Here is a 106157-nt window from a genome sequence, read left to right on the forward strand (position 1 = left end):
TTTTTGGAAGTCGGTTAAAAACTAAACAACAAAGTGAAAAAAGCAAAGTTGCATTGAATTTAATTCATTAAATCTCGAGAAAATCTTGGCTAAATCTATTTCCTTTGCCCGCCAAAGAGGCCTTCAATATTTGTTTTGGCACAATCACATATATAACTTAACTTACATTAACAATAAATGCAAAAATTTAGAAACTTATGACTCTAGACTCTAGAATATATTATAATCTCAAACCCTTAAGTACTCGTCGGAAAATACTTTTAAGTAAAATTTATTTTAAATTTCCATGTTCTGGTAGTCGTCTGTCAAATATTTATAGCTTTCAATTACCACATTTTCGTACTGATATTGGACATCATTAGGTTTTATATAGAATTCTGTCATCCTATAATGATTTATGTCCAAACTTTGATATTTTCAATGGCTCCTTGGCCACGGCCAAGAATATCGTTCTTAGATTGGTTAAATAGTTTTTAATATTTTGTGATTAGTTTAAGCTGAACATGTCAAAATTGCATGCTGTGTTCACTGTAATAAAAATGAACACAACTGAAAGCCATTAAACCAATCAATCAATCAATCAATAAAAATGAACCTTTCAAATTGTTACATACATAAACATTTTTTTTATATTGTATCATTCAATTTGTGAATCGAATAAAAAAATAAATAAAAAAATAAATACATATATATATATATATTTACTATATGACTAGCCCTTTGTTGCAGTTTGAAGTGCTTGTGCTTTCTGTTCCGCGGGTTGCAGGTTCGATTCCCACTAAAATATTTCATTATAACAATCGATTGTTACCTATAACACAAGCATTACGTAGTTACAACCTTAGGAACAGACGACTGTGTTACAGATATACAGATAAAGCAAGTAGTACGTGGGCAACATGCGTAGTGTACAGATACGTCACCGGTGGGCAGGTCGCAGTCGGCGATGGCGCGGCGCAGCTGGCTGGCGTGGAACAGTTCCCAGGCGGGCTCGGGCGCCGCCTCCACGCGCACCGGCAGCGACTCCAGCAAGCGGCGCAGCACGCACCACTCCCACTCCTGCGGGCACACTCGCTGTTACTTACTGGTCACTTCACTCGCTAAACACCCCACTACTGGGCATAGCCCTCTTTCTCCGTGTAGGAGAAGATTGGAGCACCACGCTTCTATACTGCGGATTAGCAGATATGTAGGGGGATATTATTAGTAACGATCGCTATCAGGTATTTATAATAACAACCGGGACCGACGGCTTAACGTGTTCTCCGAGGCACGGTGGGGAGACCCAGAAGGACCAACATCTAAACCAGTGAGAAATATTTGTACACCTACAAATATCCATTCCGAGCGGGAATCGAATTCGCAAACCTGCGGTGTTTCAGGCCACTACTCGCAACACAACACCGAGCGGTCGTTACTTACTTTTCTAGAGAGACTTGTGTACCGTGTCGGCGACGCCTAAACACCGACAGTCGAAGGGTTATCCTGCTCCGAGTATATTTTTTTAATACTTTGTGTTTAAGCAAATATTCATTTCCAGTTTGGTTGTATATATTGTAGGTTTCCCTACCGTGCCTCGGAAAGAATGTTAAGCTGTCGGTCCCGGTTGTTATCATGTACACCTGATATCGTTACTCATAGTAGGGAATGTATCCGCCAACCCGCATTGGAGCAGCGTGGTGGATTAAGCTCTGATCTTTCTCCAACGTGAGGAAACAGTAACGCGCAACAGTAGAGCACACCTGGTCGCGCGCGTGCGGCTGCGCCAGCGCGGCCAGCAGCGCGGCCAGCGCGGCGTGCTGCCGGCCCGCGCCCGCCGCCGCCGCACCGCAGGCACACGCGCGCAGCGCCCACGAGCGCGCCGACACCGTCGCCGGGGACGCCGTCTGCAACCAGTGGTAGCGTGTTGTTGAGGTAGCCAACTTAATGATCGCATATTTGCAGAAAACTAATATACAGATTTTGAAGTAAAACTTCTTGACTTGAGTAAAACGCTTGACTTGGGAAGTAAGCTGATGAATGCGTGACAAAAGTATGATCGGGCGAGGCGAAATTTTATTTTGAATTGAGAGGGAGATATAAGTTAGTGACGATAGAAAGAGAACCAGAGACATCAAATTACGTTTCGTATATTATTGTAGTAGCTAAAGAAGTTTTACTCAAGTCGTGTGGTCTTTAGACCACTCGTTTTTTAATAAATGCACATATAAATAAAACCCGGTGGTAAGCGGTGTTGATCCTTGTTGACTTCAGAAACTATGTATTAATACCAAGCCAATATGTAGCAAGTGCTATTTTTAACTTAAGCATAATATGTATGATATATAATAACATAATTTAATAACAAAAGCGTACCTCAAGATTGACCACAGCCTTGGCATGTCTGGCAAGGAAGTAATCCCTCGCTCGCAGGAACCGCAGAGCGGGCGGGGAAGTGGCGGGGCGGGCGCAGATCCAATATAACAGCCGGTAACAGCTCTCGATGAGCGTCGTCGCTTCTCTGGGTAAGATACACAAATTAACTACCAGTAATTACATTAAATGTATTTTATAGAAGCCGAACGATAGCACGAGTTCCACACCTACGGCTGTTAAACTTAATTCCATTCAGAAACAAGGGGCCATGAAAAAACGGTAATGCCTAATAGTCAGGTAACATTTAGCACCCAATGAACTAAAGTTCTAGTGTCTGCTAACGTTACTTTCATTTCGGCTCTGTTTGCTTATTATTCTACTAAAACTGCCAATTTTTTAAAATATTTAATAATCTTGTTACTTACTTTTGCGTATCCCCACTGGGCGCAATGTACTCCTCCAGTATGTCTAGTATAGAGTGGAAGCAAGTCCGAGGCGCTCCCGCACTACCCGCCTCTTGCAGGACACTGCGAGATATCTAAAAAACAATATTAAATTTTTAAAGACATTTTAACTTTAAAAAGAATCAAAAATGGAGGTAGGACTTCAGAAAACGAGAAACGACGAAAGAAACCCAAAAAAGAGAGAAAGATATGAAAAGGTACCTAGGTTGGGTATGGCAGGAAATATCTTGCTCAAATCAGGAGCAGCCCGACTGGGGAAGTACCTCGACCTTACAGAAGGTCATAGCTAAATAATATAAATAATATATAAAAATAATTAATTATTAAAAATAATAATTAATTATAGCTAAATAATATATAAAAATAATTGCTTTCAAGCAATGTTGTGTTCTTGTGGTCAATAAGATGACCAGAGCTTCTAGGGGGGATTGGGGGTAGAGTCGGCAACGCGTTTTCAATGCTTGCATCAATAAGCTATGGTAATCACTTACCATTAGTGAGCCTTATGCTTGTTTGTGGAGATAAATGTATAAAAAAAACGGTGATAGAAATGACTCACATCGTCGTTCAAGCTGTAGCCCAGCAGGAAGTGCGCCAGGGAGGGCGGCGCGGCGGGCAACAGTTGCAGCAGCAGCATCAGCACGCCCTCCTTGGCGCTGCGTGCTGCGGCACCAGCGCCCGCGCCCCACTCCTCCGCCTCCAGGCATTCCACGAACCCATACCTAAAACATATATTTAATATTATTTTACATATCAGCTAGTGGACCCACTAGACGCTATCCTGTCCGGTGAAGCACCTGCACATAACATGTGAGATACCGACAGCGCCACCTAGCGGGTTTAACTTTATTTTCAAACCCTTCACGAACCCATCGAATTGCACACACAAAATTTAACCAACTCGGTCCAGCTGTCTAGGAGAAGTGACATAAATGCAATAGAATTAGAAATCATCTTGTACCCACCTAATGTCGGCGGCGAGGTCGTGCCGGTACTGCACAGTAGCCAGCAGATGCCTCGCGCAAGCGGGAGACTGCAGCGCGCGACACAGCAGCGCCACGGCCCGCGCCGCAGCCTCGGGCAGCAGCGACACGTGCTCCAGCACGCGGCAGCACGTCACTAGGCGGTCGCAGTTCTCGGGGCCCTCGGGCGCTGTACAACAACATATTACTAAGGATGCCAGAGAGTAAGGCTTAGTTAGAAAAGTTAGCAAGGACAGTTTTGTTTAAAAATACTTGCGATGAATAACATTATTTTTCAGTTCAAACTAGTAGTTATTGAGATTAGCGCGTTTAAACAAACAAACTTTTCCGCTTTATAATATTAGTATAGAAATATTTAATACATCTTTCAATCTTCAATACATACCCAATATAAGTTTGGACAATCCAACAACGAGCACCGCCCGACCCGCCTCAGCAGCTGCTACATTAAGTGGGCGCTCCAAAGTCAAAGCTCGCTCTAGAATTTGCAGCGTACTTATCAGGGTCTTATGCACGTATTCCTTAAAATAAAGAAACAAAAAAGTTTCGATAAATAAAACTATATGACGATAAAGGACGTGTAAATTTTAAAGTTGAGGGATAACTAAATTTTAGTAATACATTCAGCAATTATTCATTAGGTTCATTTTGCTTACGAACCTTAACAATAAACTGAATTTAATATAGTAGAAGTAGCAGTACTGGAGGAAACTGGCTTAATTCATTGTACCAAAATCTATTTCATAAAAATTACACAACTCTTGAAAACATCCCTACATAGCTACAGCTAGCTCACCTGTTCTGGTGACGGCTGGCGATCCATCAACTCATGGGCCTCATCCAGTGTAGACAGCACAAGACGCAGAAACTCAGACTTGGTGTGTAGTTGCAGTAATAGTCTAAACCCTGGAGGTGGGTTCGTATCCGGTTCTCTATTCGGAGGGGGGAAGTCGGACGCCGCGGGTTCGTACTGGTCGAGCCAGCGTGCGAACAATTGGAAGCAGAGGGATAGCACCTGTAAACAATGAATCACAATAAACAAGAGCTTCACACTCAACGGCCCTAGTGTGATGAGCGCGAGGTGCCGACCTGCCACTTCTCGGCGGGGCGCGCGTAGGGGCGGTGCGGCGCGGGCAGCGCCAGGCGCGCCAGCGCGTGCTCGAGGTAGGGGTCGAGGCCGGGCGCGCGCGCGCCGGCGCCCAGCGCGCGCGGCGGCGGCGCGGCGCCGCACAGCGCGTCCAGCAGCGACAGGAACGCGCGCGACAGCGGGTACTGCTCCAGGCGACACTCCACCTGCGGGACGAGGAGCTTGAGAAGTTAGACCACACGACTGAAGTTCAACTTACGTAACGATACTCCCTCTCTTTCTATCTTCACATAACATATCTCCCTCTCAAATTCCGTGCGCCTCGCTCGATCACACTTTTCGTAACGCTCTCGTCATATTAAGGTAACCAGGCGCATTTTATTGTTAAAAAAAGCCATATTAATCGTAGATTAAAACCAGAAACCTGCCAATTCGATTTCTCTTCATTTTACAAATATTCTCCTCCACTAGTTTCCCAACGTAGTCGCAGTTCACAAGCGTGCCCCCCCCCCCCCGCCAGTAAGAATAAGTACCTCCTGCAGCTCCACATTGAGCGCGCGCTTGTCCTTGGCGACGGAGACCAGCTGCGCCGCCTCGAGCGCCGCCCACACGCGTCCCGCCGTGGCCGCGCCGCCGCCCAGCGCCGCCAGCGTGAGGCACAGCTCCGCCTTCAGCGGCAGGGGGACGTGGCAGCAGATCAGACCTTGAGGAACAAATTACATGTCAGCGGTATTAGTCATAACACACCAACTTGCCCGTTTACGCAGCTCGTAATGACCCTGCTTTCTGTTCGGCGGGTTGCGAGTTCGATTCTCGCCTGTCTTTTTTTTTTATTTAATAGAAACTTCGTAGAGTTCATTAGACATTTATATTATAAATATTCGCGACCGATTCATCTCACGAACTTTCCACCGAGATACAGCCAGCTGACAATAATTTTGATTCATAGTAGCAAAGTATCACCAGGTAAATTTTTTGTTGAGAGGAAATCATTGAAAAATTTTTTTTTTCATGTTCTCTTACTTCATTTTGCAAATATATTAAATGTATTAAGAATATAAAATACAATACAGATTAAAAGAATACAAAAATTAGAATTCTTACCGAACATGCAGTTGACAGCATCCCACTGCAAGTTTTCACATATACTGATGCAAGCGGCTTCGTCCTGTTTAGCTACTGACGCGATCAGCTTGAGTGCTGCGATCATTGCTTCCACCTTCAAATGTATTAACAGTTATGTTTCAAATTTTTTCCGAATCAATTTCTAATAACAATTATAAGGAATATTTTATTTTCACTAAATAAAAAGATTCTAATTAATTGAACTAATTATATATATATTTTTTTTTTATTAAATTAACTTGTCATGTGACTTCCTGACAAGTTTTTATCATCATTACAGCCTATACAGTCCACTGCTGGACATAGGCCTCCACAAGTTTACGCCAAAAATAACGTGAACTCATGTGTTTTGCCCCATAGTCACCACGCTGGGCAGGCGGGTTGGTGACCGCAATACAACACAAGTTTTTAGATTGACTTAAAATATCGATGCATTGGATAGAAACTAATTTTACATATTCATTTACGACAATCGCTTCCGAGATTTAAGAATACATATTAAAAGCTTATTTAAGACAGCAACAGCTTCTAATCGTCCTCAATAAACGGACAAACTTAAAATTCCTCATATGGTTATATCAATATAAATATTGAATATGTCACATAACATTTATCATGACACTTAAGGTGTGTCAAGTAAAATGAATGTATTAAAGCCAGCGCCGACCTCCTCCTGGCGCACGAGCAGGCGGCCGGGGCGCGCCGCGGGCGTCACGACGGCGGACGCGCCCAGCGACGACGCGTGCGCGTGCTCGGAGAACGGGGACGGGTCGGCGCGCAGGTTCCTGTACCACACACAACCCTCTCAATGTATATACTTGAACCGTGTACGGAGCATCTGAGGTATCTCGTAAGCACTTGTTAACATTTTAACATTTTTTTACATTTTTTAAAATGTTGTCATTCGTTTTTAATTGGCAGATCATTTAGCTCGCAGTTGGACGTTTACAGACTGATTCAGTTGAAATCAAATGTTATTTATAAAAAAAATCTTTGTTTTGCATTGTTTACAGATACCGAGGTCAAAGGGAACGCTTGTTACTGGATTAGAGACGGTCATGCTGTCGTGCTGCATTTTATAATACAAGACTAGGAAGGTAAACAAGCTTATGGCTCACGTAATAATAAGCGGTTACTGACCTTTCTCAGCAGATTGTTCTGGACTTAGAGCGAGATATGTTCGGATGTGCTGTGTACCTTAATGAAAAATAAAATCATGTGGCAGGTAGGTACCTGTAGTAGAGCGAGAGCGCCGTGAGCAGGTGGTGCGCGGAGAGCGCGTCGCGGCGCGCCAGCAGCGCCCACGTGTGGCGCGGCACGGCCAGCGCCGCACCACCAGCTCCGTGTATTACCTGTAGTAGAGCGAGAGCGCCGTGAGCAGGTGGTGCGCGGAGAGCGCGTCGCGGCGCGCCAGCAGCGCCCACGTGTGGCGCGGCACGGCCAGCGCCGCACCACCAGCTCCGTGTATTACCTGTAGTAGAGCGAGAGCGCCGTGAGCAGGTGGTGCGCGGAGAGCGCGTCGCGGCGCGCCAGCAGCGCCCACGTGTGGCGCGGCACGGCCAGCGCCGCACCACCAGCTCCATGTATTACCTGTAGTAGAGCGAGAGCGCCGTGAGCAGGTGGTGCGCGGAGAGCGCGTCGCGGCGCGCCAGCAGCGCCCACGTGTGGCGCGGCACGGCCAGCGCCGCACCACCAGCTCCGTGTATTACCTGTAGTAGAGCGAGAGCGCCGTGAGCAGGTGGTGCGCGGAGAGCGCGTCGCGGCGCGCCAGCAGCGCCCACGTGTGGCGCGGCACGGCCAGCGCCGCACCACCAGCTCCGTGTATTACCTGTAGTAGAGCGAGAGCGCCGTGAGCAGGTGGTGCGCGGAGAGCGCGTCGCGGCGCGCCAGCAGCGCCCACGTGTGGCGCGGCACGGCCAGCGCCGCACCACCAGCTCCATGTATTACCTGTAGTAGAGCGAGAGCGCCGTGAGCAGGTGGTGCGCGGAGAGCGCGTCGCGGCGCGCCAGCAGCGCCCACGTGTGGCGCGGCACGGCCAGCGCCGCACCACCAGCTCCGTGTATTACCTGTAGTAGAGCGAGAGCGCCGTGAGCAGGTGGTGCGCGGAGAGCGCGTCGCGGCGCGCCAGCAGCGCCCACGTGTGGCGCGGCACGGCCAGCGCCGCACCACCAGCTCCGTGTATTACCTGTAGTAGAGCGAGAGCGCCGTGAGCAGGTGGTGCGCGGAGAGCGCGTCGCGGCGCGCCAGCAGCGCCCACGTGTGGCGCGGCACGGCCAGCGCCGCACCACCAGCTCCATGTATTACCTGTAGTAGAGCGAGAGCGCCGTGAGCAGGTGGTGCGCGGAGAGCGCGTCGCGGCGCGCCAGCAGCGCCCACGTGTGGCGCGGCACGGCCAGCGCCGCACCACCAGCTCCATGTATTACCTGTAGTAGAGCGAGAGCGCCGTGAGCAGGTGGTGCGCGGAGAGCGCGTCGCGGCGCGCCAGCAGCGCCCACGTGTGGCGCGGCACGGCCAGCGCCGCACCACCAGCTCCATGTATTACCTGTAGTAGAGCGAGAGCGCCGTGAGCAGGTGGTGCGCGGAGAGCGCGTCGCGGCGCGCCAGCAGCGCCCACGTGTGGCGCGGCACGGCCAGCGCCGCACCACCAGCTCCATGTATTACCTGTAGTAGAGCGAGAGCGCCGTGAGCAGGTGGTGCGCGGAGAGCGCGTCGCGGCGCGCCAGCAGCGCCCACGTGTGGCGCGGCACGGCCAGCGCCGCACCACCAGCTCCATGTATTACCTGTAGTAGAGCGAGAGCGCCGTGAGCAGGTGGTGCGCGGAGAGCGCGTCGCGGCGCGCCAGCAGCGCCCACGTGTGGCGCGGCACGGCCAGCGCCGCACCACCAGCTCCATGTATTACCTGTAGTAGAGCGAGAGCGCCGTGAGCAGGTGGTGCGCGGAGAGCGCGTCGCGGCGCGCCAGCAGCGCCCACGTGTGGCGCGGCACGGCCAGCGCCGCACCACCAGCTCCATGTATTACCTGTAGTAGAGCGAGAGCGCCGTGAGCAGGTGGTGCGCGGAGAGCGCGTCGCGGCGCGCCAGCAGCGCCCACGTGTGGCGCGGCACGGCCAGCGCCGCACCACCAGCTCCATGTATTACCTGTAGTAGAGCGAGAGCGCCGTGAGCAGGTGGTGCGCGGAGAGCGCGTCGCGGCGCGCCAGCAGCGCCCACGTGTGGCGCGGCACGGCCAGCGCCGCACCACCAGCTCCATGTATTACCTGTAGTAGAGCGAGAGCGCCGTGAGCAGGTGGTGCGCGGAGAGCGCGTCGCGGCGCGCCAGCAGCGCCCACGTGTGGCGCGGCACGGCCAGCGCCGCCAGCGCGCGCAGGTAGCCCGGCAGCAGCGCCGCCACCACCACCTCGCCCGACAGCCGCACGAACTTGTACAGCGTGGCCGCGCGCCCGCCCGCCCTGCCACACACGCGCACTCATTCAACTGTATTCACTGGATATTTAACGTCGTCGAGTCCATTGATGTATACGACAAATAAGTATCACAAATGGCGTGCTCGATATCTAATAAAACGTGTCACGAGAATATGAAGACGTTCAGCATTAGTACTATGAATTTACATTATTTATGCGTACTATTAAAAAATTACAAAGTGTCGTTGTGTGTATGTGTAAGAATGTGGGAGCGTGTGGGAGTATGGGATTGTATGCTATCGTCAATGTGTACGGAGGTGTGTGGATATGTGTGAATGTATGCGGTATGTGGAGGCGTGTGAAGGAGTTTAAAGGTGTGTGGATATATGTGAAGCTGTGTGGAGGTGTATGTGTTTTTTTTTTTATGTCACTAGGTCAGCTAGCAAGCGTACGGCTCACCTGATGGTAAGCGATTACCGTAGCTTATAGACACCTGCAACACCAGAAGCATCGCAATCGCGTTGCGACCCAATCCCCAATCCCCCCAGGAGCTCTGGTCACCTTACTCACCAACAGGAACACAATACTGCTTGAAAACAGTATTATTTTGCTGTGATCTTCTGTAAGGTCTCGACCTGGGGTAGTACCTCGGTACTACCCCAGTCGGGCTGCTCCATATTTTGAACAGGAAATTCCTAAAATGATGATGTGCGTTGAGATGCATGGGTGCGAATATACTGATACCGGTAGGTGTGCTGCGTGGCATCGCAGGCGGCCCAATAGTCGCGGCGCAGTCCGAGCGGGTCCCGCGCGTACAGACGCTCCACGCAGCGGAGCAACGCGTCCAGCCGACTGCGCGGCGCGCCGGGTGCCGCCAGCCCCTCCGCCTGGTACATCTGCGCCGCTCGCGCTGCCTCCTCTGCTCTGCGGAAGTCACCACATAAAGTATAATAAGATTTCTTTTTCTTATCCCCCTCGAAATGCCCCTATAACGAAGACCCGTGTCACGTCATTAACGATTGCAGTTAAAAACACAATTTCAGATTTAGTTTAAATATATGAAAACTTATACTACATCTCTATATATGAAAATGAATGTTTGTCTGTATGTCCTTTATAAAATCGTAAACTACGCATTTGATTATGTCGTGGTCTTCAGCAAAGTGTTGTACATGAGCCAACAAAGGTTTTGGAGTCGGTACGACAAAAAAATAAAAAAGTGTAGCAACGCACGCAGGGTACAGCTAGTAGAATATAAACTACTAGCCGACCCGTGTCCACTTCGTTGGGCGTTAATTATTATTATATTAACCAAATAACATACTTTAAAGAACAAATTTTATAGCACTTAAATAAATAATATGTTGCTCCAACGCCATCTATCAAAAATCGAGAAAACGTCATCGATAGACTAAAATAAGACTAAATTAATAACGTCGAAAGACTAATAAATTGTTTTCTAATAGCGATAGATGGCGCTAGTTTATTTACCATTTTAATATTATATTTTAATCTTTTTCTTATTTACTGAATTTTTTGTTCAATTACAATAAAATATAGCCTATGTCACTCCTGAATAGTGTAGCTTTCTGTTAGTGAAAGTATTTTCATGATCGGATCAGTATTTGCGAAGATTACCCCCTACATACAAACAAAGTTATAAACTTTACCTCTTTATAATATAACTATAGATATGTTTATTTTAAAAATTATAAACATAATGAAATATTATAAGCATTATTTGCAATAAACATCTAAACTTAAAATAAATTCAAATAGTATTTGGAGCAAAGCATCAAAGTAAATCATACCAAATCTATATCAAGAAACTGCACCTATTAGCCAGGCATAACACATGTAATTAGTTAATTAACAAAATAATACTCGACCTTTACCCTAAGTTATCAAACTTGACTCACTTGACTCTCATCTCCATAAGCTTGGAATGCATAAGCACGATGAAATCGGTGATGAGGGAATGGATGCGACGCTGGTAGTACTCCTCGGAGGCGACCAGGTCCGACGACAAAATTGCTTCGTCCAAATACTCAAATACCTGAGAAGTTAAATAAGATTGTTATATTTCCAAAATTGTCTTGTGATAGTTAGATATATGAGCACAAATCTTGTGTTGTTGATATGTTTGGAATAGCAGACTTATGGGCTAATAATCATAGGAACTGTTCAGACAAGCTTTCAAACTGTTCCAAGCAGTTTCAGAATTCCTCAACTTTCTCACCTTCCTCACCAATTTCATAGGCTATCCTATCAGTATTCTATATAAAAATTGACGAATAATTCACACAAAACGCTTTAGAATTTTTTTTTTTATAAAAAGGTTTAAGATCTATAAATATATACAAAAAAATCCTCACCCCTCCATCAATTGCAGCATCCACTAACATCTCATCCTGATCCAACAACTCCGTCTTAGGTTCCGCTCGTCTTAACAATGACACTGGAGCCCTCTTTAACGCCGCCAATGCTAAGCCTAAAGATAACTGGCATAACGCTTTTAAGCCGTTGCTATTTTTGTCTCCCTCTTGTGTCTGATTCTGTTCGGCCGGGGGGGAGAGTTGGTCTAGTAATACTGATATGAGGTCTGGATCTTGTATTAATGGAAGTTTCTTGGCTAATTCTTCTCCATCTTCTCTTCTGCAAACATGATGAAATATTTCATTGGATGAAATTTTTTATTATTACTTTATCATAACTGTTGTTAAATTTTATGAACATGAAATGAATGAATATGTTAAATATATTTTCTACTGAACTGTCGGTTTACGATCGAAGCCAGTCTTAAAATTCAAAGATATTCATCAGAAAATATCTAAAGGTAGTACCATTTTTTGGTACTTTTGGGATACTATTGGGATTGAAAAGATAAATATTTTACTTTTCTTATTCTTAAACCTCTCGAAGCTTATTTCACAGCTCCATCATTCTATACTGAAGAAGTTCTTGTGCGGATTATAATTATAACTCATTTCTGCTAATAATATAATAATTCTCTATTTTTTATATTAGAAAAAAAAATTAGTACTGTAATTATTTTTTTCGTTATTTGAACTATAAAAAAATGCTAAATTAGATTGAAAATTGAAAAAAAAAAGTATAGCTACCTATGTAGAACTGACAGATCCAAAGCATAGAGCAGTGCCATTTGTAATGCCAGTGATATCTCATCCAATGCACCCGTTGGTCCTTTTGATGGCGATGTCATTTGCTACAAACAACAGAAAACATGTCAATATCAAATATTACAATCTGTATACTGTAAATATAAACCAAAAGAAGATTAACAACAACACCTTAAATGTTACATATTTCAGCATTACAAAGCATGAATGTATTTTTAAAATAATTTACATTTGTATGTATGTAAAAATTAACATGAACAATACTTACTTCTGATAACAGCCTTAGGAGAATATCTCTTTCTAGGCCAAGCTGAGCAGATGCTGCAAATATGACTCCGGCTAGTAATTTTCTGTGACAAAAAGTGGAATTATTTTCATTAATTATATCGGAACACTTTTATATTATAAATTAATTCCATTATATAATTTATATAAGTGATTCACTAAATGGGTTGCTAAGCACAAAATTTGAGAATGAATTTATTTAGGAAAACTGCACAGTAACTAAAAAAATTAGAAAACATTAATTATTTAATTTAAACTTAATGATTTCACAGTTCACAAGATAGGTGGAAAGTCTGTTGGGGTCAGCTTGTCAAACTTGCCATAAGCTCTTTCCATTCTATGTGACATTAGCAAAATCATCTTGGCACTATTGGGAGCCATTAATAACACACATAATTAAGTTCTATAAGATTTACTGATAATTCACAGTCTATGTAAGATCTTAAGTAAATAAAATAGTTATAATAACGGTTGTACCGTGTGTGTTGTGCTGTGTGGCTACGGCACCAAAGAATATAGCCACTCCCTCTCTTCCCGTGGGTGTCGTAAGAGGCGACTAAGGGATAACAAGGTTCCACTACCACCTCGGCACTTAAGAAACCGACCGATGGCGGGATAACCATCTAACCGCTGGCTTTGAAACACACGGGCCGAAGACGGGCAGCAGTGCCTTAGGTGCGACAAAGCCAACCCTGCGGTCACCAACCCGCCTCCCCAGCGTGGTGACTATGGGCAACACACATAAGTTCACGCATTTTTGGCGCGAACTTGTGGAGGCCTATGTCCAGCAGTGGATGCACTAGGCTGATGATGACGGTGGCACCTGGTGGTCTGGATGCAGGCCAGCAGGCGCGCGAGGTGGCGCGGCGGCGGCAGCGCGCGCGCGCGGCGCAGCAGCTCGAGCTCGGCGTCCGGCTCGCAGCGCCGCAGCGCGTCCAGCGCGCCGCCCAGCAGCCCGTCCGCCGCCAGCGCCGACACGTAGCGCGACACGTACGACACCACCTCCTCGCGCGCCGGTATCGACCTGCCGCAACCCTTACGGTTCATACTCTGAGGGGTTCCAACCTATCTGGTATATCTGGTGATATTCAGTGAGGTTTCGGACTACCCCCCAACCAAAAATCAAGAGCATTTTTGGTACAAAGTATATTGAAGCATCGAGAATAAGCATCATAATAAAAATGTTAAAACAAGCATTGAGGTTGCGAAGATTTTGTTGGCCGTTTGTTTACTTTAGAATAACCATCCTGGTGATATTTTGTGATTTTTTCCAATACTCTGCATACTTCATGTGATTAATAGACGATTCATTAGGAAATAGGTTGGCAAATGCTTACTGTAACACTTGTTGATAAGCAGTCACCGTAGCTTATTAACCACTGTAACACCAGAAGGATAGCAAATATGTAGCTGACCCAAACCCCGACTGTCCCCAAGACCTCTGACTAAGTTATTGACCACAAGAATGCAACACTATTCGAGAACAATGTTCCACTGAGATATTCTATACACATACAACTTGTATTATCTTCTGGTCTTTTGAAGATCAAATTGACACTCCACATCAATGGCTATTATATAATGACATATTCTTTATATTAATATAAACGCAAAAACTAAAAAACGTTGCTTAGTGCAAATAACACTTCAGATGTCAACACAATTTTTCTAATATGAACAATCAGCCACTGAATTTTCAGGCCTACATGTTTGAAATTCGTATTTAGTGATGAATAAACATTGTAAATTAACTGATTAAACAGAAATTTAAGTACAAACAGAGAATTGTGAATAGTAACTAGTAATATCATAAAAACATTCATAAGAATAATGTAGAAAATAATACACTTAAATCTTACCATGATACACCATCTCTTGCCATAACAAGCTCTCGTAGTGCCTGCACGAGAGCACGTTTGCCGTCATAATACAAGAGGACTGCTAACAAACCTCGTGCTAGGCCCGGTCGACGGGAACTTTGGCGCTGAGCAGTATGCAATAATTCTAAGCATGCATACTCGTTGGCATTGTACATATCTATAACAAATAATAAAATAAGTATTAAAATTTTCTAAAAATGATTAAAATTCAACTTCTTGAGTCTTCGTTAACAAACAGCTAAAATTTAATGCAGTTATTTATAAAAAAATAAATTGTCTCATCAAAAATTTCTTAGTTAATCTTAACTTAACCCCTTTTGCTCTCTGGTCCTTTAAAATGATTTAAAAAATTTACATGAAGGTTAGTAATATTTTGGAATTGCATTGTGTATAAAATACAAATGTATTATTATACTATTTGGTCCTCACCTGACAATATTATGGCTTCATCTACCAACTCTTTAGAGAGGAAAGTTCTGCCCACACTGGGAAGGTTCACTCCTTCAGTAATACCTCTTTTTATCTCCTCCCTGCTTGCTGGGTTCTTTGCCTAAAAATAAGTGAATTAATATAATATGCAAATATTAACATTTATTCTTATAACCAATGTAAATTAAAAAATTAATTTTGTCAATAGTCTTTAATCTTTTACTTTTTCTTTATCTTAAATTCTTACTACTTTCTTTCCTGCTAAAATTTTAGAACTTTGATAGTATTACATTGATAGTAAAGAAAATATATATTATTTATAAAATTCTAGTGTCACAATGTTAGTTACCATACTCCTCCGAAACTTTTAATGAATTTTATGTGCATATCGGGTAGGTCTGAGAATCGTTATAAGCTGGGGGGGAGGGGTCGTTAATAACATATGATAACATATATTTAATAAAGCAAAAATAAAAAATTTACTTACGGGATTTTTCAGAAGGGACAGGAATGTTTGTTTATGCCTTCGAAGGACTGATTCAAACGTATGGACGGCATACGGAGCTCCACTGCCTTCGTTTGTGAGATAGCTTTCGACAACCGCCGCTAGCTCCTTGTACGGGGTCCATAGGTCTTCTGTAGTTGTACCTGTTTTATTGAAATATTTAATATCATCAACAGCATAAAACAAAGTTTATAGTATAATCGTACAATTATAATAGCTATTTCTGTTGTATCTTTCGTAAATTATATCAACTAACCGCCAAATATATAGGTTATATTTGTAAATCACTCACCTTCGTTGATATCCATGGTGAATAGGTTTAAAAAACACTACTAATAGTCACTCCACATGCTTATCGCAATCAACATACGGATTGAGATCACAAATGGACATTAAATCTTTAAAAATTATTTAACAACTATAATAGCGAGCATATATTTTGAATTCGTCGTTCGCGTGACACTGACAGTTTTGTAAAATGCTCTATGCTCCATGGTAAAATGCATGCTCCATGGTAAAATGTAAACTGACAAATAAAAATAAATTATGACCAATTATGACAATAGCTATATACCTACGCACAGTGTTTCGTATAAGTCGGAAAAAGAAAATAAGCCCAGTAACTAATGAGCTTAAAACTATTTAAAGAATGAAAGAAACCAAAACACCGCATTTAGTCGATTGTTCATAGACATAAGTTCGTGAATTATAAACATAAAAAATATATTTTTTAGCAATAGGTACATCCGGAGTTAATTTTTAAACTCATGTTTCATATTTTATTTCAGTAAAAGTCTTAGATAAAAAATTTATGTGAATGTTTCATGTAGAGCAAGAACTTATTTACCTAAAAATATAGCCTTTAAATAAATCTCAGAATCTTATTTTTAAAGCAAATTCTATACTAATGATAATTAGAATATATTTTAAAAGCAAATTTTATACTAGTATAGATAGAATATTTTATAATAATGATAGCTCAAGCTAGTGCCTAATCATTCCTTGGTAAAAAGAGATTTTGAATTAACAATTACAATAATAAATATATATACAGAAGTACAAAAAACAGGCCTCAAATAAACGTCATTTATTAGGGAAAGCTCAAAAACTACTTGCCAGATCACTCTCGTCTCTAGGTATCACCTAGTTCTAGATAAATAAATAAATAGTAGTTGATTAAATTGTTTAAATGCATTTAACCCATTCGCTGCGGCGGACGCCTATCGGCGTTTTTTGATTTAACATTGAGGTGCGAAGGACGCCCATCGGCGTTTTTTTTCAATTCCTTTTATCTTGGCGAAAACAAGTCACAAAAAATTATACTTGCAATATAGGCACATTTTTTTAAAAATACAACAAGTACTGCTCGCCGTTTCCGAATATTTGTTTGAAAAATAACTTTTTGAATAATGCGTATTCCATCCTAGGTGCGAAAGACGCCTAACGGCGTCTTCCAGGAGTTAACAACCGTTGAGTCTAAATAAATACCTATTATGGTTTTTTTGCAATATTTCCTTAATGTATTTAGTTAATATTATTTTTTCTATAATAGAGGTAGTAGTAGTAGAGTATTAGTACTGCTTCTCCTCCGCCGCTTAAGCGCCCAAACGCGTACGGTTATTCATATTGTGACATTCTTTAACGAAATGAAAAGAGACCTGGCAAAAGAAATAATAATGATAAAAATGATTTTAAACTCAGTTCGAAACTTCGAACGCTCGGGAAGACCGTGAGTCTTACTTTATTCGCGATTTTACTATAAGCCGAAATCCTTGGACGTTTTATTTATTAACTTAACTAATTATGAACTTTATTAATTTAACTTACACATATTTAGATAAGTTAAAGCTTATTCTACAATATAAAGGATAAATTAGATCAATTATAGAATCATTCCCGTTTTAATGAGAATAAATTACTCAGTCTATTGTATCAATCACTTAATTAGTTATCCTTTGACAACACTAGTCAACAAAATTTAACGTGTTTGGAAACAAATAAACATGTATGAATTCATCTACTCATTTTTATATAAATTATTAGATAAATATTTACGAAGTTAAAATTTTAACAACTTGAAACTTGTCCGTTCTATATAATGTCGACGAATTGGATCATAATAATAAAATTATAAAAGTAATCAAAAGGTTTGCAACCTCTGATATTAATTTATAATGATAATTTAGCCGTTGTTATCAGTTGAAACTAAAATATATGAGACTGTAGTTTAAAAGTGAAGTATAATTATATAATTAAAATAATTTAATTACCATTTATCGCCATAGTCTCCAAAATTTCAAAATCCAACTATTAAAGAACAAAAACTTCACAAAAAAATCCTAATTAATGTTAATTTATTTTTTACATCAAACACGATCGTGAAAGTACCACACGTTTGGAGTATTTGTAGTTTTTTCTAAGATTTCAGCGCTAAAATGATCATTTTTATTGCACAATGCTGAAAACGCCGATCGGCGTCCCATATTATCCTAATGAGGTGCGGAGGACGCCCATCGGCGTTCGCGACGAAAACCTTCCCGCACCTGGCTAATAAGCGTAATTTTTATCGCCGCAGGGAATGGGTTAAAAAAGGGATAGAGTAAAAAGCAGAACAACATTCAGAAAATCTTTAATACACTGATGACAGAGAACAACGAGAATACATCTTTAACTCACATGAATAAATTAGTTAAAAAAATATTACTTTACTACAGACATCATAAATGCTTTTAAAATTGAATTATTAAAGTAGTATTATAAATTTATAGCGATTGTTCAATTGTGTACAAGTATTCCATACATTTATTTCTGTAGAAAGTATTATTATAAAAGACAATATTATTGAAAAATTCCCCGAAATTTGTAACTTGAACTGGAAGAGTGTTCAGAACATCTTTAGTATTATCACTTCGTACTTTATCACATTCAATATTAATAACATTAAGATAATTTAATAAAGATTTATCTTGCAAATTGTTTAAAACAATACTTCCGCAAGATGCAAAACCAGTCTTCTCAAAACACCCCTTAGAAAGTATGAAGAGTGTGCTAACATTGAAATGAGTCAAGGTGTTAAAATTTTTTAATAAAAGAGACTCTCCGGTCGCCATCTCCATTATAATACTGAGCAACAACTTGAAACAATTCTTCTCATATACATTGTAACTGTCATTGTGATTGTACTCTGGCATCACCAAAATTTTTGAAATTTCACTCTTGGAGTCGTCAAATGTGCTTACTTGCCCTTTGGACTGTTTGTAAAGTATAATCTCTTTGAATTCCTCTTCAGCTAGAATCTGTTGATAAAGTTTGAAAATAGGAACAAATATAAATTTAGAACTGTTTATTTTTTGTAGTGGTAGTCCGTGTGTATATTTAATTTCAATCTTAAGATTATCCTCTTTTAACATCCATCTGATTGGTTCGTTGATTAGGATCAATGGGTTTGATAACAGTTCCGCTTGTAAGAAGCCATTCAAGTTCTTTAATTTCTCCTTCAAAGACATTTTTGAATAAAGCTGTCTCTCGGTGTATGAGCCCCTGTGGTACCTTGGATTTGTGTTTATTTTATTTTCTTCATGTAATATCCCTTTCAAAATCTCTTGCTCAAACAAGATAGGCTTGAGATTGTACTTCCAAATGAATTCTGAGGCAACAATTGCCCGTATCTTTTTTATATCTCTATGTAGAGCAATATTTTTCTGCATCAAGTATGCTTGTAGGTTGCTGTTTATTACTTGGCATTGTATGGAACAGAAATAGTAAGAACATTCTTCAATTTGCTTTAAAAATGACTCTGGGATCATTTCCAAAGGAAACAAAGCTGTTTTAGAGTAGAGATCTGTGCCATAAGTCGACCTCAGCACAGAGATATAATTATTCAAATTAATATTATCCTTGTACTGTAGACAAATAGCATAAACCTCTGAGTTTCCTTGGCGTGAGGTCACCGGCTTGTATATATTTACCTCCTTGAATAAATGATTGATGAGATAGAGCAGGCTTACTGTTGAGTGTTCAAATATTGTGAACAATTTAAATATAAGCGTTCCACCGGGACTCAGACACTGAAGTGCTGTCACTATTTCACAATAATGCAGAGGTGAAGTAACCTCTTCTTGAGCATCGGGTTTTTGCAAGCAGTCAATTGAGCCATCTGCTGTAACAAGCAAAACCTACAAAAAAGCATATTAATAAAAAAAAAGCTAACAATTTTATTCACTGATATATGACTAATATTTTTACCTTTCCCAGACTTTTTGCTTTTTCAATAATAGCTTGAGAATTTTCCCAATCCATAAGGTTCCCAGTGCTGTCTTTTCCAAAATGCCAGTTGTCAAGAGTATGAAACATGAAGCGATCATCACTGATCATGCTGGAAGGAGAATTACCTTCATAGTAGGGGTTGAGAGTGTTTGCAACCCATTTCCACTGAAATTAGAATTAATTAATTCATTGTTATTAAAAGCCTTTCATAACTTTTTTAATGATATCTTTTTATTATTTCTATAATTACCTGTATATTTTGATGATTTAATTGTAAGTAATGATTCAAAGATGTTATGAATGCTCCAGGCGCTTCACAAAGGTGAAGCGAAACCATCTCCTTAGCCACACTTGCTTCCTTTGGCACAACATTGTATGTGCAAGCACATTCATAGAACTTTGTCCAGGCTTGCGTCAAAAACTCTGGATTTATTAAACACCTGATCTTCCAGCCGACCTCTCCAGCTGGATTCCGACGTCGCGTGTGGCTACTCCACTCTTCGATGCTAAAGTCATTCAATTGACTTTTATGGAAATTCAATCGAACCTTTTGCGACTCAAGAGCTTTAACTTTCCAAGGTGGTGCTGAAAACCAGGACTCCCGGTCTGGCAACTTCCATTCGGCATTAAAACGAAATTGGTATTTTTTATTAAATAAATCATTCAACTCGTCATCAAATTCATCGGCTCGAAAAAACTTATGGCGAGAAAATATATTTTCTGGTTTATTGAACATTTTTATGAACCACGACCAACGTGAGAGAAAAAGGAAAATAACTCCACTGCCTAATTAATATAATTTTTTATTGAAATTTAAATTAAGATACGCAATAAAAGACGAAATCATTCTGGCACTTGTAATAAGTATTTATTTTATTAACCATGCTTTAACTTTTACGACTAAAACAGTTTTATTAAGCAAAGACAAATTCACAATGTTTACAAAAGATTAAATGTAATTTTGTAAATTAATGAATAAATTATGTATTGATGTTTTATCCGAGCGTTTGACAACTAATAATGTTATCACAAAAAAAAACTTCGTCCATAAAATTGAATATAGATTATAGGCTACGCTAGAGACGATTATTAGATTTTTTTAATGTACTTATTAATCGAAAATTTCCTGTGTGTGAAACGTATTATGAAATTGGCCTGAAATTTTTAATATATTGGAAAGTTCTAATTCGTTATAAAAACAAACATTTCTTTATTTTGTAGTCTGTACATTTAGCCATTAGGACCTGTTTCACCAGTTGTGGATAACGCTATTTGACATATATGGTGCTATATGTTTTGGTGTGTGGTGATTTTAATGTAGACATGTTAAAGGACACATTAATTAGAAGTAGATTAATTAATTTGTTTAACTCATTTAATTTAACACACAGATGTTGTGAACCAACTCGAGTCACTAAGACATCTTCTACTTGTATAGATAACGTATTTTGTAATATCGAAATTTACAATAAATCTTATATAACTGTTTTAACTTCCGATCACTGCGCTCAAAAATTCTCTCTTGATGAGAAAATTAACATAAAAAACAAATGATCTGTGGGGTATTTCAGTTAAATTAATTAGTACTATCATTGATGACCTAACTCCGTACTTATCTCTAAGTTTTAACAATGCTATTAAAGTGGGCTCAGATTGCGTGGTGCAGATTTGCTAAAATATAGTAACGTTTTAATAATAATAATAATAATAATAAAGCTTTATTTATTCCATACATATCTGAATTACAAAAGATTTAAATATAATGGTACTGGAAGAATCAGTAAAAATATCAAAACATCATAGGTAATCATTGTAGTTATATATGAAAAATTTGATTTTTCACTATTACTTATCTAACCAATCAATACATTCAGTTCATATCTGCAAATAATAATGTATAATAATAACAATATATTGTTATTATTATACATTATTCACATTAATCCTCACCATAACCATCAATACTTTACCAATCAGCTACATATAATTACCAAACAGTTATATACTTTAACAACCAGTTATATTATAGAAATATTAATACTGTCACTGACATTTGGTTTTTACAATTTCTCATACAAATTAATCAATATATCCAACCAGTTCATGTTTTTATGTTTTTTTTTTTTTGTTTTTATACAAATCATATATATTAAAAGCAATTTTTTTTTACCAACCATTGATACCAGTACAACTAACAAGCAAAGCAATAACAATAACATACCAACTATAACTACTTTTACAAATCAATTATAAATAATTACAACTCAGTTATATAAATTTACAATAAATTTCAATATATACTATATTTTTTAGTAAATAGATTTTGCGATTGCCTTTTACAAATTTACATTCCGTTCATTAGTATTTTTTTTCATTTAGCAACTATCCACTATGTATATAAATTATGTATGGACCCCCTTCGGGTAAAAGCCTCCTCCAAAAAATGCTAAAATTCTTTCATCTTTGCTACATCAATCCAGTTTTTGTCTGTATTTCTTTGGAGGGTTATGGTCAAACTCTCCCTCAGTGACCGGCCGGACTGGGAGATATAGATGAGGAGGGCTTGTCTGTGGCGGCTATATTGTATTTTGTTGCGATGGTCTTGGTTGTTGTTTGTGGATGTGAAAGTTAATCTTTATTTTTGTATAAATAAGTCCTTATTGTTGGCAGGTTTATTTTTCTTTAGTGGTTGTTTTTTTATTTGTTTTCCTCTTTGGTGGTTGATAGTAGGAAGTTCTGGAGATTCAGATAGGGTTCTCTTATTTGTATATTGGTTTGAGGTGTTTTTAATGTTGTCCAGTACAATCAGTTTATCATATTTAATAAATGCTGTTTTACCCAAGTCTCTTTCTATTTTAAGTTGGGTTCGTAACTCTTTGCGCTTGTTTCGGACCTCCAGTGTAAAGTCCTCTTTTATATAATAATTTGTGTTGCGTAAACATATTCCGTTTTTCAGAATTTTTAATTTTAGGCCCATTGTACTAAATGATATTATGACGGGTCTAACCTTATTGCCTTTTTTCTCTGCTCTTCTAACATCTTCTATGTTGTTGCTGGTGTACTGAACGTCGAAGTATGTATTTATTATCTTAATTATTCTATCCTCTAATTCATAATAGGATTTTTCATCTTCTTCCACTCCGAACATGACCAAGTTCTTTCGTCTGATATGTTTCTCAAAATTATTTGTTATGGCACGCAGTTCCTGAATTTTTCCCTCAATAACTTCATTTTTTTCTTGTAATTGTTTAAATTTCTCATTAATATTCTTATTGATTGTATTTATCAAGTCTTTTTTCATTTCTAACATTTCGGCTTTTTGTTGTCGTATGTCTTGTTTCATGTTTTCTAAAATCTTTTTTATTTCTTCCATCTTGGATTGGGTTAATTACAATAATCGATATTTATTTTAGTAAACAAAGTTTCTCAAACAGAAAACAAAATAATATATATATTTTTTTTTTATCACTTCACTTCATGCGAGGTTGAACTGGGCTCGTCAACGATATTTATTCTTTCTTGTTGTTGTATTATATTAGACCACATACGACTTACAGATCGTTGTAAATTATGTGTATAATACAATCCTTGTTGGCTCGTAAACTAGGTACTTTTTTAAATTACGTTGACAAATTATTTTAAGTCCACCCTCACAAGTTATTTTTATACTTTTGTAAACCTTATATTAATAATTTAATATAGTTACAGTTTTTTTTTTTTTTTTTTTTGTATTACAAGATATTATGTTCCACTTTAATGGCTTATTTAGGTCTATTTTTCACTAAAATCACAGTTTATTCAGTTTTTGCACTCCAATAAAACGTTACGGAAAGCTTAGTCTGTCTAAGGGTGTTAATGTTTTTGGGGTAGTTTTTGAACACTTTGGCTTAAAATAACACTCACACTCGCGAAATAGATCTAGACACGTGTTCGGATGCACTATTTTCCTTAATCAATCGTCTATATTATTTTTTAAAGTTGAAGTTGTACGGACCTAATGTTATACCGACCACAGAGGTACCCTCACTTCCTTTTCTCACTTCCTTTTTCCAACGTTTTACCACATTTTAAAAAGTGACATTGAAGTGATCCTGTAGGATTGAAATGGGTCTATACCCATTTCAATCGTACCGTCCTTAAGTAAAACTTTTGAAAAAATTATAGTAAACCAACTTCTTCTCCATTTTAAATAGAATTTTTCACAGTGAACAATATGGTTTCACTAGAGGTCGCTTTACAACAGAGGCTGGTGTGGCTTCTCTCTATATATGATGCTTGGGAGAGGTCGCCAAATGCTATTAGTGTATTTTGTGACTTATCAAAGGCATTTGATTGCGTGTACCACGAGATTTTATTAAGTAAACTTGAGTATTACGGCGTTAATGGTAAAGCTCTTAATCTCATTAACAAACGGAACGAAGTCTTCTGGATCTGTGCTAAAAATGGACGTTCCACAGGGATCGATTCTCAACCCGGTTCTTTTTTAATATATATAAATAATCTGCCATTTTTATTTTAAGTATATTTGTAATATAGTGCTATTTGCAGATGACACATCTCTTATATTTAAAGTTGATAGGGAAAAAGTAAATTATGTTGACGTGAACAGTTCTTTGTCGCGAATTCAAGAATGGTTTAAAACAAACAACATGGTTGTGAATGCCAAAAAAACCAAATGCGTTGTGTTTTCGTTACCTAATGTTAAGCATCCAAATTTCAATTTTATAATAAATGGCGAGAGGCTTGTTGTCAATGATACTACAATTTTCTTAGAGATACATTTGGACTCAAAACTTCAGTAGAATTCCCATTTGTCATCCTGGAATGGTAAACTCAGCTCCGCCGCATTCGCAGTTAGAAAAGTGCGACAACTGACCGGTGTTGTCGCTGCACGTTTAATTTATTTTAGCTATTTCCATAGTGTTATGTCTTACGGCCTGTTTCTTTGGGGTAATGCTACAGATATTGAGACTGTATTTATCTTGCAAAAAAGGGTTATTCGCGGCGTTTACGATCTTGGAGCTCGAGTCTCCCTACGGATGTTACAAAATTGTAACTCCAAGTTTCCGACTGCGCAAAGTAAATGTCTCTTTTCTAGGTTATGGTATTCGCATATATAATAAAATTCCACAAGCAATTTTGGAATTGTCACAACATAAATTTGAAGTTTTATTTAAAAAAAATAATAGACAAAGTTTATTATTCGGTGCTGGATTACATAGTTGATAAAGATGTGTGGACTTAGTGACGCTGTATTTCATGCAAGATATTACTAATTTTGTACTAAAACATAGTTTATATATTATTTTTCAAAAGAGTAACTGTGGAGTTTCTTGCAGATTCTTCTCTGCAGAATCTACATTCCAAATCGGTGGTAGCTTTACTTTTACAAAAATAATAATTTATTTTTAAAGTTTTAATTTGTAAAATGACGATTCGAAAGTGCTCATCGGGCCTATTTCTTCTTCTTCTTCTTTTATAATTGGACTCCCATAGGAATTGCCAAAGTCAGAGTGTTTTCCATCAATTACTTTGAAGACTCTGCTCGTAAGATTAGCGTTGTGATACTACAAGGTTATGTACGGTTTGCTTCACACCACTTATTCCTCTAAAAAAGACAAACACAACCAATGTTAGTATGTTAGAAAAAAACATCACATTTTAATATTGTTATCTAAAATAAATGTACTTAAAATATCTACTAAGGGAGTATTTACATGCGACAGAATAGATTTAAAATCGATAGGACGGGGAATAGATGGAGGTAGATAGTCGAATAAAGAACGGTTTTTTGGGCAAGAGAAGAAAATGTGATCCAATGTGCCTTCATCCAAACCACACTCACAAATAGAGTGGTCCCGGACTCTAATTTTTGCTAAAAATACAGGAGAACAACAATGTCCAAGTCGCATGCGGCAGATTGTTGAGCAGACGGTTTTTGTTGCTTTCCTGTATTTAAAAAACCATGGTTTAACCGGAATTTCAACCTGGATGGAGGCATAATGCTTGCCTCTGTCCCTACTAGATGTAGTCCACTGGGTATTCCACTCAGTTATTAAATTCTTTCTAGCTAGTGGTAAAAGATCATGGCAATGTGCTTTATACTGGCTTAGCGAGCCTGATGATGAAGCTTCTCTAGCATAGGCATCCGCACTCTCATTACCAGCTATTCCACTATGGCCTGGAATCCATGCCAGCGCTACTTGAATATTTTTAGAATGACAATCAAAAAGTAACTGCCTTATTTTTAATATTATTGGGAACTTATTTCTTGAGTGAAATTGGTTAGAAACAATTGCCTCCAGAGAGCTTCTAGAATCCGAGAGAATAATGGATTTATCTAATTGGTGGGATTCAATAAATGAGAGAGCTTCTAGGATAGCTAGTGATTCTCCTGAAAAAACCGATGAAATAGCTAGGAGCTTGAAATTCAAAATCACATTAACCCTCGGAATCCACACTGCTACACCCACGCAACTATGCTCATTCAATTTGGAAGCGTCTGTAAAAATAAGCAGCCAATCTCTAAAGTGCTCATTAATGATTTGTAGAAACTGATAGTTGGAAAGAATGGAACCCTTATCTATTGGAAAATTTAATATTATATTCGGAGAGAATACAAGAGATTTAAAAGGCGTCTCAAATAGAGGATTAAGTCGACATTGAAAGATGGGACAAGGTAGGCGAGCGATTTTTCGATAGCTTATCACAAGACATGGAAGATTTTTGTGCACCCAATAATTTGAGGAAGAAACTAGCTGTGACAGATAATGAAGTTTGTCAATAAGTGGGTGGTAAGTAGATTGAAAAATTTTGTATACAAACCTATCAGATAAATATTGCCTTCTAAGTTGAAGTGGTGGGTCAACACACTCAACTTGAAGAACATTTATGGGCGATGACCTCATAGCACCTACAACAATACGAAGAGCTTTTGTTTGAATTTTATCTAGCGATTTCAGATAAGTTCTACTGCATGGCTCAAGGAGAAACGATCCGTAATCTAAGTGACTACGAACCAGAGAATTGTATAGGAGTTTCTGGGTATATGGGTGAGAGCCCCACCATACACCAGAGAGGGCGCGAAGAATGTTTATACTCTTCTCACATTTTTGAGTGATATGGTTGATGTGATGAGTACCGTTCATCTTAGAGTCAAGATAAACCCCCAAGAACTTAACACAATTCCTCATTGGAAAAACCTGAAGATTATTGTAAATACTAATATTCTGGATGGATCTAGAGCGCGAGAAAACCACCACTGTACTTTTTTCCGTTGAAATGGATAGGCCATGTCTATCCAGCCAATCATTTAAATAATTAACGGCAGAGTTCATGCGAGTGGAACAATCTGAAATATTCTTAGAAGAAATGTACATTGCTATATCATCTGCATATTGGAGAACATTGCAAAAGCAATTAATAGAAAGGTCTAAGTCATATGTATAAATACTATAGAGGAGAGGGCTTAGCACAGAGCCTTGGGGTAATCCTTTCCATACTAACCTAGGGGGTAGAAAAGAATTTTGAGAACAGATAATGAGAGAGCGAGAAGAAAGATAGTTGAAAATAAAATTAGTCATCTTCACTGGAACACTCAGCTGGAGCATTTTCTGCCTGAGTATCGGAAGAAGCACGTTATCATATGCAGATGATATATCAAGGAACAATCCTACCACTGATTCATTCTTCGAAAAAGCAATGCGTATGTCGGTTATAAAAGTTCCTAAACTGTCGGTGGTGCTATAACCTTTTCGAAATCCGAACTGAGTTTTAGATATAACGCCTTTACTCTCCATTAACCATTCCAGTCTATTTTTAATCATGTGCTCTAGAATTTTTGCTAAAGTAGCCGAGAGAGCTATTGGGCGGTATCCATTGGGGTCTAAGCTATGTTTTCCGTGTTTTAAAATGGGCAAAATAATTTGAGTGCGCCATTCTTCAGGAGGGACCTCAGATTGGTAAATGGCATTCATAAAATTTAGGCATACACTTCGAGTTGCTGGACCGCTTCTGAAAATAAAAGAATAGGGAATCCCATCTAAGCCTGGAGAGAAGTCTTGAAGAACATGTAGCACTAACTGAAGCTCTTCCATAGAGAACGGCGAATCGAAGTAGTCTGTTGGTTGAGGGGACGCAGAAATATGAGTAATACATTCCTCAAAGGTTGGGGCAGATAAAGGTGCTAACTTTTGTGCGAAAGCATTTATCCACACAGATGTATCATTAGACTGTTGAGAATCACATACAAAGTATGACCCCCTAAATTTTCTGATATTATTCCAGACCAAAGAGGAATGGGAATCCGGGGACAGACTTTCACAAAAGCGTGACCACGCATGTTTCTTTTTCTGAGCAAATAGTCTAGTCGCATCCGCTGCCACCTTTTTATAATTAAGAAAGTTTTCCATAGTCATGGATGATGAATACGACCGTTCAGCAGACTTACGGAGCCTACACATAGTAGTGCATTCTGCATCCCACCACGGAGGAGACAGTCGTCTATGATTTTCAGTAGTTTTTAAAGGGATTGATGTATCTGCAGAGCGTATAAACACATTTTTAAAATGAGTATATTGAGAGTGAACATTCTCACAGGTGATTGGTGGAATATGACTAACTTCATTATCGGTGGTTAATGCAAATTTAGACCAATCTGCCTTTGCCACTTTATATTTGAATCTGGGCCGGCCGGTAATAACATTTAATCTGGAGGAATACGTTATCGAGATGGTTATTGGGAAATGATCACTACCAAAACTGCTGGGTAATACTGCCCAAGAGAGTGAAGGAGATATTGAAGGGGAACACAGTGACAGATCAACTGCACTCCTCGGATTCTGTAGGGGGGAGACACGTCGGGTAGGAGAACCATTATTAAGTATTACCAGGTTATTGCTATCTATTAGATCCAGTAGTAGTGGGGACATATTGTCATTAAAATATGATCCCCATGAGGTGTGATGAATATTGAAATCACCTAATATTATAAGGGGAGCAGGGAGTGAAGATATAATAGATGAAAATTCGGATAAAGCTGAAGAAGTGGTTCTAGGGAGATATACTGACACAAAAGTAATATTAGAAGAGCGGACGGCCACGACATTTATATGTTCACTATGTACAGGTAGAGGGACATGACAATATATACATTTATTGGAGACAAATAAAGCAGCTCCACCATGGCCATCATTTCTGTCATCCCGGAAACATGCATAACCGGGAACTCTGAAGCGAAAGCCAGGTCTTAACCATGTTTCCTGGATAGCTAGAATTGATGGGTTGAAAATATTAATTAAGTGAATAAGGTCATGTTTTTTATTTCTGATACTACGGCTATTCCACTGGATCAGCTTGCTTTCCATTATTGGACAATAGAGTAGTTAGCTGAGTCAAGCTGGTGAGAGTTTTGTTCGGTAGTCCGGTGTCACTAAACCGGGAGATAATATTAATAAGAATGTTGGCGAGTTGTTCTATTAGGTTATCATTTGGAGATAAGGTTTCCTGTGTCAAGGCACATCCATTAAGAGTCTGTGAGATAGGTTCCCTCACAATATCCCGATGAGCTAGTTGGTCATATCCTGGAATAGCAGTGGGGATTGGCCGGCGAGCGGTGAATGTTGTTTTTTTGTAAGATATGCTTTTAGAATGGTTAGAATTGGGAGATGTTGACATAATATTGTTGTTAGGAGAGGATCTAACAGTGTCTGCAAAAGGGCGTCTTACTTGGGGAAATCTGGCTGAAGCTTCTAAATATGAAATACTCTCTTGAGACATTACTAATTTGATTGCCTTTTGTCGGGAATGCTCTGGGCAAGATGTATTGTTTGCATTGTGAGTACTAGAGCAAAATAGACAGGTTGGTGTTTCTACTGTACAAGTTTCTCCTTCATGCATCTGAGCACATTTGAAACATCTTGGACTTGACCTGCACTGTGCTTTAACGTGCCCAAATCTACAACATTTGTTGCACTGGATAGTGGGTAACACATAGGTTTCTACAGGCAAAGAGGTAAAATAACAATAAACATGGGGAGGGAGTTTCTGTCCAGTAAATGTGAGGACTACAGACTGTGTTGGAATCCATACAGGAGAATTATGTTCATTAATCGATTTTCGACTTAGTCTCCGGGCCTTGACCACTCCCCCATAACCAGAGGGAACTTGTAAATTCGTTACTAGTTCTTCCATGGACCATTCAACAGGTACTGCACGGATGATGCCCATGCGAGATACGCTGTAACTGGGAATAGATGCAGTATATCCAGAGCTAGTAAGAACTGTTAAATCTAAAAAGGAATTAGCCTGCTGTGACGTTTTGAATTCAATCGATACGCGATTACGCCCAATACGCTTTATGCCGTCGATCACAATATTAGTTACTTTATTTTTGTGTAAAAACTGACCGAATTGAATAGGCCGCAGAATAGTTCCACTATTGGGATTAGTTTCTGTTTTGGAAACATGGACAATGAAAGGGGCAATATCCTCGGTCGAGTATAACCTCTTTTCATTTTGAAATTCCGGCGTGACATAATTCAATTGAATGGATGGTGTTTGATGAAAATTATTAGTGGGTCTTTTAGGTTGGGATAAATTAGCATCGCTATTAATTCTTTTTAAACGGTTTTATTTAGCTCACCCCGTTTGTTTTATTTATTTTTTATTATTTATTCTTGGGTCAAATTTAGTAATTCAAATTTCACCCTCTTCCTGTCAACCGATTAATCTGAAATTTTGTATACACTTTGGATTTTGGTGACAATACAATTATGTTTATTCATTATCATTATAAATTCAAGATGGCCGCCGCTACAAAATGGCGGATAATTTATGTTTTATTAATCCCATCAATATGGGTATCAAATGAAAGGGCTCAACAAGCAAAATACAATATACTATAAAAAATTGAAATCCAAGATGGCGGCCGCTACAAAATGGCGGATAACGTAGGTTTTATCAATCCCATCAATATGGGTATCAAATGAAAGGGCTCAACAAGCAGAATACAATATACTATAAAAAATTGAAATACAAGATGGCGGCCGCTACAAAATGGCGGATAACGTAGGTTTTATCGATCCCATCAATATGGGTATCAAATGAAAGTGCTCAACCAGTATAATCAATGTACTATATAAAATTAAAATCCAAGATGGCGGCCTCTACAAAATGGCGGATAACTTAGGTTTTATCAATCCCATCAACATGGGTATCAAATGAAAGGTCTCAACAAGTAGAATACAATTTACTATGCAAAATTGAAATCTAAGCTGGCCGCCGCTACCAAATGTCTGATAACAATTTTTTATCAATCCCACCAATATGGGTATCAAATAAAAGGGCTTGACAAGAAGAATACAGTGCACTATACAACCTCAATATTTAAGATGGGCCTTGCAATAATGAAGCACTAAATGAATTAAACAGAATGCGAAATAAAAACTAAAAACTAGAAAATAAAAATAGGTAAAAAAACTTTTTAAGTTAAACGGTTTTATGTTAAACATACATTGCAATGTTTAAGATAAATGTACTAAAAACCAAAAAATAATAAAATAGATACAGTCGTGGGAATTATAAACATATGCATAGACTAGACTAAAATAAAACCGTGGGGCACGTCAATTGTCTACAAATTATCGACTTAATGTGCGATAGAAGAATCGTTTAATTCGTCGTTAAAATAGGCAGTTGGCCCGCAGACGGTGAGGAAATTACTTACTATTTTCTTGCTCATGGAAATTCCAATAGTTACATACACTCCATGTAAATAAAAGAGATGTTTCAACTAGTTTATCGTTGGACATTCACACTGCTGGCTGGCGAGGAATCGTTTCACTGCTCGTAGTTTGTCTTTAATCGACAAAACATATGATAAAAGTACTACTCGCTCACCACTATGAAACCCTAAAACTCGCTTATAATCGAGCTTGCTAGCTTGTTTCCACATTCTTCTTCGGTTGAACAACTGCATAATTATAGTGTAACATTACAAAACAAACATTTTAATCAACGATTGTAGACAATTGACGTGCCCCACGGTTTTATTTTAGTCTAGTCTATGCATATGTTTATAATTCCCACGACTGTATCTATTTTATTATTTTTTGGTTTTTAGTACATTTATCTTAAACATTGCAATGTATGTTTAACATAAAACCGTTTAACTTAAAAAGTTTTTTTACCTATTTTTTTCTATTATTAGTTTCGTCTATTTCCATTGTTTGGGAGAAATTACAGGAACCTCCACCAGGGTCAGGGGGTTCGGAATCCATAATTAATTACTTAAATATACTTACGCTTACAATATACACGACAAAAACAAACAAATAAGACTATACACACAGTAAAACTATACACAAAAACTAGAAAAATAAGCAAAACTTTACGCAACAACGAAAACACTTGTAATTGTCACTCGACCAAAGAGCAGAGTGGGCCTATTTGAATAAAGTTATTTTTGATTTTAATTTTGATTTTGACGGATGACAGTATAAATAGACTTTGGCATTGGGAGGTAGAATATGCCATTAGGACATATTTCTCCTATATTAATAAACTGCAACTTTAAGATTAAATATGAGAGTAGAATGATTTCATACACACATACACACACATCAGCCTATCGCAGTCCACTGCTGGACATAGGCCTCCATAAGTTCGCGCCAGAAAAAGGCGTGAACTCATGTGTTTTGCCTATAGTCACTACGCTGGGTAGGCGGGTTGGTGACCGCTGGGCTGGCTTTGTTGCACCGAAGACGCTGCTGCCCATCTTCAGCCTGTGTATTTCAAAGCCAGCAGTTGAATGGTTATCCCGCCATTGGTCGGCTTTTTAAGTTTCAAGGTGGCAGTGGAACTTTATTATCCCTTAGTCGCTTCTTACGACACCTACGAGAAGATAGGGCGTGGCTATATCCTTTACTGCCGTAACCACACAGCTTATCTCTTATAACATATGATCCCATAAATATAGTAGAATTAGATGGTAAAAAAGAATAATTAATCAAACACTTTTTACTGTCGGATACTGTCATCCGTCAAATAACGTTATCCATAACTGGTGAAACATGCCCTTACTCTTTGATCTATACTCCACGAGCATTTCTCTATGCTCCATGCTGTACTCTGTATTAATTTGAAGTAAATATGTCATCAAACTATAAGAGAGCAAATTGTAATAAAGAATCAACTTCTAATAAGCATGCATTACGTGATGTGAAGTAACTGTAAATATATTCATTTCTTAAATTTTGTAAGGTATTATATTGAAGTTTGAGTTATAAGTTAGAAGGACTTAAATAAAGACCTTGTGTCTTTACCATATATATTGACTTATACGAGGAAATACCATTGAATAGAGCGTGACGATTGACCGTATTGTTTGACTAAAACAGTGACGAGACCTAACTTATTTCTACCCTATAATAATTATAATGTATTCGAATAGTAATCAGACGCGAGGCTCCGATCGAAGGGAAGAAAAACCACCTTACTCTAGAATTTTCGTTGTTTGCAATAAACAACTACGAGAGGACGACTTGAGAGCGAGATTTGAGCGTTTTGGTAATATCGAAGACTTGTATATGCCCAGAGATCGTAAGACTGGTGAGTCTAAAGGCGTCGCTTACATAAAATACAGTAAAACCTCATCGGCGGCAGCTGCTATACAAGAGTTACATATGAAAATCTTGAACAACGACAGTAAACCGACTAAAGTTATGGTAGCAGTAAATAAAAATGAAAGTACAGCACAGAGCGAGAATGAGGATAGGTATAAAAGACTGTTTATTAAAATACATAGAGATGCTACTGAAAATGAAATCAGACATTATTTTTCAAACTTTGGTCAAGTGGAGTCTGTGTACATACAACGAGACAAAGTGACAGAAGTTTGTAAAGGTTTTGCGTATGTTCAGTATGGACGGTTCTATGACGCTGCTAAAGCTTTTGAGGAGTGTGACAAAAAGTATAGGCCAGTATTTGCTACTCCTCGAGATGGTTTAAAACGTAGTCGAAATAGTTTAGACTTTGATAATGTTAGCATGAACTTCCCACCATCTAAAAATATGCTTAACACACACACAGATCATTATAGCTCATCCAATAACGATAAAATTGAATTGAAAAGTGCACTGACACCTGGTTTAAATGACTTTAATGCTATAACAGTAACATGCAGTCCACAACTACCACAGGTATATATCGAAAATCTGTTCAACATTGTGCCCGGAATGATTAATTTTCAATACTCATTGGACACATATAATGGAATCTCCAAAGCTCTGATTACTTACGAAGAACCTAAATATGCAGCATACGCTGTACAGAAATTGAACAATTTTGAATTTCCATCTGGTGAACTACTGTCTGTGAAGCCAGATAAGAATCCTTTGATAAGGGCAGCTAGTGATTTGACAAACATAGTTAATAATTTCAAACAGGCTGTGGACTCTGGAACACCAGATTTGAGACAATTGGCCGATGCTATAGCAAAAGCATCATCTTTAATTAGCGCTGCAACTACAGGTCAAATTGATGCAAGAGAATTAAGAGACACTAGCTACTGTAGTGTTAATTTACCACCTCCTAAGCCTATGGTAGATAGCAATAGCAGAGTTGCTCAAAGGTTATTTATTATCTGTAAGCCTCAACCTCCCCCACCATCAGTATTACAAGATCTATTTTGCCGCTTTGGAGATCTCATTAATGTGTCCACTATACCGAATAAAACCTTTGGCTTTGTTAAATATGCATCAGCGAGCAGCGCACAGGATGCAATGAGGACATTACATGGGGCTGTTGTTACTGGTATAAAGTTAAAGGTTCTAGAAGCCGACGAAAAACCCTCCTCTGATGGTCTTGAGGCCATTAAAGGAGATCATAGAGAGAATTCTGACTATGATATGGACAGCAAAAGAATGAGACTTGATGACGAAGACTAATATAAAGCAGGAGTGTAATTTATTACTTGACATCAACTTTTTTATCCTATTGTGTTGCATGTAGTGGTTGATCTACTATGACAACAACTTAAACAGTTGGACTTGACTTAAGAATGATATTAAAAAATAATTAAAAACAGATTTATTAAAAGGAACTTGTGATTATATATTGTTTATAGTGATATTATTAGGTCCTTTTCCATATTCTATTTCTTTTTCTTCTTTATTCTTAATATTTATTTCGTCATTAAAAACTTTAAGAAAAATTGATTATGATAAATGAAAAGATTAAATTATGAATAAAATTTCAAAAAGTACTTTATTGTGTTTAATATTTCGCACTTTAATAATACAATTAACATATTCTTAAAAACAAATTGAGTTGAATTTATAACTACCTGTTTTAAATATTAAAAAAAAATGGAGCAAAGAAATTGTGCATATTTCCTAACGCATTTCCAATAGAGTTGAATTTTTTACATCATATAATATAAAAGATTTAATGAACTTTATTCATATAACATAATGAGATCAATATTTTTCTAAAAATACCATTACTGATATAGCCATTAAAATAATTTTAATTTGAAAGGTAAAATATTTAATTTAAACATGCATATAAAACCTTAGAATTAATGTTCTTTTAAATTATTAAATATTAAATTCACACTGTAAAATAAATAAATCTAAACTAATATAAAGATAGATTTGATTTTTTGGAGAAGGCAGGATAACTAAAATTATGTAGTCAACACAGCGAAGCTACAGGTGGAAAGCCAGTTATTTTTTGAAATCAAAAATTAAATATAAAAAAAAAATATATTTAAATATAAAATTGGAATAAATTAGATATTTTTTTGGCTAGATATGAGCTACAATGTACCAAGTTTAACTTGTAGGAAATAATATTTTTATAAGCATAACACAGTAACATTATTTTTGTTTTAGGTTTTACCTATAGAAAACTGAATACACAAATATTAATGTACGAGAAAATTAGGATTCTGTTTATTGTTTCTTTTTCAGTAAATATGTGACCTCATTGACACCCACTAGCAGTTTATTGATTAAATTGTCATATTGCAAAGCTGTATTGTGGTACTGTGTCCGAGACCAGTTCTTGTTAGCTTCACTTAGCTTAGACTTTGATTGGACCATCTGAAAAAAAAAAAATATATGTAAAGATTTTTACAGATAAATTAAAAGATAAAAAAATAATAACCTTAAATAAGATAAAAATTATACACTATTTTTAGACACAATAATATCCTTTGGAAATTTAAGAAAAAAAAAAACAAATTTTGCTTTTAAAAAAATCTGATCATTGAAATAAAATCTTGACATTATAATAAGATTTTTTGACTAATTTCGAACCTTTAGTATGGCCTATAAAGTACCATCTCGTACATATGTATAAACTAAAAATAATCAAACTACCTGTGTGAACATGTTAACATCCTCACATAACTGAGTCAACTTAGCCTCCAGTTCGTCATTCTTCTTAAAACCTTCCGAGGTTTTATTTAGTTTCATGTTCATCAATCGCTTTGATAACTCATCTAGACTGGACGCATACTGTTCCAAATCTAGATTTTCAAATTCCCTGTGTGGCTGTTCTTGTTGAGAGTTCGGGACCACGAAGTTTTTCCTCAGATCTTCGGCGTAGCTCTTCATCGTCGCTATAACATTGTCTAGGTCAACATCGACAGTGCTATCGGGCATATCCGGCATTATTAGTTTCGGCACATTAGCAACGAGGAATTGCGATAAATCCTCATGTCTTAGCCCGTTATTCTGCTGAGGCCTATTATTCTGAACGTTCGGGATGCTGTTGAATATCGTTTTTATTTCAGACATCACCCTTTGCGAGTCTTCTAACTCTTTGTCCAAGTCTTCGGTCATTTTTTGTAGTTCCTCCAGTTTAACAATTGACTGGAGGTACTGTGAAAACTCTGCAGAGTTATTTGTACAGCTCATGTTAAGTGTCACGACTTTCCGTTGACTTATTAAATTTTCAATATAATAGTATATAACTGTAACAAAATCAATACAAAAAATTAACAAGTACTTAAATGTTTGCTTTAATTTTCGTTAAACTGACATTCATTCATTCACTGGCACTAAACATTGATTTTTTTCACAGATAACTATATCCCCGATCCCAAGACATTTAATTTTTAAGCGATTGTCTATGTCTATATATATATATAAATGAATGATTATCTGTATGTTCTTAATAGAATCGTAAACTATGTATTTGATAATGTCATGATCTTCAGCAAAGTGTTGTGCATGGAGCCCACAGGTTTCTGACAAAGAGTATATAAGTGGTTTCTGAGTTGGTACGACCAAAAAAAGCGTAGTAACGCGCGCAGGGACAGCTAGTTTTTTCATATTATCTTCAAACGATACAAAATATATATATCAGATCATTATTATTATTATATTTATTAGAAAATATTTTTTATTATTTATAATATTAAGTATTAACTAGCTGCCCGGATTACTACCAGTATATAAGTGAATAATCTATATTATATACTCTTTGACTTGACTCTTGACAGTGACATAAATTTTGTTGCTTAGGTACCTACTCGCTTTGTTTATTTTATTGTATTAAAATTTTTAAATATCAATTACTTTAAAAAATAGTGTTTAAGCAGTTAAGATTGTGTCAATTTGAATTACAAATGAATACTGTTTTTTATTCTTTTTCTTCTGTAACTTAATAATTAGTAAATTAGAAATTCAAAATCAAGCTCACGTGTTCTAAAATTTTGTGTTAGTTTTAAGTTAAAGTACATATAAGACTATACGAAATGGTCCGAAAACTTAAATTTCATGAGCAAAAATTACTAAAAAAGGTAGATTTTATTTCATGGAAAGTTGATAATAATTTAAATGAAGTTAAGGTTATGAAAAAATATTTTGTTCAAAAACGTGAGGATTACACTAAGTGAGTATTATTATTCTTTTGTGATTAAGTTGTTTAACTATTTGCTTTCGATGATTTTATATATGTGTTAAATTACTAAAATTAACTGGAATTATATTAAATGAATATTTTTATATTTATAAAAATATACATTTAAATCAACACTCTAAAAACACATACATAAAATATGCTCTATAAAGTAGTCAATAAATTTATCATTCTTTGTAATTTATAGATATAATAAATTATCAAGAGAAATCAGAGAATTAGCAAATAAAATAAAGGATTTAGACGCTAGCTCAGAATTCCGAACAGAATCAAGTGCCCAACTACTTGAAAAGCTGTACCAGATGGGTTTAATTCCAACGCGATGGGACCTAGCCCTCGCCAGCACTGTGTCAGCCAGTGCCTTCTGTAGAAGACGTCTCCCTGTGGTAATGGTTCGAAGTATGTTCATTTCATAAACTCTACTGACTAGATAGATAATAGTAAAACTATTATCTATCTAACTAGATAGATAATAGTAAAACTATTATCTATCTAGTCTAGACTGTTGTTTTTGAAATTGCTCAATAATAACGACTGACTAAAGTTTCTTGTATTGCAATATAAACACCTTAAAATATTAATTTACCATTCACTTATGATGACTTTTGATATTATGTATGTTTAAAATTGTAATGATATCATGTGTCATCTCAGTAACAATTATAAGTCTATGCTACAGTAATCAAAGATTATTTAATTTTCAGTTCAATTCAATATTGAATGATTCATACTATTTATGTTGTACCAGTATAATTATATTAATTATTTTTTATATCATTTAGATAAAATGTCAGAATCAATAAAAGAAGCAACAAAGTTCATAGAACAAGGGCACGTAAGAGTAGGCCCAGAAGTTGTCAAGGATCCTGCATTCTTAGTCACACGGTCTTTGGAGGATTTCGTCACATGGGTTGATGGTTCAGCTATCAGAAAACACGTTCTGGAGTATAATGAAATGGTAAGTTTATTTTGTACTAGCTTGATTAGTTGAATTTCGTATCACTTATAACTAAATTCATTCTCTGTTCATTATTTTATCTCGCTAGAACTAAACACGTTTATTGTTAAGAATTTTATTTTATGTTTTAATTATCAAACATAAATCTTCAGTCTCCATATTCATATTTATTTTATTTTTATCACTTAATAAAAGAAAATTACTGTTTATCTCTGGTATGACATAAACACTAAATATAATTGCTTTTTGTTACAGAGGGATGATTTTGAAATGATATGAAAATGAAAGGATTAGTGGTAAGAGTAACAATATAAGTATGTTTGTAAATAATTTAATAAATAATTTTAGTACTAAACAGTTTTTTTTTTTTATTATCTACATAAAATTATTTACAACGAATATAACAAAGATATAAAATATAAACAGTCTATTGATAATTTCTATGATTTTTTCTAACAAAATAAATAACAAAACAGGTTATTACTTAAAAACTAAACATAAATTAGCCATCGTATTCGTAAATATAAATGTTTGTCTGTATGTCCTTTATAGAATCGTAAGCTATGCATTTGATCATATCATGATCTTCAGCAAAGTGTTGATGCGCCAACAAAGGTTTCGGAATTGGTACAGCCAAAAAAATTAATAATTTATTGCTTTCTTCACATCCACACAACAGGGTTTTGAAATATTGTTCAGATTTAAAAACACGCATAAAAGATTTAGTTTTCGTATTTCATTTTTGAATAAGTATAATTTCAGTTCGAGGCGCATTGCGAGAGTCTTTTCACGCTGTATTTTTAAAGATAAACTGTATTGTTCTTGTTTTTAATATTTATTTAAAAGAAAAGCTGCAAAATAACTGACGAAGCCGACACGTTTGTTTCTATACATAAGAACGGCAACAGCGGCATAGACAGGCTCGAGAGCGCGGCTCGACCGAACCCGCGGTTTGGCAACATTGCGCGTGACCGGCATCGGCACTTCGAATAGAGCTAATTTTTAATACGAAATCTTTTGTTTAACGCGTCGGCCTGTGTTAATGATTCTCTTTCGCATTCATAGAATACAGTGCTAGGAATCATAAGAATCGACGAATCGTAATAAACTTCGTTTCATAGGAACGCAATCACTGGCGGTCCACTCGTTATAACTTTAATGGCAAATTAATGTACGTAAAGACGATACGAATGTGCTTTTTAAGCCCATTTGGATAAAGTTACTTTTGTTTTAATTTAAAGATAACGTTAGTTGTCTCTTCGGAACCTACTCTCTAACAGAGAGGCTATTTTGACAAGGGCTTCAGCTTGTACTGTTGCAGCATCAGCTAGTTTCTTGATAGCTTCAGCTTGAACGAGGGCTGCATCTGCACTTTTTGCCGAGATGGTTGCTCTCTTTTCTTCCGCCTTTGCTCGACTGTGATCAGCTTCAGCTCTTTTCTTTTCAACTTCTATTAACCATTTTGGGTATATACCTAAAATAAAAATAAAAAAAACAATCAACTATAATAGTATTTGCGTAAATAGATTTATACTAATTTTTTTTGACTGGAATTTTTATTAAGAATAATTTATTGTCTAATAAACGGTTTTTAACTTACTCTGTAAAATGGATTCATTTGTTTCATTTCCTGATTCATCATCAAATTTCTCATTCGAGTTTTCACTTAAATTACTATCTTGTTCAGCATCTGTAAATAAGTAATAATATCTTAATATATATAAATTAGGTGTCACGTTGTTTGTCTGGGACGGACTCCTAAACTACTTAACCGATTTTAATCAAATTTGCACACCGTGTGCAGTTTGATCCAACTAGATATTTAGCTAGTATTAATATTATATAGTACACCCGTACAAAATGAAATCGCTCAGCAGATAAAAAAAATTTATATCAAGACCAAAAATTTTCAAGTTAAAAAGAGTTTGGAAATGCTAAGTTTTATAGAACTAAGTTTGTTCGGCTTGGCTGCAAAGTTAAATGTCAAGAGTAGATTAGAATGTCTTGGAAGAAATATGTATATTTATTCCCATCAAAATTTGATTAAGATCTGGCGAGTACTTTTTGGGCTATCACTAATAATGTGTATTTACTTGACTCTTTTCGTCTACGTTGTATTACGTTGTTAGCTAATGTAATTAAAGTTGTTTTTTTTTTCATTTATGTGCAAACACAATTATGTTTGTATTGACTATTTATTTATAAAATACATTCTGTGTATTTTATGAAACAAATATGAATATGTCTAGTATTTTGCATTTCTTACTTGAGTAACGATCACTAGAATCACTGTGGGTATTGGAGAAATCAGTATTTCCATTCTCTTGATAAGTTTCTATTTTCACTTCAGGTGGACCATGACCCTGGAATAATAAAACATAAATTATCATCAAAAATTTCATTGTAATTCTTTCGCACTCAATTTTTATATCCTTGTATATCAATATAACCATTAAGGACTATGTTAGATTTTTTTAAATGTTACAGAATGTGTCAAGGTAGTTGACAAAATTACCTTTTGACTTACAGACAATAAAATTCAAGATTATAGTTTTTGCGTGTAAAAATAAATAAATAAATTTTTTTATGTGAATTTATGTACAAAATTTAATTACAAACCCTTGATATCTTCCTCTCAAAATGTGGACCTAGGATGACTAGAGCTCTTTTCTCCAGCCTTGTCAGAGGTTTTATGACCTTCTTAGATACTGCACTGGGCCTTTTTCTCTTTTTGAGCATAGTTACCTTATTCTTGAGTTTATTTTTAAAATCACTCCAATACTATAACAATGAATCAATTATAAATTATATTTGTTTATTCTATAACTCCACAAAAGAAAGATTATAATATATACCTTGATTATATTAAATTTGTCTTAAAATAAATCTGTAGTAAAAAAAAATGAAGCAATAATAGTGTATCAAATGTTATACAAGAATTAAGATTTCCTAGTTTAAATTAAACAAAAAAATATGATTTTTTCTTACAATCAATATATTTTAAAATATTGAAATGCATAAAGTTCTATTAATTTAATTAAAACCAATTCTATTAATTATTAATATAAATTACTTTACTACTACTACTACCAGGTTTCATTTATGTAGGCAATCAAAATTTGAGCAGCCCATCTGGGGAAGTTCCTCAACCTTACAGAAGATCTTAAGTGTTGTGTTCTTACGGTGAGTAATGTGGCTAGAGCTCCTGAGAAGGGTCGGCGACGTACTTGCAAAGCTTCTGTGGTGTTGCGAGCGTCTATAAGCGTACATATTACGGTAACCGCCTACCATTAGATGGGTCGTAAGCTTGTTGCTATCCTTATTGTATAACAGATATTATTTTAATACATTCAAACAAACCTTACTCCAGCCGTCGGAAGTCTTTCTTGTACCTAATCTAGAGTTATTTAATATCTTAGTCAGCTCATTCCACAACCTCTTCGATGTGTGTCTAGCTTCTAAAGACCGAAGACTACCTGTCGCGAACTCTACGTGTTGACCCATAAAATCAATTATTGTCTTAACTTGCTCGTACGACACATGACGAGAAGAATTTAAATTGTCAGACATTTTGTACAATAATACTTTACATATTTAATAATTTAATAAATTTAGGTTTATTCGTTTATAAACTAGTCTACTGAAAGAACACTTTCAGTAACCAAAACAAAAATACTATACGTTAAGCCTTGGACATCAAAGGAGTCATTATTTACGTTTTTAACTTACTCTATCTGATAAAAATATTTGCAAAAAACTAGACTTAGAAAACTTATCCAAGTCCAAACAAAAAACAATAATAAGTCAAACTGTCAAAACGTTGAAAATGTATCGATTAGTATTTTTTTTTTTACAAATATCATTATTTTATTTGTTCAAACAATTTATATATATTTAAAAATTAAGGAAAGTGGAGCTGTTCAAATCTGTACTTGAGCAATTATAAATGCAACTTCAGCAGGGTTTTAACACGTTGAGCAATATAAAATATTGTATACATCAAAAGATACAGGAGTTTGAAAATATTGATAAAAGAATATTTTTCAACGACTTTTTTAATTTATAATTATATAATTTGAGGTGAGCAATTTAAAAGGACAACGTAGTTGAATTGAGCAATTCAAAATCTATCAATTAGTATTTTTTTTATTACAAATATCAATTTTGCGGGCTGGGGTGGGGTAGGTTAATCTGTAATTGTAATTAAATAGTCTGTGATAGAAATTTGAATTTCTATGACAGACCACAGAAATGGGCGCGTTTCACCTTTCCCTATATATTATTATACTCTTTGGTTTCACCTAAGGCCTACGATGCCATCAATCATGACCGCTGAAATTGCTGTTCCACATTTCCACTATCATTAAAAAAAGGCCGCGGGTGCTGTGGGCGATTTTTATAAGTGGAACGCATATTTGGGCGCTGTCAGGTTTCAGCTCAGCTCATCAGCTGTGTGCTCGCAATATGGTGGCATGGTGAAAACATGCAGCTGTGGAGGTTGTGAGTGAATATTTTGCATGGATTGAAGTAAAACTTAATTAAACATGGATTCTCGGAAATTTATCGTTGTGTTTTTTGACAAATCGAATGAGAGATAACATTCACAATAGCTTTTTTAAAATTCCCAAGTTTTGATGAAAGCCAACTCTGACACCCACTTGTATTTTGTTGGCGAAGTGGTCGCGAACAGTATCGTCATCTATGTAACTATGTACTTAAGTGGAACGATATAAATTAGAATGGTCGTTGCGATAGCTTAGTGGAGCGCGGCCTATTTGTCACCCTATGCAGATAAATAATTAATATATAATATATAGGTATGTAACCCTAAACTTAAAATATTTATTATTCGGAGAAAAATCATTAATATCAAAAAATTAAATACTGCTATCTTTTATAGGAATCAAGATTATTTTATAAAGCAATATCATATTTTTTATGTAATCTTCTTGATTTTAACTATAATATAAAAAAATCTTTCTTAAATCAACCTTATTTATGTTAATTATAATTAATAATCATTGTTTTTTTTCTTATGTTTAATGCATGTTCGAGATTTTGTAAAGAAATGCAACAAATCGGTATTTTCTAATAACGAATAATCGTTTAATCTACACAATAAAATCGATGTTTTATCTTAATTCATATATTTGGAAGATTTTTTAGTTGTATTAAAACAGGTTTACAAAATCTGCTTATATTTACATAATTAATGTGACGAAATACAGTTTTAGGTACCTAAATAGTCATTAACAAAGGTTAATCTTTAAGTACGACATTTTATTAACCAAAAATGGCAACAAACAACATCTATCTATGCTCCGCGAGTGTGCGCGGAGAAAATTAAGAAAAAATAAAAAGAAAAGAAATGGCAGTTACTAGAGAGAAAGAAAATTGTTCAAGAAAAATTAATGGAAATATACCTGCGTTATCTCTCAACAGTGATAATATGTCGACATCCACAGACAGTGACGACGTAGCGGATCCGACATATGAAATTAGGAACATAAAAAATATTATAAATGTGACCCGTGAAAACATTGATGCTTTAAATGCAAAATTTGCTGGTTTGCAGCATCCACCTTCCTTGTATTTGTCGGAATATCAGGAGTTGACTGCAAAGTTGCATAATTTAGAACAGACGTTGCGTGAACGGTTACAAAGTGATTCGCCGGACAGGAGCGAGGAATACTCTTGGCAGGATGACTCGAAAAAGTACGACACACTTACTCGGCAGCCGAAGGTTTTTCTCAGGGCTCACCTGCCGAATCAGCAGCGTACGAGCGTGCAGGTGAAAGAAGGGGTGACGCTGCGAGAGGCGCTCATGAAAGCGCTGAAGCTCCGTAATTTAACTTGTGAAATCTGCGAAGTGGTTAGGACAGGCAATAATGAAGTTATACCCTGGGACATCGACATTATGATGATCGATGCGGAGGAGGTTAGTGTTTTTTTCCCAATTTGTCTACAGGTAGGAGTGTTAACATAATTCTTTACAAATTGAACTACAAATTTAAATAATGAAAGTTACAAGTATGTAAAACAGCTGTAGAAATTATAGTTATTTATGTGTCTTATCTGTTCTTTTATTTCCATGTTGTATCATGATCATAATCCAAGTGTTCCAAGTGAAAGTTCAGGTAAAACTTTTTATTAACATCAAGATTACTAATATAAGAATCGTTTTATTTTAAATTGACTTAAGTAGAAACAAAAATGTTGTTAATGCTCCATGACGTAAGAGTTCTTTATTTTTTTTTCATACTTCCTTTTGACCAAAATAAAAAAAAATTGCTTCTACCCATGTTGTAGTTAAGAATTTTGTATTTGTAATTTTCTTGTAAAAAAAAAAGTTAAAAATATTAATTATCTTAAAATATAATACAATATAATTTATTCTCAAAACCTCTTTTATGTGAAAAGTTTTAATGGAACAAAATTATTAGTGTAAACTTAACTAGTAATAAATATATATATATTCACTTGAAAATTCCAGGTGACGGTCAGAATCCTAGACAAGCTGCCAATAATGTCTCATATGTCGCACCAGTTTACACGTAAAACATTTTTCACATTGGCATTCTGTGAGTGCTGTCGGAGGCTTCTCTTCAACGGCTTCTACTGTTCACAGTGTAATTTCAAGTTCCATCAACGTTGTGCCGACAAAGTGCCGAGTATTTGTCATCAGGTTTGTTTACTTTTACTAATTATATGGTAATCCCAAAACCATAATATTGTCAGTTCTCCATGTACTGTGATGTTAATAAAAAATTTATGACATGTTAAAATCGTATAAAAAATATAATTGTATTAAATCAAAAATCTTTATTCAAGCTTACTTCTGAATTGCTATAGAATCATATTTTTTCTGTTATGTATGTATGTACAAATGAGTATATGTATGTTTGTTAGAAATTAAATTTTCTAGGAAATATTTGTAATATTTTGAAAATTACAATATCAGGTTAATTACAATTTAACAATTGCGTACAAATTTAGTTTAATCCTTCCTTATAAAAACAACTTGCTTTATTATTTTTGATTTATCATAATGTTAGAAAACATATTTTTATTAAAATTATGTTTAATAAATAAAGTCGATTTTTTTTCAGTTCAGTAATAATAATTTAAGAAGTTATGAGATTATTTATTTATTTTAAAACTATTAAACCACTTAAATTGCATTGAGGTAGGTAGCTTGATATAATATAAGGCACTAAAAGTTTTTACTTAGTAATTAATAACAAAAGTAATACAGATATGGAAAATCTAATGTAGAAGTAATAATATATAAAAATAATAATTTTTAATTGGTTTAATTGATTTGGCAAGTGACAAGACATTGCATTAGTATCGTAAGATTTAAAAATGCTGCACTGCTGTGGTTTGCGATAATATCATTTTACTAGCAGTTGCCCACGGCTTCGCTCGCGGAGAAATTGATAATATTAACATAGAGGGGCTAAAGTATTGTATAATCATTGTATCACAACAGTCCTTGACATTTGGTACCATACTTGTGGTTTACCTTTCGTACGTTAGAACTACCAGATTGCTCGCAAAGCTTGCCCTTAATAACGCAACCTGGAACAGTCGTGCGAAAAAAGTCTCCCTTAGATTTCACAAGCCATTTTTAGGTCTTTTCAGAAACGCTTTGTTTCAGCCTATAATATCTCACTGCTCTATATATATATAGGCCTCTTTCCCCATGTAGGAGCAAGATCAGACCTTAATCCACCATGCTGCCCCAATGCAGGTTGGCGGATTTACTTCCCTAATATGAGTGACGATCGCTATCAGGTGTACATGATAAAAACCGGGACGACTGTTTAACATGCTCTCTTAAGCTCGGTGGGGAGACCCACAAGGATTTACAACCAGACCGGATATAAATATTTGTATAAACACAAATATCCACTCCGAGCCACCGCGACGGTGTTTAGGCACCGCCGACACGGCACACCCACACCAGTCATCAATGAAAGTTTCCTAGCTATTGACTATCTCCCTGCTAAATTTCAAGCTTAAAGTATAATAATTAAGGACTTCCATAGAAACTTTTAAGAGCTCTTAGGACCCCTTTAATTAAACAGGCTCTATCGAAAAATCCATTGTTAGCAGGTGTTTAATAACTATAAACAATTTCCCTACTACAACTTTAAGTGTCCAGCGGTTTTTGAGATTTCGTGATGAATCAATGGGCTAACGATTATACATATCTTAATATATATAAATCTCGTGTCACAATGTTTGTCCTCAATGGACTCCTAAACTACTTAACCGATTTTAATCAAATTTGCACACCGTGTGCACTTTGTTCCAACTTGAAAGATAGGCTATATTTTGATTTTCAACGGGCTATTCTCCGCAACTCGACGACTTAGTGCGCCTATTTTGCGTGGTAGGCTGGGGGCTTCATTCATGCCAGCCTAGCTCCTTGAGGAAGCCTAGCAGACCCCTTGCGTTGCCGACGACTTCCCGGAGCGACCTCGGTGTCCCGAGGTGTGTCGCCCTGTAGTTCGCCACACTACCGCATTCCAGCAGGATGTGTGTGGCCGTTTCTTCTGCCTCCATGCACGCTCTGCATAGGGGGCTGTCTGTAACACCTAAATTGTGTAAGTGTTTGTTGAGCAAGGCATGTCCGGTAACAGCCCCGACCAGTAGTCGGAGCTGGGCTCTCCCAAAGCCGCGAAGTTTGCGGGACAATCCTGGGTTGATCGTCGGAAGAGCTTCCTTGGTCTGCCTGCAGGTGGTTAGGTTTGTCCAATATTCTTGGTGCATTACCTTGGTGTTGTGTCGCAGCTGGCTGCGCAGCCATCCGAAAGGCAGGGGTAGAATGGGTTCGGGTCCGTAGACCCTCATCTCCGATCCATTCCTCGCCAGTCGGTCAGCCGCGTCGTTGCCTCGCGATCCACTGTGGCCCTTTATCCATTGGAGGATAATGGTGTTTGTTTCACTTACCTTCGTCAGAGCTCGATGGCACTCGTATATTAGCCCCGATGTCATGGTGTCGCTCTGTAGGGCTTGCAGGACCGATCTGCTATCGGAAAGAATACGGATTGGAAAACCCTGTACCTCTCTAGCCGTGATCGCTGTTACAGCCATTATGATTCCCATACATTCCGCCTGAAAGACGGTGTTGTGGATTCCCAATGGCGATGACATGTTGATATTCAGGTCTTCTGAGTAAACCCCAGAACCTGTACCTGTTGATGTTTTCGACCCGTCTGTGAAGATTCTCAACTCCCTGGGGTTGATACCTTCCCCTGGGTCTTCATGTAATTGTATTCTATATTTTTTGTCGAATACGTACTGTTTGGGTATTCTGTCGGTGACCGCTTCGATGAGCGGTTCCCTGTTCGCCAGTACTCCAAGTATACCTGTATGTGTTACTTTTACGTTTCTCCATAGGTTTAGCTTCCTGAGTCTTACCGCGGCCGCTCCCGCCTCCTGTTGGATAAACAGATGCAGCGGCGGCAAGTTCAGTAGGGCTTCCAGGGCCGCAGTCGGGGTGGTCCTCATGCAGCCCGTAGTCGCCATGCAAGCCAGCCTTTGAAGTCGTTGTAGCTTTGCTTCGCCGGTGATTAGTTTGGTTCTCGGCCACCAAACCACTGCGCCGTAGCTGATAATTGGCCTGATGACGGACTGGTACAGCCACAGAGTGATTTTCGGGGATAAACCCCATCTTTTACCTATCATTCTGCGGCACTGCCAGAAGGCTATTGTGGCCTTGTCAATCTTGCTGTTGAGATGGCTGCTCCAGTTCAGTTTGCTATCTAGAATGATTCCTAGATACTTCACCTCCGAGCTGAACTGCAGCTCCGTTCCGAACAGTCTAGGGGGATTGTAGTTCCCCAGTAGTCGTTTGTTAGTGAACATTACCTGTTCCGTCTTTCTGGGATTGACGGTAAGTTCGTTGTCTATGCACCATCTCTCCACAATCCGTAGCGCCTGTTGTGTAACATTACACACGGTACTGCTGACTCTGCCGCTATATTTTATATAGGCTATATTTTAATTTTATATGTATATGTAATCAACATATTGAAGAAAAAAATAAGGTGATACGAAGTTCACCAGGTCAGCTAGTATATTTATATGTTAGATTACCACTGTGGATAGAATGTTAGAGATCTCTTTTAGAGCTAAGTTAGCTTGTACCAATTTCCACTGTAATTATAATTTGTAATTATATTTTAAACTGGACCAAAGAATATAATATAAATTTTTTATATGTTATATGTTTTTCCACAGGTTCGAATGACAGATACATACTATGCAGCACTACTCGCTAAAAATCCAGAGACTCAGGCAGGAATATTGTATCTACCATCACATTTTAGCTACCATCAAAATAAGTTAGTATTGCATTGTATAGAATAACTTTTAATAACTTATTTATTTAATAAATCAGACAACTTGTACGATAATTATTTTTTTAGAAATAAATGTAATGTTGGTTTTGTTTGTTGAGTTGGCATTTTGTTTGTTGAGTTTCAGTACTAAATTAAAGTACAGATTCTAAAAATTTCTTTTAAAAATGCTCGTGTAAAAATTGATCAAACTATTTGTTTGATATGGCATTTTATATTTGAAAAGTAAAAGTACTAAATAAGTAACTAAATATTAAAAAAAAATATTTTCAATAGGTAACATAACAGATAATTTCCTGACCACATGTTCGTCAATTTTATATATTTTCTTTTCACATAAACCAGTACACTTTATTATTTAATACTAGTAATGAATTCAATAATTATAATTAAAACTGATTAACCATTCTTAATTAAAATTGCAATAAAAATTTATTTATAAAAGTGATAATTAACAGATTTTGATTAAAATTGAAGCAATTTTTAACATCAAAATATAAAAAATTTATATTTTCTTGTTATATAAATTTTTTGCATGATATTTGATATGTGTTGATTACTTTTTCAAAACATCTGGACCAATTTTAATAGAATAATTCAAAATGGTACTCAAGTAGGCTTTGAAATTTTTTTTTTCTGTATAGGCTTTATATTTAATTACAAATTTGAACTATTCATTACATCACTATATTGGGTACTTCTAAAATTTCTTTCAGTCAGGACAACATCTATCAAGTTCATTAGTATATTAAAATAAATAAATATCTACACAATACACACACGGTCGTCTGTTCTTAATGCTTGTGTTATAGGTTACAACCAACTGGTATAGCTACATATTTTTTTCGATAAACATATTATAAATAATATATATTATATAAATAAATATTTATATTACACCCAGACTCGAAGTGGGAAATCGAACCTACAACCCTCGAAGCAGAAAGCAGGGTCAAAATCTTATATAATCTTATATAATATATATATTATATAATCAAAATATTATATAATTTTAACATATAATACATGATATACATCTGTTTAGGTCTGCCTCCCCGGCTAAGAAGATGGAGTTTGATGTTAACTGGTGAATATTTATTCCATTAACATTCAAACTTATGTTTTGTTTACTGCATACATTTAGCACATAACAATATTTGTGTAACTATTAGTAGAATAACAGTTTTGTGTGACCTTTAAAATACATCCACAGTTATCCTAGTGAAGGTAGAGTAGATGTAGTGTTTGATAGTTTCATCAAAATTTTACTTTTTAGTTTATTGCAAATTTCTATTAAATTGACTGACAATAGATTTTTCCTGTTTCAAAAAATGTTAATGAATATAAAACTAAAATTTTAAATTGTTTTTTGAATATCATTAATAGAGAATAGAACTACTGATGGCTTAAATAAACCGATCAGCTCATCACATATTTGTTGTATTTTATGAAGTGATAATGTCTGTTTTGTAGTATTTATATATGAGCGATTAAAAAAAAAACACTAATACTACTATTTTATATTATAATATAAAAATGTACTAAAATGTATTTCCAAAGTTTTAACATAAGATATGGTTGCGATAGACATAATTTATATTATGGTTTAGTATATACACAGCTTTCCTTCGTGTTGACTAAAAGCATTATGTTTCATGACGTACATCAACTGTTTAAAATCTTTTTTTTTTAATCAATAGAACTTCAGCTACAAATAAACATACCATTTTGCCTCATAACAATAGGTTAGATGTATGTAAATAATCTGAATGAATGATGATGTATGAAGAGTGTATAATGGCATGTTTTTAATGTCTAAATTTTGGAGATATTTATATTTATATTCTAAATATTTTGTAGGCAACAACACCCCCGTTCTCTCAATCAACAAGACAGATCAAACTCGGCTCCCAATGTTTGCATCAACATGGTACAGAGACCGATGACGTTAGCAGAACATCAGCGGAAACAGAATCAGGTATGAATTTCCTGCTCAAAATCTGGAATGTGGTGAGTAAGGAGCCTGAGCTCCTGGGAAGGTTAGAGGGAAAGATTTGGCAACGCGCTTGCGATCTTTCTGTCGTTATAGACACCTCTATAAGTTATGATAACCACTTACCAATAGGTAGTCGCAAAAATTTTTTTTTTAATATTTGGTTAAATAAGTATAATTTACTAATTACTATAAATAACTAATAATTAGTAATTTATCATCACTACAGCCTACACAGTCCACTGCTGGACATAGGCCTCCACAAGTTCACGCCAAAAATAACGTGAACTCATGTGTTTTGCCCATAGTCACCACGCTGGGCAGGCGGGTTGGTGACCGCAGTACTGGCTTTGTCGCACCGAAGACGCTGCTGCCCGTCTTCGGCCTGTGTATTTCAAAGCCAGCAGTTGGATGGTTATCCCGCCATCGGTCGGCTTCTTAAGTTCCAAGGTGGTAGTGGAATTGTTTTATCCCTTAGTCGCCTCTTACGACACCCACGGGAAGAGAGGGGGTGGCTAAATTCTTTAGTAGTAATTTATACTTATTACTTATACACTGATTTCCTTATTCATAAATATGAAGTTTTAATAATTGAAAAAAAATATATAGACAATGTATTATTATTTCTTTTAACGATTATTTAAAATTTATAGAGTAACAACTCGCCCCAGTCATCAAATTATTTAACGTCGAGTCGACATAATAAGGACGACAAGGACAAGGGTGACCAACAGCAGAGTCAAAGTACCCAAGTAAGAAATTTTTGTTCTCTTAGATTCATTTATGTTATTCTCTGCTCTAAATAGGCCTACAGAACTATTTTTGACAGTTATTGACTTTGAATTTGACTAGAATATATGTTGTAAAATGTTACATAAACACTCAAACTAGTGGGGTAACAATCTTTAATATGTCCCGATCTCGTATAAACAATTTCTTTTATTGATCAAATCAAGTCACAGCCCCGATTAGTATGAAACACCAACAAGCAGTAGGTAGCGCCCAAAGTACCTACCAGAGTCTAGTAGGACGTGCCCGCAGGCGTCCCCGACGGGCACGCTGCGGCCGCGGCGGGCGCGCGCGCGCTCCGCCGACGAGTCGTGGAAGCACGCGCTGTCGCCGCGCGAGAGCTACGACGACTGGGTCATACACGCCGACGAGATCCTCATCGGCGCACGCATAGGTGACGTCACGCACGCGCACACGCACACATACGCACGCACGCACGCACGCATGCACGCATACACGCACGCACATACGATCGCAAATGTTGCGTCAAGTCTTTCTCACAAATGCTGCATATTTTTATCTATAGAAAATGGCGCATAAACATGCGTTTGCAACTATAAATGATCACACAATAACCCTACGATTTTCATCATGTTTTACAATCTAATAACTTGAAAATCTGGTTCTTTTAGATTGGATTTAATCGGTTTTTGCTTTATTTTTACATTTAAGCTTTATAACAAAGAAAAACAAAATGTGTTTTACATAGGTTCGGGAAGCTTCGGGACGGTGTACAAGGCGCACTGGCACGGACCGGTCGCGGTAAAGACGCTCAACGTGAAGACACCGACGCCTGCGCAACTGCAGGCCTTCAAGAACGAGGTGACTCATCGCCTAATATAAAACACTGTATTCTATTGTTACATTTGTATAAAAATTGATCATTCAACATCATCATTTCAGCCTATTGTAGTATACTGCTGGACATAGGCCTCTATAAGTTCGCACCAAAAATGGCCTAAACTCATGTGTTTCGCCCATAGTCACCACGCTGGGCTTGGTTGAGGGTTGGTGACCGCAGGGCTGGCTGTGTCGCACCGAAGACGCTGCTGCCCGTCTTCGGCCTGTGTATTTCAAAGCCAGCAGTTAGATGGTTATCCCGCCATCGATCGGCTTTTTAAGTTCCAAGGTCGCAGTGGAACTGTGTTATCCCTTAGTCGCCTCTTACGACACCCACAGGAAGAGAGGGGGTGGCTATATTCTTTAATACCATAGCCACACAACATATACATGAACACAGTATAACAATTGGTGTTTGCTTAATATCATCACTTATTTTTATCATTTAAGACATTATCTTATTAAAGACTCACAACTGAATGAATAATATATTAACCTGACGTTACAATAAAATGTGACACGTGATCAATTTTTATTAGTAGAGTACAAAAACTCTCGGTCAGTAGAATATAAAGACGAATGTTATAGTAAAATGTGCTCCACTAACGAGTTAATAATTCGAGACGAGAGAAATAACACCGAGCGATGCTCTTGGCCGCAGGTGGCCGTGCTGCGCAAGACGCGGCACTGCAACATCCTGCTGTTCATGGGCTGCGTGTCGAAGCCGTCGCTGGCCATCGTGACGCAGTGGTGCGAGGGCTCGTCGCTGTACCAGCACCTGCACGTGCTGGAGACGCCGCTGCCCATGCTGCACCTCATCGACGTGGCGCGCCAGACGGCGCAGGGCATGGACTACCTGCACGCCAAGAACATCATTCACAGGTGACACTACGAATACATCGATTTTTACAACATGGATAATTAAAGAAAAGGTCCAGCCGAAAATTCACCAATATTAATTGATTATTTAGTAACACATCCCCAATAAATTGCCTACACTGCTTTTACCTTTTACCCTTAATTTATGGCGCGGCAAATTAAAATGCTCTGGTGCGTGCGCTAAATTTTAAAATACGCTCCTGTACACACTTGCCTGTACATGCGTGCCTTCAACTATAATTAACACTAATACAGTAAAAACAATAGTAGTTTTCCGTGTAATGTACACTATTATTTTTACAAACTGATAGTAGAAAAACAAAAGATAGACACGGCCACTAGTCAACATGTACACCTAGTATCTTATTTAACAAAAAAAAAAAAAAAAATCCATATCCATTTGCACTCAAAACAGCAAGAACAAAATTTTCACTCAGAACGAGTTTACGCAAACCGACACAGATGACACCCACTACACACAGTCCAGTGTTTGTAAGATCAATATCGACGTAAATCATCCATTACTACATTTCTGTTGTATTCGTATTTCAATATTGTCAAAATTAATATGTTTCAGGGACTTGAAATCAAATAACATATTCTTAAGAGACGATTGGTCAGTCAAAATAGGCGACTTCGGTCTTGCTACGGCCAAAGTGCGGTGGTCAGGTAAGCGGATACTTATTTTATGTGCTAATAAAGAAAAATTTCTGCCCAGGTTGTATCAAATGGTATATTAATTTAATATGTAATTAAAAAACCTTACAGAATATCACAGCTAAATAATACTCACTAAATAATAATAAATTAAGGAAACTCAAGTAGTGTTGTGCTTCTGTGGTGAGTAAGGTGGCCAGAGTTCTCAGTGAAGGTCGAGGGTGGGGTCGGCAACGCGCTTTCGATGCTCTTGGTGTCGCAGTCGTCGATAGGCAATTACGACAACGCTTACTAACTGAAAACAGTGAGCTCAATTCATACGGCAAAATGTTTCTTTTTTGTACAACTCGGTCGCCAAACAAGCTGCGGCTCACCCGATGGTAAGTATTTAACCGTAGCTCATAAACGCCTCCAAGAACAGAAGTATCGCAAGCGTGTCGCCGACCCTAAGTTTCGCAGCTCAATTTGCTTATCGTTCGCTTTAGTAAAATTTTGTGAAGTGTTGTCATTATGTTTATACATGTTCGCCACCAGACTCGTCGACGCTGGGCGGCGTGCAGTGGCAGCAGCCCACGGGCTCCATCCTGTGGATGGCGCCCGAGGTCATCCGCATGGACGAGCCGGCGCCCTACACCTTCCGCTCCGACGTGTACGCGTACGGCGTGGTGCTGTTCGAGCTCATGGCCGGCGAGCTGCCCTACTCGCACCTCAACAACAAGGACCAGGTCTATATGATGTGTTCATGAGTGTTGTGCTATGTGTCTCCGGAATATTGATATTGGAGATCGTAATATGAGAAGGCTGTGTGGCTACGGTAGTAAAGAATATCGCCAACCCCCTCTCTTTCGTGGGTGTCGTAAGAGGCGAATAAGTGATAACACAGTTCCATAAACAAAAGTCGTGTATGACGTATGTAAGACCGAACTAAAACACAGTTGTACTAAAACACAGTTTATATATTATTTTTCAAAAGAGTAACTGCGGAGGTTCTTGCCGATTCTTCTCTGCAGAATCTACATTCCGAATCGGTGGTAGCTTTACTTCTACAAATATAATAATTTATTTTTAAAGTTTTAATTTGTAAAATGACGATTCGAAAGTGCTCTTGGAGCCTATTCAAATAGAGTTGTTTTTGATTTTGAACTCATTTAATATGTTAAAAGCCTTATACCTATACTCTTTGTCGTTCAACGTTAACAGCTACAAATATTTCGTGTTTTTGTGTAAAATAATGAATTACAATAGCCATCGTTGGTGTGTAGTGTTTAGCTGTACAAATACTAGCATTAAAAAAAACTATTAAGTCTTAATGTGGCAGTAACTTATGGAATAAAACATAACCTAACACTTTCTAACATTATTTTTCAAATTAGGTATACCTACATTAAAAAAAAAACAGTATAATATAACAAGTAATACATACAAAGACGTTTTAACATTCCGAAATTCGGCAGAATAGAAGTCTGGGTTACATGCAAAAAACTTTGCAGCCATCATTGAATCAATTTTTGGCAGATTCCGTACTATCTGCTTTTACAAACCTTTTTGCATTTTAATAAATAAATAGGTACAAATGAAATGCACTAACGAATGAGCACAAGTATTACTACTTGAACTTAAAGTTTATAGATATGTTCCTAGCTGCTTACAGCTCTGACAGAACTTTGTTTTTGTTATTTTCCGTATGACGTCATACACTGGCGGGTCGTGTTTTTAGGTCACGTGATATACAGATTAAAATTTACGACTTTTAATTTCAATATAATAAAACAATAATATGCTTTTATGGTTCCAAATCAGAATATTTAAGTGTATTTCTACATCAATTTTAATTTTTATCAAATTTTATAATTTATTTTTCACTACCGAAAGCACCCTATTTTATTAACAAAATTTACAGACTGCCTGACATGTAATTTAGACCGCATTATAACTAAAATTGACCAATTTCAGATTCTATGGATGGTCGGACGCGGATTGCTGCGACCAGACATCCGCCGCTTACGTCAGGACGCTCCGCAAGCCCTAAAGCGACTCTTCGAAGACTGTATAAAATTCGACCGGGAGCAACGACCTTTGTTCCGGCAGATCCTGGCATCTTTGGAGTCCATGCTACGCGCAATGCCCAAAATAACTCGCAGTGCCTCAGAGCCTAGCCTAAACCGGCAATTGCATGCCTCCGACGATTATCTGAGTTACAGCTGTGCGTCCCCCAAGACGCCTGTCAACTTTCAGTTCAATACCGACACTAACTTTCCTGCCTTTTATGGGTATGTATAGTCTGTGGAGTGATAGTAAAATATGGGTTTTACATCTGTAGTATTTATATTCGAATTTTAAAACATATTTCAAAAAATAAATATACTAATATACTGGATGCAAAGAAATAATAACCACTAACTTAAACTCTGTATATTTATATAGAGTTTGCAATCTCAACCGAATTTATCGTTATTATGTTTTAGCACTAGTGAAAATAATTAATTTTAATGAAATCTATATATATATTTAATGTAATGTGATAAATTTTACTGTATAAATAATTTGCAATATATTTGTTCTATTCTCACTTCGTTGTCCGCAGCATCCCAGTGCCTAACCAGCGACACGCTTGAACCGCCGGCGTCGGCGCGTCGATCTCAACGTTCTCATATAATTTATTTATTTATAAACTATTTATACACACCGAGATCTCATCCGTTGGTTGTTTATATGTATCATATGAAACAAACTATATTAACGAAAATGTAATATTTTTATTAACGATATTTTTGATAGTTTGACTTGCACGAAACTTCGAGATTGTTTACTGATAATATGACGAGGGGATGGCGAACTGAAGCGAGTAAAGTCGGGTGACCGGTATATGTTCCGCTGATGCCGTTTAATTCGGAGCCTTATAAACGTTATACAGTACCGCGCGTGCGCGCCTCTAGTTGTAATGTTTGTAAATAAATAAAGAGCAATTATTAATGTATGATTATACCTGAACGCTTTAACGACTGCTTACTGTGAGTGGGTTTGAGGCCGCGGGTGACATTTTTCGTCTACGTGTTAAGGTCGGTGGTCGTCGAACCACGGTATATTCGGTTATCGCAAGACGCAAAAAAATAAATAGTGCCTTCCCGAAAATACTTAAGTCGAGGATCAGTGAAGTATTTGTTAAGGAGCGTGTTTCAGCTATTTATTAGTATCGAATAAATTCTAAAGTTTTATATATTTTTTCGTGGACATTGATTAGGTGTTATTATCGTTTCGATGGTAATGAGTTGTCAAGTGGCTCTGAACTGATGAATTCTTAAACTCCGGGCGTCGTCTGGTTGGGAGTGGCATCCACGGACGAAAATACGGTGCGATTTGTGTTATTGTTTAGGCAATAAGAAATGCGAGACGTGTAAATTAAAAGTATTAATTGTAAAAATTAGCTGCGAATGTAACGTCACCGAATATAATTTATTCGTAATCGTATCAATTGTAAATAAATTATTGTAATTATCTTAGCTTTATGTCGGTATAAGAACCTTGTGTATACATAAATTTAATGCATAATTATTGTAAGGACACAATAAATTATTGTTTCAATTTAAAACTGTCTTTTCTTAATTTATATGATATACTATAAATTTAATAATTAATATTTTTTGTATTTCGACAGTGTCTTGTAAGTTACCCTTATTACAGTTTAACAATAATCTATATATTAATACGTACAGCAAAAACTTTGTACCCCTTTTTATGAAAAATTCGCACACATCATAATTATATAATAATACACTAAGGTGAAGATAATGATAATAATAATAATAATAAATAACTTTATTGCACACAGTAACATATAGCAATTACATAAGAATAAAGCTTAAAGGGAAAAATAAAATAATTACGTCGCAGGCAACGGGCGGTCTTATCACTAGATAGTGATCTCTTCCAGACTACCCACCAGAAAGGAGATTGTTGAATTTAAGGGCTTGTGCAGCTTAAAAATATAATATAATCTATAATTATATAATATATACAATCCATATAAATGCATACATATATCTACACATGCGCAATACTCACAATAGTCACAGTAGATTAAAAAGTATAAATAGATAAATAATAATTAAATATATAATATATATATATATATATATATGAAAATAAAGAAAGAATAAGTAAAAAATAATAATAAGAAGAAAATATGCTTAATTGGCTACAAATATACGTCGTTTTGGGAAAATAATGGCGAATATATGCGTGTAAGAAATTTAGTCATAGTTTTGTATAAGTTCTTAACTCGATTTTTGAAGACAGATATAGTAGGGGATTGACGGATTTTAGAAGGAAGGGCATTCCACAGTCTTACCGCCTTTACCGAGAACTGGAATATGAGCTCGTGTTACAGGTAGGTGTGTCGTGTTATTATCATTTAGAGAGCGAAGATTTAGGTGAAAAGTAGGGTTAGTAGTAGGGTAGGTATAGCGGGGAAGAAGTACGAAAAAGAATGCAATAAAGGAGAGTTACGACATGGAGGTTACGACGGTGCTTTATTGGGAGCCATCCGTTTTGTGTGCTGTACTGCGAGACATGATCGAAGTTTTTGAGTCCTAATGTAAATCTAATGCAGAGATTTTGTAGGCAGTTAAGTTTATTGGTTAATTCTTCCGATAAATCAGGATAACATGCATCTGCGTAGTCTAATATTGGAAGCATCAAACTATTCACAAGAGATATCTTTGTCTTGATAGGCAAGAAATTCTTCCACCTCTTGAGCGAGTGAAAGGTAGCAAAAATCCTTTTGCTTACCTCAGCGATTTGGGGACGCCACGAAAGAGAACTATCAACAATGACACCTAGATCTCTAACGACGTTGGAATAGCCTAAAATGGTGTCTTGTGTGTCTTTTTATCTACAGATGCGTGCACAAACTGTCTCTGAGCATCCCTGCACACCCTGTTGCATATATTCCGTAAACAGTTTTGATTTATATTTAGACTTCGCAGCGTTACGTTTGTTCATCAGAGCTCTTAAATCCTCAGTAATCCAGGGAGCTGGGAGATGTTTGAGTTTTATAGGCCTGAGGGGAACGTGTTTGTCATAAAGCTCAATAAGTAGAAAATTGAAAATACTAAGTTTCTCATCTATAGATGTAGCATTCAGAATCACGTCCCAACATTTTTCACTCAAATGTATCATGAAGTTAGAGTTATTAAGGTTTTTGAAAGAACGGCGCATGATAATGGTGGGTTTCATCTTAGGAGATCGGATCTTATATGACAGATAAACCAAATCGTGATATGAAAACGCTTCCGCTGAGAGTTGGCCATGCACGTAAACAAATTCTGGAGAGGAACCTATCATGAGGTCAAGAAGTGAGGGTGAGCAATTAGAAAAAAGTGTGTTAGATTAGGTTGCAGTAAAGATAGATTAGAGCTGGAGATTATGTTTCTTAGCACGCGAGTCATCCTTAGCCAAGCAGGTATTAAAATCACCCATGATGATGGTTTGATCGACAGTATGAATATACGTTTCTAGAAGGTTTTCAAGAGATTGGAAGTAGTATATTTGGAGTGACGAAGAGTAGAATACTCCTAAGAGAACTTTTAGTTTACCAAATAACACTTCCAAGAAAATGTGCTCTGATAATTCGGAATATGCTGAAGGCGATTTGTGTATGATCGAAAAAGGTATGGTTTCGCAGATAAATAGCTACACCACCTCCCCCTTTACCAGTTCGGTCGTTACGAATAAGGTGAAATCCTGGGATTACGAAAGAAGTAGAAGGTAAAGATGGTTTCAGGAATGTCTCAGAAACTAGTACAGCATGGATATTCGCAACATCGAATAAGGCTAAGAGATCGGGATAATGGGCTGGGATGTTTTGTGCGTTTATATGTACAACATTAAAATATTTCTGGAAAGAGGAAAATTTAGAGTTAAGAACACTATTCAAAGGGACTGAAGTACTATGAAAATTTTCATCCAAAGATGAGTTCAAGGAAAGATAACTGTCTTCATCAGAAATAAAAGTACCACTATTAAGCATCATAATATTACGAATATAAATATATGTATTAAGATATAATATACAAGTACTTATATAGTGATAATAAAGATATAAATAATAAGATATTTGCCTCCCTTTTTAGAAAAACCTCACAATTGCCCCAGATAAATTATATATCATTTTATAGATAATTGTTTGCTCTACATCCACAACTAAAAAATTTATTATTGTTTTTGTTTTTGTAGGTTAATTATCAAATTTATATATATAACGGCTTTAATTTTGAAACAACGGTAACAAGATTGACGGTCAGTGATTTTTTACTTATTTAGTGCGAAATATTTGCACGGGTCTTGTTAGTAGTATAAATAGAGAAGGATTGCAGAACGCTAATATTTTTTTTAAAAATTATGCATAAAATATATTAAATCAATGAAGAAAACATACAGTACCATGTATTTGACACACACACGCATAGCCAAAATGATTTTTTTTAAAAAGGATCTTAATTTTCATTATTTTTGGATTTTTAATTTAATTTTTGATTATGTTCGAATTTCGACCTCTGGGCGACCACTAGTAACAATAAGCCCGAGGTTATAAATGTAATATGATTCTAATCAGTTATAAGGGAAATCGAATTTTCACACTGACTAAGTCTTTCAAGTTTTTTTGTTATAATAAAAAACGCATATATTTTAAATGAATATGTATAAAGTCTAAAGTTTAATCAATTTCGAAACTTAACCCAAAAGAACACTTCTTGCAATACCTTAAGTTAACGATTAGTTACAATTTGTTTAGTGATTACGAAATTATTTATTACAAAAATATAAATACAAATATTTGCTTAATGGATGTTTTTAGTAGCCTATGTTAGTAGCTAATTTTATTTCACCTCGAAATATCTAAAGGATATTTTAATCATTATTGTCATCGTTTCCGTGGTGTAGCGGTTATCACATCTGCCTAACACGCAGAAGGCCCCCGGTTCGATCCCGGGCGGAAACATATCTTTTTGCTTTTAAAATAAAAAACTATTCTCAAATTAATTTATATTTAATTTCTTTCTTCATGCTTTTTTTATATATAATAAGGTTTAGCGATTAAACATTATTTTTTAGTTACTAACAATTTTATTTCTTAAAAACCAATTTACGTTTTTCTCGCTAGCTCTTGTTAAAATTCTCGATAATGCACTCTGAGTTATTTCTAGAGCGTTCTTTTAGAAATGCCAAATTAATTCGAATTTAAAAATTTCGAGAGAAATAACTAATGTCACATACGCCGTGTATTACGGGTGTCGTGCGGATATGCATTATTATATAAATATAAAATAATATACCTAAATAAATAATAAATCCAGGTAGCCTACAAAGTTATTGTTGTTTTCAATAAAACATTGAATATTTTTGAAAAAACATTTCATTTGTACCTACGTGATGTAGTTTTACACGTCTTATATGAAACAATTAAAAAGTGTTTTAAAATTAAATATAACATTATGTAATTATATTAAAAATTATTTAATTACAAAAAGAAGTAGGTATTTCTAAGAAATGAGATAAAATCATTTTCAGACACACAAATCAATCACTAGAATCATTATCACTGCCAGCGTCATTTTCATGTTTCTTATCTGTTTTTAACTTTTTATTTTTGTTGCGTATTTCATATTTTGCTACGAAAATCTTTTTCCCGCCAATTTTAACGTCTTCTGCAATTTTAATAGCCCGTTCCACTGCTTCTGGTCCATCAAATTCTATAAAAGCTGTACCTGTAAATAAATTATAAATTTAACAAAATAATTTACCTACTGCAACTTTTCTTAAGCATTTAGCTCGTACTTATCAAAAAAATCTACACCACAAAGTGACAGTAAAATTAGTCAACAATTTAAAAATTGCTACATTATAACGTTAGATACATTACAAATGTTAGACAAAGTACTCAGTGTTATACAATAACTGTGAGTATAATATATTAAAAAATTGAGAACATATAAGCAATTATTAAACAATTTCTATTACTCTATTGCAACTATTAAGCTTATTTAGCTGGGTAAAAACCTATCATCCTTTTCAGGAGAGATATAAAAAAAAGATACAACAGTAAATTTTAAAAACGAATGCCAGAATTAATAAATCTTTACAGCCATGGATAGATGAATAGATTATCATAAAAAATATGTTAATCCATAGTTAAACTTACCCATAGATTTTTTTCCTTTAACCAATCGTCGTACATTTCTTATTTTACCAGCACTGGTGAACACCGAGCTGATAGCTGGTTCAGACAAATCCGCATAAGATCTCACCACCAGTGTAGTCTGAGTGGGGGGCAGTGGTCGCTTAATGCGTATACGATTCCCTTCAAATTGCGAGTTATCTTCATCTAACGCCTGTTAATAAAGATAGTATATATGAAACAGATAAATATACAGACAATTTTTTATTGTTTCCTATTTGTCTTTTAATACCCATAACAAGGATTCATGACTTTGTTATCTATCCATAACAAATTAATATAATTTTTTTCTGTTCTTATTATTCTGCATCTTATTTACTTAAATGAATTGAAGAACAGAGAAGACCATTAACTTGATATTATACAGGAAGACGATTGATGTTACAATTTACAATAAGCAATAATAAAACGAAATAAAGTGAAAATAAGTTTTAATAATGATGAAGTGTACTTTATTATACTTTATTGACATTTTTTTTTAATTACTCTAGTCTTCATATATCAAAAAAACGAAAAAAAAAAATTGGTAAATCTATAGAAAGTCGGGATCTAATTATATTTTCGTTACAAAAAAAAATTAACCTACCACCTGCGGGAAGTGCAGCTTGGTTTTGGGTATTTTTCGAATTTCTATACCTATATTCTAGCAGACAACCCGCCCCTCTCCTCCAAACCCCATAAATTAGAACCCAATTATGTATAAAATAGCCAAAAAATTTACCCACATGGTCATCTTGTTACTTGTGTATTATACTGGTATCCTCACCTTATTCACCGAGTCCTCGGAATCAAAACTAATAGTTGTTGTAAAGACTTCAGGTTGTTCAATGGAGTACACTTCAGCGATTCTAGAAACATTACAAACAGGTATATAGAATTTTACAAATATAAAAAAAATATATTAAAATATATTTAACCAATTTTTTCTAACATAATTGTTGGCCGAAATTGTAACCTTTAATTTTGCTACAGCAATTGAAACTTTCTAAACACTAGTTGTGCCTGTGACTTTGTCCGCATGGTATAGTGACTTTGTATTTTGACTATTTTTGAATATATCTTTTAGTTTATTTTGGATTATAAGCACCATTGTTTGGGTATTTACATGTACAACGTCATCCGTTAAATTATTTTAACTTTTTTAGTGATTGACATGAAACAAACACTAAATGTTAGGTGACGCTTACCACAATATATTAGTGAAAACCACATCTAAATCGAACAAGCCTTTTCTGAGATTAGTGTGTACAAACGCACAGACAAACAAAGGTCCCAATAATATATTTTTTTCATATATCTTCCATATACAGACAGCGATCCATTACATTTTTATTATATGAATTGATTAAGATTGTTTTGCTTACCCAATTTGTTTAACAACTCCAAATTGAGCAAAATGATCTGTAAGCAGCTTCCTATAGTTGCACATTATTTTCAATGGCAGGTTTTCAACTACAACTGATGTGGCAAGCTTGTCATCATTCATCGCACCTTTCCTGTCTTTGTTCCACTTTCTTTTCATCCATTTTACTTTTTCTTTTTCTTGTGTGGCATTATTGTCACTTGCATCAGGTGATGCATCTCTTGTAGCTTTTTGTTTATTCTTTTTTGGTTTGTGCTTCTTCTTTTTTTTATCTACCACTGACATTTCGTCTAGTAAGTTTGTCAATGTATGAGCATTGTCGCCAATACTTAAGTTTTCTAGATCCTGAGCAACCACATCAGGTTTTATTTCTTTTTTTGAAGCTTTGGAAGCTGGTTGACCTTCTGGATCTGTGCTCTCTTTCACTTGTTTGACATGTCGTTTTTTCTTCTTAATTTTTTTATCTTTGTCTTCAACTGTTTCTTTTTCACTTTCAGTTTCTTTGCTACCATCAGTGGTAGATGAAGCATTTTCAACCTTCTTTGGTTTCTTCTGTCTTTTATTCTTCTTTTTCTCTATTTTCTTTTGGTTCTCCTGTTTCGTATCAGGGACATCCATTGCGTTATCCGATTGTTCATTATCTGACTTAGTTTTATTCTTTAATGAATCTTTTTGAACAGTATCTGATGTAATAGTTTCAACTTTAAAATTAGTTACATCTGCTTTATTTTCTTTTTCGTCTTGTGATTTCCTTTTGTTTTTTTTCTGCTTATTAGAATTGAATTTTGTTTTACTACTTTGTAGTAACTTACTAACCATTATGGATAGATCGGACTTGGATCTCTTATTGGCAACTACTTCAGTGTCGTCTAACATAAAACTTACTGACTTATTCCTCTTTTTTGACTTGTTTTTTGTTACAGTCACTGTAGATATATCTAGAGAACTATCTGCGACAGATGAATTTTTCATTATAGACTTAACATTTTCGTTAATATCTTTTTTGCCTTTACTATTAGGTGTGGAAGTAGCTTTAAAATTATTTTCACTTCCGGAAGCTTGCGGTTGGTTACCATCCACATTTAAACTGGAAATATTCATACTGGCATTTTTGAATTTTTTTTTTTTATTTGGAGAGCGCTCTCGCTTGGAGAAGTGTAATTTTGTCTTGGGTGAGTTTTCGTTGCTGACACCGTCTTCCGACTTGTGCTTTTCAGCTAATTTGGCATTCGTTTCAGATTCAGGTGAATAAAACTTAATAAAATCATATGTTTTATTTTGTAACGCCTTCTCAGGTGTATTTTTAGGTAATTCAAATGATTTCGATTTCATGGTATCATCAAAAATACTCTGTCGTGTCACATACGTGTTAAAGACAAAGTTTTGATAGTAAAGTTTCAAAATTTTCACAAACTACAATAAAAACGTGGAAATGTGAAGGAAGCGCACTAAAGTTTGAGATTTGAGAGATAGAGGTTAGGTATGTTTTTTGTAATTTGTCAGAATTGACGTTGTCATTTGAAATAGAAAAAAAATCGTAAAAAATACATATATATTATTTTGCTTCTTTTTAGAGTTTTGTAAGAAAATATTTAATTAGCGTATGTATAAAAATAATATATTCATTAAAAAAAAGTTAAGTTATAAGATAAATATCTAAATCTAATATTTATCTTTGTAACTACCGCTCTGGTGTAATAGTGCGCGTAGTTGCCTAAAACACCAACGGTTTACGGACCCCGCGTGCCTCGGAGAGAGCACGTTAAGATGTCAATCCCTGTTATCATAAATATCATCATATTTGATAGCGATCGTTCCTCATAATAAGAAACATATCCGGAGCCAACCCGCAATGAGCAGCATGGTGGATTAAGCTCCAATCCTTCTCCTACATGAAGTAAGAGGCCTATGCCCAACAGTGGGATGTTACAGGTTAAATTTAAATCCATTATTTATCTTTATCGATTAATAGAGCTAATAATAAATAATAATTAATTAACCTCTGGTAAACCGGACTTACTTTCTCCCGAAGCCTTGGATCTGATGTGGCGTAGGCGCGAGTTGCCCGCTGCTTCACCAGAATAGAGGGCTCTTTCCAAGAGAATACGGAAACTTGTACGCCGAGACCTCCGCTGCTCAAATACGAAAAAGATTGCTACTCTGATTGAGCAGAATAGGGGATCCAAAGTTTTCCAAAGACCACTGGGGAATATTCTCTTGCGAAGCTTAAAAGAGTGGATGGCAGAACCGTTTGCTCTTGCCATCAGATCCGAGAAGAGGTTGAAAATTTTTATGGATAGCTTTACTCATCGAGTGCACGCAAGCTTGTGACTTGGGACACCGAACATCCACGGGCACCATCGTTGCGCCATTATTCGGAGTCTATCCCGGACTTCAAAGAAGATGAGGTTAGTGCAGTGCTCGGGCAGTTTAAAATCGGGAGGGTTCCGGGGAATGACGGAGTTACCACTGAACTCCTTAAAGACGCAGGACGACCTGTTCTAAAAGCCTTGGCAAGACTCTTTAACGCCGTCTTCTACCGAGGTACCACGCCGGAGGTGTGGTCCAGGAATGTGGTGGTGCTGTTCTTTAAGAGAGGTGATAAGTCTCTGTTGAATAGTTACAGACCGATCGCACTTCTGAGCCACATCTATAAGTTGTTTTCGAGGGTTGTTACGAATCACAAGACTCGACGAATTCGAACCGCCACAGCAGGCTGGGTTGGCTACAGCACCGTAGACCACATCCATACTGTTCGGCAGATTATTCTAAAGACAGAAGAATATAATCAGACGCTCTGTATGGCATTTGTGGATTACGAGAAAGCCTTCGACTCTGTCGAGACCTGGGCTGTCCTGGACTCTCTGCAGAGAGAGAACAAGACCTCTTTCCTTCCGGCGTGGGTAAGACAGGGAGACGTAATATCACCGAAACTGTTTACCACTGCGCTGGAGGATGTTTTTAAGGCCTTGGATTGGGGGGGATGAGGCATCAACGTCAACGGTGAATACATCTCACATCTTCGTTATGCCGACGATATCGTCATCCTTGTGGAGACGTGGGATGAGTTAGGCCAAATGCTGGCCGGCTTAAACGAGTCCTCCCGACGCTTCGGTCTCTGTATGAGTTTGGACAAAACGAAAGTTGTCTTTAACAACCTTGTCATACCGAGACCGGTATCGGTAGATGGTGCCCTTCTCGAACTTGTTCAGGATTACATTTACCTAGGCTATACTATGCAACTAGGCTGCAACAACAGAGAGGCGAGAAGGTGACCGATAGGAGAATTGAGTTGGGCTGGGCAGCGTTTGGCAGGCTTCGTCGAGTCTTCATTTCGAAGATTCCGCAATGCTTGAAGACAAAACTCTTCGAGCAATGCGTCCTGCCTGTGTACGGAGTCGAGACGTGGACACTGACGAAGGGACTGGTCCACAAGTTAAAAGTCGCTCAATGTGCAATGGAACGGGCTATGCTTGGGGTCTCTCTCAAAGATAGGATTAGAAATGAGACTATCCGCGAGAGAACAAAAGTACCGACATAGCCCACAGAATAAGCAAGTTGAAGTAGCAGTGGGCTGGCCATCTATGTCGCAGGACCGATGGTCGTTGGAGCAGACGGGTCCTGGAGTGGAGACCGCGTCTTGGCAAACGCAGTGTGGGACGTCCTCCGACCCGTTGGACCGACGATCTACGTATGATTGCTGGTGTAGGCTGGATGAGGATTGCGGAAAACCGGGATGCCTGGCGCGAACTTGGGGAGGCTTACGTCCAGCAGTAGACTGCAATAGGCCGAACCGACTGACTGACCGAGACCGGACTCCCCCGAGCGCGAGCTTCCGTAATCTCCCGCGGGTTTGAATTCAACCCTAGCACTTATTCTATCGCACCGCCCACGTGGTGCTAACTTTGCATCTCCCGCGTAATATGATTCGATAAGCGCGCGCTACTTGAGACGTAGTTTTTTGCTCATAACTCAAAATTTTCTACACTTAGAAACGCTTATATTATTTTGAAGAGTATGAACTAAGCTTTAATTTACTGTATAGAAAATGCTGTACATGTGCGTTGTCAATTATAAAATCACGCTTGTTGCAGAAGGAGGGAGAAAAAGTGGTCTTGTTACAAAAACATGGTGAAAAAATATCGTATTACTAGCTGACACCGCAAACGTTGTTTTGTCATATATTTTTTAAACCTCTTAACCCCCCCCCCCCCTTTAACTTAGGGGTATGAAAAATAGATGTGTTTCGATTCTCAGATCTACCCGATATGCACACAAAATTTCATGAGAATCGGTTAAGCCGTTTCGGAGGAGTTTAACTACAAACACCGCGACACGAGAATTTTATATATTAGATGATACATTTGTCGTTGATTCTACTTGTTCTGCACAAGAGCAAAGAGAATATATTCTGATACAGCAATGTTTTTTTGGGTAATAATATCAAAAGAGGGTGAGAAAGAAGGATATTTTTTTGAAAGCAAACTATACACATTTTACGTATCCTTATCAAATAGCATTATAAATATTCATCATAAAGTACACAAAATACACTTTGCATCGGTGTATAAAATATGTAGGTATACAATTTTCTTATAAAGAAAATAAGAAAACTCGATGCTAGCATAGAGCATAACGGTGCAGAAATTGACGGGTACGGGGAGACTTTGACCGGTTGAATATTGCTAAATTTTTATGAAGAGTGAATGAGTGTTTGGTCCAATGGTGTCTATTTTCGTACTGAATGTATTAAAATACGCCTGTAAACTATTTTAAGCTCTATTTTTGTTATATATGGTTTCAAAACGAGTTAGTCATCTGGGGTTGAATTCAAACGTGCGGTAACCTGCGGAAACAAAATTTGTGGTGTGAATTCAACCCCGCGGGAGACTATAGAGTACGAAACTTATAAGATCGTGACATCTGCGTAGAAAAATAATCTGGGGTTGAATTCAACCCCGCGGTAGACAAGTCATTAATCGATCTATTCAGTGATTATTGCAATAATTATGTAAGAAATCGATAATTGTGATGACTTTGGCAACATTTATTCGCGTAACTTTAGCTGGCGTTGGCCTATTAAATTAAATGGCAACATTATTAATTAATGGCCGAATGCGCTTGCGTGATGCCGGGTGCGTGTTATTTTAAGTTGTAAAGTGGCGTCGTTTTCTGTGTAATTGATATATATTGCTTAATAGGATAACTATAATTCAAAAGGGTAAGTTATATTGAAAAAATATTCATCGGAGTACTGAGACTGTCGATTAATGTATCATAATCTTACCTTGTACTAGTATAAGGTTTCCTGAATTTTCCATTGAACGCCATGCTTTATGGCGCGCTTGATTGGTATCGATAATTTCACCGTTAGGTCTATTTGTTCTTAAATGAAACGTTAACTATTAGCATTTGGAGCTATTTATATCACATATGCACTTAACGTTTTGTCGCGGAATAAAAGTTTGTCCTTGATGTTATATAGGCGCCAAACGTTTTCCGTAGTATATGTCACAAGTTATAAGTTTCTATATGGCGGGAAATGGGTGGACCGGGGTGTGAAAATTAAGATGAATGGTAATGTTTTTTTTAGATAAAAAGCAAGAATGGTGGCGCAAAAGAAAGGTCGCGGTGCCAAAAATCAAGTGGCGAAAGCTAAAGCGAATCAACCTGCTGAGGACGTCCCCGAGGCTGAAGTATCCGAATCAGTAGAAGCGGCTGAGGAAAACAACGGAGACACACAGGCGGAAGCCGAGCAGGCCGAGGCCGCGGGCGGTGAAGGAACTGCCGAGGTGCAGGCTGGAGAACAGAATCAAGGAGAGGAATCGAAAACCGAGGAACAGAAAGAAGACAAAGTCGAGTCTGGTAAACTTCTCGTGGAGAATCTCCCATCGAGCTACCTCTTTGATTATCAAGATAAACTTAAGGAGTTGTTCTCCAAGCATGGAGAAATCATCAGCGTCAAGTGAGTCTATAACATCCTCAATAGACTTATAAAAATAACATCTATCAATTTTCTCCACATAACATTCAAATATCAGTTCCTGAATTTTTATTAAATTTTTCTTTTACTTGACCATAATAAATAATTAATATGTTCTTTGGGATGACACGCCCAGAACAAATTGGAATGGAGTATTAACAAGAGAAATTTTTTCTTTTCTTTTTAGACGTGGTCCAATCATTGTAACTGAACTGACCACAACTCCGACTTTATCGGCAATAGTCGAATTCAAAAACAAAGATTCAGTGGAAAAGGTAAACAAATGATTATTAACATTATTATTGTTAAAATTTTATTAGTTAGATAACCTTTGCCTTCGATGGTTGAAACCTAGAAGGGCAATGCTTTAATGTAAGGCTAGAATTTTTTTTCCAAATTTCCTTGAAGTCCTAATGTAAAGTATGAATGACTATTTGAATGTTTCTCAAATGGCTGATCTGCTACTTCCAAATTTTTTTGGGAATTTTGTAATATATCAAAATATGTAAATAGCAAAAAATACAGTTGAAGAATTACAGTAGGACATCAGCCGATATGTTTATTTTGTGTTTACTCTGCACAGTTCAACTTTTTATAATTTTGTACTAGCAACATTAAAACTATTGTTTAATCAACAAATTCCTATTTTTTTTACTAAAAGGGAAACTTGTCTATTTATTTTTATGTTATAATGTTGTTAGTTACATCGTTTCAACATGGGTTTCATGTAATAATTTTTTTTGAAAATTCACTGTTCTTCAATATTTTTTTATTTTGATTAGTGAAAATTATTACATGAATAATGTAAATATTTAATTTATAAGTCATATCTATTATATTAAATTTCTATAAAATTGTAATAGGGTTCCGAGTTTTTTTAGAAAATAAAATATACATATTATTTTTGCATAAAAGCATTAGATTGCATTTGAAAAAAAGATAATAACAGTGAATGTCCACAACAAACAGTTATACAAAACCTTAACTACAATGGTATCTTTTAAGTTGTTTGTCCAGATAAGACACCCAGGAAAAATATACTTTGAACGAGAAATAAAGTTAAATATATATTATTTATTTTTCTGTTACCCACGCATGGGAAGGGAATTCTAAACATTTTTTTTATATATACTACTATAATGCTATAATGATTAAAATTATTATTTAACACAATACATTCATTTCACATGAAAACAAATAATTGTGTTTGCTCGCAAACGAAAAAAAACCGACTTCAATTACATCGACAAGTAATACAACGTAGATCGACAAAAAAATAGTCAAGTAACTACGTGTTATCAAAGATTACTCAAAAAGTAGTTATCAGATCTCGATAAAATTTATATGTGACCACATGATAAACATCAGCTTTCGATTAAATTAAAAATTATCAAAATCGATACACCCAGTAAAAAGTTATTACGGATTTTCGAGAGTTTCCCTCGATTTCTCTGGGATCCCATCATCAGATCCTGGTTTCCTTATCACGGTACCAAACTAGAGATATCCCCTTTCCAACAAAAAAAGGATTATCAAAATCGGTACATCAAGTAGAAAGTTATGCGGTATAATACAACGTAGGTCGACGAAAAAAGCGTCAAGTAAAAACGCATTATTAGATATAACTCGAAAAGTAGTTGTTAGATCTCAAATAAATTTAAATGGGACCAATTGGCACACACCACCTTTCGATTAAAACAAAATTTGTCGAAATCGGCCTACCCGGTCAAAAGTTCTGATGTAACATACATAAAAAAAAAAAAAAAAAAAAAAAAAATACAGTCGAATTGAGAACCTCCTCCTTTTTTGGAAGTCGGTTAAAAAGAAGAAAATGTATATTGAATTAAAGTTTTATTTTATCCCATTTTGTTGTCCGCACTGCACATTATTTTCTTACATCACATTGATAATATACCAATTGTTAAGTATGTAGAAGGCTAAGAACGTTTGTTGGTAAGGTTGAGGCTACAACACTAATAATAAATACAAATATACAAATTTACATATTCACCTGTTCATACTCAGTTTGTATTATATTACTCAATTTAAAGTACTTAGGTGTGTTCAAGCATCAAGTGTACAGATGATCTTTTACCTAAAGATCGGAAATGCACCTGCAACTCTCTAGTTGCAGATGTTCATTTGCGATGGTAGCCATTTAATATCATAGCCTCCATTATTTTATATAAAAAAAATATCTATATAAAAGTCTGACAAGGATAGAGTAAACAAATACATAGAAAAGACATTCCAATTTGAGTATCATGTGTACATGTCATCAATATACGGCCATTACTACAACTGGAGCTGTAACCGACCCAGGCGCTGAGCGAGAACGGCGCTCTGTTGGACGGCAGCGCCATCGCCGTGTCGGCGGAGTCGCGCTCCGAGACCGCGGTGCTGGTGGGCGTTCCGTACGAGGCCAGCACCGACTACGTGCGCCTGCTGTTCACGCAGTGCGGCGACATCGCGCACGTGCACGAGTTCAGCAAGACCAAGTACAAGATCTGTGAGTATCTACTACTCTACTCTACCTATATACTGTACTTACAAAGTTACACTTAACGTACCTCTGCAGGGTAATTTCGAAGGATTTATAGGTTTGTCCATCAAAGAGATGATGATTTTAGCAACTTTTCAACCCCCCTCCGTCTTTCATCTTGGTGACACATGGCGAGGTTTTAAACTACCCACCCTCCCCACGTAACCATTTAAGTATATCAAAAATTTCATAAAGTTTTGGAAAAATTAATCATTTTCTATAAATACAATTTTGATGAACAGCTCCACTCTTTTGAGTTTCACGTAATTAATGGATGTCCCCTGTTGTGATTACTCTTGATTCTTTAATCCGACATTATATTGTATTATACTTCTCTGAGGAATGTGCTGACATTATGTAACATCACTGGTCAATTGTTTCGCGACATGTATTTATTAACTAGCTGTGCTCTCGCGACTCCGTCCGCGTGGCCGTTTCTGAGATTAGTGTGCACAAAAGCACAGACAAACAGACAAAAATTCTGACAATCATTGTTTTGGGTGCTATTTGCGTTGATAAAGGTCCCAAAAAGATTTTTTTTTCTCATAAATCTTAAATGATACAGACAAGGATCCGTTACATTTTTAACCGACTTCCAAAAAAGGAGGAGGTTCTCAATTCAACTGTATTTTTTTTTTATATATGTTACATCAGAACTTTTGACCGGGTGGAGCGATTTCGACAAATTTCCTTTTAATCGAAAGGTGGTGTGTGCCAATTGGTCCCATTTAAATTTATTTGAAATCTAACAACTACTTTTCGAGTTATATCTAATAATGCGTTTTTACTTGACGCTTTTTTCGTCGACCTACGTTGTATTATACCGCATAACTTTCTACTGGATGTACCGATTTTGATAATTCTTTTTTTGTTGGAAAGGGGATATCCCTAGTTTGGTACCATAATAAGGAAACCAGGATCTGATGATGGGATCCTAGAGAAATCGAGGGAAACTCTCGAAAATCCGCAATAACTTTTTACTGGGTGTACCGATTTTGATAATTTTTAATTTAATCGAAAGCTGATGTTTATCATGTGGTCACATATAAATTTTATCGAGATCTGATAACTACTTTTTGAGTAATCTTTGATAACGCGTAGTTGCTTGACTATTTTTTCGTCGATCTACGTTGTATTACTTGTCGATGTAATTGAAGTCGGTTTTTTTTTTCGTTTGCGAGCAAAAACAATTATTATTATAAGTATTGAATATTTTTTCTTTGTTGTATAACATCCATGGGCTCATAATTACCCGTGTCTAATTGCATATATTTATGCTAAACGACATCTTATCTGTAGTAGTGCATGGTGCATGGTTATGACCAGAATAGAAAAGATAATCACTAAAATATGCCTACTATCAGCTGTTCTAATGGTCAGTAGGAATGTCCCAGCACAGTTTGGTTAGACAATTTAAATTATTATCAAGTTATTGAAAATTGAACTTAAAACAAAGGGCCTTATTTCCTTTTAGTATATCTCATGTTTTTATTCTTGTAATAAAACTGTGTTATACTTTAAATATCTGGGCAATGCTGTATGGTTTTGAATATAAATTTGGGACTTGCCTGCAATTGTTATTTTGAGATTCATATATCGGTGACTTAAATACTTAAAAAACTTTAGTGAGTATAGTCAGAAATAGTTGATAAAACATTTCATAAAGTACTAAATGGTATCACGTTCATGTAGTGAGGGTAACCTTCCACGAGAAGGAGGCGGTGGAGAAGGCTCTGAAGCTGGACCGCGAGTTGCGCATCAACGGCTTCCTCGTCACCGTGTCCAAGTACCGCGACGACGACGAGCAGAAGGCGCACACGGCTAACACTAACAAGGTAAACTACTCTCCATAGTTTATTAAATAAATAAAAAAAATAACACAAAAATAAAAACATCAACAAAACCAGAATTACAACAGAAATGTACTAGAGTGCGAAAGACGCGCGACATTTGACTCACTTTTGTTGTATTTGTGTTTTGTGTGTAGAATTTGACCTTCCTTATAAACAGAACAGAGGGTTTTTTAAATTAGATCAATGAACTTTTAAATCAGAGCACAGGAAAAAAATAGTTTGTTATATGTATTGGATAAATTAATTAATTACAAAAAAGGATCTCACTTATCTTGATGATTAACACAATTTCAGTTACTTATAACACTTGTTTATCGCAGTCACATTTTCTGATTTTTTAACCGACTTCAAAAAAAGGAGGAGGTTACTCAATTCGACTGTATATTATATATATATATATATATATATATATATATATATATATATATATATATATATATATATATATATATATATTGTTATGAACCAAATGTAGCAACACTAAACTATTATATTATCTATGACAGTTAGTATAGTTTACGAAATGGTTTTATCTATGAGCTGTCATTCGTCACCTTTGAATTTAAAAATTTGCATCGTTTTTCCGGTCTCCGTATAAAAGTTACGCTTTTGTTGTACTTGTTCGTTCTCGCGAAAAATTATAGCCTTTTGTTGATCGAACCATCCTTTGTTGTTTGAAGTAATTTAATTGTTAATAGCAAATTGTATTCCTTGTATTCCTTGTTGAATTATTGTGAAAAACGTGAGTGAACTACGCCGAACAACGGCCATTTTGATTGCTGGTTCCTGCTTCAGCCCGCCACTTCAGTTAAGTATAATTGATTAGCATTAGACGTAATGATTGGCCAATTATAGTTTGATGTTAATTAAGTTATACCTGGCGAGGCTTCACCGAACAGTATTCAGTGAAACTAAGGTAGGATTTTTATTTAAGACATTAAGTGTTAGCTCTGCGTACTGCAGACAATTGTTCGTCCCGTTCGTACCTGAGATCACGCTTCCACTCATTTTCAATATACTCCAGGTCGGACGTAACAAGTTTTGGTAGCAGAGTGTGGTTAACTTATTGTTGCTCAGTTTATTATATTGTATGAATAAGTTAGGTCACAATTTGTTTAATTCTTTCTTTATTAAAATATTATATTTAGATACTTAAGGTCTAATATTTGGATTTGAGTTAATAACAGCTGTTGTCTTATGCTTTATTGAAGGTTAATTTCTTATAAATACTCTTGTTTGTTAGTATAAGATTAGAAATAGCTGTTTAAATGGGTATTTATCAGTAAATTCATTAATTTGTTGAGTAAATTGTGTTATTGCTTTGAATCTAGTTTGTTGAAATATTAGATTAAAAAACTTAGTTTTAATTTTTTCTTGTATTATTACTGAAGTTATTTAAGATTTGATACTTGATTTCAATTCAGTGATAGCAGTTGTTTCATTGGAATTAATTTGATTATTGTTTGTTGTTACTGTTGTTATATCTGTGCCTTTGAAGATGACTTCGACCGCGGTCACCATGGTCCGTGAATCTTGTTCAGGAATCACAGCTCAACTGAGATGGTTCAGTTCAGCGGTCGCCTTGGTGAATAGGGAAGACCGCACGGAGGCCTTAATAGACAGGTACGAGAAATGCCCGGCTCGACTTGAACAGGTCGAGACTCTGTACCAGCGCCTCCTTCTGCACCTTGACGATGTGCCAATGGAGTCGCTTCCGAAGGAGCGACGGGAGCAAGTCCACGAGGACTACGTCCAAATTTTGGGCCTCGCCGATGAAATCTCCCAACGCGCCCGGGAGATCTTAGCCTCGCGCGCCGGAGTACCGCCTACAAGGGCCTCTTTGAAGACTCCCGTGGGCCTTTTGACCCGACTGCCTAACCTGGATCTCCCCCATTTCGACGGTCGACTCGACGCGTGGATGGGTTTCATCGGCCTGTTCGAAAGCCTTGTGGACTCTAGGGAGGATTTGAGCCTGTCCCAAAAACTGGCCTACCTGCTCTCAGTGCTGGATGGAGAGGCAAGAGAATTGGTGCAGCACCTCCCGATTTGTGAAGGGAGCTATGCGGTCGCGCGGTCATTACTCACCAAGCGCTACCAAAACCAGCGCTGTCTGGCCGATGCTCATATCGACCAGATAATGGACATTCCTGTCGTGAGTAATACCGCCCAGTTGAGGACCAAGATGCTTAACCCCCTCGTTGCAGCTACCAATGCTCTTAGCCGCTTGGGCCTGCCGGTTGACCAGTCGTCATACTGGTTGGTGCGTATTATGCTCAAGCGGTTGCCGGTGTCCCTGAGAGCACGTTTTGAACAGGCGCACACTAGGGATGAGGCATCTCCTCTCCCTAGTTATGAGCAATTGTTGGCGTTCCTGGAAAATGAGTGTCGCATGGGCGACGTTATGAATGCGCCGGTGGAACTATCAAGCTCCGGACCCACCAACAAACGGCGCACTGCTCAAACGGCGCCAAAGGGAAGGGCGTCCCCCCGCTTTGCAGTCGCGCAAGCTGCGCGACCGGTCTGCCGGTTCTGTAAGTCCCGGGGGCACCGAACGATGCAGTGCCCGGACTTTGTAGCGTTGCATGTGGCCTCTCGTAGGCGGATTGCTAAGGCCCGAGGCTGGTGTTTCTCCTGCCTGGGGGACCACTTTCAGCGCGCTTGCCCCGACATGCACCCGTGTCCTGTTTGTGGAGGGCAACATTTAAAGGTGCTGTGCGCCAACGCAAATGGCCGCCGCGACCACCCGGGGTCGCCTTCGGGCGGGTATGAGAGCGGACACCGGGCTCAGTCCCGCAATTTGGAGTCCGGCTCACCTCCCCCCCGCCACGCAGATTGTGCTGCTGTGGATCGCCGACATAATTCGGCGCGCAGCCCCACGGGCGGGTATGGAAGGGGGCCTCGGGTTCAATCCCGCACCTTTGTGCCCCGTTCGCCCTCACCGCACCCTCGTGACCAATCACGGTCACCTCCAGTCATTTACCACGATTACCGTGACGCACGTCCGGTACGATTGCCGTCCCCCCCTCTGGCGGAGCGTCCCCGTTTGGAGCCGCGCAACCCTCAGTACGGACGCTCCCGGCGCTACGAACCGCCGACTATGGCTCGTGGCAGTCGCCATCGAGAGGAGGGCGAGTTTAAACCACTCCCTCGTTTTGACGTGCCGTCCCGGGACAGCGGCGATAGATCGCCGCCACGCCAACATTAGGATGTTGGCGTCTGCCCCCGCTATGCACCACCCCCTTTTGAGACCGTCCTCTTGCCCACGGCCTATGTCCGGGTCTGGGGACGGACGGGCGCCTCGGTTGTAGTCCGAGCAATATTGGACACAGGCTCACAAGGGTGCATAGCCTCGTCTTTGTTGGTGGGGCAGACTGGCCTGAATATTAAAAGGTATTCAGATGTAATAAGAGGTGTCGGGAACGCCCCTGTAACCACGGTTGAGGGCCACGTTTCGTTTGAGTTCTCGCCCTCAAATTCTCCACGCCCGACGCTGAGATCGTCGGCCATTGTGATGGAGAACATCTTGGGCAGTCACCCGCAAGTTCGGTTGTCTGCGGATGCGGTAAAATTGACCGCCGATTTGGACTTGGCTGACCCTAAATTCGACCTACCTGGCACGGTCGATTTGTTGCTTGGCGCCGATGTACTGGGCAAAATATTACTCGGTAAGGATCGTGTTTTGCAGCCAGGTGGCTTAGTAGCCCTCCGGACCATATTTGGGTTCGCATTGATGGGGCCTGTATTGAGGGATCCCCCTCCTGCTGAACCTGGAACGGCTTTGATGGTGGGCTCCGCCCTCTCTGACGCCGTGCAGAGATTTTGGGAAGTGGAAGAGCCACCACAAGCACCCCGCTCTGATCCGGAACACGAGGAGTGTGAACGGTTCTACAAGAGCAACACCAGTTATCTTCGTTCTGGCCGGATCATGACAAGATTGCCATTTCTTGCCGTACGACCGCCCCTTGGCGACTCGCGGCCTACTGCAGAGAAGCGTTTATTGGCAATGGAGCGCCGCATGAGCAGGGACCCGCTACTTAAACAGAAGTACATTGACTTCATGCGGGAGTATGAGAATTTGGGACACATGTCTGTGTCAAAACTTGACTGGCGCTCGACGGAGCATTTTTTCCTCCCGCATCATGCTGTGATAAAGCCGTCAAGTGGCAAGCTGCGCACAGTATTTGATGGTTCTGCGCAGACCACATCGGGAGTGTCCTTGAACCAGTGTCTTCATTCTGGTCCCAAATTGCTTAAGGACCTTTGTGACGTCATCACGCGGTTTCGGCGTCACCAATTCGTTTTCGTAGCTGACATCAAGATGATGTTCAGGCAAACGGTAATCCACCCTGATGATCGTCGATACCAGCTGATATTGTGGCGGGAAAACCCGCAAGATCCCATACTTGTCTACGAACTCAACACGAACACATACGGGCTGCGGTCTAGCCCCTTTTTGGCCATACGTTCGCTTTGGGAGCTCGCAGATCGAGAGCGTATGTCGTTTCCTCGCGCAGCCGCCATTTTGAAGGAGGACCTATATGTTGATGACATATGCACTGGTGCGTCCTCGGAGAGAGAGGCTCTCCTTTTGCGTGACGAATTGATTGGCATCCTAGCCTCCGCAGGATATGAATTGCGTAAATGGATCTCCAACTTACCTGCGCTCTTGGATGGGCTACCTGATGACCACCAGCAGGATCCTCACCTATTTGAGAACCGTGACAATCCTACCATGATGACAGTCCTTGGAATACAGTACAGACCAGTCCAGGACATCTTCACGTTCAACGTCGATTTGGATTCGCCTCGCACTTGGACGAAACGGCTGGTTCTGTCGACTGTCGCGAGAACGTTTGATCCCAATGGTTGGATATGCCCAGTCATATTCTGGGCCAAATGCTTCCTGCAGAGACTTTGGACTGCAGGTCTTGGATGGGACGAGCCACTCCGCGAAGCTATTTTGAAGGACTGGCTCCTGTTTGCTTCCTCATTGCCTGCTATCAATATGATATCGTTGCCCCGTGCTATGCTTCCACCAGGGAAGCATACAGCGTCCCTTCATGGGTTTTCGGACGCTTCGGAACGTGGGTACGCAGCAGCCGTATATTTGCGCACCGTGACCATGGATGGTCAAGTGAAGGTGTCATTGGTCATGGCGAAGAGCAAGGTCGCGCCTCTTCGAACTACCTTGACAATTCCTAAGTTAGAGTTGTCGGGGGCGGCCCTTCTTGCTCGCCTCTTGAATCACGTCATGTCAACGTTATGCCCGTCAGTTAACATTGCCACGGTCTATGCATGGACTGACAGTCAAATTGTCCTATGTTGGCTGAAGACGTCAGTCCACACCTTAGAGGTGTTTGTTGCAAATCGGGTCTCTCAGATCCAGAAATCGGAAACCCCGTTAATCTGGAGGCATGTGCCTGGCGAAGTCAACCCTGCTGATTGCGCATCACGGGGATGTATGGCCCCCTTTTTGGTTGAGCACTCCCTGTGGTGGGGACCTGAGTGGTTGACCAGGTCAGAATCTAATTGGCCGCGAACACCGGCCTTGGATACTGTCACATTGCCTGGGTTGCGAACCCTTGCGATTGAACGGCGGGACCATCCGTTCGACCCAGATTTCCTAATGAATCGCTACAGCTCATTAGACAAATTACTGGGGGTCACCGCTTGGATCAAGCGCTTCACCAGAAATTGTAGACACCCACAGAACAAATGCTTGGAGGCGTTCTTATCGCCACAAGAGCTCCAGGATGCTCTTCTTCATTGGGTTCGTTCTGTGCAAGAAGAGAACTTTGAAAATGAGATTGATATTTTGAGAAAAGGCAAATGTAAGCTGCCTGGAGCCATTTGCAAACTGAACCCCTTTTTGGACAGTGCGGGTCTTTTGCGAGTCGGAGGGCGTCTAAGGAACGCAAACCTCCCGTATGGAGCTCGTCATCCCCTCCTGTTGCCCAAAAGTGGCCACTTAGTGAGTTTGTTGGTGACTGATCGTCACATCAAGAACTCCCACGCCGGCTGTAATGCCTTATTGGCCATTTTACAACGAGAATTTTGGATTTTATCGGCCCGAAGGACGATCCGTAGTGTGGTCTTTCGCTGCATGTCTTGTTATAGACTCAAGGCCTCTACCATGCAGCCTATCATGGGTGACCTGCCGTCGGATCGGGTCACAGAGACAAGGCCCTTTGCTGGAGTTGGGACGGACTTTGCAGGTCCCTTTTCGGTTAAGACCTCGACCCTCAGGAACAGTAAAACGGTCAAGTCCTACCTGTGCGTCTTTGTTTGCCTGTCCACCAAGGCGGTACACTTAGAACTAGTCTCAGCCCTCTCGACAGAGGCCTTTGTTGCGACGTTAGATAGATTCGTGTCACGACGAGGACTACCGTCCTTGATTCGGTCGGATTGCGGCACCAACTTCAAAGGCACAAATAACTATTTAAAAGAGATATATGAATTTTTGGCGTCTAATGAGACTGAGATTGCGTCTAGACTAGCTAGTCGCAGAATAACTTGGAAGTTCAGTCCCGCGTCATGCCCCCACTGGGGAGGAATTTTTGAAAGTGTTGTAAAGGTTGCCAAAACACATTTGCGACGAGTAATTGGCGAGTCCGTATTAACATTTGAGGAGCTCGCAACTGTGTTTTGCAAAATTGAAGCCATGTTGAATTCACGCCCGTTGTGCCCGATCTCTTCAGACCCTAACGATTTGGAAGCCCTCACACCGGGCCATTTTTTGATTGGACGGCCGCTGAACGCCCTGCCGGAATACCCCTATGTTGATGTGAAACTCAATCGTCTCTCGCGGTTTGAATTGATCCAACAACTCACTCAGAGCTTTTGGAAACGTTGGAATTTGGAATATTTGCATATTCTCCAGCAGCGCGTTAAGTGGACTGACAAGACTGATCCACCGCATGTTGGTGACCTCGTTCTGGTTAAGGACGCTAACTCACCGCCACTGTGTTGGCGCAGAGGGCGCATTCTTAACCTCGTCTTTGGAGCAGATGGAGTGCCCCGTTTTGCTGAGGTTCGGGTGGACGGTTCTGTTCTGAAGAGAGCGGTATCAACCTTGTCACGACTGCCAATTGATTAGCGGCCAGGTAGTCCTGGCCGAGGCGGGTAGATGTTATGAACCAAATGTAGCAACACTAAACTATTATATTATCTATGACAGTTAGTATAGTTTACGAAATGGTTTTATCTATGAGCTGTCATTCGTCACCTTTGAATTTAAAAATTTGCATCGTTTTTCCGGTCTCCGTATAAAAGTTACGCTTTTGTTGTACTTGTTCGTTCTCGCGAAAAATTATAGCCTTTTGTTGATCGAACCATCCTTTGTTGTTTGAAGTAATTTAATTGTTAATAGCAAATTGTATTCCTTGTATTCCTTGTTGAATTATTGTGAAAAACGTGAGTGAACTACGCCGAACAACGGCCATTTTGATTGCTGGTTCCTGCTTCAGCCCGCCACTTCAGTTAAGTATAATTGATTAGCATTAGACGTAATGATTGGCCAATTATAGTTTGATGTTAATTAAGTTATACCTGGCGAGGCTTCACCGAACAGTATTCAGTGAAACTAAGGTAGGATTTTTATTTAAGACATTAAGTGTTAGCTCTGCGTACTGCAGACAATTGTTCGTCCCGTTCGTACCTGAGATCACGCTTCCACTCATTTTCAATATACTCCAGGTCGGACGTAACATATATATATACATATATATACATATATATATTTAATGTATGTTCGGGGATAACCGTCGTTTATGAACCGATTATGATAATTCTTTTTCTGTTGGAAAGGAGACATCCCTAGTTTGGTTCCGTGATAAGGAAACCAGGATCTGATGATGGGATCCCAGAGAAATCGAGAGAAACTCTCGAAAATCCGCTTTACTGAGTGTACCGATTTTGATGATTTTTAATTTAATCAAAAGCCGATGTTTATCATGTGGTCACATTTAAATTTCATCGAGATCTGATTACAACTTTTGGAGTAATCTTTTAATAATGCATATTTATTTAGACTATTTTTTCGTCTACCTACGTTGTATTACTTGTCGATATAATTGAAGTCGGTTTTTCTTCTTTTGCCTGCAAACACAATTATGTAGTATCAGTTTTTGTAGTATCAAGTGCAATATTCAATGGTTATGATACATGACCTAATAATACATAGGTCATAGTTACCACTCAAATGAGCTGTGACATGTAACGCTCGGTGATTCAACTTTGCCCTTTATATAAGAAGCTCTTTAAGTATTAACCCCTAATTGCCGCCATCTGTTATCATTCAAAGATGTGATGTGATAACACAAAAAAGTGTTAATGCACCCCAATTATTACCAATGCAAAGGAAATATTTAGCGCAATTAGTATTTTTGAACTTGCGACCTAATCAAATCTTGACTATCTTTTCTTAACGGTTTATATATTTTTTTTTTCTCAAAAGCAGAACAAGCGACAGAACGCGCAACAGAACCGCAACGCGAACGCGGGCAACAACTCGAACGCGAACTCCAACACGGCCGCCGCGCGCGCCAACTTCCGCCCGCGAGGTGGCGCCTTCAACGCGAGGGGCAACTTTAGGGGTATCAACACTTGATATTATTTGCAATGCCAACTGGCTGTAATTAATTATTTATTTTTTAATGTTGACGTCTCATATGTGAAAAGTTAATTAAGGACAGATATAGCTGAAGCAGATTATTTGATTCTAGATATTAATGATAAAGATGTGTGGATTGAATGGTGCTGCATTTAATGTATGCCAAAATTGCAGTTTTTTTGTCGATTCTTCTTTGCATACTCTACATTCCGACTTGGTGTTGGCTTCACATTAACTTTATTATTCTATGTAGATAAAAATGAATGTTGCTAAGCGAACAATCCGAGAATAGCTCGACCAATTCAGCTAATTTATTTATTTGTATGTTCCTTAAGGCCCACGGAAGGTTTTAATACTAAAACAAAAAAATATTTTTTTTTACTATTAACTTTTGACAGAACCACGTAATATTTGTGTGGACAGAAGAGTCTGTCCGGGCAGCTAGTTATCTTAATATATATATTTCTTCTGTGCGTGTGTTTGTCACTGAACTTCTCCTAAACGGCTGAACCAATTTGGTTAAAATTTGTACGCATCTTTCTATGGGTTCATGGTTAGTTTGAAAACAATTAAACCTGGCAAGAGGCGCTGCTATCGGAATGTTAGCAATTAAAGGTAGCTAGCTATCGTTGGGGCATGACAACGTCCGCTGGGTCCGCTAGTTCAAAAGATAATTCAAAAGTGCTTTTGGAACCTCCAAAAAAATAAATTTTTGCATTTTGATGAAAAAAAATATTTAAATACATGTATATTAACTTATGTTAAGCTATAGGACCCAGTTGATGTCACACATACCTTATAGTGATCATAACTCAAAGTAGGGAATATACTACGACCAGCAGTAGGATGTTGTAGAATCTTATATTAACTCATTCTTGTTTCACAGGAGGTCGCGGGCGCGGTTTCGCGGCCCGAGGCGGAGCCTTCCCGCGCGGCGGCTTCGCCCCCGTCAACACGTACCTGCCGCCCGCGCACCAGCCCTTCATGGGCAGACCGGTACTTAAACACTCACCATATATTCACCATACACACATACCAACAGACAGGATACTATTCGGCACTAAATAAATGTTTTTTTTTTTTAAATATGTTATGTCAACCATATTGTACATAATAAAACTAGAGGTGCCTCGCGGTTTTACTATCGTTAATTTAATTTGAGGAAAAAACGTATGAAAATATTATAAAGCCTTCCTCGGTAAATGGACTATCCAATAAAAATTATCAAAAAAATGTTAAATAAAAAATAAACCAACTATCTCTTCAGCTTTATAATATCAGTATAGGCTACTAATATTTAAAAATGATGCTGTTATTGCAGAATGTCTGTCTGGCTAGATTTAAAAGCTTGAAAGGCTTGTAATTGTTATTTTTTAACCGACTTCAAAGAAAGGAGGAGGTTACTCAATTTGACCGTAATATATATATATATTTTATGTATATTTGGGGATAACTCCTTCGTTTATGAACCGATTTTGATAATTCTTTTTTGTTGGAAAGGAGATATCCCTAGTTTGGTACCATGATAAGGAAATCAGGATCTGATTATGGGATTCCAGAGAAATCGAGGGAAACTCTCGAAAATTCGCATAGCTTTTTACTGGGTGTATCGATTTTAATGATTTTTAATTTAATTGTAAGCCGATGTTTGTCATGTGGTCACATTTAAATTTCATCGATATCTGATTACAACTTTTGGAGTAATCTTTGATAATGCGTATTTACTTGACTATTTTTTCGTCTACCTATGTTGTATTACTTGTCTATCTAATTTAAGTCGGTTTTTCTTCGTTTGCCTGCAAAAACAATTATTGAGCATCAATTCATCAATGAAGAAGAATTGCTACTTTACTACTGCGTTTTACGTTTCTTAAGAGTTTATTGTACTTGGTGCTTTAATATGATTTTGGCAGGTGTTTAATAAAATCTATTATTTTATTTTTTATTACAGTGATTAGTTAGGTTAGTTTTTATTATAATTATTATTAGATATTATAAATATTTATATTTACTCAAATCACAGATTTAAATATTTTCATGCATAGAATAATAATAGATTTTACTAAAAAAAAATAATATATAAAAAGGTGTATTCTTCATTAACCAGTTTGGTGAGAAACCCAAGATTATTTTTATTGTATCTTGATTATGAAAGAAATGAATGCATAGAAACATAAATACATAAATTTCCGTATGTTATTTGACGAAAACACGTAAAGAAATATAATTATTACATTCTGTGCATTCTTTTCAGAACTACCTGTAATTGAAAATTTATCAAGAATAAACAGGTAATTTGAAAACATATAAAATACCACTGACACACACAAAATATGCAATGAGAATCAAATGGAATCGAGAGTTATTCAATTTCTAACCTACTTCAAATAATAAATGAAGAAAGGTTCCTGTGGCTTAGAACTGATAAATAGTAATTCTTACTCATTGCACAGAAACTAACAGTCCCTTTAAGAAAATAAAATAATTGTTAACAAGTTTTTATTGGTAAGTGTTGTAAAACTTGCTTGGCCCGTTCACACAGTTAGTCCTGCTCTTCACTCCATGCTAATTGTGGCGTTAACTAAAGTACAGGCATTACGTTATATAACAACAGACCACCGTGTGTATGTTAAAAGAATAAACATAAATAAATAAATAAATGAAACAATCACAAAGCCTATGCCGTGCCCATTTTAGTATTGTAGATTATATATAAACTAAATAGACTAGTTATTTTTTTAATTATATTTACTATGCTAAAATTTAAATATTTAGTACAGATAATTCAATGAAATCTCGTTTACATTTAGTTTTCGTTTTTTTTTTTTTTTTTTTTGTAATTGTTAGAAACATATATTAAGTAAAGTAATTCTTCAACTAATTTATCTTTCGATATATCTAAATACATCGTCAATTTTTGTGTCCTAAATAAAATTATTGAAAAACTATCTTGACTCGTCGATACTATAAGAAAAAAAAGCCTGGCACAAACGATTAAAACATTTTAAATTATTTTTATTGAGTTTATTGTAATAGATTATTTTTATTAACTTGATTGATAATAAATCTACGTACTATGACACAATATAAAGGTAAAACAAAATACCTTAAAACGTGTTTCGAAAGTAGTACGAAACATTTAACTATAATTATTACTACGAGTATTTACAGTGTTAATCCTTGATTGGCCGTAAAGTTTGTCAGAAAAGCCATTAAACAATTTTATGGTTTTTAATAACCTGTGGATAGCTGTTTATACAATTAAAATATTAAACGCGTTAAGAATGAATTATCTTTGCAAACTTTTTACTAAAAATGATAGTTTTGAGCAAATGAAAATAAGTATGACCATTTTTATTATTTATTAGTCCTATAGCTTAAACTGGCTTCTCAATTATTCTTCTCAAATATTCGAACGTTATTAATTAAATTTTAAACAAAACATCAAATGCCTAGAATTTTTCTTTATTGCATTTCAAAAATGACATGTGTAATATTTTAACTTGGTATTACAAATATGGTCGTAAATTACATTAAATTGGAATTAAAGTGTATTTATACACCACTGAATTGTTTCTACACACGAACTTTTTGTAATAGACAACAATTTGTAACACAAGTATGTTTCACTAAAGTTTATTATCTCTTACAGCAAGGCGGGTTCATGAACGACGGTCAGCGGCCGAACAAGCGACTCAGGCAGATGTAACCTCATTGTAAAGTGTCAAGTATTGTGCGTCGTTTTATGTCTTGTGTGTGTGAGTGTGCGCGTCCTACAGACAGTCAACAGTGACAGATCGCAGTATCAGATAAATCTAGCTAATTGTATTTACTAAGTACATGGAATAAAAATAATTGTAACATTGTCTTTTGACAGATAATAAATAATTACTAACATTTTAAAAGTTGTATTTTTTTCTGTAGCTGCGCATTGTATACCGTAACGTTTAGAAATAAATTTTAGTATTTAACGACAATGATAAATGATTATTTATTATATAGTTAATTTTATAAGTATATATTATACATTATTTTCTTTTAAAAGTGGTGGTTTTTTAAAATTAATTTAAAATTAGTAATAAATAGATTTAAAATGAATGTTCTTTATTTTTTCTTCTAACATATGCTACTTAAATATATATTCATTTTAAACCTTTTAATATTTAATCAAAAAATATAACATATTGCTTTATAAATTAAATAAAACTTATTTATTTGACAAAAAGGTATTGTTATTTCTTGATAGTAATTTCTCTCTGATATATTATGAATACATCAAAAAAAAATTTTTTTGAAAAAAATGTAAAATCATTTGTAAATTCTTTACAGTTTCAGTCTTTATTTAAAAGACAATTCGTTATAATATTTCGACAGGAAAAACTTGAAGCAAACCCTAAAATAATAAATATAAAATAGATTTTCTGTCGTACAAAAAAATCTTTTATAATATTATTGTACCTTATTGTATAGTAAAAATAAATTAATACTTTTTTGGTGGTTTTTCCAACTGAAATAAAATAATAAGTCGTTATTGAAAATTAATCTCATCGAACAGCCCTCAATCATTCAGAGTCAATCTTCCGACAAGTCTAACACTTGTTTCGTAATAATTACGTTACAATTGCATTATAAAACGGTTATTAACATTAGAAATTACCCTCTCCTTACCATTGACTTTGAAGCTATTAGCCTCTACGCGTGCTGCACGAGGATGAGAGTTATTGTCGTTTCAGAATTCGACGTGTGCGCACGCTTGGAACTTGCATTTTCTAAATAAATCGTAAAAAAATAAAACTTGATTATGACAAAATGAAGTTGACAGTGATCATAGTGCTATTAACTTTTTTTATCCTCGCTCAAAGTGCTAAAGTGCAGACACGACAAAACATCGGGGGATTTAAAAATGAACCGTTGAAATTCGGAAAAAGTTTTCGTTCCCGCGGTGAGCTAATGGAAAATTTGTTCATAATTTTTGATCCATCGTTTTTGGCGTACGTTTGGCCGAAAATTAAAAATAATATTCATTTAAATATTGAACATTTATGCTGGGACGACATGAGCGTTTTCTTGAAAGATTTGGCTGAGGGTCGATCCTGGGCGTACAGAGGTAAGTTTGTAAATTTTTAATAAATACAAAAAAGCAAAGTGCTATAAATTTTTTTGTACAAACGAATCTTACATACTTTGAATATTCCTAATAAAACATTAGGAAATACTGCATCAAATAATTTAAATAGCGATGGGAATCACACGCATCGTTTCATCTCAAGGTTTCTTCTCTCGCAAGTTTTCATTCTCAATTAATGCAATAATTGTCGTATTATGATGTCAACGACTCATTTCTTGCTCTGTGCACTTATTACCGTGTAATAGATATAATATTAGCACGATAAGTTAACGCAAACAACTTTCATGATCTTTAAAAAAAACGAACTAATTATCACTCTGTTAATAATCGTTACGAATAATTCAATATCTCGTAACAATCAAATATTTTTTGTTAGAGATTCGTTCATGAATTTCTGAGTTTTTTTAGTTATATAACCAACATCAAATTATGATAATTTAAATCAGAACAACAATTACATTTATTTCTCGGACTTGGTTGTTATATTAAAAATCTATTGCGTTTAATAAGTCTTTATTTCTATGTTACCTTTGCTTATATTTATTTTTTGAAAAAAACCGTCTATCTTTTTTAATGTATTTAAAGTATAGTGTATAGTAGAATAGTGATTAAATATTTTCATACAATGAAATGTAATATAATATAAATGCATACGTAGCATTGAAAACAAAACTTTACAGACTTGTTTGTCACCCAATAAAAAACATTTTTTTCTCTGTTTGATTATTTGCGAAACTTGTTCATTATTTTTATTTAAGCTAAAGTCTTCCGTTATAAAATAGGTTTATGCTTATATTTCAAATTCCTTAAAATACGAGAGAAAAAAACGGTAGAGCATTCTCACCGGATGTAGGTATGATGTATTGAAAGTCAGTAATTTATTTCTGAAAAGCTTGTCTCTAATTTCAAGAATTCTTTGTCTTGATGAGATAGGTAATATCCACAATCCTTTATAGTTGTTGAGTTTCGCTTTCAAAGCTGAAAGTTCTTCAAGACTGGCGCCAAAAACAATATTGATAGCATTTTAATGTTTATTTTTAAGTTATATATTTATCATTTTGGCAAAGAAGATATCCATTGTAATTATATAACAATAGCAAGTAAAAACCACTAAGGATATTACGAGTTTTGATAAGTGTCTTAATATTCGCGCGCATTTTTTTAATTCACTATTTATTGCTACAGTAGATAGTTGAAAGTTTTATGAAACTTCTTTTTTATTACTAATTTGACCTTCTTAAAAATAATTTGTAGAATTATTATCAACAAAATTTACAGTACAAAAAAATTACTATTGGTCTGTACAAGTAAATACCTACGTAAAAATAAAAATAAGTTCGATTTCTGATTACTATACTAAAAAGTAATTATGCAACCTAAATTTTTTTGATTTGGATTCATAAAGTACCCGAGATAAAAGGCTATGCCCAGCTGTGGGACATTACAGGCTGAATCAATCAATCTATTAGGTAAATAAAACATAGTATTATTTTCTTTAGCTGCGGATGCTTCTGGACGTTACCAGTCTGGATTATTCGAAGGACGTAGCTTCTGGCTAGGGTCTAAAGAACAATGTCTCCTTTTGGTAAGTATATTTTTAACTAATAGTCAGTGGCGTACTTTAAGATTGAGCGCCCAGGACCAATAAAGTTTGCTGCCCCATAAATTAAGATAAAAAGGCAAAAGCAGCGTATGTATTAGGAGGGCTGTGACATTTCGGAAAACAATCAATTTATAAAACTCACACACACACACACACACACATCAACCTATCGCAGTCCACTGCTGGACATAGGTCTTCACAAGTTCGCGCCAAAAATGGCGTGAACTCATGTGTTTTGCCCATAGTCACCACGCTGGGCAGGCGGGTTGGTGCCCGCAGAGCTAGCTTTGTCGCACCGAAGATGCTGCTGCCCGTCTTCGGCCTGTGTATTTCAAAGCCAGCAGTTGGATAGTTATCCCGCCATCGGTCGGCCTTTTAAGTTCCAAAGTGGTAGTGAAAATGTACGTGTTATCCTTAGTCGCCTCTTACGACACCCAGGGGCAGGGGGGGGGGGGGCTATATTCTTTGCTGCTGTAACCACACAGTTTTTTATAAAACTATCGATTGATTTTTAATTTTGTGGCAGAACTTTTTTTAGGGAACCTGTTCCGTAAATATTGGTATATTCTGTTATAAAGAAATTGAAATACTGAAAGTAACAACTGAAATTACAACAAATCGATTGTAACAACAAAATTGTTGATTCTTGTGAAAATCGATTAACCCTAGTACGTATGCTCGGCTTGCGCCGATTTTCTCAGAATACCGCTCCGGGTCATGTCATTTTGGCTCTAGGGTTAATACGTGCTAAGGGTACTATTTCATCAAGATATATATACGGCCTATACAAATATTTCTAAAGCGTAGTAGCTTTACCTAACTGCGATATTCTCTCGTCGTACTACATAAAAATATCTTTAATGAAAGGCTACTTATATTTTTTTCAATTAATAGTCAACGTATAAACAGTGAAAGCAATTAAGAAACACGATAAAAAAAATCGCATACGTTAAATGTCGTGCCTCTCCAATGCCAATGTCTTAATTTGAAAAAAACCCTTGCTCTACAAAAAGTTCTGTAACGTGGATGCACATATTTATTACTACAGCTTATAAAAACTTACTTTTGACATATGTTTTTTAAATTGCTTCCATATTAACTGTCCAGGATGCAAGCCGCAAACCAAAGGAAACAAATGAAACATGGGGAGAGTTCTATAGCGGAGAATATCTTAACGCGCTCTTGAGGAGAGAGAAAGAGTTCGGGGGAAGTGAGTATTATTATATTATTTGTTCGTTGATTTTAGTTTTAAACTGTAAACACTAATGTGAGATGAAGTTAGTAAAAGCTTAAAAAAAAATCTATGACCTCTGTAAACCCTAATGTGAGATGAAGTTAGTAAAAGCTTAAAAAAAAAGTTATGACCTGTCAGTATATAAATATGGGCGCGGCAACATTTTCTAAATATGATTTAATACTATGCAAAACATTAAAATAATTACGTAAGCCTCAGAATAAATGCAATATGTAGGTTTATAGTTCATATTTTTCTCATCAGTTTTCATATAGTGTAACCTCAATTTAATCAACCTCATTGGAGGTGAATTGGTGATCTAAAGCGCCAATATAATGATTTCCTTGATACAACATATATTTCGAAATCTTCCGGAACTGGCCGAATGATTTATTAAGAGTTATTTATACCTTTACACTGCGAAAATATTTATCGATAATATTAATAATATCGATTTTTCGTAACGATTTAACCCTAGAAGCCTAATCTACACCTGCGAAGCGTATACAAATCCGAAATTTTTTAAATTCTTTATAGCGGTTACAGCTATGGTGCGTTGTTCTTTAGCTAATTTAGTAGTTGAGCCTGCGAGACGTATGTTTAGGCTTTGTGTAACTTTTAACTAAGTTTGTTTAAATCTGGTTTGCTTATTTTTAACATTTTTTGTGTCTTATTTCAGCGTTATTTTAAGTTAAAATGTGTCTGGTTCTTAAAGACTAAACAGTGAAATAATTTTGACATTTTTAAGTCAGAAATATTGTCTCTGAACGATTCAGCCTCTGAAACTGAGAATGACAGGGTTGTTGTCTATTAGGTTGATTTGCGGAGATGCGAGTTATTTTATTATTGGAGATGTTTATTTTTAACTGCTACTTGGTCTGAACAAACCAACTCAACCACTGCGGCAGAAGTTGATCCATCATCTTATGCTGATTATGTTTAGCAAACTAGCAATTTTGAGCAATATTAACTATTTTAATAAATCGGTTATCTCACAATACTCCAGCTTTGAACATCATTCGCACCAGAATCAATGAAGCGATTAGGCACAGATTTGGTCGAGGCTCCTGGATTCTCCATCCAGAGACTAGAAGCTCCGAGTTTGAAACGATCTTTACAAATATATATAAAATCAATTCTATTGACTTAAGTAATGAACACCAAGCAGTAGAACTAGAGCTAAAAAAACGTAAAGATGATAGTTTTTGTTATTATAAAACAAAGGAAGTATACAATTGTGTGGCAAGCACAAAGTTGATATATGTACAGACTGCTCTAAAATTTGAGCTAGCTTTACGCTTAAAATTATACTAAAAAGATTTCTACGGATAGGTCCTCAAATAAACATAATAAGGAAAACATTTTAAGTGTTCTACTTTTAGAATACGGAACACGAATTTTAATAACATCTTTTAAATTCATTCATTTAGTTTACATACATATATTACGAGATTCATAAACTAGACATTGCATAATACGCATCGTAATGTTATGTAAATTATAATTTTATTCAGCCGTACGTTCGTTCGCTCGCCGGCCATTGATCTACTGTTGCTATTAAATAACAGATCGCTTGAACGATAAAATCTATGTCATTTTCGCTTCTCGAAAAAAAAAAATGAAAGTGATAATTCTAATGCAGGAGATAATTTTCAAAAGTCGACATCTTCAATTTAAATTCTTTTGAATAAAATTTTTGGAACGTTCTACTAGCGCTTGGCGCCAATTTTATTTATTTCAAATCTAAATACTATTCTAATATGATATAAAACTTAATTACACACAAGGGACAAACTTAAGTTTGTCGAAACATATGTTCTCCCATTTAGGGGCAAAGATACATGTAGGCATATCATAGCCGAATAAGTAAAAAATTAAAAAGGAGGACATTACGGCTCCTTAACTGTAAAAAGTAACCGACATATTTGAAAAAACGGAAGGACACAGGTTTTGAAACACAAACAAATTTCAACATTGTCATAAATGGAATCGTGGAAAAGCAACGGAGATATGTCTCTTTGAATCTGCTTTTGCTAATTAACGATCGATAAAAAAAATTTTTTAATAGCTAGGTGGGCAAACAAGCGTATAGCTTACCTGACTACCGTGGCTTATAAACGTCTGCATACACTGGAAACATCGCAAGCGTGTTACTGAACCTATTCCCTATTCCCCCCACAAGCTCTGGTCACCTTACTCACCAACAGGAACAAAAAACTGCTTAAAAACAGTATTATTTAGCTGTGATCTTTTATAAGGTCGAGGAACTACCCCAGTCGAGCTGCTCCGTATTTTAAGCAGGAATTTTCCTGCTTTACCCTACTGTTTATTATTATTTATTTGTAAGTTAAGTGTAAGTTTGTCGTGTTTTGGTATTTTTTTATGATAACGTATGTATGTAAAGTTGACTGTTGCGTTAACTTAAGTTGACGCATGCAATGCCTTACGGTTCACTGACTATTAACTGAATAATTAAAATTGAAGCGAAGTAACTTTCTATTTATTGGAAATGCAACAACTCTAGAAAAAGTGTGTGTGTGTGTGTGTAATTCACACACAGAAACTCCTGAAAGTAGTCTTTCGTAGGCTTTTGTCAGCAATAATTTCAATATAAAATACTGTGTAATGTATTCTATCTCGTTCTCTCGCCAACTTAATCCTAAACATTTATTTGTTTGTTTCTTTATCGCAAAGCATTTTCGTTTCATCAAGTTTCAAATCACAACGCTTCCAAAGAAGTTTTACTTAAAAAAACCTCTTAAGATAAGTAGAAGCATAAAACTTTCCAAATATTGGTGGAAAGGTTATACCAATTTTCATTGTTGCGTTTTCTGGTAGAGTCGCTTTAGCACTTTGAGGCTTCAGTGCAAGACGATTTATAATTTATACAAGGGTTTTCCAATACAGCAAATATGCTCTAAGTTCAACCGACTCTCCACGTTAATGTTAGGCTATACTTAGATATTTTTAATGATTCAATCTTTAACCTTCCCGCATTGGAGCAGCGTGGTGGATTAAGCTCTGAACCTTCTCCTAGAAGGGGAAAGAGGCCTATGCCCAGCAGTGGGACATTACAGGGTGAAGCGAATCTCTAGCCTTAGAAAAAAAACTTACTGCTTAAACATATTACCTATTGTGCGAGAGTATGTAACGTAAATTCACATTTTTTTAGTATTTTTTTTCCTTATATTAATCAACATTAATTAATTAAGAGTTATGTACATACCTTTAAATGACATAGATACTACCTTAATATTGTATAGAACGACTTATTGTAATGCAATGTTTGTAATGCTGTTGATATGGCTGTAATCTAATATATAAAATTCTCGTGTCGCGGTGTTTGTAGTTAAACTCTTCCGAAACGGCTTGATCGATTCTTATGAAATGTGTGCATATTGGATAGGTCTGAGAATCGAACAATATCAATTTTTCATCCCCCTAAATGTTAAGGGTAGCCAACCCCTAATTCTTTTTTTAATTTTTAGATAAATTAGTTATTTTTTATTTTATTATGATTTGGCATTGAAAAATACATACAGCCCTAAATTTTCACCGTTCTACCACCAACCCCTATTTTTAAATAGCGTTTAGGGGCAAGACAACGTTTGCCGAGTCAGCTAGTAAATAAATAAAATAAATAAATAATGATTCTGGAGCGCAGCTTGTGAATACAGCTTTTAGAGATATAATAGACCCTTGTAAACTTAAACTAATTTAGATTAGGCATTTTAAAGAGTAACATTTTGTCACCATCCTTTATAGTTACGTGCACTCGATTATTCGTAGTCAATTACATCTTTAGGATCCATGTTTTAATAAATCAACGGCATACACTTATTGTCTCCCACTAGGACTTGCCACTTTACACTTGTGTCGAGAGTCCGGAAGCACACACATCTCACGCTTCACGCTTCATCCTGTATTATCCCACTAGTAGGCATAAGCCTCTTTCTCCGTGTAGGAGAAGGATCAGAGCTTAATCCACCACGCTGCTCCAATGCGGGTTGGCGGGTATATTCCCAACTACGAGTAACGATCGCTATCAGGTGTACATGATAACAACGGGTACCGACGGCTTAACGTGCTCTCCGAGGCACGGTGGGGAAACCCACAAGGACTGCACATATACCCAGACTACACACACACTTGACTAATAATAACCACAAGATAGTGCTATAGCCGTTGCACTCACGCGTCGTCAATAGTACCTAAATGTAGTAATAGTAAAGGTTCTAAAATATCTAGATATCGAGGAGTGGCGCTCGCTGTTACAGCGCGATGAGCTGATGCGCCGTGTGGTTGACGCTGATAACGAAGCTCCAGTCTCCTTATCATATACCACTCTCCAGATCATGCTTAACATTACTAAGTTTACTATGCCTAAGGTAAGTCTCAATAATCCTCGCAAGTTGAATTCAGACTAGTATTATAGCTGTCCTTATATTATACTTCTTAGAATTTTGAGTTAGATGTAGAATGCTTTTCAACCCAAAATACTGTTTAAAAGGTTCAGAACATCAATACTCCATACGTGAAATAAATATAAAAATTATTTTACTTTGTAACTTGTGTGGAAATCTGTTTTTATAACACAAAGTTATAGTGTCCTAATTTAGCAATTTAGCGAATTGTGACTAAAAATTTATTCATAAAATGTGTTTCAAAATTGCAGTCATATAAAATCACACTCGGTCTGTGTCTCCCGCGATCGTGTGCAGCGGAGGATGTACTGTCTATAATTAATTTTTCCATTATGCTTAATGATAATTTGAAAAGCAATAGAACCGTCTCCAGATCAATCAAAATTATCTCCCTGAGACACGTAGAGAGCTCGTACGATATCAAAACAGACATCGGAGCTGTAACACTCATACTAATAACCATAACACTCATAATACTGACCATGATAGCTACAGTAGTAGACTTAAAATTAGTTAAATTGAAAGCCGACAATAAGGAAACGAGTTTCGATTTGCAACAATACAATTGTGAGAAGAAAATCGTAGAGGAAAAGAGAGATAACGTTCTTAAAGCTAAAAGCGCTTTAGATACGAAAGCAGTGGAGACGCTATCGATAAAGAATTTCAATGAATTCAAGAAAGCGATGAGAGAGAAGGCGATGCCTCCGTCGGTTACGCTCGACGTAATGGCCGCGGAAGGAAAAACGAGTTGCAAGAGATGTGGGAAATACAAAAAGCAATGCGTGAATCCGATGCAAATACATAATATCCCCCCTTGCCCGAGAGTCAAGTACAATTCGTGCACAAGTATCACGACGGAGTTCAAGAAGAAAGATAGTCTTTGGAAAAGTTTACTGCTGAGTTTCTCCTTGAAACATAGCTGGATGAGGATTTTTAATACGACGATGGCGAACAAAGACCTAGCTACGGTTCACGCTTTGAAGATATTTGCAGTTTTGTGGATCATTTTTGTGCACGTTTCCGTCACAGTTAACACTATTGCCGGTGAGCTAAAATATTGTAATACAAAATTACCTTTTTTTCGTATTAAATAGTAAGAATTAGTGTGTTTTCATTATTATCTTGTTTTAGAAAACGGCGGGGATGTCAGTGACCATAATAATGTTTATTATATATTATCGACTGGAACTCTTGCGTTCGATACATTGTTTTTTGTGAGGTAAATTAAATTGTCAAGTCTACTTAAATTTTCATTATAATGTCAATGTTGTTAGGGTTTTAGAATCTGTATTCGACACAACAAAATCTGAACCTTGTTCATAGTTACCTTTGAAACATTTAATTTTTGTTCCTATATTCTATATACGAAAATTATTCGAAAACGGGATATTTACCATGTTTATTATTTTCGCTTTGCGGAGCTCGATATTTCGAAATTGACTTCGAATGTCTTGATCACGACAATCTCAACAACACACGACAACAACGAATGTCTCGTCGAATAATTTTCGTAATAGAAGTAACCATGCTAATCTAAAATCTATTTTCTATATGTTATATAAAAATTTGATTTTTAAATATATTTATATGACGTTGTAGCGGCCTATTCAGCGCCCAGCACTTCTTTTACTTGAAGAGTCGCTACTCCGCTAAAGAATTGGTTAACTTGAGCGGTCTTTGTGGCCAGACACTACAGCTTCTATGCTTCATTACCAATAGAGCTCTGAGGTAAGTTAATTGGCCTTGTTTTCTGCCACCTTATTGCAATCAAATACTTAAGTAAGTTGAGAATAATAAATGCAATCAGAAACGGAAACTGAATTAAAATATTTGTCGTCTTAACAGTATTTAATTTCGATGGATATATAGGATTATAATTGTGTCAACAGTTTTAGTTACAGTAACTTATAAGTTACTTAGTTGACCGATGGCGGGATAACCATCCAACTGCTGGCTTTGAAATACACAGGTCGATGACGGGCAGCAGCGTCTTCGGTGCGACAAAGCCCTGCGGTCACCAACCCGCCTGCCCAGCGTGGTGACTATGGGCAAAACAGATGAGTTCACGCAATTTTTGGCGTGAATTTGTGAAGACGTATGTCCAGCAGTGGACTGTGTTAGACTGAAATGATGAATGATAAGTTACTCGATTATCTGTCTTAACTATGGTGTACTTTGTTATATTGATTTATGGAATACAATAGAATCTTTATTAGCAACAGGTGCTTTTGGCCAAAACTTTAGGGACTTAAAGGTGACTAAAATGTAGTTTACTAGTTTCATATGGAGTTATTAATCCAGGTTGCTACCTCCATACCTGTATACAATATTCCTGACGTCAGTCCTCGCGCGAGTGTCGCGCGATACCGCCGTGCTGTCGCTGCCTGAACGCGACTACGTCAATTGTGACAGTTACTGGTGGAGAAATCTTCTGTACTTGACTACTTTGTATCCTCGAGAGGAACAGGTTCGACTTTGATTTGAAATAATATTATAATTTCATGGCGTATCTTTGTTTAATTAATTTGCGCATAAACTGAACGTAATGCGGTAAAAATCGTCAGAAAATATGGCACAAATTGTGATACGCATCATCTTATCATAACTATTTCATATAAACTAAAAACCTTTCACAGAGGCTTTCGTACTGCACCTTGTTTACTGCGTACCTATTGCTGTTTTAAGTATGCGTCAATTACTAGATAAAATTACAATAAAAATAACTTTATACTTAATTTATGATTTTATTAATTTTGAATTTTTGATATAATCAAAGAAAAAATAATTTATTAAAATACTGTATTTGTAATTTGCCAGTGCATGCAGATATCCTGGTACTTGTCAGCAGAGACACAATTACATATGTTTGGTGCTCTGCTGTGCTTGTTAGTAGCGAACAAAAAGCGGAAGATCACGGCGGCGTTGGCGATATCGTTACTGTTTGGTACGACAGCGTATGATGTCATTACTGCTTATTCGGATTTTGGACAACGGTACGTTAACATTGTTATTTTCTAAGTTGTTTTACTTTTAATGATCTTTTTATATTGGAATTTAAAATTCATGTACTTTTATATTGGTTGGGTCTATCCATTTTATTTTATTTTTTTTAATATTTGATATTATGCTATGCACTTCTTCAGCGATTGTAAATTGCACCATTTGATTATCACTTGTAGTTATAAAATGTGTTAAATTATATTTAGAGCCGTCTTAATTCAAATAAAAGATTAAAAAAACACCACAAAGATAAAGACTGCTTAAGTTTAACTTTTCAATTTTAATTTCGTTAAAAATCTAAATTACGCAATCTATGTTCAAAAAATTTCACCTTTTATTTATAAAATGCAGAAAAATTTTTTTAGAGACCACACATATTTAAATCTAAAATAAAAGTTATAACTTATGTTACGAAATTTTTTCATTATTAAACTATTATGTAATTTTTTCTCATAAAATATCTAAAATTATTTCCAGTGTGATTCAAAAAAAAAAAAAAAAAAAAAAAAAATATAAGTAAAAAAAAAATGACGAAAATTACATATATACTTTTTTTTAATTCTCGCTTCAGCCTGTAATATCCCACTACTGGGTATAGGCCAGAGGTCAGAGCCTAATCCACCACGCTGCTCCAATGCGGATTGGCGGATATATTCCCTACTACGAGTAACGATCGCTATCAGGTGTACATGATAACAATCGGGACCGGCTTAACGTGCTCTCCGAGGCACGGTGGGGAGACCCACACTGCACAAAAACCCAGACCACGGCAAACACCTGTACGGTTAATACAAATGTTTGTCATGTGAACGAACCCGCAACCGCCTGCGCAACGGGTACAATCCATGGCTGTAACCGTTGCGCCAACGCGGCGTTTTTTTTAATTGACTAAATGTAGAGTAACATTCCAGGGTTCCCAACGCATTCGCACTATACTCGATTATAATAAACCGTCCGTGGGCTCGCGCGGTGCCGTACGTGTCGGGCGCGGCGGCCGGCGCGCTGCTGCACGCTGCGGCTGGAGACTGCGGCGTTTCCACGGTGAGTGATTTACTCTTTGGAACCCTGGCTGCCGGCTGGTTTACAAGTCAGGGCTCAACTTTCATGATGGGAGATTGACTGTTTGAACTCTAACTCCCAGTTGGCTTACAAGCCAGGGCTCAACTTTCATGATGAGAGATATTATTTGGAACCCTGGCTCTCAGTTGGGTTACAAGTCAGGGCTCAGTTTCTACGGCGAGTGCTGGACTATCTGGAACCTTGGCTCCCAGTCCACAACCCAGTGCTTAGTTCTCTAAGTGTATTTTTTTTTCTGTTGGGCACACTCTGGACAGCTGGTATTGCCGATCATAGGTGTTATTTTGGCACAAGTGGCTATCAAACAAATAATAGAATGAATGATCCTTTTTTTGTTTTGGATGGTTGGAGTAAATCTTAATATATTTAATGTTGTCATTATATAATTAGCAAAACGTTGAAACTGGTTGATAATTGCGAATAATAGTAAAATTAGGATTTAATTTAAATTTATATTTAATACTTTCAATGTCACTAATTGTCGGACTATGAGTTCATCATATGTCCAACAGTGGACTGCGCCAGGCCGAAGTGAAGTGGGTGAATTGTCAGACTATGTTTACTTATCATATGGTTACTTAACCAGTTTTCTTTCCTAATTCTTCTAACAGACAACTTATTTGGTTTTTGTCCAGATAACCTCGTATTGTTTCTGGGCGGCGACAGTGATCACATTGACGGCCTCTTTAACTCTACCACTAGTGGATACCACCTGGATTTCCGCCTGGATACATCTCACCTGGCCGGTTGCTCTATTATGGCCTACATTCGTCTGCGCTACTAAATATTCTGGTGAGACTATATCGTCATTTATTCTGTATTCATTAGTTTGCCTGGACTTCGGTAAAATTGAGGGTTCCTTAAAGTACGAACAGTAATTTTATTATAAAAAATTATGATTTTGCTAATTTTTTATGTCGTTAAAGTTTCGTACTAACTTTTCTGGTTGTAGTAATGTGTATGGCAGGTATGTGGTTAGTTGGTTACAAATCTTTTTTGGGAAACTTTAAATAGTATCAGTAAGCAGTCGCATATTTTAAAATTCAGCGCCCCGGGTCAATAAAGTTGCCGCCCCATAAATTACTCGAATAAAGTAAAAGTGGCGTATGTATTAGGGATGTTCCTTTTCCGTAACTTGTACCTATATAACGTGAACTAAACTTTATGCATTATATTTTGGTTGATCTTTTTATGGGTTGCCGCTTCCATCTATTCATCGTGCAAAAGGCACGCAATATATTTATCCGCAATGTTTTTTGCTTGACTTTATTTAAGACATCCCTAGTACATATGCTCGGCTTGAGCCATTCCTTTTGCTAGGATTGCGCCGCCCCTCTCAGGGTATCCCGTGCCGTGGCCCTTTTGGCCCTAGGGTAACGCCCGTGTTAATAGGTAAATTACACTGACCACAAAATTCTAGAACAGTTCAGAATTCTTGGCTTTTTTTGTCTTGCTTACAAAACATTTCATCAACAAAATTAAGAATAAAATATTATGAAATTACTTTTGAATGAAATAGGTCTGATAAGCACCGTATTATTTAACGTTACTTTGCCTTGATTTTTTTAAAAAAATTGGAAAACAACCCTCCCCACCAAGAACCCATCGCCTGCTGAACTAAATACCAAAATATTTTGTACCACGTTGTCTCTATTACTATTATTACGTACTGTGTGACTACGGTACTGAAGAATATAGCCACCCCCTCTCTTTCCGCGTGTGTCGTAAGAGGCGACTAAGGGATAACACAGTTCCGCTACCACCTTGGAACTTAAAAAGCCGACCGGTGGCGGGATAACCATCCAACTGCTGGGTTTGAAATAGACAGGCCGGAGACGGGCAGCAGCGTCTTCAGTGCGACAAAGCCAGCCCTGCGGTCACCAACCCGCCTGCCCAGCGTGGTGACTATGGGCAAAACACATGAGTTCGCGCCATATTTGGAACGAACTTGTGGAGGCCTATGTCCAGCAGTGGACTGTATAGGCTGTAATGATGATGATAATGATGTCTCTATTAGGGACAAATTAGACCCTCCGCTCTAGTAGGGACCGTCGCCTGTTGGGCATGAGGAATACGTAAACGATGAATTAGTCTCGGCTGCCTGTACAAAGCCCCTAAGAAGATCCCCCCAGCGCGCACGCGGCGCCTACTGGTCGCGCTTGTACAAAATCCCTAAGAAGATATCCCCCCAGCGCGCACACGGCGCCTGCTGGTCGCGCCTGTACAAAGTCCCTAAGAAGATATCCCCCCAGCGCGAACACGGCGCCTGCTGGTCGCGCCTGTACAAAGTCCCTAAGAAGATATCCCCCCCCCCCCAGCGCGCACACGGCGCCTGCTGGTCGCGCCTGTACAAAGTCCCTAAGAAGATATCCCCCAGCGCGAACACGGCGCCTGCTGGTCGCGCCTGTACAAAGTCCCTCGGAAGATATCCCCCCCCCCCAGCGCGCACACGGCGCCTGCTGGTCACACCTGTACAAAGTCCCTAAGAAGATATCCCCCCAGCGCGAACACGGCGCCTGCTGGTCGCGCCTGTACAAAGTCCCTAAGAAGATATCCCCCCAGCGCGAACACGGCGCCTGCTGGTCGCGCCTGTACAAAGTCCCTCGGAAGATATCCCCCCCCCAGCGCGCACACGGCGCCTGCTGGTCGCACCTGTACAAAGTCCCTAAGAAGATATCCCCCCAGCGCGAACACGGCGCCTGCTGGTCGCGCCTGTACAAAGTCCCTAAGAAGATATCCCCCCCAGCGCGAACACGGCGCCTGCTGGTCGCGCCTGTACAAAGTCCCTAAGAAGATATCCCCCCCAGCGCGAACACGGCGCCTGCTGGCCAGCGGCGCGGCGGGCGCCAGCCGGCTGTGCTACGGCGCGCTGCTGCTGCACGGCGCGCTGCTGCGGCCGCTGCTGCTGGCCGCCGACACCGCGCTGTGCTCGCACTTCGCCTGCCTGGTGAGTTTTTTTTTTTCTTTTTTTTTTTTTTTTTTCTATATCACTAGGTACGGCAAACAAGCGTACGGCTCACCTGATGGTAAGAGATTACCGTAGCTGAAGTCGTTCTGGCAGTCGCGGTAGGGGAACATGCCGGTGGCGAGCTCCACCAGCGAGATGCCTAGCGACCTGCGCGGATGTCGTAATCCAACCGGCTCGGGTCCGGCGGGTCTATTCGCTCGGGCTGGGAGGGAATTTATTAAGAACTTTTTTTTTTATAACTAGGTCGGCAAACAAGCGTACGGCCCACTTGATGTTAAGAGATTACCGTAGCTTATAGACGCCTGCAACACCAGAGGCATCGCAAGCGCGTTGCCGACCCAATCCCCAATCCCCCCAGGAGCTCTGGTCACCTTACTCACCAACAGGAACACAATACTGCTTGAGAGCAGTATTATTTAGCTGTGATCTTCTGTAAGGTCAAGATACTACCCCACTCGGGCTGCTCCAGATTTTGAGCGGGATATTCCTACTGTGCTCTACCTCAGTTTAAGTCTCAGTTAAGTTTTCAGTGTGTGCTGGGAACTGGCCTATGTGGCCGATAAAAGTAGCTCGCCCGTCGTGTGTCTGGGGGTAGGCTATAGATTTCGATTACAAAGTGCAATAATAATAATTGTTGTTGTTAGCGAACAAAAAAAAAAAACCGACTTCAATTACATCGACAAGTAATACGACGTAAGTAGACGAAAAATAAGTTAAGTAAATGCGATCAAATTTAAATGCAACTACAAAACAATCATCAGTGTTCGTTTCTCGCATCGTTTCGTTTAAAACGACAATCATCAAAATCGGTATACCCAATAAAAAGTTATGCGGTATAATACAAGCAACGCACCTGCAACTCCTCTTATGTTGCCGATGTCCATGGTCGACGGTAGCCGTTTAACATCAGATGGCTTCGTCTGCTCGTTTGACCCCATTCTTATTATTAAAAAAAAACAAGCAAGCAAGTCGACGAAAAAATTGTCAAGTAAATACCCATTATTAGATATAACTCGAAAAGTACTTGTTGGACCCCAATTAAGTTCAAATGGGACAACAGGGCACGTACCATCTTTCGATTAAAATAAATAACATAAAAACCGGTCCACCTCGTCAAAAGGCCCTAGGTAACACACATATTAAAAATACAATCGAATTGAGAACCTCCTCCTTTTTTGAAAGTCGGTTGAAAATACAGATTAAACAATTCTCTGATATATTGTAACTGTCGATATCTAATTTAGCGTAATTGTCTTATACTGTTACTGTTAATATTTTGAGAATAAAAATTATATCACCATCATCATCATATCAGCCCACGGACGCCCCCTGCTGAGCATAAGCCTCCCCTAATGTTTTCCATTACGACGGGCCTTTAAAAATTATATACAGTCGTTAATCACTACTACTACTCTCAGTAAAACCCATAAAATTTATTCTTACTCGTACTTCATTTCACTCAGACTTATAACACAACGAATGTTAAATAATTTAATAAAATTTCAGCTTTGTTACTTCGCGGGATCAACAATAGTAACATTAGTCAGCGCCCTCTGTCTCTCACTGCTGGTAGAAATGCCTGGCTGCTGTCTCCTTAGAAGACTGTCAGACTATACGTACCGATAAAATTTACTTGAATTCGTTATGTTATATCATGTTATGTTACATTACAATATGTTAAGTTCATTGTAATATAATTTATTTTGCTGTTTTTTTTTAGTTACTTTATATTTGCTAACAATAATACTTTGTAAATTGTATATAACGCTTTAACTTATTGTGTAGGTTATATTATTTATACATAAGAAATGTTTATTGTATTTTTTCTGACTGTGATGAAATAAAGTTTTAAATATTTTGTATACAGCTTTTAGTAAAACCTTTTTATTAGAATATAATTACACTAGCCGACCCGTCGACACTTCGTTGGGCGTTAATTATTATTATATTAACCAAATAACATACTTTAAAGAACATATTTTATAGCACTTAAATAAATAATATTGTTGCTCCAACGCCATCTATCAAAAATCGAGAAAACGTCGTCGATAGACTAAAAAAAGAAAGAATTAATAACGTCGAAAGACTAATAAATTGTTTTCTAATAGCGATAGATGGCGCTATTTTATTTACCATTTTGATCTTATATTTTAACCTTTTTCTTATTTACTGAATTTTTTGTTCAATTACAATAAAATATAGCCTATGTCACTCCTGAATAGTGTAGCTTTCTGTTAATGAAAAAATTTTCATGATTGGATGAGTATTTGGGAAGATTACCCCCCACATACAAACAAAGTTGTAAATTTTTCTCTTTATAATATTAGTATAGATTAGTATAGATAAAAACTAGACCATAGTCCATTCGCTTCAAAAAATATTGTCTTATCTTGTCACACAGCTTAGCCATAACCTCTGGCCAATTACAATATATCAAAATAAATTAGAACGACGTGTTCATATTGACCAGTTGCAGTAAGTCCTTCAGACATTCCCTAAAAAAATCTAAAAATAAATAAATTATAACTTAAAAGTAAAAAATAATATATTTGACGCAATTACAATTTTTAATTATTTTTTTACCATCAGGCAAAAAAAAAACTTTAATTATAGCAAAGAGGAAGGAGGGAGGGGATATTGTACACATTGGATGTTGGAGTACATTAGACAAATGAAAAACGAACTTAAATTTACATTTTTATAATAAAAATAGTTTCATGAAAACTTACAAGTAAATATTTACAACTTATTTACAGTACACTAAGTTTACAGTCGCTTACCTATGTACATTTTTGGACACTCTACAATATTCTACATTCATAATCTATAAGAATATAGTTCCCAGTGGTATCGTACAAAAAATGCTAGAAAATAATGTTGTTGACATTCCTGTAAAAAGTTTTTATAAAATTGTTATTTATTTTTCGTAAAAATAAAAAAAGGTCAATTCCCTTAAATTAAATTTTTAAATTACTTGTAACTTGTAATTCAGTGGAATTGGTTGCTTTATTCTGCAATTCCTCGTTTTAGTTCACAATTATATCACATTGTTAGATCGACAGCTAGTCATTGAAATACACATTTTAGTGGACACCGTAATTGCAAATATTGACGGATACATACTAATTCTGTTATGCTTTAGAAATGCCACGATGATATCATAAAGTCATTGAATTAGTAGGTTATCGAATCTACAAAAGAAGACTATTATAATGTCGGCCATTGTAACATAACTGTAATATAATCCTTGCGACCCAGGATTATTACAAGCCGCTATCAGTCACACTTCCCCCACTCAACTGACTATAAAATGAATGGGTATAACTTCTTTGATATAAATCCTATATGTACATTTTTCAATTAAGTCAACGTACAAAATGTAAACATAATTATATCATATAACAAGTTTAATACACAAATAAACTAAAGTATTAAAGTAAACATCGTTATTTTAGTTTAAATTATGATAATACGTGTACATTTTAACTCATCTAAAGACGAACTATACAAGGTTCAAGTCTTATTAATATTCCTTCACAAGATTAATATTGCATAAAATGAAAGTATAAAACATTTAATTTCAACAAAATTACGCGCCTAAGTTGAAGAACAATTACGCTGCAACGTTGAAAAATATGATAATAGGAAAATCAGTAATACTTGCAAGTTTGCAAGTAAATTTTAAGTTTAATTTTTACATTTCAGTCCAACTATAGGTAGGAATTTTTCTAGTTCTAGCCTAGCTAAAGTGGTTACAATTTTTTCATCCATTTCTCCACCTTACTTCCTTTAATTCCTT

General features: G+C 37.1%; 10 protein-coding genes and 1 non-coding gene across 14 annotated transcripts in view; 6 read left to right on the forward strand and 5 right to left on the reverse strand.

Annotated features, from left to right (window-relative positions):
• LOC123662504 (nuclear pore complex protein Nup205) overlaps positions 1-15964 on the reverse strand; it is a 25180-nt gene extending 9216 nt beyond the window's left edge. Inside the window, exons 1-23 of the mRNA XM_045597349.1 lie at positions 15949-15964; positions 15639-15799; positions 15152-15272; positions 14702-14879; positions 13666-13866; positions 12826-12907; positions 12540-12643; positions 11793-12072; positions 11337-11473; positions 10162-10341; positions 9271-9462; positions 6682-6799; positions 5994-6108; positions 5423-5592; positions 4892-5095; positions 4599-4817; positions 4188-4323; positions 3785-3971; positions 3379-3541; positions 2781-2893; positions 2356-2500; positions 1743-1886; positions 924-1056 (exon numbers count right to left, since the gene is read on the reverse strand). Of these exons, the coding sequence (XP_045453305.1) occupies positions 924-1056; positions 1743-1886; positions 2356-2500; positions 2781-2893; positions 3379-3541; positions 3785-3971; positions 4188-4323; positions 4599-4817; positions 4892-5095; positions 5423-5592; positions 5994-6108; positions 6682-6799; positions 9271-9462; positions 10162-10341; positions 11337-11473; positions 11793-12072; positions 12540-12643; positions 12826-12907; positions 13666-13866; positions 14702-14879; positions 15152-15272; positions 15639-15799; positions 15949-15964 (3499 nt within the window). The remainder of the gene's footprint in view (positions 1-923; positions 1057-1742; positions 1887-2355; positions 2501-2780; positions 2894-3378; positions 3542-3784; positions 3972-4187; positions 4324-4598; positions 4818-4891; positions 5096-5422; positions 5593-5993; positions 6109-6681; positions 6800-9270; positions 9463-10161; positions 10342-11336; positions 11474-11792; positions 12073-12539; positions 12644-12825; positions 12908-13665; positions 13867-14701; positions 14880-15151; positions 15273-15638; positions 15800-15948) is intronic.
• A 2305-nt stretch (positions 15965-18269) lies between these two features.
• On the reverse strand, positions 18270-20658 carry LOC123662513 (cap-specific mRNA (nucleoside-2'-O-)-methyltransferase 2). The gene is made up of 3 exons (XM_045597358.1): positions 20173-20658; positions 19902-20087; positions 18270-19831 (listed from the first exon to the last, which is right to left on the reverse strand). Exons 1-3 carry the CDS (start codon positions 20656-20658, stop codon positions 18419-18421), a joined length of 2085 nt encoding a protein of 694 aa, XP_045453314.1. The 3' UTR covers positions 18270-18418.
• Positions 20659-33358: 12700 nt separating this feature from the next.
• On the forward strand, positions 33359-35041 carry LOC123662520 (RNA-binding protein 45-like). Its single transcript, XM_045597366.1, has one exon. It carries the CDS (start codon positions 33359-33361, stop codon positions 34865-34867), a length of 1509 nt encoding a protein of 502 aa, XP_045453322.1. The 3' UTR covers positions 34868-35041.
• Positions 35042-35181: 140 nt separating this feature from the next.
• Positions 35182-36983, reverse strand: LOC123661271. The gene is made up of 2 exons (XM_045596259.1): positions 36305-36983; positions 35182-36025 (listed from the first exon to the last, which is right to left on the reverse strand). Exons 1-2 carry the CDS (start codon positions 36842-36844, stop codon positions 35876-35878), a joined length of 690 nt encoding a protein of 229 aa, XP_045452215.1. The 5' UTR covers positions 36845-36983; the 3' UTR covers positions 35182-35875.
• A 426-nt stretch (positions 36984-37409) lies between these two features.
• LOC123661280 (U3 small nucleolar ribonucleoprotein protein IMP3) lies at positions 37410-39163 on the forward strand. 2 transcript variants are annotated; one of them, XM_045596279.1, is made up of 5 exons: positions 37414-37453; positions 37654-37823; positions 38038-38249; positions 38633-38808; positions 39064-39163. In XM_045596279.1, the coding sequence occupies exons 2-5, from the start codon at positions 37687-37689 to the stop codon at positions 39085-39087; spliced, it is 549 nt and encodes a 182-aa protein (XP_045452235.1). In that variant the 5' UTR covers positions 37414-37453; positions 37654-37686; the 3' UTR covers positions 39088-39163. The 2 variants fall into 2 exon arrangements, with proteins under 2 accessions (XP_045452226.1, XP_045452235.1); XM_045596270.1 differs by having other exon boundaries at positions 37410-37823.
• Positions 39164-40055: 892 nt separating this feature from the next.
• LOC123662529 lies at positions 40056-42395 on the reverse strand. Its single transcript, XM_045597375.1, has 5 exons — positions 42169-42395; positions 41428-41589; positions 41075-41240; positions 40409-40498; positions 40056-40282 (listed from the first exon to the last, which is right to left on the reverse strand). The coding sequence occupies exons 1-5, from the start codon at positions 42376-42378 to the stop codon at positions 40056-40058; spliced, it is 855 nt and encodes a 284-aa protein (XP_045453331.1). The 5' UTR covers positions 42379-42395.
• A 1409-nt stretch (positions 42396-43804) lies between these two features.
• Positions 43805-57925, forward strand: LOC123666532 (raf homolog serine/threonine-protein kinase Raf). Its single transcript, XM_045600620.1, has 12 exons — positions 43805-44746; positions 45302-45493; positions 49060-49163; positions 51039-51156; positions 51825-51923; positions 52213-52354; positions 52670-52782; positions 53462-53682; positions 54257-54348; positions 54871-55061; positions 56290-56606; positions 56921-57925. The coding sequence occupies exons 1-12, from the start codon at positions 44177-44179 to the stop codon at positions 56949-56951; spliced, it is 2190 nt and encodes a 729-aa protein (XP_045456576.1). The 5' UTR covers positions 43805-44176; the 3' UTR covers positions 56952-57925.
• Positions 57926-61263: 3338 nt separating this feature from the next.
• On the forward strand, positions 61264-61336 carry Trnav-aac. Its single transcript has one exon. It is a non-coding gene; the product is annotated as a tRNA-Val (tRNA).
• Positions 61337-61732: 396 nt separating this feature from the next.
• Positions 61733-65456, reverse strand: LOC123666533 (227 kDa spindle- and centromere-associated protein-like). Its single transcript, XM_045600636.1, has 4 exons — positions 63937-65456; positions 63339-63420; positions 62537-62726; positions 61733-62102 (listed from the first exon to the last, which is right to left on the reverse strand). Exons 1-4 carry the CDS (start codon positions 65265-65267, stop codon positions 61915-61917), a joined length of 1791 nt encoding a protein of 596 aa, XP_045456592.1. The 5' UTR covers positions 65268-65456; the 3' UTR covers positions 61733-61914.
• A 3578-nt stretch (positions 65457-69034) lies between these two features.
• LOC123666536 lies at positions 69035-86829 on the forward strand. 3 transcript variants are annotated; one of them, XM_045600664.1, is made up of 9 exons: positions 69035-69156; positions 69529-69900; positions 70106-70193; positions 72241-72427; positions 74153-74295; positions 82769-82907; positions 83811-83920; positions 85179-85215; positions 86577-86829. In XM_045600664.1, the coding sequence occupies exons 2-8, from the start codon at positions 69542-69544 to the stop codon at positions 85188-85190; spliced, it is 1038 nt and encodes a 345-aa protein (XP_045456620.1). In that variant the 5' UTR covers positions 69035-69156; positions 69529-69541; the 3' UTR covers positions 85191-85215; positions 86577-86829. The 3 variants fall into 3 exon arrangements, with proteins under 3 accessions (XP_045456620.1, XP_045456605.1, XP_045456613.1); XM_045600649.1 differs by lacking the exon at positions 85179-85215; XM_045600657.1 differs by lacking the exon at positions 85179-85215 and having other exon boundaries at positions 82772-82907.
• Positions 86830-87733: 904 nt separating this feature from the next.
• Positions 87734-104217, forward strand: LOC123662540. The gene is made up of 13 exons (XM_045597385.1): positions 87734-88031; positions 89552-89637; positions 90763-90865; positions 95138-95277; positions 95565-96357; positions 96445-96532; positions 96913-97041; positions 97615-97780; positions 98131-98306; positions 99225-99354; positions 100026-100182; positions 102198-102337; positions 103865-104217. Exons 1-13 carry the CDS (start codon positions 87734-87736, stop codon positions 103982-103984), a joined length of 2526 nt encoding a protein of 841 aa, XP_045453341.1. The 3' UTR covers positions 103985-104217.
• The last annotated feature ends 1940 nt before the right edge of the window (positions 104218-106157 follow it).

The sequence above is a fragment of the Melitaea cinxia genome, chromosome 2, assembly GCF_905220565.1.
Source record: "Melitaea cinxia chromosome 2, ilMelCinx1.1, whole genome shotgun sequence".
Lineage (NCBI taxonomy): Eukaryota > Metazoa > Arthropoda > Insecta > Lepidoptera > Nymphalidae > Melitaea > Melitaea cinxia.

Bases quoted from the DNA above. Each gene is read 5' to 3' on its own strand.
- LOC123661280 (XM_045596270.1), top strand. From the start codon at position 37,687: ATGGTCCGAAAACTTAAATTTCATGAGCAAAAATTACTAAAAAAGGTA. The intron at 37,824-38,037 runs GTGAGTATTATT...TGTAATTTATAG, and splicing joins AAACGTGAGGATTACACTAA to ATATAATAAATTATCAAGAG. The intron at 38,250-38,632 runs GTATGTTCATTT...TATATCATTTAG, and splicing joins CCCTGTGGTAATGGTTCGAA to ATAAAATGTCAGAATCAATA.
- LOC123666536 (XM_045600649.1), top strand. From the start codon at position 69,542: ATGGTGGCGCAAAAGAAAGGTCGCGGTGCCAAAAATCAAGTGGCGAAA. The intron at 74,296-82,768 runs GTAAACTACTCT...TTTTCTCAAAAG, and splicing joins ACACGGCTAACACTAACAAG to CAGAACAAGCGACAGAACGC. The intron at 82,908-83,810 runs GTATCAACACTT...CTTGTTTCACAG, and splicing joins CGCGAGGGGCAACTTTAGGG to GAGGTCGCGGGCGCGGTTTC.
- LOC123661271 (XM_045596259.1), bottom strand. From the start codon at position 36,844: ATGAGCTGTACAAATAACTCTGCAGAGTTTTCACAGTACCTCCAGTCA. The intron at 36,026-36,304 runs GTAGTTTGATTA...TTTTTTTTTCAG, and splicing joins ATGTTAACATGTTCACACAG to ATGGTCCAATCAAAGTCTAA.
- LOC123662540 (XM_045597385.1), top strand. From the start codon at position 87,734: ATGAAGTTGACAGTGATCATAGTGCTATTAACTTTTTTTATCCTCGCT. The intron at 89,638-90,762 runs GTAAGTATATTT...TTAACTGTCCAG, and splicing joins AAGAACAATGTCTCCTTTTG to GATGCAAGCCGCAAACCAAA. The intron at 90,866-95,137 runs GTGAGTATTATT...TAAAATATCTAG, and splicing joins AGAGAAAGAGTTCGGGGGAA to ATATCGAGGAGTGGCGCTCG.
- LOC123662513 (XM_045597358.1), bottom strand. From the start codon at position 20,658: ATGTTCAATAAACCAGAAAATATATTTTCTCGCCATAAGTTTTTTCGA. The intron at 20,088-20,172 runs GTAATTATAGAA...TTCTAATTTCAG, and splicing joins TAAATCATCAAAATATACAG to TGGAAATGGGTTGCAAACAC. The intron at 19,832-19,901 runs GTAAAAATATTA...GCTTTTTTGTAG, and splicing joins AAGCAAAAAGTCTGGGAAAG to GTTTTGCTTGTTACAGCAGA.
- LOC123666533 (XM_045600636.1), bottom strand. From the start codon at position 65,267: ATGAAATCGAAATCATTTGAATTACCTAAAAATACACCTGAGAAGGCG. The intron at 62,727-63,338 runs GTGAGGATACCA...CTTTATTAACAG, and splicing joins CCGAGGACTCGGTGAATAAG to GCGTTAGATGAAGATAACTC. The intron at 62,103-62,536 runs GTAAGTTTAACT...ATTTATTTACAG, and splicing joins TAAAGGAAAAAAATCTATGG to GTACAGCTTTTATAGAATTT.
- LOC123662529 (XM_045597375.1), bottom strand. From the start codon at position 42,378: ATGTCTGACAATTTAAATTCTTCTCGTCATGTGTCGTACGAGCAAGTT. The intron at 41,241-41,427 runs GTTTGTAATTAA...TTGATATACAAG, and splicing joins TTGAGAGGAAGATATCAAGG to GATATAAAAATTGAGTGCGA. The intron at 40,283-40,408 runs GTAAGTTAAAAA...TTTTTATTTTAG, and splicing joins AAATGAATCCATTTTACAGA to GTATATACCCAAAATGGTTA.
- LOC123662520 (XM_045597366.1), top strand. From the start codon at position 33,359: ATGTATTCGAATAGTAATCAGACGCGAGGCTCCGATCGAAGGGAAGAA.
- LOC123666532 (XM_045600620.1), top strand. From the start codon at position 44,177: ATGGCAGTTACTAGAGAGAAAGAAAATTGTTCAAGAAAAATTAATGGA. The intron at 45,494-49,059 runs GTTTGTTTACTT...GTTTTTCCACAG, and splicing joins TGCCGAGTATTTGTCATCAG to GTTCGAATGACAGATACATA. The intron at 51,157-51,824 runs GTATGAATTTCC...TAAAATTTATAG, and splicing joins ATCAGCGGAAACAGAATCAG to AGTAACAACTCGCCCCAGTC.